At 40.0% G+C, this 144179-nt stretch overlaps 1 protein-coding gene across 3 annotated transcripts; it reads right to left on the reverse strand.

Moving 5' to 3' along the window:
• Nucleotides 1–19578: 19578 nt before the first annotated feature.
• LOC128639180 (uncharacterized) lies at nt 19579–99694 on the reverse strand. Of its 3 annotated transcripts, none has more exons than XM_053691403.1 (8): nt 99180–99694; nt 81016–81056; nt 60349–60490; nt 57414–57562; nt 43130–43292; nt 29106–29207; nt 21443–21550; nt 19579–20011 (listed from the first exon to the last, which is right to left on the reverse strand). In XM_053691403.1, the coding sequence occupies exons 1-8, from the start codon at nt 99324–99326 to the stop codon at nt 19910–19912; spliced, it is 954 nt and encodes a 317-aa protein (XP_053547378.1). In that variant the 5' UTR covers nt 99327–99694; the 3' UTR covers nt 19579–19909. The 3 variants fall into 3 exon arrangements, with proteins under 3 accessions (XP_053547378.1, XP_053547380.1, XP_053547381.1); XM_053691405.1 differs by having other exon boundaries at nt 81016–81053; nt 99180–99693; XM_053691406.1 differs by having other exon boundaries at nt 29106–29189; nt 99180–99687.
• Between the last annotated feature and the right edge of the window lie 44485 nt (nt 99695–144179).

A 144179-nucleotide genomic window follows, 5' to 3' on the forward strand; every position in this document is an offset into this window, starting at 1 on the left:
TTACTTCTGGGATACCAATACCAAAGCAAAAGTACACGGATGACGGGAGGGACAGGCAGGCTCTTTATACGGAGGGAACCACTGCCTGAAGAACCTTTCTCCCAAAAACAGCCTCCGAAGAAGCAAAAGTGTCAAATTTGTAAAATTTGGAAAAAGTATGAAGAGAAGACCAAGTTGCAGCCTTGCAAATCTGTTCAACAGAAGCCTCATTCTTAAAGGCCCAAGTGGAAGCCACAGCTCTAGTAGAATGAGCTGTAATTCTTTCAGGAGGCTGCTGTCCAGCAGTCTCATAGGCTAATCGTATTATGCTACGAAGCCAAAAAGAGAGAGAGGTAGCCGAAGCTTTTTGACCTCTCCTCTGGCCAGAATAAACAACAAACAGGGAAGACGTTTGACGAAACTCCTTAGTTGCCTGTAGATAAAATTTCAGGGCACGGACTACATCTAGATTGTGTAGCAGACGTTCCTTCTTCGAGGAAGGATTAGGACACAAGGATGGAACAACAATCTCTTGATTGATATTCCTGTTAGTGACCACCTTAGGTAGGAACCCAGGTTTAGTACGCAGAACTACCTTGTCTGAATGAAAAATCAGATAAGGAGAATCACAATGTAAGGTAGATAACTCAGAGACTCTTCGAGCCGAGGAAATAGCCATTAAAAACAGAACTTTCCAAGATATCAACTTGATATCAATGGAATGAAGGGGTTCAAACGGAACACCCTGTAAAACATTAAGAACTAAGTTCAAACTCCATGGCGGAGCAACAGTTTTAAACACAGGCTTGATCCTAGCTAAAGCCTGACAAAAGCTTGAACGTCCGGAACTTCTGACAGACGTTTGTGTAAAAGAATGGACAGAGCTGAAATCTGTCCCTTTAAAGAACTAGCGGATAACCCCTTTTCTAAACCTTCTTGTAGAAAAGACAATATCCTTGGAATCCTAACCTTACTCCATGAGTAACTCTTGGATTCGCACCAATATAAGTATTTACGCCATATTTTATGGTAAATCCTTCTGGTAACAGGCTTCCTAGCCTGTATTAAGGTATCAATAACTGGCTCAGAAAACCCACGTTTTGATAAAATCAAGCGTTCAATTTCCAAGCAGTCAGCTTCAGAGAAGTTAGATTTTGATGTTTGAATGGACCCTGGATCAGAAGGTCCTGTTTCAGAGGTAGAGACCAAGGCGGACAGGATGACATGTCCACTAGATCTGCATACCAAGTCCTGCGTGGCCATGCAGGTGCTATTAGAATCACTGATGCTCTCTCCTGTTTGATTCTGGCAATCAATCGAGGAAGCATCGGGAAGGGTGGAAACACATAAGCCATCCCGAAGGTCCAAGGTGCTGTCAAAGCATCTATCAGAACCGCTCCCGGATCCCTGGATCTGGACCCGTAGCGAGGAAGCTTGGCGTTCTGACGAGACGCCATGAGATCTATCTCTGGTTTGCCCCAACGTCGAAGTATCTGGGCAAAGACCTCCGGATGAAGTTCCCACTCCCCCGGATGAAAAGTCTGACGACTTAAGAAATCCGCCTCCCAGTTCTCCACTCCCGGGATGTGGATTGCAGACAGGTGGCAAGAGTGAGACTCTGCCCAGCGAATTATCTTTGATACTTCCATCATTGCTAGGGAGCTTCTTGTCCCTCCCTGATGGTTGATGTAAGCTACAGTCGTGATGTTGTCCGACTGAAACCTGATGAACCCCCGAGTTGTTAACTGGGGCCAAGCCAGAAGGGCATTGAGAACTGCTCTCAATTCCAGAATGTTTATTGGAAGGAGACTCTCCTCCTGATTCCATAGTCCCTGAGCCTTCAGAGAATTCCAGACAGCGCCCCAACCTAGTAGACTGGCGTCTGTTGTTACAATTGTCCAGTCTGGCCTGCTGAATGGCATCCCCCTGGACAGGTGTGGCCGATAAAGCCACCATAGAAGAGAATTTCTGGTCTCTTGATTCAGATTTAGAGTGGGGGACAAATCTGAGCAATCCCCATTCCACTGACTTAGCATGCACAATTGCAGCGGTCTGAGATGTAGGCGTGCAAAAGGTACTACGTCCATTGCCGCTACCATTAAGCCGATCACCTCCATGCATTGAGCTACTGACGGGTGTTGAATGGAATGAAGGACACGGCATGCATTTTGAAGCTTTGTTAACCTGTCTTCTGTCAGGTAAATCTTCATTTCTACAGAATCTATCAGAGTCCCCAAGAAGGGAACTCTTGTGAGTGGAAAGAGAGAACTCTTCTTTTCGTTCACCTTCCATCCATGCGACCTTAGAAATGCCAGTACTAACTCTGTATGAGACTTGGCAGTTTGAAAGCTTGAAGCTTGTATCAGAATGTCGTCTAGGTACGGAGCTACCGAAATTCCTCGCGGTCTTAATACCGCCAGAAGAGTACCCAGAACCTTTGTGAAGATTCTTGGAGCCGTAGCCAGTCCGAATGGAAGAGCTACAAACTGGTAATGCCTGTCTAGAAAGGCAAACCTTAGATACCGGTAATGATTTCTGTGAATCGGTATGTGAAGGTAAGCATCCTTTAAATCCACTGTGGTCATGTACTGACCCTCTTGGATCATGGGCAAAATTGTTCGAATCGTTTCCATCTTGAACGATGGAACTCTTAGGAATTTGTTTAGGATTTTTAAATCCAAGATTGGCCTGAAAGTTCCCTCTTTTTTGGGAACTACAAACAGATTTGAGTAAAACCCTTGTCCTTGTTCCGACCGCGGAACTGGATGGATCACTCCCATTAATAAAAGATCTTGTACTCAGCGTAGGAACGCTTCTTTCTTTATTTGGTTTGTTGATAACCTTGACAGATGAAATCTCCCTCTTGGGGGAGAGGATTTGAAGTCCAGAAGGTATCCCTGAGATATGATCTCTAACACCCAGGGATCCTGAACATCTCTTGCCCAAGCCTGGGCGAAGAGAGAAAGTCTGCCCCCTACTAGATCCGGTCCCGGATCGGGGGCCCTCGATTCATGCTGTCTTAGGGGCAGCAGCAGGTTTCCTGGCCTGCTTGCCCTTGTTCCAGGACTGGTTAGGTTTCCAGCCTTGTCTGTAGCGAGCAACAGCTCCTTCCTGTTTTGGTGCAGAGGAGGTTGATGCTGTTCCTGCTTTGAAATTACGAAAGGAACGAAAATTAGACTGTCTAGCCCTAGGTTTGGCTTTGTCCTGAGGCAGGGCATGGCCTTTACCTCCTGTAATGTCAGCGATAATCTCCTTCAACCCGGGCCCGAACAAGGTTTGCCCTTTGAAAGGTATATTAAGCAATTTAGATTTAGAAGTAACATCAGCTGACCAGGATTTTAGCCACAGTGCTCTGCGTGCCTGAATGGCAAATCCGGAATTCTTAGCCGTAAGTTTAGTTAAATGTACTACGGCATCTGAAATAAATGAGTTAGCTAACTTAAGGGCTTTAAGTTTGTCTGTAATCTCATCTAGTGTAGATGATTGAAGTGTCTCTTCCAGAGACTCAAACCAAAATGCTGCTGCAGCCGTGACAGGCGCAATACATGCAAGAGGTTGCAATATAAAACCTTGTTGAACAAACATTTTCTTAAGGTAACCCTCTAATTTTTTATCCATTGGATCTGAAAAGGCACAGCTATCCTCCACCGGGATAGTGGTACGCTTAGCTAAAGTAGAAACTGCTCCCTCCACCTTAGGGACCGTTTGCCATAAATCCCGTGTGGTGGCGTCTATTGGAAACATTTTTCTAAATATCGGAGGGGGTGAGAACGGTACACCGGGCCTATCCCACTCCTTAGTAACAATTTCAGTAAGTCTCTTAGGTATAGGAAAAACATCAGTACTCGCCGGTACCGCAAAATATTTATCCAACCTACACATTTTCTCTGGTATTGCAACTGTGTTACAATCATTCAGAGCCGCTAACACCTCCCCTAGTAATACACGGAGGTTTTCCAGCTTAAATTTAAAATTTGAAATATCTGAATCCAATCTATTTGGATCAGAACCGTCACCCACAGAATGAAGTTCTCCGTCCTCATGTTCTGCCGCCTGTGACGCAGTGTCTGACATGGCCCTAATATTATCAGCGCACTCTCACCCCAGAGTGATCACGCTTGCCTCTAAGTTCTGGTAATTTAGCCAAAACTTCAGTCATAACAGTAGCCATATCCTGTAATGTGATTTGAAATGGCCGCCCAGATGTACTCGGCGCTACAATATCACGCACCTCCCGAGCGGGAGATGTAGGTACTGACACGTGAGGCGAGTTAGTCGGCATAACTCTCCCCTCGTTGTCTGGTGAAATATGTTCAATTTGTACAGATTGACTTTTATTTAAAGTAGCATCAATACAGTTAGTACATAAACTTCTATTGGGCTCCACTTTGGCATTAGCACATATAGCACATGTATCTTCCTCTGAATCAGACATGTTTAACACACTAGCAATTAACTAGCAACTTGGAAATGCTTTTTTAAGTAATTTACAATAATATGAAAACGAACTGTGCCTATAAGAAGCACAGAAAAAATTATGACAGCTGAAAATAATTAAGTTATAGCATCAATCTTTGTCAGAAATATACAATTTTGATGCGTAGTAAAAGCGCCAAAAATGGCCCCTCCCCCTCACACATAACAGTGAGAGAGATCAGTGAACTGCTTTAATTTAAACAAAAACTATTGCCAAGTGGAAAAAATAGTGCCCAAAACATTTTTTCACCCAGTACCTCAGAGAAATAAACGTTTTTACATGCCAGCAAAAAAACGTTTAACCTCAATAAATTAATTGTTATTTAAAACCTATTGCAAGTCCCTGCAAATTAGGTTAAGTCTATGCATACAGTATAAATCCAGTGAAGTACCATTCCCCAGAATACTGAAGTGTAAAATATACATACATGACAGCCTGATACCAGCTACATCTACTGCATTTAAGGCTGAGTTTACATTATAACGGTATGGCAGGATTTTCTCATCAATTCCATGTCAGAAAATAACAAACTGCTACATACCTCTTTGCAGATTAATCTGCCCGCTGTCCCCTGATCTGAAGTTTACCTCTCCTCAGATGGCCGAGAAACAGCAATATGATCTTAACTACTCCGGCTAAAATCATAGAAAAAACTCCGGTAGATTCTTCTTCAAATTCTACCAGAGAATGAATAACACACTCCGGTGCTATTATAAAATAACAAACTTTTGATTGAAGTTAATAAACTAATTAAATCACCACAGTCCTCTCACACATCCTATCTATTCGTTGGGTGCAAGAGAATGACTGGAGGTGACGTAGAGGGGAGGAGCTATATAGCAGCTCTGTTGGGTGAATCCTCTTGCACTTCCTGTAGGGGAGGAGATAATATCCCAGAAGTAATGATGACCCGTGGACTGACCACACTTAACAGGAGAAAATACAAACAAACCTCTACAGAAAAGAGACTGCCACTAACAGCTTACTACACAAAAGCAGTGCACATGCTCCCGGGACCACTAAATCTTTACCGGTGGGGGAATTTCTACGAATAAAGAGAAATTGCAGCGATGACCAGCTATTTATCCAACAAGCTAAACTTCTGGAATGGAGATTATTAGATAGGGGCTACAGTAAAAGATGTATTAAAAAAGCAAAAACAAGGGCAATACAAACTAACCATACTGAGTTGTTACGGAAAAAAACAAGAAGAAGGATGAACAGACAAGATTGATCTTAATTTATAATCCTCATATTCATGCCGTAAGTGAAATCTTGAACAAACACTGGCACATTCTTACTTTGGATCATGATCTGAAGCCAATTGTTGGTGATAAAGTCCAAAAAGGATACAGGAGAACATTTAATATCAAAAACATGGTATCTCACAGCCACTTTCAGGTGGGCAAAACAATAACGGCTATTACCGCAGGATCTTTCCCTTGCGGTACATGTTCCTCTTGCAAGTACATTCGAAAAACAGATATGATTCAAGACCGGTTTGGTCACACACATAAAATGAAGAATTATATCAGCTGCACAATGGAAAACATAATATATGCATTATATTGCAGTTGTTTCAAAATCTATGTGGGCATGACCAGTAGAAAACTCTGTGTTAGACTACAGGAGCATGTTAGAAACATAAAAAATGCCACCAAAGATTTGGAGGATGGAAAAACTATCTCCACAGTAGCATTCCATTTTCTGGCACACCACCGTTCCAATCCCAGAGATCTCAAATGTCAGGCAATTGAAAAAATATCCTTAGGCATTAGGGGAGGTAAACTTGAACAAGCACTCTTAAGAGTTGAATGTAGATGGATATATCTATTAGAATTAGATAGTGTACAGCCGAATGGATTGAACAAACAGAACAACTACTATTGTTTATTATGAATTTTGGATGAGGTTCCAGTACCGCATATAATACTTGTTATATGAGATGAATACTACCCTATCAATTTTTAATCATATAACAATTATATGTTCTATATATCATTCACACCAAAGTATGTGTCACTAGTTTTTTACACTTATATTTCCGATTTTATTTCTAGCACAGGCACTATGTTCATTGTCCCAACATTGGTGTTATCAATATCCCACACAAACCCCCTTCTATGTAGCTCCCAGTATGGGAGATTATCCAAGTGTTTATCTATTCATTTTATTTTTGGGCCAGTTAGGATGAAGGGAAGCACGATGCTTATCACCTTTAGGACAACAATATTATTTAGTATTCTTTCATTTCAATTGGGTCAAGACCAGCACATTTTTCTTCTACCACTATGCATCATATTTTGGGTCCTTGTACCCCTTCCAATATACACACTTTTCACGTATTTCAATTTAAAAAAAATTCTAATGACAATAATATTATCCTATTCAGTTAGGTTTATTTATTTATTTTTTACCAATCTAGTTTTTATTAGTTTATTTTTCTATATGTTTGAGCAGCACAGCACTAGAGAGAAACCTTCTATTATAATTTTCCTAGGTAGTAATATTCTGTTTTTTTAACAGCGGTTTTCCGTTAGTGATGTGGATAACCAATCCAATGCCGGAATGTGGGAACCAATCAAAAGATCGGATTCAGACGAGCCCAGCAGCAGTCAGCCAATAAATGGTCAGCAGAATGGCGGGCGCCCCACCTTTGACAAAGCCGAAAGGCGAAACATGTCAGGGCACACTGAGATTCCGTGTCTCGTTTTTTAAACTTATAGCAGTTGTGTGAATAAGAGAATGACTGGTACATAGAAAAATAGAAATTTAAACTATATGTTTATGTATGGTTTACGAAAAATTTCATGTGCTTTAATAAATTCCAAGGTGTATCTGAGCACCCTTAGAGCATGAATGAACCTATAAGTAGCACCGAAACCACAAGCCATTTATGAATACGGGGGTTAAGTCTAATATTGGGTACTTACCGAAGACCCGCACATATGTATACTAGTCCGAAGTTTGTCTGATAATTAAGCGGCAGCTTATTCGTTATATCACACCGTTATATGTTCAATACTATACCACTGTTATATTTTTTTTAGTTTGAACCAGCAGCTTAACTTACAGCCATAAAAATTATACTATACCAACTAGGAACTATCTCAGCAAATGTTACATATCCAATGCTTGGAACACTTAACTGAGTATCAACCTAGGCTATTACACAAGTGCCCTACGTCTGATAATCCTTTTATTGACAGTGACAGGCATGGTTCATTTTCACGTTACATACTGATGTATACAGCGTATTGCCTAGAGTGTACCTAACCCATTATATTAAAAATTCCTATTGGAGTAAAGTTATCATAGATCCATAGACCTCTATGCAAAGCGGGTTGACTTATACAATAATATACTTGTATACTATACATACCATTCTGCCAATGCGGTAATTTGAAGGAATACATAGCATCGATCTTAAAGGGGCACGCCCTCACTATACGCATTCACTTTGAGCCCCATCTGGTTCCTTCAATAAGGGTGATGTCATTACACCAGTAAACTTACTATTTGAACGTCAGCTTACTAGAAAGATTTATTATTTAAGCAATTTATACTAGTGTATTTCGTTCTCTTAATAGTAATAACTGGCGGTATTAAAATAACACAATACATACGTGAGTATCATCAGATCCCTCCTGGGATCATTTTCAATCCCTGGAATGTGTATATTACATACTAGGAGTACTATACACTGTATACCTTGGATAACTTACGATAAGAAGCACTGATAATAACTTAAACTGAGTTAAACTGAAGGTAGTTATCAACTTTAAGATAACTACTCTACCTAGAGGAGTCCATTTGTGAGTTTAATATACCAGCATTTAACCCCAACAATACATAGTGTATTTACTCACACAACAATAACGAGTTGGTTACTATATTACCAACACAGGCAGAATTTAGGGGATTGGCAGATGCGTTTACTATATAAATTAGCTACCCCTATTCTTGCCTTTACCTGATATCCAGTCATTTATTTACTCCTCCAGAGCACACACCTTAGTTCCATTCTCCCACTTGGGGTACCTATTTTTGTCCCAGTGGTAATCGTTGCTGTGGGACCACAGTCATTCACACTATCACCAACTGTGGTTTTTAATTCTCAATTATTTTTTATATTGATATTAATAAATGTTAAGTTTTAATTCCCCATTTGTTTGGGCCTTTTTTCCTATGGCAGAAGTATGTGGCTTTGTTACAAAGTGTTGTTGAGTGCTAATAAAGTACATTCTTTCAATTGCATCTGCAATTGGTGTTTTCTAGTTCATTTCTTACAAATGTACAGCACCTCAGTCCCAATGTGTATTACAAATTTATCTTCTCCCTCATAATTCCAAAAGGGAAAAGGAATAGCGGATAAGGGACACAGCACCAGTAGTGCCATCGTTTTTTCTTTTTCTCTCCCTCACTAACCATCAATAACCCTAACACTAACCCTAACACTAACCCTAACACTAACCCTATCACTAACTCTAACACTAACCATAATGCTATCACTAACCCCAACCCTAAACATAACCCTAATACTAACCATAACTCTAACACTAACTATAATTCTAACACTAACTATAACCCTAACAAAAACCTTAACCCTAACACTATCCATAACAAAGAAAAGAATCATAACTCTAACACTAACCATAACCCTAACACTAACCATAACCATAACACTATTGCTAACTCTAGCAATAACCATAACTCGAACACTAACCATAACCCTAACACTAACCATAACACTATTGCTAACTCTAGCAATAACCATAACTCGAACACTAACCATAACCCTAACACTAACCATAACCCCCTCTAACACTAACCATAACCCTAACACTAACCATAACCCCCCTAACACTAACCATTACCCTAAAGCTAACTATTATCCTATCACTAACCATAACCCTAACCTTAACACTAACCATAACCCTGACACTAACCATAACCCCAAACCTAACCATAACCCTCACACTAACCATAATGCTAACACTAACCATAACACTAACCATAACCCTAACACTAACCATAACCCTAATACTAACTATAACTCTAAAACTAAGAATAACCTCAACCCTAACACTAAACATAACCCTAACCCTAACTCTTACACTAACCATAACTCCAACCATAATACTAACACTAACCATTTCCCCAATCCTAACCATAACCCAATCCTAACACTAACCACAACCCTAACACTAACCATAACCCCAACCCTAACCATAAACCAATCCTAACCCCAACTATAACCCTAACACTAACCATAACCCTAACCCCAATCCTAACCATAACCCTAATACTAACCATAACTCTAACACTAACCCTAATACTAACTATAACACTTACCATAATGCTAACACTAACAATACTGATAACAGAAACCATAACCCTAACACTAACCATAACTCTAACACTAACCATAACCCTAACACTAACCCCAACCATAAACCTAACCATAACCCTAACCCCAACCCTAACACTAACCATTACTCTAACACTAACTATAACCCCAACCCTAACACTAACCATAATCCTGACACTAATCATAACCCCAAACCTAACAATAACCCTAACACTAAAACTAACCCTCACCCTAATGCTAACACTAACCCTAACCATAACCCCAACACTAACCATAACCTCAACCATAACCCTAACATTAACCATAACCCAAAACATAACCCTAACACTAACTATAACCCCTAACACTAACCATAACCCTAACCATAACACTAACCATAACTCTAACACTAACACTTATGATAACCCCATCCCTAACACTAACCATTACCCTAACCCCAACCCTAACTCTAACTATAACCCCAACCCTAAACATAACCCTAACACTAACCATAACCCTGACACTAACCATAACCCCAAGCCTAACCATAACACTAACCATAACCCTAACACTAGCCTTAACCCTAACCCCAACCCTAACACTAACCATAATCCTAACACTATGCCTAACACTTACCCCAACCCTAACAATACCCCCAACCCTAAAACTAACCATAACACAAACAATTACCCTAATACTAAAAACAAAATTTATGCTTACCTGATAAATTTATTTCATTTGCGATGTACCGAGTCCATGGATTCATCCTAACTTGTGGTATATTGTCCTTCCTGACAGGAAGTAGCAAAGAGAGCACCACAGCAGAGCTGTCTATATAGCTCCCCCCTTAACTCCACCCCCCAGTCATTCGACCGAAGGCCAAGGAAGAAAAGGAGAAACTATAAGGTGCAGAGGTGACTGAAGTTTACATAAAAAAATACTATCTGTCTTGAATAGACAGGGCGGGCCGTGGACTCGGTACATCGCAAAAGAAAGAAATTTATCAGGTAAGCATTAATTTTGTTTTCTTTTGCATGATGTACCGAGTACACGGATTCATCCTAACTTGTGGGATACCAATACCAAAGCTTTAGGACACGGATGAAGGGAGGGACAAGACAGGAACCTAAATGGAAGGCACCACTGCTTGCAAAACCTTTCTCCCAAAAATAGCCTCCAAAGAAGCAAAAGTATCAAATTTATAAAATTTTGAAAAGGTATGAAGCGACGACCAAGTCGCAGCCTTACAAATCTGTTCAACAGAAGCATCAGTTTTAAAAGCCCATGTGGAAGCTACCGCTCTAGTAGAATGAGCTGTAATCCTTTCAGGAGGCTGCTGTCCAGCAGTCTCATAAGCCAAACGGATGATGCTTTTCAGCCAAAAGGAAAGAGAAGTCGCCATAGCCTTTTGACCCCTACGCTTTCCAGAATAGACAACAAACAAAGAAGATGTTTGACAAAAATCTTTGGTTGCCTGCAAATAAAATTTCAAAGCACGAACCACGTCCAAGTTGTGCAACAGACGTTCCTTCTTACAAGAAGGATTAGGACACAGAGAAGGAATAACAATTTCTTGATTGATATTCCTGTTAGTAACAACCTTAGGTAGGAACCCAGGTTTGGTACGCAAAATCACCTTATCAGCATGGAACACAAGATAAGAAGAGTCACATTGTAATGCAGATAGTTCAGAAACTCTTCAAGCTGAAGAGATAGCAACTAGGAACAAAACTTTCCAAGATAAAAGCTTAATATCTATGGAATGCATGGGTTCAAACGGAACCCCCTGAAGAACTCTAAGAACTAAATTTAGACTCCATGGCGGAGCAATAGGTTTAAACACAGGCTTAATTCTAACTAAAGCCTGACAAAAAGCCCGAACGTCTGGAACATCTGCCAGACGCTTGTGTAACAAAATAGACAGAGCAGATATCTGTCCCTTTAGGGAACTAGCTGATAATCCTTTCTCCAATCCCTCTTGGAGAAAAGACAAAATCCTAGGAATCCTGATTTTACTCCAGGAGAAGCCTTTGGATTCGCACCAAAAAAGATATTTACGCCATATCTTATGATAAATTTTCCTGGTAACAGGCTTTCGAGCCTGAATCAAGGTATTTATGACTGACTCAGAGAAACCTCGCTTTGATAGAATCAAGCGTTCAATCTCCAAGCAGTCAGTTGCAGAGAAATTAGATTTGGATGCTTGAATGGACCTTGAATCAGAAGGTCCTGTCTCAATGGCAGAGACCATGGTGGAAGGGATGACATGTCCACCAGGTCTGCATACCAAGTCCTGCGTAGCCACGCAGGCGCTATCAAAATCACTGATGCTCTGTCCTGTTTGATTCTGGCAATCAGACGTGGAAGGAGAGGTAAAGGTGGAAACACATAAGCCAGGTTAAACGACCAGGGTACTGCTAGAGCATCTATCAGTACAGCCTGAGGACCCCTTGACCTGGAGCCGTAACAAGGAAGTTTGGCGTTCTGACGAGACGCCATCAGATCCAACTCTGGTGTGCCCCATAGCCGAACCAGCTGAGCCAACACCTCCGGATGGAGGTCCCACTCCCCTGGATGAAAAGTCTGACGACTTAGAAAATCTGCCTCCCAGTTCTCTACACCTGGGATATAGATCGCTGACAGATGGCAAGAGTGAGCCTCTGCCCATTGGATTATCCTTGAGACCTCTATCATCGCTAAGGAACTCTTTGTTCTGCCCTGATGATTGATATAAGCCACTGTAACAGCACACTAGTGAATGTATATGGAACACAACTGCAGTTAAGTTAAAAATAGTGTTTGTTTTCACCACTATATTGAATTCTCTATGATGAAAGAGAAACCTGTTTTAGTGGTAAGGGTTACTCAATTAATACTATATTCCAGTATATTAAGTTACACTGGTTAAGTATTTAGAAGTTTAGGATAAATAACTTTAGTCAGATGAATGTTTATAATGAGGAGTGCCTACTGATGAATTCAGTGCAATGTTCGTTTTGGAATATAGTCAGAGGTATTAACTTTACACAGTTCCTACAATTGAATAACTTGTGACTTATAACAAAGATGTGGTGATTACTTTCCCAATGGTATTCAAGTTAGTACCTGCATTTATCCTGACGCTACAGATCTGTAGTTCACCTCTCAGTCTCAGCTCTGAATGATTTTACAGGTGGCAGCGTAAATCCGTAAATGTTTAAGGGGAAAAGAGAAAGTCCTTACTTGCGTGTAGATCAAGTTTAAGTAAGTACCTCTGTTGACTTCACCGCTTGTAGTTGTAATCCGGTTGCTTAGAAAGAGAGACAGGAGATTGTAGAATTTTCCTCAGGCAATTGAATCCATGTGCGAGTGAATCGCAACTTCTATGCACAGCAGCAATATTCAACTAGGATAAGGAGAAACAAAAGTCAATGTTTGCTTTTCAGTAATAGTAAAGGAGAAGGCTTGTATGTCACCTATCGTAGAGTAGGCTTGAACAATAATGAGCAAGGTGTCTAGGTTGAACACCTGATTTAAAGGAGGAATGTCCAATCAGGAACTAGAGGTGGAAAGCATATCCTTAAAGAGACAGTGAAATCCCTGACAGCCACAGTCGTGATGTTGTCCGACTAAAACCTGATGAATCTGGCCGAAGCCAGCTGAGGCCATGCCTGGAGAGCATTGAATATCACTCTTAATTCCAGAATATTTATCGGTAGGAGAGCCTCCTCCCGAGTCCACAAACCCTGAGCTTTCAGGGAATTCCAGACTGCACCCCAGCCCAGAAGACTGGCGTCTGTCATCACTATAACCCATTCTGGCCTGCGGAAACACATTCCCTGGGACAGATGATCCTGTGACAACCACCAAAGAAGAGAGTCTCTGGTCTCTTGATCCAGATTTATCTGAGGAGATAAATCCACATAATCCCCATTCCACTGATTGAGCATGCATAGTTGCAGTGGTCTGAGATGCAAGCGAGCAAACGGAACTATGTCCATTGCCGCTACCATTATTCCGATTACCTCCATACACTGAGCCACTGACGGCTGAGGAATGGAATGAAGAGCTCGGCAGGTGGACAAAATCTTTGATTTCCTGACCTCCGTCAGAAATATTTTCATGTCCACCGAGTCTATCAGAGTCCCTAGAAATGAAACTCTTGTGAGGGGGGAAAGAGAACTCTTTTTTACGTTCACTTTCCACCCGTGAGACCTTAGAAAGGCCAACACTAAGTCCATGTGAGACTTGGCTAGTTGGAAGGACGACGCTTGAATTAGAATGTCGTCTAGATAAGACTATGCCCCGTGGCCTTAGAACCTCCAGAAGGGACACTAGCACCTTTGTGAAGATTCGCCGCGCCGTGACCAACCCGAAAGGAAGAGCCACAAACTGATAATGCTTGTCCAGAAAGGCGAACCTGAGGAACTGGTGATGATCTTTGTGGATAGGAATGTGCAGATACGCATCCTTTAACTCCACGGTGGTCATATATTGACCCTCCTGGATCAATGGTAAGATAGTCCGAATGGTCTCCATCTTGAAAGATGGAAATCTTAGGAATTGGTTTAGGATCTTGAGATCCAGAATTGGTCTGAAGGTTCCCTCCTTTTTGGGAACTAAAAAACAGATTGGAGTTGAACCCCTGCCCCTGTTCTGCTTTTGGAACTGGGCAGATCACTCCCATGGTAAAAAGGTCTTCTACACAGTGTAAGAACGCCTCTCTTTTTGTCGGGTTTACAGACAATTGAGAAAGATGGAACCTCCCCCATGGAGGGGAATCCTTGAAATCTATAAGGTATCCCTGGGGTACAATTTCTACTGCCCAGGAACCCTGAACGTCTCTTGCCCAGGCCTGAGCAAAGAGAGAGAGTCTGCCCCCTACTAGATCCGGTCCCGGATCGGGGGCTACCCCTTCATGCTGACTTAGTGGCAGCAGCAGGCTTTTTGGCCTGTTTACCCTTGTTCCAAGCCTGATTAGGTATCCAGGTTGGCTTGGATTGAGCAAAGTTCCCCTCTTGCCTTGTCTTATTTGACTTATCCTGAGGGAGGGTATGACCCTTCCCTCCAGTAATGTCTGAAATGATCTCTTTCAATGCAGGCCCGAATAGGGTCTTACCTTTGAAAGGTTTAGATGACACATCAGCTGACCAGGACTTAAGCCATAACGCTCTATGCGCTAAAATGTCAAAACCTGAATTCTTAGCCGCTAATTCAGCAAGATGAAAAGTGGCGTCTGTAATAAAAGAATTAGCCAACTTAAGAGCCTTAATTCTGTCCAAAATATCATCTAGTGGGGTCTCCATCTGAAGAGCCTCTTCTAGAGCCTCAAACCAAAAGGCAGCTGCAGTGGTTACAGGAACAATGCATGCTATAGGTTGAAGAAAACCTTGATGAACAAAAATTTCTTTAGGAGACCCTCTAATTTTTTTATCCATAGGATCAATGAAAGCACAACTGTCTTCAATAGGTATAGTTGTATGCTTAGCCAGGATAGAAATAGCTCCCTCCACCTTAGGGACCGTCTGCCATGAGTCCTTTATGGTGTCAGAAATGGGAAACATTTTCTTAAAAACAGGAGGGGGAGGGAATGGAATACCTGGTTTATCCCACTCCTTAGTAACAATGTCTGAAATCCTCTTAGGGACCAGAAACACATCAGTGTAAACAGGAACCTCTAAATATTTGTCCATTTTACACAATTTCTCTGGAACTACAATAAGGTCACAATCATCCAGAGTAGCTAAAACCTCCCTGAGCAATAAGCGGAGGTGCTCTAGCTTAAATTTGAATGCCGTCATATCTGAATCTGTCTGAGAGAACATCTTTCCTGAATCAGAAATCTCTCCCTCAGACAGCAAATCCCTCATCCCTACTTCAGAACATTGTGAGGGAATATCGGATACGGCTACTAAAGCGTCAGAAGGCTCAGCATTTGTTCTTAACCCAGAGCTACTGCGCTTCCCTTGCAACCCAGGCAGCTTAGATAAAACCTCTGTAAGGGTAGTATTCATAACTGAAGCAATATCTTGCAAGGTGAAAGAATTAGACGCACTAGAAGTACTTGATGTCGCTTGTGCGGGCGTTACTGTTTGTGACATTTGGGGAGAACTAGATGGCAAAACCTGATTTCCTTCTGTCTGAGAATCATCTAATGCCAAACTTTTATAAGTCAAAATATGCTGTTTGCAATTTATAGACATATCAGTACAAGTGGGACACATTCTAAGAGGGGGTTCCACAATGGCTTCTAAACAAATTGAACAATGAGTTTCCTCAGTGTCAGACATGTTTAACAGACTAGTAATAAAGAAAGCAAGCTTGAAAAACACTTTATTTAATGAAAAAAAACAATTTTCAAAAATGGTACTGTGCCTTTAAGAGAAAAAAAGGCATACACAAACTGCAAAACAGGTTAAAATTGCTTCAATTTTTCTGAAATTTTAACAGCTTTAGAAGGATTGCACCACAAGTTAATAAGCAATAAACCCCCAAATGAAAAAAAACGGATTGAAATATGTCTAAAACCGGTTAAAAACCCCTAAAGCACCTTGCCACAGCTCTGCTGTGGCCCTACCTGCCCTTAGGAAGCGATAATATGAGGTTTAAAGCTTCAATCAGTCCCTCAGAAAACTATCAGGACCTCAGGAGAAGTTGCTTGCTGATTGTAAATGCAGGCCCCGCCCACCTCACTCGATGTTGCTGGAGCCTACACAAAACTAACAAACCCTGCCTGAAAGCCATGTGGGTTATAAAAAACCCCAAAGAACCCTAAAGCAAATGTCCCATAAAACAGAAAACGTTACTCCCAGACACAAAAAGGTTTGTCCCAAATTCACATAACAAACTGAGTGCCCACAAAAAATTAACCCTTTATGCAAGCTAGTAAAAACCTCTGATAACACTAGGATTACTGCTTACCCTTCCCCTAATGGGGACACTGTCAGCCTTTCTGAGTTAACACAGTCTCTGCAGAAAATATGACTGAACATACCTCATTGCTGTATAGCAAGAAATCGTTCCTCACACTGAAGTTTTCCTGCACTCCTCAGCTCATGTGGGAACAGCAGTGGACCTTAGTTACAAATGCTAAGATCATCATCCTCCAAGCAGAAATCTTCATCTATGTCCAGCCTGAGAGTAAATAGTACAACACCGGTACCATTTAAAAATAACAAACACTTGATTGAAGATAAAATAAAACTAACAGTTTAACACCTCTTCTCTTTACTCTTCCTGCTTAGAGCCAGCAAAGAGAATGACTGTGGGTGGAGTTAAGGGGGGAGATATATAGACAGCTCTGCTGTGGTGCTCTCTTTGCTACTTCCTGTCAGGAAGGACAATATCCCACAAGTTAGGATGAATCCGTGGACTGGGTACATCATGCAAAAGAAACTAACCATAACCCTAACACTAACCATAACCCCAATCCTAACACTAACCATAACCTTGACACTAACAATAACCATAAACCTAAAACTAACTATAACCCTATTACTAACCATAACCCCAACCCTAACACTAACCAAAACCCCAACCCTACCATAATCTTGACACAAACCATAATACTAACCACAACACTAGCTACAACACTTATCATAATCCTAACACTAACTATAACCCCAATCCTAAAACAAACCATAACCCTAGCACTAACCATAACCCTAGCTCTAACCATAACACTTACCCCAACCCTAACACTAATCATAACTCTAACACTAACTATAACATTAACACTAACCATAACCCCAACACTAACACTAACCATTACCCTAAAACTAACTATAATCCTAACACTAGCCATAACCCCAACACTAACCATAACCCCAACACTAACCATAACCCTAACACTAACTATAACCCTGACACTAACCATAACCCCAACCCTCACACTAACCATAACCCTCCCACTAACCATAATGCTAACACTAACAATAAACCTAAGCATAACACTAATGCTAACCATAACACTAACCATAACCCTAACACTAACCATAATGCTAGCACTAACCATAACCCTAATACTAACTATAAATCTAAAACTAACAATAACTCCAACCCTAATACTAACCATAACCCTGACACTAAGAATAACCATTACCCCAATCCTAACCATAACCCAATCCTAAAACTAACCATGACACTAACACTAACCACAACCCTAACACTAACCATAACACTAAGACTAACCCCAATCCCAACCATAAACCAATCCTAACCCCAACTATAACTATAACACTTACTATAACCCTAACACTAACCCCAATCCTAACCATAACTCTAACACTAACATAACATTAACTATAACCCTAACACTAACCACAACCCAACCCCTAATACTAAACATAACCCCAACCCAACACTAACCATAACACTAACCAAAACCCTAACCCAAACCCCAACCCCAACACTACCATAACCCTGACACTAACCATAACACTAGCTACAACGCTAACCCCAACCATAACCCCAACCCTAAGCATAATCCAAGCCTAACACTAACTATAACCCTAACACTAACCATAACCCTAATACTAACCATAACCTTAACACTAACTATAACCCTAAACATAACCCCAACTCTAACACTAACTATAACCCTAACACTAACCATACTGATAACACTAACCATACCACTAAGCAAAACGCCAACCCTAACACTACCATAACACTAGCTATAACATTTACCATAATCCTAACACTAACTATAACACTAACCCTAACCATAAAAAACACAAACCTTGCCCTAGCAGTAACCATAATCCTAACCATAACGCTAACCATAACCCTATTCATAATCATAATCCTAGCACTAACCGTAACTATAACACTAGCACTAACCTAACCCTAGCACTAAACCTAACCATAACCCTAGTACTAAACCCATACTATAACCCTATTACTAACTATAACCCTACGCCTAGTCTTAAAAGGTAAATAAATTCAAAAATAAACTTTCATTACTCAGATAGAGCAGCAGTTTATAAACAAAATTATAACTATTGTATTGTCTCTTTCTTTTTTTACAGTATACATGTTAATCATAAAAGTAAAATGTAATGAAATTGTTAATTGTGGATATCATATATTTATATTATATTCTTATCATCAATATTGAATCAATTAAGCCATGTGGGTTAGAATACTTGGCCATGCCAGAAGGAAGCTTGTGGGCGGAGTACATTTGTTTTCCCATGACCCTGGGCAAGGCTCCATCATAAGTGAGGCTTTAGGCATTGCCTATTTGACATTAGATACAAATAAAGCATTGTATAAAAAAGCATCAGGGTGCAACATAGTGGGATATCTCAATAAGCCTGAAGGAACAGTTGCGTAGAAACGCGTTGTTTGTATCTTATTGTTTTAATAAATTGTTAATGCGAAAACCATAAGAACTACTATTACTTCTGTGAAGAAACCTTGTTGATACAAGATACTCGCCTTGGGAAGAGCCTGACAGGATTTCTAATCATTGTAGAGGTGTTTTGCTGATCATAAGATATGTGGAGCAGCCTGACCCGGAGGCATCGCTTGTGTTGAGCACTTGGGAGGTCCTAGCCTGCGATTAAAGCATGTTTGTCAGTGTTACTGGTTCTGATCCAGTATTACTGAGATATCACACTATGTAAAACCCTGGTGCATTTTCATCCTTTCAGTTGCACAAATTGGTCTTGGTACTTTGTTTCTTCACTTTCAGGTCAGGTCATCTTGTATTGTTGCTGAGATCTGTCCAGATTGAAACTTTTCCCAGATCTGCCTAACACCTTTAAGCCCTAGACACAGAGACCAAAGCTAGATATAAAATAATACATTTTATTATAAAATCATTATCAACATTTATTAGAATCTAATTTGTTACATTTTTTAAAAAAAAACTTTGTCTTGATCCTACTGCATAGAGGAAATGGTATGGTCCATGTAACCTTCATTGTAGAAATAATAGTAAATAACATTAATATTCTCTGGACTTTTGTTCTCCTGTGTGATGTGCTTACAGAATAAAATACCTACAGCACAGCCTAGAAAAAAAAACATAAAACAAGCTTCAGGTGCTCTCCAGTTTATCCATTGGCTCATGCAATCATGTAATGAAGTATAACCCGTGTTTTATGTAAGGTCATTTCCTATGTCTTCTCTGGACACATCAGCTGAAGATCTTGAAGATGAATGTGAAAACACTCAATTATATTTGTCACTGAATAAAACCGCTGTGTGATCTGCTCCATCTGACAAAAAAGATGTTTGTTATTTTCTAGATAACACAAGATATTAGACCTTAAATCACACAGGCTAGATATTGCCAGTCTATCAATCTAATAGGCTAATAGGCTGGGTGTAATTAGTATTAGTTCGCCTACCAAATAGTTACCAGGTGAGACAAATGCAGAGCAATGCAAAAAGTAGAGGGGGACCAAAAAAGTCACAAAAGATAAATTTAGTGCAAACATAAAAATATAGATTACCTTGCTGAAATAGCAGCTGCTTGTCTTTTTTACTAAGTACTAGAATGTAAGCCTTTTGTAGAATCCCAGGGAAGAATAAATTTGTGCACACAAAATATTTTGGAAGTACAATTGTTACAAAAGTGCTAGATTACAAGTGGTGTGCAATTTAGTGCTTTCGCTGGAGTGTTAACAGAAGTAATCTTTATGTGCGCGCAGGTTAGCGCACGTACGCACTCACATAAGCATACATTCAGATATTTAGACATACATATATATATATACACACACACACACACACACACACAATATAGCTCTTTGCAGTCAAACACCTTGTCATATGCCATATACCTTTTAACCCTTATAACATTTTTATTACTATTTATATGACTCATTTTATATCAGATAGTGTTTATATGAATGTAACTGTAAGTTATAATGTATTTATTTTGTGTTTAGTGCAATTTTTTTTTTTTTTAAAGCATTGCCCTTTACATGAGGGTTTCAGTCACGCTATCCCAATGAGCGCATAATGCGATTGCACTCTGGCAATCGCGTTTACTTTCAACTTCAAATGTAACGCACAAAAAAAATGGATATCGCTCATGCCCAACAGTTAGCTCGCCACTTGTAATCTAGCCCAATATTGGGTTAAAAGAAGCTGCTCCCTGGTGGTACGGGCCATAAAACAAGCCACTGAGTTGTTTGTTCCTGACCCTGGGGAAAGTGTCCATAAGGATGATGAGGGAAACTAGATGTGGACTCCTTGTCCAATGTGCTTAGAGGGATATGGCTGCTCCTCACTGGCAAGGCCCAAAGGAGGCTGAAACAATCATCTGGGGTTGCAGTTTCCCTTGTTCAGAGGAAAATTGCCTAGTATTTCGGGGCTGGATGAGACTGATATACTTCAGGAAAGTTTTCCTCTGTGAAAAGCACAATTGGGCTAAAAGAAGCTACTCCCAGTTGGTAGAACAAGCTACTGAGCTGTATGTTCCTGGCACATTGCGTCTCTTTTTGTGTGTATTAGCAACATCAGTAAGGGAAGCCATTAAGGGGTTCAAAGGCTCAGTGGTCAGTTTAGGAGATAGGCCATATCTGTTAAGTATTTGCTTGGAGAACAAATATAATAACGTTTGCACAAAATCTGAATTTATTTCAGCCCATAACTATAAGGTATTGGTTTATATTCCCCTTCCCACTCACAATTAACATTACCTCATCAGAAATTGAATCAATCAGCTCATCAGTCCACTTTTTAACTCCATTTTGACAAGTCTGAGGATGAAGTAAATGTTGAAGATTTTCAGACCAAATGTTAATTTCCTGAAAGAAAAAAAAACACTTGTACTTGTAAAAATGTGTATAGTTTTGGTTTGTTAAAGGGACATAATACTCATATGCTAAATCACTTGAAACTGATGCAAAAAAAGCTGAAAAAAATATCACCTGAGCATCTCTATGTAAAAAAGGAAGATATTTTACCTCACAATCTCCTCAGCTCAGCAGAGTAAGTTCTGTGTAAAAAGTTATACTCAGCTGCTGCCCAGCTGTAGGTAAAAAATAAATAAATGAAGAAATGAACAGCAGCCAATCAGCATCAACAGTGCTGAGGTCATGAACTCTTTTACTGTGATCGCATGAGATTTCACTTAACTCTCATGAGATTTCATAGTAAACTTCCTTTAAACTGAATAGGGAAATAAGATGAGTGCACGAGGCTCAACCCCTTAGCTGTCCCAGGACAGACATACTAATTTGCTGCTTAGAAATCCTTTACAATGGGAGGTGGCTACTGAGGAACTTTTGAGGTAAAATATCTTTCTTTTTTACATAGAGATGTTCAGGTGATATTTTCTAGTCAGCTTTTTAGAGATATGCTGCATCACTTTCAAGTGTTTCAACATTTGGGTATTATGGTCCTTTAAGAGAGATGATTCTGGTGATTTGTAATCTGGTTATAAAAAAACATGACATGTTTATTTGTTCATGCACATAGCGAAAAAGAAAAATTTGTTTAAAAAATAAAATAAATACGGGGGGCGGAGCCGGGTGTCACCAAAGATGGCGGCGTAATTCCGAGCTCCGTTGATGGCTCAGTAACTAAGTTTAATTAACAGGGGACTGCTCTGCTCTAATAGGGGCAAAATGAAGAAATCGCCTCACTAAGAACTCAGGAACCGCTTTCGACATTTCAACAAGACAACGGAACGGCTGAAAGCTGACGCGGCAGTGATCCCAAGTGCGGCCTAGTCACGCTCAAAGCGCTCTACGCAGCTGGTGGCGGGGAACATATCTCGAGGCTCCGGAGGGCCGCAGCAAGAACATCGAGACCCCTAACGCCCTCAGCAACCAGTGGTGAGTGCTGCGTATCTTACCCAGATCAGATTGGGGGCATAAGTAAATAAGCCTACAGCAACCTGGGCGATAACCGGTCACTTTATATCCTTGACTGACTGTGGCAGCATTCAGCGCACCACTTAGACTCCAGACAAACAGGGTATATATTTCTCCAGTACCCTTAAATAATAAAACCCTCTGTGGGGGAAGGTACATTACAGTGCAAGCTCATGATTAATCTACAAATTGTCTCTCAATCCCTTGGCCCCTGCTCTTAAACAAGCAGCACACGTGGGATATTACAAGACAGCGCATATTATAAACAACGGCTGCCCTACACTCACTGGACTTAAACTTTAACATCTTTGCAATGGCAACTAGGCAAAAACCCAGACAGGAGAAGCCAAGTAAACCTCAATCTAGTAAGAATCACTCAGTCACATCATACTTCAGTGCAACTGAACAAACAGTACACAGTGACAGCCCACTGCCAGGGACAACTGAGTCTCAAAAAACACCAGCTTCAGAGGCGGAATCTGACACACAGGAATTAATACAAATCCCAGCAGACATCCTTTCATCCCTTCCATCTAAGCAAGACATTGCTGACATTGTCCGCGCAAGTGTTAGAGAAGAACTGGCAGATCTTAAGCAGGATGTGCACGCATTGGGGTTTAGAGTGGAAGCACTGGAGGATGGTAATGATTCAATGAGGGAAGAATTTAATCAATTACAGGCCCAATATGATAACCAACAAAAAGCTATGGAGCTGTTGTATGATAAAGTTGACGATCTGGAAAACAGAAGCAGACGGAAAAATTTACGCATTCGCGGGATTCCAGAATCTGTCCTCCCTAAGGATCTTCCCACCTTTCTCCCAGCCTTGTTCTCTCACTTAAAAGGGGATAAATCATCAGAAGCAATCCCATGGGACAGAGCACACAGGGCCTTGCGCCCGAAACCACCACCTACGGCACCCCCTAGGGACATCATTATTAAGTTTAAAAACTTTAGAGACAAAGAAGAAATACTTGGACTTTCCAGGAAAAATCAACCGATTAGGTTTAGAGGGACTGTTCTGCAATTCTTCGCTGACCTCTCCCAACGGACCCTCCAACAAAGGAGGGAGTTTGGCCCTCTGACTCAACTCCTCCGCCTCAAAAGAATCCCCTACAGGTGGGGATTTCCAACCCACATCATGGTAATTCATGAAGACAGAAGACACATCTGCAAGGATATCTCAGAAATAGAGGATTTTTGTAGGGCTCTTAATCTAGAGGCACCTACAATACCCCAAACATCAGAAGAGGCCTCATCTCAACAAGACCAAAGATCTCAATCTGCTTTTCAAAAATGGAGAACAGTCGGCAACCAACAGAAGAAAACGTCTCCCTCGTCACAAGTCCATACTCAAGACTCTGGAACCCAAGATAACTTGCAACCCAGATCACCCAGGCCAAGGACTGGTCGGTAACTATTAAAATGTCTTTAATGCTTTTTCTCCCTTCTAGGAATTGGACTAAGTCTGGTAAACGATGCGGCCGCATCTATTTGTTTGTGGTCTATTGCTATTTTAGTTCATCACCTTTAAGATGTCTTTAACGCTTTTCATCTCCTCAGGGACATGGACTGGGACTGTTAAAAGATGCGGCCGCACTCCTTCATTTATCTTTTTAGATGTTGTTGAATGCTATTTTAGATTAATACCTGAAATGAAAAAAAAAAAAAAAAAAAAAAAAAAAAGGGTTTACGGTTGAACACTCCCCTGTTTTTATTTTATACTCTACAGCTCTACTTATAAACAGTCCCCAATTTTGTTTCAAATTATTGTATTCACATACTGAAGCTGTCATTAATCCCCTTAAAAGAAAGAAATATTTCTTTTTCTCAGAATAGTGGTGGGGGGGGGCGGGGATGGCCTAAATGGCTGTCCCTGCCCTCGGCATCATTACAGGTCATGGTTACCTGGCTCTGTTTTGTTATATTGTTTAAGTTGTTATTATTTTACAGTATATTGTTATGTTAGGCTTCATTCACGGCCTTTCTCATGCTCCACACAGGCAGATTGCATAGAGACTCACATTTTGACATGCACAGTATGACTACAGAAACTCGTAGAATAACTCTAATAACCCAAAATGTTAAGGGGTTCAACTCTCCTAGCAAGCGTTACAAAGCACTATCAGACCTATCTAAAAGGGGCGCTGACATTCTCTTCCTCCAAGAGACCCATTTTAAAAAACATAAAGAACCCACATACTTCGGGGCCCAATATACTCAACATTATCACAGCTCAGCGGGAGTTAAGAAAAGAGGAGTTAGTATTCTCATAAAGAAATCTGTTCCATTCACACTTCACAAAATAGACAGAGATACAGATGGTAGATTTATTGGGATTTCGGGACTACTGTATGGTAGAAAGGTGTCACTTTTGAATGCTTATGCCCCAAACTCACAGCAACTGCCCTTTTTTAAATCATTATTTCGTAGATACCTGGATATGTCGCAAGGCACAGTGTTCCTGGGCGGTGACCTTAATTTTCCATTCGACCCAAAACTAGATTCCTCCAATCCTAACACCATGACCTCTCGGAGAACTACAAATTTTCTCTGGAGAGCCCTCAGAGACTACAACCTATATGATATATGGAGGTTTGCAAATCCAGACCGGAGAGACTACACTTTTTTCTCCCACCCAAACCTATCATATAGCAGGATAGATTACCTACTGACAAACCAAGAAGGCCTCTCCCTAATAACAAAAAGTAGTATTACACCGTCCTCCTGGTCAGACCACTCGGCAGTGGAGGTTAGATTTAGGTGGCCAGATACATACCTTACTCCAAATAACTGGCGGCTTGATGACTCTTTACTTGGTAATCCCACAAATATAGAGAACCTAACTAAGATACTAGCGGAATATTTTGAATTCAATACCAACTCGGTTACAGACCCATACACACTTTGGGAGGCACACAAATGCACCATTAGGGGAGAATTTATCAAGCTTAAATCACACACACAGAAAATAGCTAGACAGCTATACCATACACTAACCTCTAAATTGACTCAGATGGAATATGCACACAAACAGGATCCCTCTAACTCCCAAATTTTAGCCGAGATCAAATCTCTCAGAATCCAACTGAATAATTTTCTATCAATAGAGCACCAAAAATCACGCATGAAAACTAGACAACTCTTCTTCTATGAAGGGAACAAAGCAGGCAAACTCTTGGCACGGGCACTTAAGAAAAGAAAGTTGAAATCTTACATCCACAACATTAAACTACCTAACAACAAGACAGTTCAGACGACCCCTGAAATTTTGCAGCAATTCCATGAATACTACTCTAGGTTATACAACATTACCCCGCAGGGAAACAGAGATGTGACTGCCACCGCCCTATTAGATTTCCTCCACACTAGCAATCTCCCTAAACTTACAGACGAACAAATTAACGATATCAATTCCCCGATAACTCCCTCAGAGGTAGCTGCAGCTATAAAAAAGTTAAATGCTGGGAAATGCCCAGGCCCAGACGGCCTCACAGCCAAATACTATCAAACTTTTCAGCCTATCCTTCTCCCCCATCTATTGCACTTGTTTAACCATACATCTGATCAAACTCCTTTCCCAGCATCTATGTTAGAAGCGTATATAACAGTTCTACCCAAACCAGGCAAACCCCCAAATAGCCCATCCAATTTTCGACCAATTTCCCTATTAAATGTTGATGCCAAGTTATATGCAAAGATTCTCGCATCCCGCTTAAACAAAATCCTCCCATCCCTTATAAACATAAACCAAGCTGGATTTACACCAGGCCGTGAGGCCAGAGATAATACTACGAAAATAATCAATTTATTAGAATATGCATCCTCTCATAACATCCAATCGATATTCGCATCAATGGATGCAGAAAAAGCGTTCGACCGCCTTGAGTGGTCATTCCTTAGACACACGCTTACACAATTTGGCCTCCCCACCAAATTTATAGGGAAAATATTTGCTCTTTACAGCTGTCCCAGTGCTAAAATTGTACTAAATAATGCCCTATCGCCTCCAATCCCGATATTAAATGGGACCAGGCAGGGGTGCCCACTTTCACCCCTGCTTTTTGTGCTTGCAATGGAGGTTTTGGCCTCCAGAATCAGACAAAATGTTAACATTGAAGGCATACACATAGGCACAGAGCAATACAAAATCACCCTTTATGCAGACGACATTTTTTTAACGTTGTCATCCCCAAACAGGTCGATTAAATTCCTCATGGAAGAATTGTCTTTATATGGCCTACATTCCAACTTTAAAGTGAATGCAAGTAAATCTGAATTTCTGGGCTTAGGCCTTTCTCAAGCTGATATCGACCATATAACACAGTCCTATGAACTTAAGCACCAAAAAACATCTTTAAAATATCTGGGGGTATTTATTTCCGCCTCCCCTAATCACCTTCTCAAGCTTAATTACTCCTTACTTACTAACAATATACAACAGGAACTTCGCTCTTGGCAAGCTAAAAATATATCATGGGTGGGAAGGATAAATGCAGTTAAGATGTCTATTCTACCAAAGATTTTGTATATCTTTCAAACCATTCCTATAAACATCTCAGAATCTCAGTTAGGCACACTTCAAAAAATGATCAACACATACATTTGGCAGAATAAAAGGCAGAGAATATCCGGGTCCACTATGTACCGCACAAGGGACAATGGGGGCTTGGGAGTACCGCAGCTGAAATACTATAGATGGGCTGTATTTCTCACTCGAATAGTAGACTGGTGCAAGAACTCCTCAGACAAGGAGTGGGTCGTACTGGAACACACATTAGCTAATGTACCACAGCTAGGGGGGTGTTGCTGGATTCCTCCTCGGAACCGGTCCCTGGGACACAATACTCCCAAAACCACATTAGAAACATACAAACTATGGGATAAACATTTTACCAAAATTCTGAACATCTCCTCAAGTACTTCACCATTGACACCACTGATCAATAACCCCAGTTTACCAATAACATTGGCCTCAACTTCAAACCGATTTCTCACACTATCCGACATCCCCAAGTGCTATGACATCCTACAAAATAAGAAAATTAAACCTAGGTTGGAACTGTTGGACTGTTATGGGGGGATTTTCTGTCATTGGTTTAGATATCATCAAATCACACACTTCATCCTTAATCATAAAGATAGAGAAGGTATACTTAGACCCCTAACACCTTTTGAAACACTCTGCCATATGAGCTCCTCTAGAAAGGGTATTCTATCTCTAACCTATAAACTACTTCTACAACACCACTCTAGGCATCTTCCATCTTACACAAGCAAATGGGATTTGGAATTACAGGATCACCCTACACATGATGACTGGTTACACATTTTCCAAAATATAAACAGATATTCCTCATCAGTGCAAACGCAAGAGATGAATATTAAACTTCAATGCAGATGGTATCTCACACCAGTCAGATTATCCACAATATTTAAGAACACAACGACAGGGTGTTGGAGGAAATGCGGGGACCCAGGTACATTCATACACATATGGTGGGATTGCCCTCTTATTACTTCCTTCTGGGTTATTATAGTGGATGAAATAAAAAAAGTAATAGGAATTGCACTACCACTTCACCCAGTCGTACTCTTATTTAACAAATTCCCCAAAGTACGCTGTAAGCTCAGATTACATTTACTATACCTCATGGTCAACAGTGCAAAAAGACTAATACCAAAAAATTGGAAAAAAATTAGACCCCCTGACATAGCTGAATGGAGAGAAGTAGTTTCCTCAACAATACTCTTAGAAAGATACCACTTCGTTATCTCTAAAAGACTTGATGACTACTTATCTATCTCTTTTCTGTGGGAAGAATACTATGCACGCTTCAATACTAAGCATGCTAATAGCCTCGATGCATAGCCGACTTGTTAAATTTCACAGAAAATTAAGTTAATTGATTGGAGCTTATGATGAGAAAGTATTATTTTAATCATTGTTTCATTTGTTTCTTATTCACGTGAAAGTGGCCTGTGTTGTTCTGTTTTATTCTCCCAAATTATTGTTGTTGATGTAAAAATTGCCATACTATTCTCAATGATGTTGAATAGATACTTGTAATGTTTTGATTATCTCTCAATAAAAAATTTCAAAAAAAAAAAAAAAAAAAAAAAAAAATAAAATAAATACATTTATTTTTACATTGTCCTTAAACTCTGACTCTTCTATTGACTATACAGGGATTGGTTAGTACAGTGCACAAGCTTATTGACATCCTGCCTCTGATTTGCCACCACAAAATAAACCAAGCAAGCACACTAGAGTTCTTCAATGGGTATACTCTGTTCTGCTTTAGATTTGCACAACCCAGCAAGGTATGTAAACAGACACCTTTAAATACTTTTAGAAAGTTATTTGTTCTGCAAAGCTTAATAGATGACATATACTATGCAGTTATATAAAAAATCCAATTTATAAGTGCTCTCTCTGTGTCACAAATATTTCTTTCCTTGCCATAGTGGAAACAAACTTTACCTGTAATATATCTGTAAGTTCAGACGCTGTTGCCTTGCATATGATAAGTTTTCCTACCATAACGTTACTTTCCGCAATTAAGCCCTGAATGAAAACAAAAGACTGTTTAAATCAATAATACAGTAATGTACATGTAATATTAACTTAATACACACATATAACTCATGCAATATATATAGACTAACATAACACAATGTGCACACATATAACTTATACAATATATATATATATATATATATATATATATATATATATATATATATATATATATATATATATATATATATATACTAACATAACACAAGACCGCTGCTTCATAACTTGTGTTATGTACATATACCTCATATAATATATATATATATACACTGCTCAAAAAAATAAAGGGAACACTTAAACAACACAATGTATCTCCAAGTCAATCACACTTCTGTGAAATCAAACTGTCCACTTAGGAAGCAACACTGAGTGACAATCAATTTCACATGCTGTTGTGCAAATGGGATAGACAACAGGTGAAAATTATAGGCAATTAGCAAGACACCCCCAATAAAGGAGTGGTTCTGCAGGTGGTGACCACAGACCACTTCTCAGTTCCTATGCTTTCTGGCTGATGTTATGGTCACTTTTGAATGCTGGTGGTGCTTGCACTCTAGTGGTAGCATGAGACAGAGTCTACAACCCACACAAGTGGCTCAGGTAGTGCAGCTCATCCAGGATGGCACATCAGTGCGAGCTGTGGCAAGAAGGATTGCTGTGTCTGTCAGCGTAGTGTCCAGAGCATGGAGGCGCTACCAGGAGACAGGCCAGTACATCAGGAGACGTGGAGGAGGCCGTAGGAGGGCAACAACCCAGCAGCAGGACCGCTACCTCCGCCTTTGTGCAAGGAGGAACAGGAGGAGGTCACTGCCAGAGCCCTGCAAAATGACCTCCAGCAGGCCACAAATGTGCATGTGTCTGCTCAAACGGTCAGAAACAGACTCCATGAGGGTGGTATGAGGACCCAACGTCAACAGGTGGGGGTTGTGCTTACAGTCCAACACCGTGCAGGACGTTTGACATTTGCCAGAGAACACCAAGATTGGCAAATTCGCCACTGGCGCCCTGTGCTCTTCACAGATGAAAGCAGGGGCACACTGAGCACATTTGACAGACGTGACTGTCTGGAGACGCTGTGGAGAACGTTCTGCTGCCTGCAACATCCTCCAGCATGGCCAGTTTGGCAGTGGGTCAGTAATGGTGTGGGGTGGCATTTCTTTGAGGGGCCGAACAGCCCTCCATGTGCTCGCCAGAGGTAGCCTGACTGCCATTAGGTATCAAGATGAGATCCTCAGACCCCTTGTGAGACCATATGCTGGTGCGGTTGGCCCTGGGTTCCTCCTAATGCAAGACAATGCTAGACCTCATGTGGCTGGAGTGTGTCAGCAGTTCCTGCAAGACGAAGGCATTGATGCTATGGACTGGCCCTCCCGTTCCCCAGACCTGAATCCAATTGAGCACATCTGGGACATCATGTCTCGCTCCATCCACCAACTTCACTTTGCTCCACAGACTGTCCAGGAGTTGGTGGATGCTTTAGTCCAGGTCTGGGAGGAGATCCCTCAGGAGACCATCCGCCACCTCATCAGGAGCATGCACAGGCGTTGTAGGGAGGTCATACAGGCACGTGGAGGCCACACACACTACTGAGCCTCATTTTGACTTGTTTTAAGGACATTACATCAAAGTTGGATCTGCCTGTAGTGTGTTTTTCCACTTTAATTTTGAGTGTGACTCCAAATCCAGACCTCCATGGGTTGAAAATTTTGATTTCCATTTTTTAATTTTTGTGTGATTTTGTTGTCAGCACATTCAACTATGTAAAGAACAAAGTATTTAATTAGAATATTTTATTCATTCAGATCTAGGATGTGTTATTTTAGTGTTCCCTTTATTTTTTTGAGCAGTGTATATATATACACTGGCATGACACAATGTGCACACATATACCTCATACAATATATATATATATATATATATATATATATATATTTATATAGACTAACACAACATGAACACATATACCTCATTCATTTTATATATATATATATATATATATATATATATATATATATATATATATATATATATATATATATATATATATATATATATATAGACTAACATAACACAATGTGCACACATATACCTCATACAATATATATATATATATATATATATATATATATACACACAAAACACGGAAGGGAGACAAAACCGGACCAGGTACACATCCCATGACCCAGCAACATGCCAGCCCTGGGTTCTAAATAGCACTCACAAAAAGCTGTGCCGTCACCATAGTCACAGGCAGTTAACCCCAGACAGGAGTAAGTGCAAGAACCATGGGGGATTACAAAACAAATACAACACATAAAGAAAACCCAGTACTCACCAGCTAGCTCAAAGCTAAGATTTAAAATGGAAAGGTTAGTCACCACATCTGGCCAAATGGGACAAGCTCAGGCACCACGTCAAGGTCCTTTCCAACACCTGAGTCCCTAACACAGCCACACAATGCAGGCTCTCAAAGCCAGACAAACTGGGAACAAGAGAGGGGTGCACAGGTATATGTAATCACCCAGCAACATACAAAACACGGAAGGGGGACTGCACTCCAAAACCGGACCAGGTACACATCCCATGACCCAGCAACATGCCAGCCCTGGGTGCTAAATAGCACTCACAAAAAGCTGTGCCGTCACCAGTCACAGGCAGTTAACCCCAGACAGGAGTGGGTGCAAGAACCATGGGGGATTACAAAACAAATACAACACATAAAGAAAACCCAGCACTCATCAGCTAGCTCACAGCTAAGATTTAAAATGGAAAGGTTAGTCACCGCATCTGGCCAAATGGGACAAGCTCAGGCACCATGTCAAGGTCCTTTCCAACACCTGAGTCCCTAACACAGCCACACAATGCAGGCTCTCAAAGCCAGACAAATTTGGAACAAGGGAGGGGTGCACAGGTATATGTAATCACAAAGCAACATAAAAAACACGGAAGGGGGACTGCACTCCAAAACTGGACCAGGTACACATCCCATGACCCAGCAACATGCCTGTCCTGGGTGCTAAATAGCACTCACAAAAAGCTGTGCCGTCACCAGAGTCACAGGCAGTTAACCCCAGACAGGAGTGGGTGCAAGAACCATGGGGGATTACAAAACAAATACAACACATAAAGAAAACCCAGCGCTCACCAGCTAGCTCACAGCTAAGATTTAAAATGGAAAGGTTAGTCACCGCATCTGGCCAAATGGGACAAGCTCAGGCACCACGTCAAGGTCCTTTCCAACACCTGAGTCCCTAACACAGCCACACAATGCAGGCTCTCAAAGCCAGACAAACTGGGAACAATGTTGCTGGGTGATTACATATACATGTGCACCCCTCCCTTGTTCCCAGTTTGTCTGGCTTTAAGAGACTGACAAATTTAGCACCCAGGGCTGGCATGTTGCTGGGTCATGGGATGTGTACCTGGTCCGGTTTTGGAGTGCAGTCCCCCTTCCGTGTTTTGTATGTTGCTCGGTGATTACATATACCTGTGCACCCCTCCCTTGTTCCCAGTTTGTCTGGCATTGAGAGCCTGCATTGTGTGGCTGTTTTAGGGACTCAGGTGTTGGAAAGGACCTTGGCGGGGCGCCTGAGCTTGTCCCATTTGGCCAGATGCGGTGACTAACCTTTCCATTTTAAATTTTAGCTGTGAGCTAGCTGGTGAGTGTTGGGTTTTCTTTATGTGTTATATATATATATACTAACATAACACAATGTGCACACAGATACCTCATACATTATATATATATATAGACTAACATAACACAATGTGCACACAGATACCTCATACATTATATATATATATATATAGACTAACATAACACAATGTGCACACAGATACCTCATACATTATATATATATATAGACTAACATAACACAATGTGCACACAGATACCTCATACATTATATATATATATAGACTAACATAACACAATGTGCACACAGATACCTCATACATTATATATATATATATATATATATATAGACTAACATAACACAATGTGCACACAGATACCTCATACATTATATATATATATAGACTAACATAACACAATGTGCACACAGATACCTCATACATTATATATATATATATAGACTAACATAACACAATGTGCACACAGATACCTCATACATTATATATATATATAGACTAACATAACACAATGTGCACACATATACCTCATACAATATATATATATATATATATATATATATATATATATATATATATATATATATATATATATATATATATAGACTAACATAACACAATGTGCACACAGATACCTCATACATTATATATATATATATAGACTAACATAACACAATGTGCACACAGATACCTCATACATTATATATATATATATAGACTAACATAACACAATGTGCACACAGATACCTCATACATTATATATATATATATATATATAGACTAACATAACACAATGTGCACACATATACCTCATACACTATATATAAATAAAGCAAGATTTATAAGGAAACACTTGGAGCTAGTATATACCAGCTCCAAATATCCTTGGGGTGGCACTATGTGAGAAGAGAACAAACTGAAGCTGCTGGTTTACCTGATAAGAAAAGGAAAGTACCCTCAATACGTTCCTAATTGGTACAGAAATATACAAGAAAGGAGTAAACAGGTAAAAACCTGCGCTAACAGCTCTTAAAGATAAATAAACATATGATAATAAAACACAACGTGACTGATGCTAAGTAATCATCAAATGAAAGAGATCCATGCAATACACTAGTAGAACTAAAAGCAAATGTCCTGTGTATTGACACAATGGGGCATATTTATGATTGTGCGAGCGGACATGATCCGATATAGCGAATCATGTCCGCTGCACATCGATAAATGCCGACAGCATACGCTCTCGGCATTTATCATTGCACCAGCAGTTCTTGTGAACTGCTGGTGCAATACAGCCCACCGCAGATTTGTGGCCAATTGGACACTAGCAGGGGTGTCAATCAACCCGATCATATTTCATCAGGTTGATTTCTGTCCACCGCCTCAGAGCAGGCGGACAAGTTATGGAGCAGCGGTCTTTAGACTGCTGCTTCATAACGTCTGTTTTCTGGCGAGCCTTCAGGGGGCTTGATAAATATGCCCCAATGCCTTCATACAGAGCTTGATAAATATGCCCCAATATATACAATGTAAGTCCCACAACAGTTGCTAGTAGGTGATCTGCTGCATATATATGATTCCCCGCAATACTCACAAGAAATTACCTCAATCCTATGAGGTAAGAGTGTCACGGGAACCAGGGAGTGGAAGCTGGAAAATTGTGGTGCCTTAGCGATTCGATATTCTGTCCGTATTCACTGCGATATCCCTTACAGATGTATCCAATGTGCACACAAAGAGAACGGTCTCCTTGTTTCCAAAGATGGTACTTCTGTTACTTGATGCCCTCGGCGGCAGATACCACGTCTAGAGGGATAACTATTTGTGAGGTAATCCCTCTGTACCTGCTGAATCAGATATCGGTTACCTTTGCAGGTGACTCCGCACCTAGGTAGACAGGGGTAATCCTGTGATTGTTCACACCGGAGCGTAGTGTCCGTGACTCCCTCTGACGTCACGTTAGGTCAAAGTTGATATGGCCAAGACCGGGTCACAACAAAGTAGTGCTACAGGTTGCAGACTTCAATTTGGCAATTGGTATAGATAAACATTGATCAAGTATTCCTCCGGGTTGGGTGGTGGATATTATATCAATCACAGACTTCAGCAAAAGCACCGCTACCCTTTGTTCATGATATGAAGTACTGAGGGTCAGCTCGGTGTATATCCAATGGGCTCAAGTTAAATGTGACAGAAATGCTAGACGCCCTCTTATGGCCTAACTAGATCTCTTTTTCATTTGATGATTACTTAGCATCAGTCACATTGTGTTTTATTATCATATGTTTATTTATCTTTAAGAGCCACTCTGTTAGCACAGGTTTTTACCTGTTTACTCCTTTCTTGTATGTATGTATATATAGGGGTTAATATGAACACATATACCTTATTCATTATATATATATATATATATATATATATATATATATATATATATATACTGTGTATATATATATATATATATATATATATATATATATATATATATATATATAATATATCTTCATCCAGGCAGCGTCTTCTATCTTCATCCAGATGGCATCTTATATCTTCAATCCGGGCGGCATCTTCTGTCTTCATCCTGGCGGGAGCGGGTCCATCCTGAAGACATCTTCTGCAATTCTATTGGCTGTTCAAATCAGACAATAGAATTTCAGTAGCTCTCATTCTATTGGCTGATTTGAATTTCCAAAATCAAATCAGCCAATAGGAATGCAAGGGACGCAATTTTCAAAAGGCTCCCTTGCATTGAAGATTCAGTATACGGCGGCAACCGTATGAAGAGGATGCTCCGTGCCAGATGTCTTCAGGATGGACCCGCTCCGCATCACCGGGATGAAGATAGAAGACGCCGCTGGAATGAAGATAGAAGATGCCGCCTGGATGAAGATAGAAGACGCTGCCTGGATGGATGAAGACCTCGCCGCCTGGATGTCCGGATTTCAGGAACTGTAAGTGGATCTTCAGGGTTAGTGTTAAGATTTTTTTAAACTTGTTTTTTTTTTTTGGTTTAGGGATTGGGCTTTTCTTAAAAGAGCTAAGTGCCCTTTTCAGGACAATGCAAAAGAGCTAAATGCCTTTTTAAGGGCAATATCCATAAAAATGCCCTTTTCAGGGCAAATGGTAGCTTAGGTTTTTGTTAGAGTTAGGTTTTTTTATTTTGGGGGGTTGGTTGGGTGGTGGGTTTTACTGTTGGGGGGGGTGTTTGTATTTTTTTTACAGGTAAAAGAGCTGATTAACTTAGGGCAATGCCCTACAAAAGGCCTATTTAAGGGCTATTGGTAGTCTATTGTTGGCTAGGGTTTTTTTTTATTTTGGGTGGGCTTTTTTTATTTTTATAGGGCTGATTAGGTGTAATTCTTTTTTATTTTTGATAATTTTGTTTATTATTTTTCGTAATTTAGTGTTTGTTATATTTTGTAATTTAGTATTTTTTATTTTTTGCAATTAGATACTTTGTAATTTTGATAGCAGTGTTAGGATTTTTTACGGTGTCTTTTCGTTTTCTTTCGGCTAGATTATGAGTTTTGCGGTATGAGTGAAAAAGGAGCTTTAAGGCTCTTTTTCACTACCGTTGGTATTACAAGACTTGCAGGTTTAGGGGCACCGCACACTTTTTTGGCCGTAACGCAACGTAACTACCGCAGCTTTCAAAAAGTCTTTTTTCAATGGGACTTCCTTTGCGCCAGTATTACGAGTCTGCCTGGGAGGCCAAAAAGTGAGAGGTACAGCATATACCGTCAAGATCCATACCGCAAACTGAAAGTCAGTAGTTATGAGTTTTACGCTACAAAGCTGTAACATAAAACTCATAACTAAAGTGCTAAAAAGTACCCTAACAACCATAAGCTATCTATTAACCCCTAAACCGGGGCCCTCCCGCATCACAAACACTAAAATAAAATTATTAACCCCTAATCTGCTGCTCTGGACATCGTCGCCACTATAATAAACATATTAACCCCTAAACCGCCGCCCTCCCGCATCGTAAACACTAGTTAAATATTATTAACCCCTAATCTGCTGTCCCTAACATCCCTGCAACCTACATTACTGTTATTAACCCCTAATCTGCAGCCCCTAACATCGCCGCCACCTACCTACATATATTAACCCCTAATCTGCCGCCCCCACCGTCGCCGCCACTATGCTAAATATATTAACCCCTAAACCTAAGCCTAAGTCTAACCCTAACACCCACTAACTTTAATGTAATTAAAATACATCTAAATAAAACCTACTATTAATAACTAAATAAATCCTATTTAAAACTAAATACTTACCTGTAGAATAAACACTAAGCTAGCTACAATATAACCAATAGTTACATTGTATCTAGCTTAGGTTTTATTTTTATTTCACAGGCAAGTTTGTATTTATTTTAACTAGGTAGAATAGTTAGTAAATAGTTATTAACTATTTACTAACTACCTAGCTAAAATAAATACAAATTTACCTGTAAAATAAAACCCAACCTGAGTTACACTAACACCTAACCTTAAACTACAATTACATAAATTACATAAATTAAATACAATTAACTAAGTTAATTGTTCCAATCAGCCAATAGAATGCGAGCTCAAACCTATTGGCTGATTGGATCAGCCAATAGGATGAAAGCTCAATCCTATTGGCTGATTGCAACAGCCAATAAGATTTTGGATGACGTAATTTAAAGGGAAACCTCATTCGGAAGAAGACGTTGATTGAAGAGGATGCTCCGTGCCAGATGTCTTGAAGATGGACCCGCTCCACGCCGGATGGATGAAGATAGAAGATGCCATCTGGATGAAGACCTGCCCGGTTGGATGAAGACTTCTGCCGCTTCGTTGAGGATGGATGTCAGGTCTTCAAAAACTGTAAGTGGATCTTCAGGGGTTAGTGTTAGGCTTTTTTAAGGGTTTATTGGGTGGGTTTTATTTTTAGATTAGGGTTTTGGGTGGAAAAGAGCTAAATGCCCTTTTAAGGGCAATGCCCATCCAAATGCCCTTTTCAGGGCAATGGGGAGCTTAGGTTTTTTAGTTTGGATTTTATTTGGGGGGTTGGTTGTGTGGGTGGTGGGTTTTACTGTTGGGGGTTGTTTGTATTTTTTTACAGGTAAAAGAGCTGATTTCTTTGGGGCAATGCCCCGCAAAAGGCCCTTTTAAGGGCTATTGGCAGTTTAGTTTAGGCTATGTTTTTTTTTATTTTGGGGGCGCTTTAATTATTTTGATAGGGCTATTAGATTCGGTGTAATTAGTTTAAATATCTGATAATTTCTATTTTTATTTTGTGTAATTTAGTGTTTGTTTGTTTTTGTAATTTAGTTAATCGTATTTAATAAATGTAATTTATTTAATTGTAGTGTAAGGTTAGGTGTTAGTGTAACTCAGGTTAGGTTTTATTTTACAGGTAAATTTGTATTTATTTTAGCTAGGTAGTTAGTAAATAGTTAATATTGTAGCTAGCTTAGGGTTTATTTTATAGGTAAGTATATAGTTTTAAATAGGAATTATTTAGCTATTAATAATAGGTTTTATTTAGATTTATTTTAATTACATTAAAGTTAGTGGGTGTTATGGTTAGACTTAGGGTTAGGTTTAGGGGTTAATAAATTTAGTATAGTGGCGGCGATGTTGGGGGCGGCAGATTAGGGGTTAATAAGTGTAGGTAGGTTGCAGCGACATTGGGGGCAGGAGATTAGGGGTTAATAACATTATGTAGGTGTCGGGGCAGCAGATTAGGGGTTAATAAGTATAATGTAGGTGGCAGCAGATTAGGGGTTAATAAGTATAATGTAGGTGGCAGCAGATTAGGGGTTAATTAGTATAATGTAGGTGTCAGCGATGTCGGAGGCGGCAGATTAGGGGTTAATAAGTATAATGTAGGTGTCGGCTATGTCGGGGTTGGCAGATTAGGGGTTAATAAGTGTAAGATATGGGGTGTTTAGACTCAGGCTTCATGTTAGGGTGTTAGGTGTAAACATAAATTTTATTTCCCCATAGGAATCAATGGGGCTGCGTTACGGAGCTTTACGCTCCTTTATTGCAGGTGTTAGACTTTTTTTCAGCCGGCTCTCCCCATTGATGTCTATGGGGAAATCGTGTACTAGCACGTAAAACCAGCTCACTGCAGCTTATCGCAGCGCTGGTATTGGAGTGTGGTATGGAGCTCAATTTTGCTCTACGCTCACTTTTTGCCTGCTAACGCTGGGTTTTTGTAAACCTGTAATACCAGCGCTGTAGGTAAGTGATCGGTGACAATAACTTGCAAGTTAGTACCGCAACGCTCATAACGCAAAACTCGTAATCTAGACGTTTAATTGGTAGTTAGTTTAATTTTAGTTTAATAGTTATATTAGTTTAATTGTCAGTTTAAACTTAGTTTTTTTAATTTGACAGGTAAGTTTTAATTTAATTTAAGATAGGGAATTTTTTATTTTAATATAAAGTTAGGGGGAGCTCTAGGTTTAGGGGTTAATAGTTTAAATTAGTTTATTGCGATGTGGGGGCTTTCAGTTTAGGGGTTAATAGTTTAATTTTGTAGATTTCGTTGTGGGGGGCTTGCGGTTTTGGGGTTAATAGGTTTATTATAGTGGCGGCGATGTCGGGGAGCGGCAGAATAGGGGATAATAACTTTAGTATAGTAGGGGCGATGTGGGCGGACAGCAGATTAGGTGTTAATAATATTAAAATAGTGTTTGCGATGCGAGAGGGCGGCAGTTTAGGGTTTAATAACTTTATTATAGTGGTGACGGGGAGCGGCGGAATAGAGGTTAAAATATTTTTTTGTGGCGGCGATGTCAGGAGCAGCAGATTAGGGGTTAATAACTTTAATTTAGTGTTTGCGATGCGGGAGGGCCTTGGTTTATGAGTTAATAGGTAGTTTATGGGTGTTAGTGTACTTTGTAGCAGTTTAGTTATGAGTTTTATGTTACAGTATAGTTGCGTAAAACTCATAACTACTGCTCTCAGATGGCGGTACAGATCGTGTCGTTAGAGGGTGTAACACAAGCTTTTTAGCCTCACCGCAAAACTTGTAATGGCAGCGCTATGGAAGTCCCATGAAAAAACATAATTTTTACAAGTGCGGGACTGACGTTGTGTTACAGGCTAAAAGGCTTGCGGTACAGCTATACTGACAAGACTCGTAATGGCTGTGTTGCTGTTTTAATGCTGAAATGACAATGTGCACAAATATACCTCATACAATATATATATATATATATATAGACTAACATAACACAATGTGCACAAATATACCTCATACAATATATATATATATATATAGACTAACATAACACAATGTGCACAAATATACCTCATACAATATATATATATATATATAGACTAACATAACACAATGTGCACAAATATACCTCATACAATATATATATATATATATATATATATATATATATATATATAGACTAACATAACACAATGTGCACACATATACCTCATACAATATATATATATATAGACTAACATAACACAATGTGCACACATATACCTCATACAATATATATATATATAGACTAACATAACACAATGTGCACAAATATACCTCATACAATATATATATATATATAGACTAACATAACACAATGTGCACAAATATACCTCATACAATATATATATACATATATAGACTAACATAACACAATGTGCACACATATACCTCATACAATATATATATATATAGACTAACATAACACAATGTGCACACATATACCTCATACAATATATATATATATATAGACTAACATAACACAATGTGCACAAATATACCTCATACAATATATATATATATAGACTAACATAACACAATGTGCACAAATATACCTCATACAATATATATATATATAGACTAACATAACACAATGTGCACAAATATACCTCATACAATATATATATATATAGACTAACATAACACAATGTGCACACATATACCTCATACAATATATATATATATATATAGACTAACATAACACAATGTGCACACATATACCTCATACAATATATATATATAGACTAACATAACACAATGTGCACACATATACCTCATACAATATATATATATATAGACTAACATAACACAATGTGCACACAGATACCTCATACATTATATATATATATAGACTAACATAACACAATGTGCACACATATACCTCATACAATATATATATATATATAGACTAACATAACACAATGTGCACACATATACCTCATACAATATATATATATAGACTAACATAACACAATGTGCACACAGATACCTCATACATTATATATATATATAGACTAACATAACACAATGTGCACACATATACCTCATACAATATATATATATATATAGACTAACATAACACAATGTGCACACATATACCTCATACAATATATATATATATATATATATATATATATATATATATATATATATACACATACATACAAACAACACAATGTGCACACATTTACCTCATATATATATATATACCTCATACCTAGGGTGACCATATTGCCGCTTTAAAAAGGGACACATATGAAAAATACATGTCAGGGTTCTTAAACAAAACATTTCTTTAAAAAGCCCTGACATATGTATTTTTCATATGTGTCCCTTTTTAAAGTGGCAATATGGTCACGCTACTAATACCTCATACATTAAATATATAGAATAACATAACACAACATGCACACATATACCTCATACAAACAATATATATATACACACACTAGCATAACACAACATATACACATATACGTCATGTTTTTATCTTGGAAGGTTTTCTTTCTTTTGCTATCTCTCCTGCTTGGAGAGTTTCGTAAATCTCGGCTTTGCAGTGTGCTTCCCCTTATTTCGGATAAGGTGGTTTTCGAATTGAAATATTATTTAGGAACTTGTTGTTCCTTCTTTATGTCCTTATCCTTACTGTCATAAGGAACATTTGTGCACAACTTAGAGGTAGTGCATGTTTTTCATGCTTTTTTTTACTGGCGACTAAGATTTTCGTAAGTCTTCTGTCCTGTTTGTTTCTCTGGAAAGTGTTGAGATCAGAAAATTTCTGCTCTTCTCTTTTTCTCTGGTTGAGAAGTTTAGTTTGTTTTTGCCTTTCAGACTGCTGTTCTGCTGTCTCCTGAGCGAGTTATGGCTCTTCCTCGAGGGCTGTCTGTCTCTTCTTTCTGAACTTTCATAGATGAAGATTCTGTGAAACAGTTTTGCAAGACTACATTTTGTTTTCTTTTGCATATGTTTTCTAATTTGATGTCTTTTGGGAGACTGGTTCTTCAAGCGGTGGTGCCTTCTTTTCTCCCTCCCTAGTCATCTGTGTCCTCTAGCTTGGTTATTGGTTCCCAACAGTAAATGATGACGTTGTGGACTCACCATATCTTAGGAAAGAAAACAAAATTTATGCTTACCTGATAAATGTATTTCTTTCCGGATATGGTGAGTCCACGACCCCACCCATTTTTATTAAGACAGTTATTTTGACTAAACGTCAGGCACCTCTACACATTTGTATCATTCCTTTTTTTTCCATTTTCCTTTGGTCGAATGACTGGGGGTTGTGGGTGGGTTGTGGGTAGGGAAGTGATACTTAACAGCTTTGCTGTGGTGCTCTTTACCTCCTCCTGCTGGCCAGGAGTGATATTCCCAACAGTAAATAATGACGTGGATTCACCATATATCCGGAAATAAATACATTTATCAGGTAAGCATAAATGTTGCTATATTAGGGGCCCATCAGCTTTGCACCCTTTTTATTTGAATTCATCTGTCCTGAATATTTATGTGTATTTATCTGATTGTGACTTTTGCATCTTTTTCTCTGGCCTGCTGCAATCATCCAGTCTCCAGCTTATGTGGCTTCTAAAGGTACTTACCTTTTGTATTTGGGTCTAACCTTTTTAACATTAACTCGGGGACCAATGCCAAGGTGCATTACTGAAATAAGACAATTCTCTGTCCTGTGCTTAAAGGGTAACATATAATGTCCGCTTAAACAGTAACAGTAAAGTGAGCACAAGAAGCGCGTAAAGGGGACATTAGCAGCAAACTGTGCTTAGACAGCTGGCTTGTTTGCATTGGTACAAATAGTCCCAGCATGTACATATATCAGCATGGAGAAGGGCAGCTGTCCTTCTTTGGGAAATTATCATACATATCCCCCCCCCCCCTCTGGGAGTGCCCCCTGTGGACAAACCTTCATTGAACTGATCCAGCCTCAACAAACACAGAAATGGCACCACAATTTGTGTGACTTGTCTCAGAACCTAACCCGGCTCATATTATACCTTTTGCAGTTTGAGTTGCTTTGTAATTTCCTCCTTACTGGAGCACACTGTGGCATGGAGCATCTCTTGCAGGGACCATGTTTCTGCAATCCAAGTCTTCAGTGGTTTCCCCAGGTCCAACCAAACCTCAAAACACTTCTTAAATGTGTTCAGCATATGCTGCCTAATACAGAAAAATAAAGGCACAAGTGTGTTACATACAGTTTGCAAAAACAGGCAAAAAAGGGCCACTGTCAGCTGCTGCAAGTCATCTTATTGCCCAGATATGCAGCATAATTTACTCTCTGTGTGCTGAGATGATACTGGGATGGAGAGTGGATTTAGAGTGTCAATGCATTGGTAGAGCCCCTGTGCAATGTTCCTGGGTTGGGTGAGAAAAACATAATTTATGTAAGAACTTACCTGATAAATTAATTTCTTTCATATTGGCAAGAGTCCATGGCAAGCTCAGAAACTCTTCTAGCAGAAGAGATGGCCAAAAGGAACAACACTTTCCAAGAAAGTAGTTTAATGTCTAAAGAGTGCATAGGCTCAAATGGAGGAGCCTGTAATGCTCTCAAAACCAAATTAAGACTCCAAGGAGGAGAAATTGACTTAATTACAGGCTTAATACGAACTAAAGCCTGTACAAAACAGTGAATATCAGGAAGAGTAGCAATCTTTCTGTGAAATAAAACAGAAAGAGCAGAGATTTGTCCTTTCAAGGAACTTGCAGACAAACCCTTATCCAAACCATCCTGAATGCCAAGAGAATTTATGAGAAGAACACCATGAAATATAAGTCTTCCAAACTCAATAATAAATCTTCCTAGAGACAGATTTACGAGCTTGTAACATAGTATTAATTACTGAGTCAGAGAAACCTCTATGACTTAGCACTAAGCATTCAATTTCCATACCTTCAAATTTAATGATTTGAGATCCTGATGGAAAAACAGACCTTGAGACAGTAGGTCCGGCCTTAACGGAAGTGGCCAAGGTTGGCAACTGGACATCCAAACAAGATCTGCATACCAAAACCTGTGGGGCCATGCTGGAGCCACCAGCAACACAAATGATTGTTCCATGATGATTTTGGAGATCACTCTTGGAAGAAGAACTAGAGGCGGGAAGATATAAGCAGGTTGATAACACCAAGGAAGTGTCAGCGCATCCACTGCTTCCTCCTGAGAATCCCTGGACCTGGACAGGTATCTGGGAAGTTTCTTGTTTAGATAAGAAGCCATCAGATCTATTTCTGGAAGACAACCACATCTGAACAATCTGAGAAAACACATCCGGATAGAGAGACCACTTCCCTGGATGTAAAGTCTGACGGCTGAGATAATCCGCCTCCCAATTGTCTACACCTGGGATATGAACTGCAGAAATTAGACAGGAGCTGGATTCCACCCAAACAAGTATCCGAAATACTTCTAATAGATTTGAATAAAACCCCAGACCTTGTTCCTGAAAAGGAACCGGCATGATTACCCCTGAAACACACTTCAGGAAAGCCTGAGCTTTTACTGGATTTACTGGGATGCGTGAGAGAAAAAATCTTCTAACATCACAGGAGGTCTTACTCTGAATCCCATTGATTTTGGACAGAATTTGCCCAAACATCCTTGAAAAACCTTAATCTGCCCCCTACCAGCTGAGCTGGAATGAGGGCCGCACCTTCATGCGGACTTAGGGGCTGACTTTGGTTTCTTAAAAGGCTTGTATTTATTCCAATTTGAGGAAGGCTTCCAATTGGAAACAGTTTCCTTGGGGCAAGGATTAGGTTTTTGTTCCTTATTTTGATGAAAGGAACAAAAACGATTAGAAGCCTTAGATTTACCTTTAGGTTTTTTATCCTGAGGCAAAAAAAAAACTCCCTTCCCCCCAGTAACAGTTGAAATAATAGAATCCAACTGAGAACCAAATAAATTATTACCTTGGAAAGAAAGAGATAGTAATCTAGACTTAGATGTCATATCAGCATTCCAAGATTTAAGCCACAAAGCTCTTCTAGATAAAATAGCTAAAGACATGGATCTAACATCAATTTTGATGATATCAAAAATTGCATCACAAATAAAATGATTAGCATGTTGTAGTAAACGAACAATGCTATATAAGTCGGAATCCAATTCTTGCTGCGCTAAATTCTCCAACCAAAAAGTTGAAGCAGCTGCAACATCAGCCAAAGAAATTGCAGGCCTAAGAAGATGACCTGAATATAAATAGGCTTTCCTTAGATAAGATTCAAGCTTCCTATCTAAAGGATCTTTAAAGGAAGTACTATCTTCCATAGGAATAGTGGTTCGTTTAGCAAGAGTAGAAATAGCCCCATCAACTTTGGGGATATTTTTCCAAAACTCTATTGAAATTGCTGGTAAAGGATACAATTTTTTAAACCTTGCAGAAGGATTAAAAGGAGTACCCGGCTTATTCCATTCCTTAGAAATCATATCAGAAATAGCATCAGGAATAGGAAAAACCTCTGGAGTAAACACAGGAGGTTTGAAAACAGAATTTAAATGTTTACTGGTTTTAATATCAAGAGGACTAGCTTCCTCACTATCCAAAGTAATTAACACTTCTTTTAACAAAGAACGCATATACTCCATTTAAATAAATAAGTAGATTTGTCAGTGTCAATATCTGAGGAAGGATCTTCTGAATCAGATAGATCCTCATCAGAGGTGGATAATTCATTATGTTGTCGGTCATTTGAAATTTCATCAACTTTATGAGAAGTTTTAAATCACCTCTTACGCTTATTAGAAGATGGAAATGCAGACAAAGCCTTCTGAATAGAATCAGTAACAAATTCTTTAAAATTCATAGGTATATCATGTACATTAGAAGTTGAAGGAACTGCAACCGACAATGTACTATTACTGATGGACACACTGGGCCATAGTTATCAAGGTCTGGCAGACCTGATCCGACACTGCGGATCAGGTCCGCCAGATCTCGCTGAATACAGTGAGCAATACGCTCGCCGTATTCAGCATTGCACCAGCAGCTCACAAAATCTGCTGGTGCAATGCTGCCTCCTGCAGACTCGCGGCCAATCGGCTGCCAGCAGGGGGGTGTCAATCAACCCGATCGTATTCGATCGGGTTGATTTCCGGCGATGTCTGTCCGCCTGCTCAGAGCAGGCGGACAGGTTATGGAGCAGCGGTCTTTGTGACCGCTGCTTCATAACTGCTGTTTCTGGCGAGCCTGATAACTTGCCAGAAACACGGGGATTGATACATATGCCCCACTATCTGCATGTAAAAGTTTATCATGGCAACTAATACAAATGACATTAGGAGATATAATCTCCACAATTTTACAACAAATGCACTTAGCTTTGGTAGAACCGATGTCAGGCAGCAAAGTTCCAACAGATACTTCTGAGGCAGGATCATATTGAGACATCTTGCAGAATGTAAAAGAAAAAAACAACATATAAAGCAAAATTATCAATTTCCTTATATGACAGTTTCAGGAATGGGAAAAAATGCAAATAGCATAGCCCTCTGACATAGAAAAAGGCAAGAGGCAAACAGCAATGGGGCAAATAAATAATGAAAAAAGTTTGGCGCCAAGTATGACGCACAACGTAACTAAAAAAAAAATTTTTGGCGCCAACCATGTCCGGAAATGACACACTCGCGTCACTAACAACGCAACCCTGTGTGAAACCTCTGCATCAATTACGACGCCGGAAATGATGAACTTGCGTCAACGGACATGCCTTTCGCGCCAAAAAATTCTCGTGCCAAGAATGACGCAATAAAGTGTAGCATTTGGCACACCCGCAAGCCGAAGTCAGCCCGCAATTTGAAACAAAGTAGTCAATTGAAAAAAAGACTAAACCCCAGGTAAGAAAAAAATATTTTTTAATATTAATTTTCCCCAAATATGAAACTGACAATCTGCAAAAGGAAAGACATGAACCTGACTCATGGCAAATATAAGTGCAATACATATATTTAGAACTTTATATAAATGCATAAAGTGCCAAAACCATAGCTGAGATGTCTTAAGTAATAAAAACATACTTACCAAAAGACACCCATCCACATATAGAAGATAGCCAAACCAGTACTGAAACAGATATCAGTAGAGGTAATGGTATATGAGAGTATATTGTCGATCTGAAAAGGGAGGTAGGAGATGAATCTCGCTACTACCGATAACAGAGAACCTATGAAAAAGACCCCCGTTAGGAAAATCATTGCATTCAATAGGCGATACTCTCCACGTCCCTCTGACATTCTCTGTACTCTGAGAGGAATCGAGCTTCAAAATGCTGAGAAGCGCATGTCAACGTAGAAATCTTAGCACAAACTTACTTCACCACCTCCATAGGAGGCAAAGTTTGTAAGACTGAATTGTGGGTGTGGTGAAGGGTGTATTTATAGGCATTTTGAGGTTTGGGAAACTTTGCCCCTCCTGGTAGGATTGTATATCCCATACATCACTAGCTCATGGACTCTTGCCAATTACATGAAAGAAACCTCCTTTAACAATACACGAAGGTGTTCAAGCTTAAATCTGAAGGATACCACCTCAGTCTCAGAAGAAGGAATTATACTGTCCGAATCTGAGATTTCACCCTCAGAAAGTCTCGATGTATCTTCCTCATCAGACTTATGAGAAAGGGCAACTTGGGAAGCATAACTGAAGACAGGCACCTTACTTTCTGAATTTCTAGATCTCCTCTTGCGTTTTCCCTGTAATCTAGGAATGGCATCTAATACCGCAGATACGGCTGAAGTTACATGGGCAGTAATTTCTGCTTTAAAATAAACTCCACTAGGAGTTTTAGAGGAACCACAGGGCACTGCATGTGACGCCATTGAGGCTTGGGACGTATCAGGAGAAAGCTGAGGTATTATTTTAACAGCATCATCCTGAGAGACATTAGGCTCAAAAATGTTACCTTTATTTTGCAAGGTTTTCTTGACACATGAAGAACAAAATTGCATAGGAGCATCTAAACATAATAAGCATAAATTCCTGAAAGCAGGCTCTTGCTCCATATCAGACATGTTGTGAAACAGTAAAACTTGTACAGATAAGTTTCAAAGATTTTAATATTCAATTAAAATAAGCCAAGGAAAAAAATACACTTAAAATTTTATTCCAAATTAGGATCGATCCCCAGCTAATTATGTGAGAAAAGTTAAAGGGACACTGAACCCAAATTTTTTCTTTTGTGATTCAGATAGAGCATGAAATTTTAAGCAACTTTCTAATTTACTCCTATTATCAAATGTTCTTTATTCTCTAATTGGTATATTTATTTGAAATACAAGAATGTAAGTTTAGATGCCGGCCCATTTTTGGTGAACAACCTAGGTTGTCCTTGCTGATTGGTGGATAAATTCATCCACCAATCAAAAACTGCTGTCCAGAGTTCTGAACCAAGAAAAAAGCTTAGATGCCTTCTTTTTTATATAAAGATAGCAAGAGAACGAAGAAACATTGATAATAGGAGTAAATTATAAAGTTGCTAAAAATTGCATGCTCTATCTGAATCACAAAAGAAAATGTTTGGGTTCAGTGTCCCTTTAAGAAAAAAACTTTTAATAAACATCAAATATAGTTCTAAAATACCCCTCAGGCAACCCCACACCTCAATTACTGAGGTGCCTTACCGCTACCAATTAAGACCGGATCACCCAGAAATGGAGAAAAATAACGTTTTCCTCAGAAATGCTATGAAGTAAAGCCGGTCATGTGACCGCAACTGCCGAGCTCAAATTACTGCTGTGACACAGAGAGGCACTAAAAATAGCTTCCTGGTACACTGAGTACCAGAAATAACTCTTTTTATAAACTGGACAGTTTAAAATGTTGCATCGTTTTATTTTAAAGCAAAGGGGAAATGAATAAACTGCTGAAATAGAAAATTCAGCCATACTTTCAGTTTAAACTTGTATTGTTTTATCAAGTATATGTGTCAGAAAATAAAGCCTAATAAAAGCATTTTACCCTTTGGTTTTTAAAAGAGTTTAAATGTTAGTCTCACACATGCTACAGTGCTTGCTTCATGCCCCAGTGTAACCCATACAACAGGATTATCTATGTCCCAATAAAAAAGCAGTGTCTTTTAATTTGCTAACTGCATGGTCTCCCCAACTGGAAGAAAAAGCACTTACCTGCACCGCTGTCCGGCATGTAGACAAGTTACAAGGTATAAGAGGACACAGTTCTTCACAGAGACCTTTGAAAAAGAAAGAACAGAGTAGCCAACTCTGGCTTTCTAAACTAGGGCAGCAATTGTTTGGAAAATGCAGTAAGTACCTCTTTACAAGTTCCTAACTGCTTTAAAGCCACCACTACCCGACAGCAAGGAATGACGTGGAATACGGCTATACCCCAAAACTTGCTTGTAGATTAAATCAAAATTTTTCTTCAGACACCTAAACTTTACCTCCTCCATGCACAGAAGGCAAAGAGAATGATACGGCTATACCCCAAAACTTGCTTGTAGATTAAATCAAAATTTTTCTTCAGACACCTAAACTTTACCTCCTCCATGCACAGAAGGCAAAGAGAATGACTGGGGTTGTGAGCAAGGGAGTGATACTTAACAGTTTAACTGTGGTGCTCTTTGCCTCCTCCTGCTGGCCAGGAGTGATATTCCCAACAGTAATTACTCAAGCCGTGGACTCACCATATCTTAGGAAAGAAAGGGCCTTTTATAGGGCATTGCTTTAAGTTAAACAGCACTTTTACCTAAAAAAATTACAAAGAACCCTTAACAGTTAAACCCCCCCCCCACCCAACCAACCCCGCCAAAATTAAAAAAAAAGAAATCTAAAAAAAAACCTAAGCTACCCATTGCACCTAAAGGTGCATTTGTATGGGCATTGCAATCAGCTCTTTTGCTGCCCATTAAAATAAAAAAGCCATAAAAAAACACTAACTTTAAACTACCAATAGCCCTTAAAAGGGCCTTTTGTAGGGCATTGCTCGAAAGCGATCAGCTCCTGTAACCTAAATAAAGTACTAATTATCCCCTAAAAGTAACCCCCCTACCCACACAACCCCCCAAAATAAAAATAAAACTATGTCTAAAAAACTTAAGCTACCTATTTCCCCTAAAGGGGCATTTGTATGGGCATTGCCCTTAAAATAGCAATCAGTCCTTTTGCTGCCCTTAAAAAATAAAAAAATCCCTAATCTAAATAAAAACCCACCCAAAAAAAAAAACCTAAGTCTAACCCCCAAATAGGTACTCACAGTTACTGAAGTCCGGCGGTGAAGGTCTTCTTCCAGGCAGCAACATCTTCATCCAGTGCGGGGACATCTAGTTTAATCTGGAGCAAAGAAAGCACAGAGCGGAGGTTACCGTGGAGCAGGACCGGCGTGGAGGTTCCTCTGCACACTGAAGATTGAATACAAGATACCTTATTTATGTTGGGGTACCTTGCATTCCTATTGGCTGAAATTTTAAAATCAGCCAATAGGATGAGAGCTACTGAAATCCTATTGGCTGATTTGAACAGCCAATAGGATTTCAGTAGCTCTCATCCTATTGGCTGATTTCAAAATGTCAGCCAATAGGAATGCAAGGTACCTAAATGGGGTACCTTCCATTCAATATTCAGTATGCGGCGGCGACCACATGAAGAGGATCCTCCATGCCGGTCCTGCTCCGCGACCGCCGGTCCTGCTCTGCCCTTTTAAAGAAAAAATGCGAAAATGAGAGGGCGCTAAAGCAAGAAACAGTACCACACTTAATCTCTAATATAATTTAATAAATTAAAAAATAAAAATAAAAACAAATATAGGACAGGAATACTGTAATCACCAATATAGAGTTAAAGGGACGTCTCCCTATAACAAGAGATAAGCAAATGCAAAGAAAATAATTGACTAATAATATTGCTAAAATACCACCAAAAATAATAAAATACAAAATCTAAAAAATGTATACATTCATCCGTAAAATGGTCATAGGGATAAATATATTAATGGCAAAAAGTCCATGGATAATATTGGGTTAATCGATTATGTACAATATATGAGAAGCAGTTCGTGTTTCACACTGTATGAGTATGCAACTCTGTTGCTGTATATAGTTTGTCAACTGACAAATGGCTGTGATCCAAGGTTTGTATTGTCAAAGTTTCGAAACTGATTTTGGCAACTTTGTTGCAACTCTTATCAGAGATCTTGATAAAGCCCTAAGTCGGGTGAAACGCGTAGAAGAAGGAGAGTTGCTTGTCCTGTATAGAGCAACGCTTACTAGGTACCTAGTCCTTTAAACCGCGCGTGATATACGCTAAGTGCGGGATTTACAAACACCAACATTCCTGCTGCTGCAGAGACTCCGGTCTGGTCTGTGAGCCGTTGATATCGGCAGTTTCAAGGTGAAGTGCTAACATTGGTAACTACCTATATGGTCAGTGGTACAGCTCAGCCAAGCTCTGAACCTTGCATACTCACTGTGGAGGAACCGCCATCGATATACGCTGAGCGGCTTGGTATTAGCTGACGATATCTTATGGTAAGACGCCCTGGAGCTCTGAACCCTGCATACTCACTGTGTGAGAACCGCCATCTATGCACGCTGAGCGGCTTGTTATCAGCTGACGAAAGTTCATGGTAAGACGCCCTGGAGCGTTTCTTTTTTTTCACACAACATTGGCTACTTAATATAAGACTTTTTCTTCTAACACCTTACAAGTGTCAACATTTATTCTATATATAAGGTGGAATATTATTTTTCAACTTAAGTGGCAGATTTACTCCTGAGTTGCAACAAAGTTGCCAAAATCAGTTTTAAAACTTTAACAATACAAACCTTGGATCACAGCCATTTGTCAGTTGACAAACTATATACAGCAACAGAGTTGCATACTCATACAGTGTGAAACACGAACTGCTTCTCATATATTGTACATAATCGATTAACCCAATATTATCCATGGACTTTTTGCCATTAATATATTTATCCCTATGACCATTTTACGGATGAATGTATACATTTTTTAGATTTTGTATTTTATTATTTTTGGTGGTATTTTAGCAATATTATTAGTCAATCATTTATTTGCATTTGCTTATCTCTTGTTATAGGGAGACGTCCCTTTAACTCTATATTGGTGATTACAGTATTCCTGTCCTATATTTGTTTTTATTTATTTTTTTAATTTATTAAATTATATTAGAGATTAAGTGTGGTACTGTTTCTTGCTTTAGCGCCCTCCGATTTTCGCATTTTTCCTGTTTTACTGTAGCTATTTTGGAGAGGTGGTTAGGGAGTGGCCTGGATCAGTTTTAGACATTAGCGCTGTATAACTTTGTTTTTCCTCTGCCCTTTTAAAAACAATGCCATACAAATGCCCCTTTAGGGGCAATGGGCAGGTTAGGCTTTTTTAGACTCAGTTTTTTTTTATTTTGGGGGTTGTGTGGGTGGGGGGGGTTACTTTTAGGGGGCACTTTGTAATTATTTTTAGGTAAAAGAGCTGTTTAACTTACAAAAGGGCTATTTGTATTTATTGTTAGATTAGGGTGTGTTTTTATTTTTTGGGGTGATGTTATTTTTAAAGGGGTATTAGATTAGGTTAAAACATTTTTTTGATAATTTCGTTTATTTTTTTCAGTAATTTAAATAGACTGCCCTCTGGGCAGGCTTATCGCCTAGTATATATACTGTATATATAAATATGTATGCACTATTCATAATTAATAAAGGTTTTAACTGTGTAATTACTTTAAATATTACACATTCCAATGTTCTGCACACAGGGGAATATATATATATATATATATATATATAAAAATATTTTTAAATAGTTAGATATATATATATATCCTATATAATAAAAGGCCAAGTGTGTTTGTCCGAAGCTGTCATGCGTAGTAGACACTGCTCGCGAGGACAAACACACCTGGCCTTCCAACTGATCTGGTGTGTGCTGGAGTGGGTGTGGCCGGGCAGTTGCGACGTGGGTGTGGGCGGGTGCTACATGGGTGGGGCATGGGAGTGACATGGGCGGACCAGGCGTGGCGCAGGTGGGGTGGGGCGTGGGCGTGGCCAGATGTCGGGGCCGACTGCCGAGACAGAGAGCTCTAAAGAGGGGGGATAAAGAGAGGGAGAGAGACAGCAAAAGAGAGGGGAGAGTGCACAAAAGAGAGGGGGAGAGAGCGCAAAAGAGAGGGGGGAGAGAGCACAAAAGAGAGGGGGAGAGAGCACAAAAGAGAGGGGGAGAGAGCACAAAACAGAGGGGGAGAGAGCGCAAAAGAGAGGGGGAGAGAGCGCAAAAGAGAGGGGGAGAGTGCAAAAGAGAGGGGGAGAGTGCAAAAGAGAGGGGGGGAGAGAGCACAAAAGAGAGGGGGTAGAGAGCACAAAAGAGAGGGGGAGAGAGCACAAAAGAGAGGGGGGAGAGAGCACAAAAGAGAGGGGGGAGAGAGCACAAAAGAGAGGAGGAGAGAGCACAAAAGAGAGGGGGAGAGAGAGCACAAAAGAGAGGGGGGAGAGAGCACAAAAGAGAGGAGGAGAGAGCACAAAAGAGAGGGGGGAGAGAGCACAAAAGAGAGGGGGAGAGAGCGCAAAAGAGAGGGGGAGAGAGCACAAAAGAGAGGGGGAGAGAGAGAGCAAAAGAGAGGGGAAAGAGAGAGAGCAAAATAGAGGGGAAAGAGAGAGAGCAAAAGAGAGGGGGAGAGAGAGAGCAAAAGAGAGGGGGGGAAAGAGAGAGTAAAAGAGGGGAGAAAGAGAGAGGGGGTATAGAGAGAGAGCAAGGGGTGGGACTAATGTACTGCAAAAAATTGCCTGTGTACACAGGCTCTATACCTATAAATAATCATGTGTGTGTGTATATATATATATATATATATATATATATATAAATATATATATATATACAGGTAGCCCTCAGTTTACGCCGGGGTTAGGTTCCAGAAGGAATGGTTGTAAATCGAAACTGTTGTAAATTGAAACCCAGTTTATAATGTAAGTCAATGGGAAGTGAGGGAGATAGGTTCCAGTCCCCTCTCAAAATTGTCAGAAGTAACACCTAATACATTATTTTAAAAGCTTTGAAATGAAGACTTTAAATGCTAGACAGCATTATAAACCTAATAAAATAATCACACAACACAGAATATATAATTAAACTAAGTTAATGGCATTATAAACCTAATAAAATAATCACACAACACAGACTTCCCTTGTATTTTTCTGCAAACAGTTCTTTCTTCTGTTAAGTGTGATCAGTCCACGGGTCATCATTACTTGTGGGATATTAACTGCTCCCCTACAGGAAGTGCAAGAGGATTCACCCAGCAGAGTTGCTATATAGCTCCTCCCCTCTACGTCACCCCCAGTCATTCTCTTGCACCCAACGACTAGATAGGATGTGTGAGAGGACTATGGTTCAGGGACTATGGAATCAGGAGGAGAGTCTTCTTCCAATAAAAATTCTGGAATTGAGAGCAGTCCTCAATGCTCTTCTGGCTTGGCCCCAGTTAGCAACTCGGGGGTTCATCAGGTTCCAGTCGGACAACATCACGACTGTAGCTTATATCAACCATCAGGGAGGGACAAGAAGCTCCCTAGCAATGATGGAAGTATCGAAGATAATTCGCTGGGCAGAGTCTCACTCTTGCCACCTGTCTGCAATCCACATCCCGGGAGTGGAGAACTGGGAGGCGGATTTCTTAAGTCGTCAGACTTTTCATCCGGGGGAGTGGGAACTTCATCCAGAGGTCTTTGCCCAAATACTTCCACGTTGGGGCAAACCAGAGATAGATCTCATGGCGTCTCGACAGAACGCCAAGCTTCCGCGCTACGGGTCCAGATCCAGGGATCCGGGAGCGGTCCTGATAGATGCCTTGACAGCACCATGGACCTTCAGGATGGCTTATGTGTTTCCACCTTTCCCGATGCTTCCTCGATTGATTGCCAGAATCAAACAGGAGAAAGCATCAGTGATTCTAATAGCGCCTGCATGGCCACGCAGGACTTGGTATACAGATCTGGTGGACATGTCATTCTGTCCACCTTGGTCGTTACCTCTGAAACAGGACCTTCTGATTCAGGGTCCTTTCAAACATCAAAATCTAACTTCTCTGAAGCTGACTGCTTGGAAATTGAACGCTTGATCTTATCAAAGCGTGGTTTTTCTGAGTCAGTTATTGATACCTTAATACAGGCTAGGAAGCCTGTCACCAGAAAGATTTACCATAAAATATGGCGTAAATACCTATATTGGTGCGAATCCAAAGGTTACTCTTGGAGTAAGGTTAGGATTCCTAGGATATTGTCTTTTCTACAAGAAGGTTTAGAAAAGGGGTTATCCGCTAGTTCCTTAAAGGGACAGATCTCAGCTCTGTCCATTCTGTTACACAAGCGTCTGTCAGAAGTTCCAGACGTTCAGGCTTTTTGTCAGGCTTTGGCCAGGATTAAACCTGTGTTTAAAGCTGTGGCTCCACCATGGAGTTTAAACCTTGTTCTTAACGTTTTACAGGGTGTTCCGTTTGAACCCCTTCATTCCATTGATATAAAGTTGTTATCTTGGAAAGTTCTATTTTTAATGGCTATTTCCTCGGCTCGAAGAGTCTCTGAGTTATCAGCCTTACATTGTGATTCTCCTTATTTGATTTTTCACTCGGATAAGGTAGTTCTGCGTACTAAGCCTGGGTTCTTACCTAAGGTAGTCACTAACAGGAATATCAATCAGGAGATTGTTGTTCCATCCTTGTGCCCAAATCCTTCTTCGAGGAAGGAACGTCTTTTGCACAATCTGGATGTAGTTTGTGCCCTTAAATTTTATTTACAGGCAACTAAAGATTTTCGACAAACGTCTTCCCTGTTTGTCGTTTACTCTGGTCAGAGGAGAGGTCAAAAAGCTTCTGCTACCTCTCTCTCTTTTTGGCTTCGTAGCATAATTCGTTCAGCTTATGAGACTGCTGGACAGCAGCCTCCTGAAAGAATTACAGCTCATTCCACTAGAGCTGTGGCTTCCACTTGGGCCTTTAAGAATGAGGCCTCTGTTGAACAGATTTGCAAGGCTGCAACTTGGTCTTCGCTTCATACTTTTTCCAAATTTTACAAATTTGACACTTTTGCTTCCTCGGAGGCTATTTTTGGGAGAAAGGTTCTTCAGGCAGTGGTTCCTTCTGTATAAAGAGCCTGCCTATCCCTCCCGTCATCCGTGTACTTTTGCTTTGGTATTGGTATCCCACAAGTAATGATGACCCGTGGACTGATCACACTTAACAGAAGAAAACATAATTTATGCTTACCTGATAAATTCCTTTCTTCTGTAGTGTGATCAGTCCACGGCCCGCCCTGTTTTTTAAGGCAGGTAAATATTTTTTAAATTATACTCCAGTCACCACTACACCCTTGGCTTCTCCTTTCTCGTTGGTCCTTGGTCGAATGACTGGAGGTGACGTAGAGGGGAGGAGCTATATAGCAACTCTGCTGGGTGAATCCTCTTGCACTTCCTGTAGGGGAGCAGTTAATATCCCACAAGTAATGATGACCCGTGGACTGATCACACTACAGAAGAAAGGAATTTATCAGGTAAGCATAAATTATGTTTTCTATGCATTCCAATCTGGACTGAGTTATAGACAGGAAGATCTTGTTCCTTTGAAATCTGCTCAATAACTCAGGTCTGGTTAAACTGATTAATTTCAGCTTGCTTTGCTGCAACACATGCAGACAGCTCCACCTACTGGCTATTTTAATAAATGCACTGCTTTTCAATAGCAGTCACATGACTGGAAAAAAAGGTTGTTATTCTGAAATGGTGTAAATTGAACCGTTGTAAAACGAGGGCCACCTGTATATATATATATATATATATATATATATATATAGGTATAGATATGTATTTTACCAAAAAATCATCAGATATGTAGAAATATTTATTTATGAATAAATAGAACACATTCTTCTATGTGAAGAACTTTGGAATGTAAAATATTTATAATGCATGCCGGATTCAGTGCACATGATTAAATTCAATCTGGTTAGCGCACAAGTATAAGTGTTAGTGTTTTTTTTGCAGTTTGCATGCTCCATTGAAGTCTGTGGGAGAATATTTAAATGCTGTCGCAATATTTGAAGTTACACTATTTGCAGGCTAAGATTTTACTTTCAACTCATAACACGCAAAAAGCCTCCATCTAGCAAAGAAAAAGTGCAAGTGGGAACGCTAAATAGTGCTCCACTCATAATCTAGCCCTAGGTGTGGTATATGGTCTGTAACCTACACATTATCATCCCTTTGTTGTCTTGTATTTTCATCTATCAGTTTAATTTTTGTGAATAAATAATTTATAAATAATTTACCTTAAGTCGATGTACGCCTTGATGTATTCAAAATATTCAACCAGTCTCTGAGTTCTCTTACTTTCCTCAGTTATTTTTAAATCAGCACAATTCTCTGTCTTTAAAGAGTTTATTACAAGCTTTACCTTCTTCAGTTCTTTACAAGCGTTCTAGAAAATGACAATAACATAATGAGAATAAAAAGGTCAGTGTTACATGATTAAAGTCTTTTACTGTAGTCTGTATCTAAAATGAAAAGAAAACTAGAACACATTAGAAATTCACCACTTCTGTGCCATTACTTTGTATAGTATCACGTATGAATATGACCCCCAAGGCTTTGCAGGTTTCTTCTTGGCCATTAATAGTGTCATATAGTGTCATATAGTGTCATATAGTGTCATATAGTGTCATATAGTGTCATATAGTGTCATATGTGTCTTTAGATCAAAACAATTATTTGCCTTTATTGCTTGGTGGCCTTTAATCACAAACCAACTTTCTAAATATATGAGTTTTAATTTCACAGTTGTTTTTAAAACTTTTTTTCTGCCCTAGTGGAAAAACCTGAAGGTTTGGCTGAAATAATTGTGGTCATTATGGTCTAATTCTCTGAGAGTCAGTAATGCACAATAATGTTGAACTGACATGACTTTACATACAGCTTTTGCTTCAGGGGAAATTCTTACACAATATATTGGTACTGAGCCATTATTAGTGGCAGAGACTTCTTGTCAGTGGCAAAAAGCACATACAGCCAGATTACGAGTTTTGCGTTATGAGGGGTGCAGTACTAACTTGCACGTTATTCTCACCGCTCACTTTCCTACAGCGCTGGTATTACAGGTTTTTACAAACCCGGCGTTAAAAGGCAAGAAGTGAGCGTAGAGCAAAATTGTGCTCCATACCGCACTCCAATACCAGCGCTGCTTAAGTCAGAGGTGAGCTGGTTATACATGCTTGTGCACAATTTCCCCATAGACATCAATGGGGAGAGCCGGCTGAGAAAAGTCTAACACCTGCCAAAAAGCAGCGTAAATCTCAGTAACGCAGCCGCATTGATTCCTATAGGGAAACACATTTTATGTTTACACCTAATACCCTAGCATGAACCCCGAGTCTAAACACCACTAATCCTACACTTATTAACCCCTAATCTGCCGCCCCCAACATTGCCGAAACCATGCTTATTAACCCCTAATCTGCCGCTCCGGACATCGCCGCTACCTACATTATACTTATGAACCCCTCATCTGCTGCCCCCAACATCTTCGACACCTACAATATATTTATTAACCCCTAATCTGCTGCCCACAACATCGCCGACACCTACATAATGTTATTAACCCCTAATCTGCTACTTATGAACCTCTCATCTACTGCCCCCAACATCGCTGACACCTACATTATACTTTTAAACCATAATCTGCTGCCCCCAACCTCGCTGACACCTACATTATATTTATTAAACGCCTAATCTGCTGCCCACAACATCGCTGACACCTACATAATGTTATTAACCCCTAATCTGCCGCTCCGGACATCCCCGCCACCTACATTATACTTATGAACCCCTAATCTCCTGCCCCTAACATCGCTGCCACCTACCTACACTTATTAACCCCTAATCTGCCGCTCCCAACGTCAACGGCATTATATTATATTTATTAACCCCTAAGTCTAACCCTAACACCCCCTAACTTAAATATAATTAAAATAAATATAAATAAAACTTACTATCATTAACTAAATAATTCCTATGTAAAACTAAATACTTACCTGTAAAATAAACCCTAAGATAGCTACAATATAACTAATAGTTACATTGTAGCTAGCTTAGGTTTTATTTTTATTTTACAGGCAAGTTTGTATTTATTTTAACTAGGTAGAATAGTTACTAAATAGTTATTAACTATTTAATAGATGCCTAGCTAAAATAAATACAAATTGTCCTGTAAAATAAAACCTAACCTAAGTTACACTAACACCTAACCTAACCCTACAATTAAATAAATTCCCTAAATTAAATACAATTAACTTAATTCAAAACAATTAGCTAAATTACAACAACAAAAAACACTAAATTACAGAAAATAAAAAACAAATTACAAGATCTTTAAACTAATTACACCTAATCTAATAGTCCTATCAAAATAAAAAAAGCTCACCCAAAATAAAAAAAACCCTAGCCTAAACTAAACTACCAATAGCCTTAAAAGGGCCTTTTGCTGGGCATTGCCCCAAAGAAATCAGCTCTTTTACCTGTAAAAAAAAATACACACAACCCCCCAACAGTAAAACCCACCACCCACACAACCAACCCTTCAAATAAACCCTAACTAAAAAACCCTAACTTAAAAACCTGATAACGCTGCTTTTCACTATAACGCAAAACTCGTAATCTAGCCAATAGTTAAAGGGACATTAAACACTAATTACATGCTAGATAGAATGATGCATTAAAAGAAAAGATTAGTCCATGACTAATATGTAGATGTATTTTTTAAAGTTTCATTAGTTGTTTAAAAAGTGACAAAATAAGTGTAAAGTTTTAGTGTCTATAAAACACTGGGAGCTGCCATGTTGTAACTTGTATTACCTTCTCAACTGTGGCCAATTAGGGACCGTTATAAATAGATCACTAGAGTGTGCAGCCAATGGTTGTGCTGGATTTAACAGTGTTCTGCACTTCCATTTCTAACAGGAACTGAAAAGCTCACAATTTCAGAATGGAATTACAGGCAAAGAGGACAAAATAAATAATGAAAGTATATTGCAGAGTTGTTTTATTATATACAATTTATCATTTTATATTACCATCTCAAAGTGTTTAATGTCCCTTTAATTCAATGCTGGAAATTATTGTGATATACTGTGTATTACAGTAAACAAATGGATATACAAGTTTCATGATTTCATTTCTCTTCATTCTTTAGAGGACAGTAAGATCACTTGCCTGCAGGTTATATATATGCCAGTCTGCTGAGGGTGGTCCTTCCCTGGTATGGTCTTCTTCATACAGCCAGTTTGCAAAAAGCTCCAAATAATTCTCAGCATTTGCCAAACTGGATTCTGGAGGTCTCAGTGTATCTGTTTCTCTGTAAAGAGATTTGTAAATAAACATTTCTTCCACAATACAGAGCATAACTGTGACACCTAATTCTATGTGCAAAATGAGTAGTCATATTACATGTTGTAATTTAATTACTTGAGGAATTTCCATTCATAGAACTCTATTCCTAGGATGCAGTTATAGACCAACTTTATAGAATGTCTGAACTAGAGCGGCTGTGATATTATCATGCTTAGTAATCATAATTAATCTGAATCATAATATTCGGGTTGCGCTGGTATTATGAGTCGAAAATAAATTGTTATCGCTCCAGCGCTAACCCGTCGAGCGCAAAAAGCCAAACTTACACTATTGCGCGTGCGATAAGCTATTCACCTCATAGAAGTCTCACTGCTATACTTACTATTTCTGCTGCAAATACCTCTACCTATACAACCAAGCACTGTACTGGCCTTACTCACTGCAATACTTACTATTTCCACTGCAGATATCGCTAATTCACTACCTGTACAACCAAGCACTCTACTGGCCTTACTCAGTGCAATACTTACTATTTCTGCTGCAGATATCTCTGACTTTACAACCAAGCACTGTACTGGCCTTACTCACTGCTATACTTACTATTCCTGCTGTAAATACCTCTGCCTTTAAAACCAAGCACTGTGCTGGCCTTACTCACTGCAATACGCACTGTACTGGCCTTACTCACTGCAATACTTACTATTCCTGCTGTAAATACCTCTGCTTTTACAACCAAACACTGTACAGGCCTTACTCACTGCAATACTTACTATACCTCTGCCTTTACAACCAAGCACTGTACTGGCCTTGCACACTGCAATACTTACTATTCCTGCTGTAAATACCTCTGACTTTACAACCAAGCACTGTACAGGCCTTACTCACTGCAATACGCACTGTACTGGCCTTACTCACTGCAATACTTACTGTTCCTGCTGTAAATACCTCTGCTTTTACAACCAAACACTGTACAGGCCTTACTCACTGCAATACTTACTATTCCTGCTGCAGATACCACTACCTATACAACCAAGCACTATACTGGCCTTACTCACTGCAATGCTTACTATTCCTGCTGCAGATACCGCTACCTATACAACCAAGCACTGTACTGGCCTTACTCACTGCAATACTTACTATTCCTTCTGCCGATACCTCTGCCTATACAACCAAGCACTCTACTGGCCTTACTCACTATTTCTGCTGCAGATACTGCTATATACAACCGAGCACTCTACTGGCCTTATTTACTGCAATACTTACTATTCCTGGAGCAGATATCGCTACCTATACAACCAAGCTCTCTACTGGCCTTACTCATTGCAGTATTTACTATCCCTGCTGCAGATACCGCTACCTATATATCCAAGCTCTCTATTGGCCTTACTCGCGGCTGCAGTTCTTACTATTCCTGCTGTATTATACAACCAAGCACTCTACTGACCTTACTCACTGCATTACTAACTATTCTTGCTGCAGATACCGCTACCTACTAATACTAGATTGTTTACCAAATTTCATAGCATCTGAAATATTAATTCCCAAGTCATGTTTTTCTTTTGTAAAAGTCAGAAAAGGGCAATTGAGTCTGTAATTAACCTTTGTATTATATTTTCTCAAATGAGGTAAATTTGTACTTTTTGACATTAAACTTTAGATCCCTTCTCATTGAATCCTTCATTTAAGTTCATACAATGTTATTATGTCAGTTTGTTAGTATGTAACTAAATCTAGTGAATCCAGCAGTCTCAGAGAGGTAAGTGATTGATCTGTTTATATTTCTGTGTAGGAAAAAGAAGAATGGATTATGATAATATGGAGACCCTGGCAGTGTTAATTTAGTCGACTAAGAATTTTCGTCATAATTTTCATAAACAACACTTTTTCAGTGACTACAACTAGACTGAAACTAAATAAAAACTAGTTATAATGTCTAAAACTATAACGAAAATCTATTGACATTTTAGTTGACTAAAACTAGACTAAAATGTTATGTAGGGACAGTTTGGGATGAAATCCAATCAGAACTAATCTCTTTGGACTTCCAGTCCTATACAGACGGCTAAGTAATATGTGCAATGGCATTACAGCTAATACAGTTCTTTTTAATATTTTAGAGTTGCACTTCTGCTTAAAAAAAATAAAGAATGGCATAAGCAAGTTGTTATAATCAATGCATATCTAATTACTGGCCCTTTGTGGAAAATATTTTTTTTTCTTTATGAGACTTGGTTTTATTTAAAGACATTTTATATATAACAACAGTTTAATCTGTGTCTGTATTGCATGTTCAAACCTTAATACCATAAGTAATAACAGGTTAATATTTGTTTTCTCCGGAGTATATAATGAGTTTGGAAATTCTAGAGAGATGCCTATATAATGCATTACACTTTAATTAAACCCACTAGATTTAGTCGACTAAAACAAACAATTCAGATGACTAAAATACGACTAAAACTAAATGGCATTTTAGTTAAGACTATGGGGGAGATTTATCAAACAGCCGTACTGCTTGCTCCGCACAATGTTTCCGGCTCGCGGGTAACATAAGTTAATAAGCAGCAGTCGTAAGGTGGCAGACTGCAATTATCCCGATCCGATCAGGATGATTGACACCCCCTGCTGGTGGCTGATCGGCCGCAAATGTACAGGGGGCAACATTGCACAAGCATTTCACCAGAAATGCTTGTGCAATGATAAATTGCAACAGCGTATAATGTCGGCATTTAGAGATGTCGGGCACCTGCCATTTGTTAAATCAGCCCCTTTGACTAAAACTAAATCAAAATTTGCTGTCAAAATTAACCCTGGAACCTGGGTATAAGTTCCCCCCATAAAGAATTTCTCCCCTGATACTGCGCGTTGCTATTTGCTCCTCCTGTTGTGATGTTTTGGTTGCAGACCTAGAAGCTATTATAGTTTATTTTCAGCAGAATAAATAAGCACATTTACAACTAGTGTAAGAAGGAACGTTTTGTAAATTAGCCAAGAAGAGTTTGTATAGCTAGTTAAGCCCTGAATGTAGCCATGCAACAATACAACTCACTTTCAGTCACTCAGATTTATTGCTGGGAGGGAAAGTACAAAATACTTTAGCTTTCCAGAATGTCTATTCATAGCCCACACCCAGAAAACACACATTTTTGTTTCTATTGTTTGACTGCAATACATATAACTTGCATTGCCTTTCTGCGGGGATTCCTCACATTTCTATGTGATTAGTCAGTAAGTGGTCTCCCAAATGTCCAACCTACTAGAGACAGAAACACGTTGTGATTGAACAAAACTCCACCCAAATACCAGATGCTCATGAACATGAAAGAAATATTTATGCAGATAAACCTTCTTTTACTCACGGTGAAAAGCTCCTCCTAAACCCTAAACGGAGGTGAGCAGGTATTGTAAAAACATTTTACATGCAAAAAATTTAAATTGCTTTTAAAACCTATCTGTACTGTAATTCTTGGTACTCAACATCCTACAGCCACAGGTCTTTGTTTTGTTTTTCAGTATGGCCAGTTAGTCGTGTGTTATTTATAATGTACTGAGTGTTCTTGATATTGTGGCAAAGCAAAAGACCTGTGTCTGGAGCAGACAGACCATATGAAGAGATCACAAGTAGTGTAACTATAACACACACATACCGAAAGAGAAGCGCTCTACCAGGAACAAACAGCTCAGTTCTATAGCAAATTACCACCTAGCAGCAGTCTCTTACTTACTATAACACACACATACAGAAAAAGAAGCGCTCTACCAGGAACGTACAGCTCAGTAGCTTGTTATTGTTGGTGAGTTACCACCTAGGAGCAGTCTCTTACTAAATATAACACACACATACAGAAAGAGAAGTGCTCTACCAGGAACGTACAGCCCAGTAGCTTGTTCCATGACAAGTTACCACCTGGGAGCAGTCTCTTACTTACTATAACACACACATACAGAAAGAGAAGCGCTCTACCTGTAACGTACAGCTAGGAGCAGTCTCTTACTTACTTTAACACACAGATACAGAAAGAGAAGCGTTCTACCAGGAACGTACAGCTCAGTAGCTTTTTGTCGTTGGTGAGTTACCACCTGGGAGCAGCCTCTTACTTACTATAACCTACAGAAAGAGGAATACTCTACCAGGAGCGTACAGCTCAGTAGTTTGTTCTACTGAGAGTTACCACCTGGGAGCAGTCTATTACTTACTATAACACACACATACAGAAAGAAAAGCACTCTACCAGGAGCGTACAGCTCAGTAGCTTTTTGTCGTTGGTGAGTTACCACCTGGGAGCAGCCTCTTACTTACTATAACACACACATACAGAAAGAGAAGTACTCTACAAGGAACGTACAGCTCAGTAGCTTGTTCTATGATGAGTTACCACCTGGGAGCAGTCTCTTACTTAATATAACACACACATATAGAAAGAGAAGCACTCTACCAGGAACGTACAGCCCAGTAGCTTGTTCCATAGCGAGTTACCACCTGGGAGTAGTCTCTTACTTACTTTAACACATACATGCAGAAAGAGAAGTGCTCTACAAGTAGCGTACAGCTCAGTAGCTTGTTCTACTGCAAGTTACCATCTGGGAGTAGTCTTTTACTTACTTTAACACACACATACAGAAAGAGAAGCGCTCTACCAGGAACAAACAGCTTGTTCTATGACGAGTTACCACCTGGGAGCAGTCTCTTACTTAATATAACACACACATATAGAAAGAGAAGCACTCTACCAGGAACATACAGCCCAGTAGCTTGTTCCATAGCGAGTTACCACCTGGGAGTAGCCTCTTACTTACTTTAACACACAGATACAGAAAGAGAAGCGCTCTATCAGTAGCTTTTTGTCGTTGGCGAGTTACCACCTGGGAGCAGCCTCTTACTTACTATAACACACACATACAGAAAAAAAAGCGCTCTACCAGGAACGTACAGCTCAGTAGCTTTTTGTTGTTGGTGAGTTACCACCTGGGAGCAGTCTCTTAATTACTATAAGACACACCTACAGAAAGAGAAATACTCTACCAGGAACGTACAGCTCAGTAGCTTGTTCTACTGAGAGTTACCACCTGGGAGCAGTCTATTACTTACTATAACACACACATACAGAAAGAAAAGCACTCTACCAGGAACGTACAGCTCAGTAGCTTTTTGTCGTTGGTGAGTTACCACCTGGGAGCAGCCTCTTACTTACTATAACACACACATACAGAAAAAGAAGCACTCTGCAAGGAACGTACAGCTCAGTAACTTGTTCTATGACGAGTTACCACCTGGGAGCAGTCTCTTACTTAATATAACACACACATATAGAAAGAGAAGCACTCTACTAGGAACATACAGCCCAGTAGCTTGTTCCATAGCGAGTTACCACCTGGGAGTAGTCTCTTATTACTTTAACACATACATGCAGAAAGAGAAGCGCTCTACAAGTAGTGTACAGCTCAGTAGCTTGTTCTACTGCAAGTTATCATCTGGGAGTAGTCTTTTACTTACTTTAACACACACATACAGAAAGAGAAGCGCTCTACCAGGAACAAACAGCTTGTTCTATGACGAGTTACCACCTGGGAGCAGTCTCTTACTTACTATAACACACACATACAGAAAGAGAAGCGCTCTACCAGGAACAAACAGCTTGTTCTATGGCGAGTTACCACCTGGAAGCAGTCTCTTACTTACTATAAAACACACATACAGAAAGAGAAGTGCTCTACCAGTAACGTACAGCTCAGTAGCTTGTTCTATGGTGAGTTGTTATCTCGGAGCAGTCTCTTACATACTATAACACATACTTTTCTTATATACAAACTCATTTTGCTCTCATTCTCACAAACGCTAGTCTGCATAAGCAAAACATATATTAGGTGTTAATGTCTTATTAACTCAATGTGATCAGGGGGATCATTGGGATCCCATATTTGTGGCTGATTGTGCTTGATATATTGACCTGTTGCTGAATATTATTCTGAGTAACATACTGATTATATTGCGGTGTAATGTCTGTTTGGTTGGTTATTCTTCTTAATGTATCTGATCCATTACTGGTTGTCTGCTGTCTTAAACCCATTACCATAGCCCTAAATAACAAGATACCCATATAACTACCTGTAGCAAAAGTCCAGTAGTTTGAGGGACAATTAACTATGGAAGGATATTGTTGGAGATTGAGGTTTAGAGTTACAGTTGGGCATTTCTGCTAAGTTATGGTTACAGATAAGGTCAATGTCAACCAACTCCAGTCCTCAGGACCCTTAACCAGCCAGATATTACTAGATATAGCCAGATATATACTAGTTATAATAAGATATTATTAATTTAGAGTTACAGTTAGGTACTGGGGCTAAGTTTAGGGTTACAGGTAGGTACTGTTGTTAAGTTTAGGGCTACAGTAAAGTACTGGTACTAAGTTTAGGGTTAGAGTTATGTACTAGGCCTAAATTTAGAGATACAGTTAGGTACTAGGGCTAAGTTTAGGATATAGTTAACTACTGGTGCTAGGTTTAGGCAACAGTTAGGTACTGGGGCTAAGTTTAGGGTTACAGTTAGGTACTGGAGCTAAGTTTAGGGTTACAGTTAGGTACTAGGGCTAAGTTTAGGGTTACAGTAAGGTATTAGGGCTAAGTTTAGGGTTACAGTTAGGTACTGGGGCTAAGTTTAGGGTTACAGTTAGGTACTGGGGCTAAGTTTAGGGTTACAGTTAGGTACTGGGGCTAAGTTTAGGCAACAGTTAGATACTGGGGCTAAGTTTAGGGTAACAGTTAGGTACTGGAGCTAAGTTTAGGGTTACAGTTAGGTACTAGGGCTAAGTTTAGGGTTACAGTAAGGTATTAGGGCTAAGTTTAGGGTTACAGTTAGGTACTGGGGCTAAGTTTAGGGTTACAGTTAGGTACTGGGGCTAAGTTTAGGGTTACAGTTAGGTACTGGGGCTAAGTTTAGTGTTACAGTTAGATACTGGGGATAAGTTTAGGGTTACAGTTAAGTACTAGGGCTATGTTTAGGGTACAGTTAGGTACTGGGGCTAAGATTAGGGTTAAATTTAGGTACTGGTGCTAAGTTTAGGGTACAGTTAAATACTAGGGCTAAGTTTACTGGTGCTAGGTTTAGGCAACAGTTAGATACTGGGGCTAAGTTTAGGGTAAAAGTTAGGTACTGGAGCTAAGTTTAGGGTTACAGTTAGGTACTGGGGCTAAGTTTAGGGTTACAGTTAAGTACTAGGGCTACGTTTAGGCAACAGTTAGATACTGGGGCTAAGTTTAGGGTAACAGTTAGGTACTGGAGCTAAGTTTAGGGTTACAGTTAGGTACTGGGGCTAAGTTTAGGGTTACAGTTAAGTACTAGGGCTATTTTTAGGCAACAGTTAGATACTGGGGCTAAGTTTAGGGTTACAGTTAGGTACTGGAGCTAAGTTTAGTGTTTTACAGTTAGGTACTGGGGCTAAGTTTAGGGTTACAGTTAAGTACTAGGGCTACGTTTAGGCAACAGTTAGATACTGGGGCTAAGTTTAGGGTAACAGTTAGGTACTGGAGCTAAGTTTAGTGTTACAGTTAGATACTGGGGATAAGTTTAGGGTTACAGTTAAGTACTAGGGCTATGTTTAGGGTACAGTTAGGTACTGGGGCTAAGATTAGGGTTAAATTTAGGTACTGGTGCTAAGTTTAGGGTACAGTTAAATACTAGGGCTAAGTTTAGAGACACAGTTGGGTACTAGGGCTAAGGTTAGGGTACAGTTAGGTACTGGGGCTAAGTTTAAGGTTACAGTTAGATACTAGTGCTAAGTTTAGAGACACACAGCTAGATTACGAGTTTGGCGTTATGAGTGAAAAAGCAGCGTTATGTTTCATAACGCTGCTTTTTCCCTAACGCCGCTATTACAAGTCTTGTAGGTATAGGTGTACCGCACACTTTTTTGGCCGTCACGCAACGTCAGTACCGCACTTTTAAAAAAGTCCTTTTTCAATGGGACTCCCATAGCGCCGGTATTACAAGTTTTGCTGTGAGGCCAAAAAGTGAGCGGTACACCCTATACCGTCAAGATTCGTACTGCCATCTAAAGTCAGTAGTTATGAGTTTTACGTTACAAAGCTGTACCATAAAACTCATAACTAAAGTGTTAAAAAGTACACTAACACCCATAAACTATCTATTAACCCCTAAACCGAGGCCCTCCCGCATCACAAATAATAAAATAAAATAATTTACCCATAATCTGTGGCTCCTGTTAATGTCTTATTAACTCAATGTGATCAGGGGGATCATTGGGATCCCATATTTGTGGCTGATTGTGCTTGATATATTGACCTGTTGCTGAATATTATTCTGAGTAACATACTGATTATATTGCGGTGTAATGTCTGTTTGGTTGGTTATTCTTCTTAATGTATCTGATCCATTACTGGTTGTCTGCTGTCTTAAACCCATTACCATAGCCCTAAATAACAAGATACCCATATAACTACCTGTAGCAAAAGTCCAGTAGTTTGAGGGACAATTAACTATGGAAGGATATTGTTGGAGATTGAGGTTTAGAGTTACAGTTGGGCATTTCTGCTAAGTTATGGTTACAGATAAGGTCAATGTCAACCAACTCCAGTCCTCAGGACCCTTAACCAGCCAGATATTACTAGATATAGCCAGATATATACTAGTTATAATAAGATATTATTAATTTAGAGTTACAGTTAGGTACTGGGGCTAAGTTTAGGGTTACAGGTAGGTACTGTTGTTAAGTTTAGGGCTACAGTAAAGTACTGGTACTAAGTTTAGGGTTAGAGTTATGTACTAGGCCTAAATTTAGAGATACAGTTAGGTACTAGGGCTAAGTTTAGGATATAGTTAACTACTGGTGCTAGGTTTAGGCAACAGTTAGGTACTGGGGCTAAGTTTAGGGTTACAGTTAGGTACTGGAGCTAATTTTAGGGTTACAGTTAGGTACTAGGGCTAAGTTTAGGGTTACAGTAAGGTATTAGGGCTAAGTTTAGGGTTACAGTTAGGTACTGGGGCTAAGTTTAGGGTTACAGTTAGGTACTGGGGCTAAGTTTAGGGTTACAGTTAGGTACTGGGGCTAAGTTTAGGCAACAGTTAGATACTGGGGCTAAGTTTAGGGTAACAGTTAGGTACTGGAGCTAAGTTTAGGGTTACAGTTAGGTACTAGGGCTAAGTTTAGGGTTACAGTAAGGTATTAGGGCTAAGTTTAGGGTTACAGTTAGGTACTGGGGCTAAGTTTAGGGTTACAGTTAGGTACTGGGGCTAAGTTTAGGGTTACAGTTAGGTACTGGGGCTAAGTTTAGTGTTACAGTTAGATACTGGGGATAAGTTTAGGGTTACAGTTAAGTACTAGGGCTATGTTTAGGGTACAGTTAGGTACTGGGGCTAAGATTAGGGTTAAATTTAGGTACTGGTGCTAAGTTTAGGGTACAGTTAAATACTAGGGCTAAGTTTACTGGTGCTAGGTTTAGGCAACAGTTAGATACTGGGGCTAAGTTTAGGGTAAAAGTTAGGTACTGGAGCTAAGTTTAGGGTTACAGTTAGGTACTGGGGCTAAGTTTAGGGTTACAGTTAAGTACTAGGGCTACGTTTAGGCAACAGTTAGATACTGGGGCTAAGTTTAGGGTAACAGTTAGGTACTGGAGCTAAGTTTAGGGTTACAGTTAGGTACTGGGGCTAAGTTTAGGGTTACAGTTAAGTACTAGGGCTATTTTTAGGCAACAGTTAGATACTGGGGCTAAGTTTAGGGTTACAGTTAGGTACTGGAGCTAAGTTTAGTGTTTTACAGTTAGGTACTGGGGCTAAGTTTAGGGTTACAGTTAAGTACTAGGGCTACGTTTAGGCAACAGTTAGATACTGGGGCTAAGATTAGGGTAACAGTTAGGTACTGGAGCTAAGTTTAGTGTTACAGTTAGATACTGGGGATAAGTTTAGGGTTACAGTTAAGTACTAGGGCTATGTTTAGGGTACAGTTAGGTACTGGGGCTAAGATTAGGGTTAAATTTAGGTACTGGTGCTAAGTTTAGGGTACAGTTAAATACTAGGGCTAAGTTTAGAGACACAGTTGGGTACTAGGGCTAAGGTTAGGGTACAGTTAGGTACTGGGGCTAAGTTTAAGGTTACAGTTAGATACTAGTGCTAAGTTTAGAGACACACAGCTAGATTACGAGTTTGGCGTTATGAGTGAAAAAGCAGCGTTATGTTTCATAACGCTGCTTTTTCCCTAACGCCGCTATTACAAGTCTTGTAGGTATAGGTGTACCGCACACTTTTTTGGCCGTCACGCAACGTCAGTACCGCACTTTTAAAAAAGTCCTTTTTCAATGGGACTCCCATAGCGCCGGTATTACAAGTTTTGCTGTGAGGCCAAAAAGTGAGCGGTACACCCTATACCGTCAAGATTCGTACTGCCATCTAAAGTCAGTAGTTATGAGTTTTACGTTACAAAGCTGTACCATAAAACTCATAACTAAAGTGTTAAAAAGTACACTAACACCCATAAACTATCTATTAACCCCTAAACCGAGGCCCTCCCGCATCACAAATAATAAAATAAAATAATTTACCCATAATCTGTGGCTCCTGTTAATGTCTTATTAACTCAATGTGATCAGGGGGATCATTGGGATCCCATATTTGTGGCTGATTGTGCTTGATATATTGACCTGTTGCTGAATATTATTCTGAGTAACATACTGATTATATTGCGGTGTAATGTCTGTTTGGTTGGTTATTCTTCTTAATGTATCTGATCCATTACTGGTTGTCTGCTGTCTTAAACCCATTACCATAGCCCTAAATAACAAGATACCCATATAACTACCTGTAGCAAAAGTCCAGTAGTTTGAGGGACAATTAACTATGGAAGGATATTGTTGGAGATTGAGGTTTAGAGTTACAGTTGGGCATTTCTGCTAAGTTATGGTTACAGATAAGGTCAATGTCAACCAACTCCAGTCCTCAGGACCCTTAACCAGCCAGATATTACTAGATATAGCCAGATATATACTAGTTATAATAAGATATTATTAATTTAGAGTTACAGTAAGGTACTGGGGCTAAGTTTAGGGTTACAGGTAGGTACTGTTGTTAAGTTTAGGGCTACAGTAAAGTACTGGTACTAAGTTTAGGGTTAGAGTTATGTACTAGGCCTAAATTTAGAGATACAGTTAGGTACTAGGGCTAAGTTTAGGATATAGTTAACTACTGGTGCTAGGTTTAGGCAACAGTTAGGTACTGGGGCTAAGTTTAGGGTTACAGTTAGGTACTGGAGCTAATTTTAGGGTTACAGTTAGGTACTAGGGCTAAGTTTAGGGTTACAGTAAGGTATTAGGGCTAAGTTTAGGGTTACAGTTAGGTACTGGGGCTAAGTTTAGGGTTACAGTTAGGTACTGGGGCTAAGTTTAGGGTTACAGTTAGGTACTGGGGCTAAGTTTAGGCAACAGTTAGATACTGGGGCTAAGTTTAGGGTAACAGTTAGGTACTGGAGCTAAGTTTAGGGTTACAGTTAGGTACTAGGGCTAAGTTTAGGGTTACAGTAAGGTATTAGGGCTAAGTTTAGGGTTACAGTTAGGTACTGGGGCTAAGTTTAGGGTTACAGTTAGGTACTGGGGCTAAGTTTAGGGTTACAGTTAGGTACTGGGGCTAAGTTTAGGGTTACAGTTAGATACTGGGGATAAGTTTAGGGTTACAGTTAAGTACTAGGGCTATGTTTAGGGTACAGTTAGGTACTGGGGCTAAGATTAGGGTTAAATTTAGGTACTGGTGCTAAGTTTAGGGTACAGTTAAATACTAGGGCTAAGTTTACTGGTGCTAGGTTTAGGCAACAGTTAGATACTGGGGCTAAGTTTAGGGTAAAAGTTAGGTACTGGAGCTAAGTTTAGGGTTACAGTTAGGTACTGGGGCTAAGTTTAGGGTTACAGTTAAGTACTAGGGCTACGTTTAGGCAACAGTTAGATACTGGGGCTAAGTTTAGGGTAACAGTTAGGTACTGGAGCTAAGTTTAGGGTTACAGTTAGGTACTGGGGCTAAGTTTAGGGTTACAGTTAAGTACTAGGGCTATTTTTAGGCAACAGTTAGATACTGGGGCTAAGTTTAGGGTTACAGTTAGGTACTGGAGCTAAGTTTAGTGTTTTACAGTTAGGTACTGGGGCTAAGTTTAGGGTTACAGTTAAGTACTAGGGCTACGTTTAGGCAACAGTTAGATACTGGGGCTAAGTTTAGGGTAACAGTTAGGTACTGGAGCTAAGTTTAGTGTTACAGTTAGATACTGGGGATAAGTTTAGGGTTACAGTTAAGTACTAGGGCTATGTTTAGGGTACAGTTAGGTACTGGGGCTAAGATTAGGGTTAAATTTAGGTACTGGTGCTAAGTTTAGGGTACAGTTAAATACTAGGGCTAAGTTTAGAGACACAGTTGGGTACTAGGGCTAAGGTTAGGGTACAGTTAGGTACTGGGGCTAAGTTTAAGGTTACAGTTAGATACTAGTGCTAAGTTTAGAGACACACAGCTAGATTACGAGTTTGGCGTTATGAGTGAAAAAGCAGCGTTATGTTTCATAACGCTGCTTTTTCCCTAACGCCGCTATTACAAGTCTTGTAGGTATAGGTGTACCGCACACTTTTTTGGCCGTCACGCAACGTCAGTACCGCACTTTTAAAAAAGTCCTTTTTCAATGGGACTCCCATAGCGCCGGTATTACAAGTTTTGCTGTGAGGCCAAAAAGTGAGCGGTACACCCTATACCGTCAAGATTCGTACTGCCATCTAAAGTCAGTAGTTATGAGTTTTACGTTACAAAGCTGTACCATAAAACTCATAACTAAAGTGTTAAAAAGTACACTAACACCCATAAACTATCTATTAACCCCTAAACCGAGGCCCTCCCGCATCACAAATAATAAAATAAAATAATTTACCCATAATCTGTGGCTCCTGTTAATGTCTTATTAACTCAATGTGATCAGGGGGATCATTGGGATCCCATATTTGTGGCTGATTGTGCTTGATATATTGACCTGTTGCTGAATATTATTCTGAGTAACATACTGATTATATTGCGGTGTAATGTCTGTTTGGTTGGTTATTCTTCTTAATGTATCTGATCCATTACTGGTTGTCTGCTGTCTTAAACCCATTACCATAGCCCTAAATAACAAGATACCCATATAACTACCTGTAGCAAAAGTCCAGTAGTTTGAGGGACAATTAACTATGGAAGGATATTGTTGGAGATTGAGGTTTAGAGTTACAGTTGGGCATTTCTGCTAAGTTATGGTTACAGATAAGGTCAATGTCAACCAACTCCAGTCCTCAGGACCCTTAACCAGCCAGATATTACTAGATATAGCCAGATATATACTAGTTATAATAAGATATTATTAATTTAGAGTTACAGTTAGGTACTGGGGCTAAGTTTAGGGTTACAGGTAGGTACTGTTGTTAAGTTTAGGGCTACAGTAAAGTACTGGTACTAAGTTTAGGGTTAGAGTTATGTACTAGGCCTAAATTTAGAGATACAGTTAGGTACTAGGGCTAAGTTTAGGATATAGTTAACTACTGGTGCTAGGTTTAGGCAACAGTTAGGTACTGGGGCTAAGTTTAGGGTTACAGTTAGGTACTGGAGCTAATTTTAGGGTTACAGTTAGGTACTAGGGCTAAGTTTAGGGTTACAGTAAGGTATTAGGGCTAAGTTTAGGGTTACAGTTAGGTACTGGGGCTAAGTTTAGGGTTACAGTTAGGTACTGGGGCTAAGTTTAGGGTTACAGTTAGGTACTGGGGCTAAGTTTAGGCAACAGTTAGATACTGGGGCTAAGTTTAGGGTAACAGTTAGGTACTGGAGCTAAGTTTAGGGTTACAGTTAGGTACTAGGGCTAAGTTTAGGGTTACAGTAAGGTATTAGGGCTAAGTTTAGGGTTACAGTTAGGTACTGGGGCTAAGTTTAGGGTTACAGTTAGGTACTGGGGCTAAGTTTAGGGTTACAGTTAGGTACTGGGGCTAAGTTTAGGGTTACATTTAAGTACTAGGGCTACGTTTAGGCAACAGTTAGATACTGGGGCTAAGTTTAGGGTAACAGTTAGGTACTGGGGCTAAGTTTAGGGTTATAGTTAAGTACTGGTGCTAGGTTTAGGCAACAGTTAGATACTGGGGCTAAGTTTAGGGTAAAAGTTAGGTACTGGAGCTAAGTTTAGGGTTACAGTTAGGTACTGGGGCTAAGTTTAGGGTTACAGTTAAGTACTAGGGCTACGTTTAGGCAACAGTTAGATACTGGGGCTAAGTTTAGGGTAACAGTTAGGTACTGGAGCTAAGTTTAGGGTTACAGTTAGGTACTGGGGCTAAGTTTAGGGTTACAGTTAAGTACTAGGGCTATTTTTAGGCAACAGTTAGATACTGGGGCTAAGTTTAGGGTTACAGTTAGGTACTGGAGCTAAGTTTAGTGTTTTACAGTTAGGTACTGGGGCTAAGTTTAGGGTTACAGTTAAGTACTAGGGCTACGTTTAGGCAACAGTTAGATACTGGGGCTAAGTTTAGGGTAACAGTTAGGTACTGGAGCTAAGTTTAGTGTTACAGTTAGATACTGGGGATAAGTTTAGGGTTACAGTTAAGTACTAGGGCTATGTTTAGGGTACAGTTAGGTACTGGGGCTAAGATTAGGGTTAAATTTAGGTACTGGTGCTAAGTTTAGGGTACAGTTAAATACTAGGGCTAAGTTTAAGGTTACAGTTAGATACTAGTGCTAAGTTTAGAGACACACAGCTAGATTACGAGTTTGGCGTTATGAGTGAAAAAGCAGCGTTATGTTTCATAACGCTGCTTTTTCCCTAACGCCGCTATTACAAGTCTTGTAGGTATAGGTGTACCGCACACTTTTTTGGCCGTCACGCAACGTCAGTACCGCACTTTTAAAAAAGTCCTTTTTCAATGGGACTCCCATAGCGCCGGTATTACAAGTTTTGCTGTGAGGCCAAAAAGTGAGCGGTACACCCTATACCGTCAAGATTCGTACTGCCATCTAAAGTCAGTAGTTATGAGTTTTACGTTACAAAGCTGTACCATAAAACTCATAACTAAAGTGTTAAAAAGTACACTAACACCCATAAACTATCTATTAACCCCTAAACCGAGGCCCTCCCGCATCACAAATAATAAAATAAAATAATTTACCCATAATCTGTGGCTCCTGACATCGCCGCCACTTAAAAAATGTATTAACGTCGCCACTATAATAAAATTATTATCCCCTAAACCGCCGCCCTCCTGCATCCAAAACACTATTTAAACATAATCTGCCGTCTGCCGTCTGCCCACTCCGCCGCTATAATAAACCTATTAACCCCTAAACCTGATAGGATGAAAGCTCAATTCTATTGGCTGATTGCAACAGCCAATAGGATTTTACCCCTTAATTCCTATTGGCTGATAGAATTCTATCAGCCAATCGGAATGTAAGGGACGCCATCTTGGATGTTGTCATTTAAAGGGAAAATTCATTCTTCAACAGCCATCGAAAGAAGAGGATGCTCCGCGCCGGATGTCTTGAAGATGGACCCGCTCCGTGCCGGATGGATGAAGATAGAAGATGCCATCTGGGTGAAGACTTCTGCCCGCTTGGATGAAGACTTCTGCTGGCTTCGATGAGGACTTCTGCCTGCTTGGATGAAGACTTCTGCCGCCTGGATGAGGATGGATGTCCGGTCTTCAAAAATGGTAAGTGGATCGTCGGGGTTAGTGTTAGGTTTTTTTAAGGGTTTATTGGGTGGGTTTTATTTTTAGCTTAGGGTTTTGGGCAGTAAAAGAGCTAAATGCCCATTTAGGGGCAATTGCCCATCCAAATGCCCTTTTCAGGGCAATGGTTAGCTTAGGTTTATTTAGATAGGATTTTATTTGGGGTTTTGGTTGTGTGGGTGGTGGGTTTTACTTTTGGGAGGTTGTTTGTATTTTTTTTTTTACAGGTAAAAGAGCTGATTTCTTTGGGGCAATGCCCAGCAAAAGGCCCTTTTAAGGGTCATTGGCAATTTAGTGTAGGCTAGGTTTTTTTTATTTTGGTGGGCCTTTTTAATTTTGATAGGGCTATTAGATTCGGAGTAATTCGTTTTTATTTTTGATAATTTCTTTTTTTATTTTCTGTAATTTAGTGTTTATTTTTTTGTGATTTAGATAATTGTATTTTGTTAATTTAATTTATTTAATTTTATTGTAATGTTAGGTGTTTGTGTAACTCAGGTTAGGTTTTATTTTACAGGTAACGTTGTATTTATTTGAACTAGGTAGCTAGTAAATAGTTAATAACTATTTACTAACTAGTATACCTAGTTAAAATAAATACAAACTTAGCTGTGAAATAAAAATAAAGCCTAAGATAGCTACAATATAACTATTAGTTATATTGTAGCTAGCTTAGGGTTTATTTTACAGGTAAGTATTTCGTTTTAAAAAGGAATTAGTTATTAATAGTAGGTTTTATTTAGATTTATTTTAATTATATTTAAGTTAGGGTGTGTTAGGGTTAGACTTAGGGTTACGTTAGGGGTTAATATATTTATTTAGTGTTAGTGATGTGGGAGGCCAGAGGTTTAGGGGTTAATAACTTTATTATATTGGGGGCGGCAAATTAGGGGTTAATAAATTTATGTAGGTGGCAGCAACATTGGGGGCGGCAGATTAGGGGTTAATAAGTGTAATGTAGGTGTCGGCGATGTCTGGGGCAGCAGATTAGGGGTGTTTAGACTCGGGGGTTTATGTTAGGGTGTTAGGTTTAAACATAATTTTTTTCCCCATAGACATCAATGGGGCTGCGTTAGAGAGCGTTACGCTCCGCGATTGCAGGTGTTAGGCTATTTCTCCCCATTGATGTCTATGGGGAAATCGTGCACGAGCACATCAAAACACTGCTTTTATTTGGGTGAGGTATGGAGCTCAACGCAACAAGACGTTTTTTTGCAAACCTGTAATAGCAGCGCTATGAAAGGTGAGCAGTGAAAATAACTTGCAAGTTATTAGCGAGCCAGCCATAACGCAAAATTCGTAGTTAGGTACTAGGACTAAGTTTATGGTTACAGTTAGGAACTGGAGCTAAATTTAGGGTTACAGTTATGTACTAGGGCTAAGTTTAGGTTTACAGTTATGTACTGGGGCTTAGTTTAGGGTTACAGTTATGTACTGAGGCTTAGTTTAGGGTTACAGTTATGTACTGAGGCTTAGTTTAGGGTTACAGTTAGGTACTGAGGCTAAGTTTAGGGTTACAGTTAGGTACTAGGGCTAAGTTTAGGGTTACTGTTAGGTACTGGGGCTAAATTTAGGTTTACAAAAAGTTACTGGGGCTAAGTTAGGGTTACAGTTAGGTACTGAGGCTAAGTTTAGGGTTACGTTTAGGTACTGGGGCTAAGTTTAGGGTTACTGTTAGGTACTGGGGCTAAATTTAGGGTTACAAAAAGTTACTGGGGCTAAATTAGGGTTACAGTTAGGTACTAAGGCTAAGTTTAGGGTTACGTTTAGGTACTGGGGCTATGTTTAGGGTTACATTTAGGTACTGGGGCTAAGTTTAGGGTTACAGTTAGGTACTGGGGCTAAATTTAGGGTACAGTTAGGTACTGGGGCTAAGTTTAGGGTTACATTTAGGTACTGGGGCTAAGTTGAGTGTTACAGTTGGCATTGGGGCTAAGTTTATGGTTACATTTAGGTACAGGTCTTAGTTTGAGGTTACATTTATGTACTGGGGCTAAGTTTAGGGTTACAGTTAGGTACTGGGGCTAAGTTTAGGGTTACAGTTAAGTACTGGGGCTAAGTTTAAGGTTATAGTTAGGTACTGGACAAAATTTAGGGTTACAGTTATGTACTTGGGGCTGTTTAGGGTTACAGTTAGGTACTGGGGCTAAATTTAGGGTTACAGGTAGGTACTGCGGCTCAGTTTAGGGTTACAGTTATGTACTGGGGCTCAGTTTAGGGTTACAGTTACGTACTGGGGCTAAGGTTAGGGTTACAGTTAGGAACTAGGGCTAAGTTTAGGGTTACAGTTAGGAACTGGGGCTGTTTAGGGTTACACTTATGTACTGGGGCTAAGTTTAGGGTTACAATTAGGTATTAGGGCTAAGTTTAGGGTTACAGTTGGGCTAAATTTAGGGTTACAGTTAGTTACTGGGACTCATTTTAGGGTTACAGTTAGGTACTAGGGCTAAATTTAGGATTACAGTTAGGTACTGGGGCTAAATTTAGGATTACAGTTAGGTACTAGGGCTAAATTTAGGGCTACAGTTAAAGGGACATGAAACCCACATTTTTTCTTTCATGATTTAGAAAGAGAATGCAATTTTAAACATCTTTCTAATTTACTTCTATTATCTAATTTGTTTTATTCTCTTGATATTCTTTGCTGAAAAGCATATCTAGATATGCTCAGTAGCTGCTGATTGTTGCTGCACATAGAAGCCTTGTGTGATTGGCTCACCCATGTGCATTGCTTTTTCTTCAACTAAGTATATCTAAAAAATGAAGCAAAATAAATGATAGAAGTAAATTGTAATGTTGTTTAAATTTGTATTCTCTATCTGAATCATGAAAGAAAGATTTTGGGTTTAGTGGCTCTTTAAGTACTGGGATTAAGTTTAGGGTGACAGTTAGGAACTGGGGCTAAGTTTAGGGTTACATTTAAGTACTGGGGCTAAGTTTAAAGTTACAGTTAGGTATTAGGACTAAGTTTAGGGTTACAGTTAAGTACTGGGGCTACGTTTAGGGTTACAGTTAAGTACTGGGGCTAAGTTTAGGGTTACAGTTAGGTACTGGGGCTAAGTTTAGGGTTACTGTTAGGTACTGGGGCTAAATTTAGGGTTACAGTTAGGTACTGGGGCTAAGTTTAGGGCTACAGTTAAGTACTGGGATTAAGCTTAGGGTGACAGTTAGGAACTGGGACTCATTTTAGGGTTACAGTTAGGTACTGGGGCTAAGTGTATGTTTACAGTCATGTACTGGGGCTAAGTTTATGGTTACAGTTGGGCTAAGTTTAGGGTTACAATTAGTTACTGGGATTCATTTTAGGGTTACAGTTAGGTACTGGGGCTAAGATTGAGCTCGCATTCTATTGGCTGATCGGAACAGCCAATAGAATGCGAGCTCAATCTGATTGGCTGATTGGATCAGCCAATCAGATTTTTCCTACCTTAATTCCGATTGGCTGATATAATCCTATCAGCCAATCGGAATTCGAGGGACACCATCTTGGATGACGTCATTTAAAGGAACCTTCATTCGGACTTAGGACGTCGTTAGAAGAGGATGGATCCGCGCCGGCTGCTTCAAGATGGACCCGCTCCGCTCCGGATGGAAGAAGATAGAAGATGCCGCCTGGATGAAGACTTCCGAGCCTCTGGAGGACCTCTTCTGGCCGGATAGGATGAAGACTTCGGACCCTCTGGACGGATCGGTGATACCCGGCTGGGTGAATACAAGGTAGGGAGATCTTCAGGGGCTTAGTGTTAGGTTTTTTAGGGGGGTTTGGTTAGATTAGGGGTATGTGGGTGGTGGGTTGTAATGTTGGGGGGGTATTGTATGGGTTTTTTTCAGGCAAAAGAGCTGATTTCTTTGGGGCATGCCCCGCAAAAGGCCCTTTAAAGGGCTGGTAAGGTAACAGAGCTGTTAACTTTTTATTTTAGAATAGGGTAGGGCATTTTTTTTATTTCGGGGGGCTTTGTTATTTTTTTAGGGGGCTTAGAGTAGGTGTAATTAGTTTAAAATTCTTGTAATCTTTTTTTATTTTTTGTAATTTAGTGGGGGGGGTTTGTAATTTAGTTTAGTTGATTTAATTGTAGGTAATTGTAGGTAGTTTAGTTAATTTATTTATTGATAGTGTAGTGTTAGGTTTAATTGTAACTTAGGTTAGGATTTATTTTACAGGTAATTTTGTAATTATTTTAACTAGGTAGCTATTAAATAGTTAATAACTATTTAATAGCTATTGTACCTTGTTAAAATAAATACAAAGTTGCCTGTAAAATAAATATAAATTCTAAAATAGCTACAATATAATTATTCGTTATATTGTAGCTATATTAGGATTTATTTTACAGGTAAGTATTTAGCTTTAAATAGGAATAATTTATTTAATAAGATTTAATTTATTTTGTTAGATAAAAATTATATTTAACTTAGGGGGGTGTTAGGGTTAGGGTTAGACTTAGCTTTAGGGGTTAATACATTTATTATAGTAGCGGCGAAGTCCGGTCGGCAGATTAGGGGTTAATATGTGAAGTTATGTGTCAAAGATGTAAGGGAGGGCAGATTAGGGGTTAATAAAATTTATTATAGGGTTTGCGAGGCGGGAGTGAGGCGGTTTAGGGGTTAATACATTTATTATAGTGGTGGCGAGGTCCGGTCGGCAGATTAGGGGTTAAAAAGATAAAGTTGCATTTAAATACCTATAATAAGTTGATGGTGCTGTGTATCTATTTATATTGTATTGGGATATTTTTACTAATTGAAAAACTGAATATGCAGCAAAATGACAAAATAAATAACCATGACAGCAAAACCAATAAATAAACTACAGTAACTTACTCTGTGTGTTTGTTGTTTGTTTCTTCTGTTCCAGTCATCTGCTGTGATATAGAGAAATTACAACATTAGATATGTTTGTTACTGATGTAACTCACCTTAGTGTGTGTATATGAGTATGTTACTGATGTAACTCACCGTAGTGTGTGTGTATGTGTATGTGTATGTTACTGATGTAACTCACCGTAGTGTGTGTATATGAGTATGTTACTGATGTAACTCACCTTAGTGTGTGTATATGAGTATGTTACTGATGTAACTCACCTTAGTGTGTGTATATGTGTATGTTACTGATGCAACGCACCTTATTGTGTGTATATGTGTATGCTACTGATATAACGCACCTTAGTGTGTGTATATGTGTATGTTACTGATGTAACGCACCTTAGTGTGTGTATATGTGTATGTTACTGATGTAACTCACCGTAGTGTGTGTGTATGTGTATGTGTATATTACTGATGTAACTCACCTTAGTGTGTGTATATGTGTATGTTACTGATGTAACTCACCTTAGTGTGTGTATATGTGTATGTTACTGATATAACGCACCTTATTGTGTGTATATGTGTATGCTACTGATATAACGCACCTTAGTGTGTGTATATGTGTATGTTACTGATGTAACGCACCTTAGTGTGTGTATATGTGTATGTTACTGATGTAACTCACCGTAGTGTGTGTGTATGTGTATGTGTATGTTACTGATGTAACTCACCTTAGTGTGTGTATATGTGTATGTTACTGATATAACGCACCTTATTGTGTGTATATGTGTATGTTACTGATGTAACGCACCTTAGTGTGTGTATATGTGTATGTTACTGATGCAACGCACCTTATTGTGTGTATATGTGTATGTTACTGATGTAACACACCTTCTTGTGTGTATATGTGTATGTTCCTGATGTAACTCACCTTAGTGTGTGTATATGTGTATGTTACTGATGTAACTCACCTTAGTGTGTGTATATGTGTATGCTACTGATATAACGCACCTTTGTGTGTGTATATGTGTATGTTACTGATGTAACTCATCGTAGTGTGTGTGTATGTGTATGTTACTGATGTAACTCACCTTAGTGTGTGTATATGTGTATGTTACTGATGTAACACACCTTACTGTGTGTATATGTGTATGTTACTGATGTAACACACCTTACTGTGTGTATATGTGTATGTTACTGATGTAACTCACCGTAGTGTGTGTATATGTGTATGTTACTGATGTAACTCACCTTAGTGTGTGTATATGTGTATGTTACTGATGTAACTTACCTTAGTGTGTGTATATGTGTATGTTACTGATGTAGCTCACCTTAGTGTGTGTATATGTGTATGTTACTGATGTAACGCACCTTATTGTGTGTATATGTGTATGTTACTGATGTAACACACCTTATTGTGTGTATATGTGTATGTTACTGATGTAACTCACCTTAGTGTGTGTATATGTGTATGTTACTGATGTAACTTACCTTAGTGTGTGTATATGTGTATGTTACTGATGTAGCTCACCTTAGTGTGTGTATATGTGTATGTTACTGACGTAACTCACCTTAGTGTGTGTATATGTGTATGTTACTGACGTAACTCACCTTAGTGTGAGTATGTTAGACAAACACAACATATAACACATATATATTAACATACAACATTTAACACACACATTAACACACACACTATATACATATACAGTATATATATATATATATATATATATATATATATATATATATATATATATATATATAAACACACACACATATAAACATACGCATATACACACTAACACACACACACTATATATATATATATATATATATATATATTTATATATGTATAGATAGATATATAAACGCACACATATAAACATATGCATATACACACTAACGCACATATACACAAACACACACAATATATATATATATATATATATACTGTATATATATATATATATATATATATATATATATATATATATATATATATATATATATATATATATACACACAAATATCTGGATGAGCACTTAAAATGAAAAAAGTGAAATGTCAAATTTATTAATTTAGGATAATGCTCGGGACAAGGGTGTACTCCAGTTATAGACACCCCAAAATAATAATACAAAAGGGTGTAGGATCTCCAATCTATGCTGAGCTGAACAATAGCTAATGTGATAAACAGGAAATTATGCATATACAATGTGCTAATTTAATGAACAGAAAAAAATACATAAATAATGCATTATTCTCAAAGGATGAAAAAACAAAAAACATAAATTACTGGGTGTCCCCAGTTGTGAAAAAGTCACGGACTGAGGACGTCAGTCCGTGACTTTGACTTGAAAACAAAAAAACATAAATTACTGGGCATCCGCAGTTGTGAAATATTAGAGGACGTCAGTCCGTGACTTTGACTTGAGCCAGACCCTTTAAACGTAATGTCCAGTTTTAGACAACATGCGCCTTTCAAATGTAAAGCAAGACAGGCTTAAATGCCAAGGTAGCAGGGTTGTATGCAAGCGGTTCAAAGAATGCAAAACTTAGAGCATTTTAAACAAAGCAGTTCATGCAAGGGCATATAATTTGTTAAGAGCATATTGTTAGTATAGATACCAGTGTCCACAGCATAATAATAATGGATGGTGTGTGTAAGCAAATACCGGCACTTAAGGACAACAATCCGCCAGTTAACATGCAGAGGCTCCAGGTAATGAAGGAACGAGCAGTGCTCTATGAGCAATCTCACCCAAACTTCAGGGGATAGAAGTATAGCCGATCCTTCTCACCAATCCGGTATGCCATCCAAACAACACAAGGTATTCGTAAATGGTATAATGCAATATTTTGTATCCAAGTCAATTCAAGAGTGCAGAGTCGATTTCAAAAGAACCCACTTGCATCGGCTCAGTTTGGCTTCTGACATCACCACTCACAGGCTATGGAGGATTGTTGTCCTTAATTTCCGGTATTTGCTTACACACACCATCCATTATTATTATGCTGTGGACACTGCTATCTATACTAACATTACACTCTTAACAAGTTATATCCCCTTGCATGAACTGCTTCGTTTAAAATGATCTAAAGTGGAGGGTCGTGTCCAAGTCGTCGCCATGTGCAGTCATGAATCTCAGCAGCTCTGTTTATAACTTACACTTCAAGCCAAATACCTGTATGCTGGCATTCAGTATATTATTATAATTTGAGGTATATACTAAGAAGAAGGTTTGGAGCCATCTGACACCTTTTCCTTCCGTGATCCAGATCTTATATGATCCAAATTGACTGAGGCTGCTGGCCTACACCATACCATCTATACCCCCCCATTCAGACATCAGGCCGGGTAAGAGCAGCGTTTGCCTGCTAAGAGTAACGCACCTCATAGCCCTAGATACAGTCTCATACAACAGACAACTTCCTCAACAGGGGCTGGGAGATTGGAAGTGTGACTTATACTACCATGGAGACAGACGTATTGGTATTGCTGCAACAAATATCATGCAAGATGGCGGATCAGTTTGCATCCCTTACGGTGAGTTTGAGAGCAGAGAGGGACGACTCCTTGGAAGAGAAGGGAACATACAGGTCAACACTGACCTTTGCAAAGGTACAAGATCTACAAGCAATGGTACATGAAGGGGATGCTGTTAATACCCAAAGCGAGATCGCTATAATTGCCATACTACCAGGGGGCGACAGAGAGTTACCGCTACATAATACCTACCCAAACTATCCATGAGGCGCCTATCCTTGCTCCAACGCTAATATTTTGGAAAAGCTGGGTCAACATTCTCCAGCTATGCGGCCAGTCGACGTGGGACTGAGATGCAGCAAGAAGCCTCAGTATGTGGCGACACCGATGTCAGGATATTCATATTTTCTCTCCGGGCGCCCCACTACTCTAAAGTACTGGTATGCCAGAAAATTTTGAGAGCTCCTGAACCTACTGACTGTATGCAGCAGTTAACACATCTAGTGAGGAGTCAGTCCGTTGCAGATGTCAGGAGGTCATGGAGGAGCCTGGACTCCCTGTTCACAAATTGTGGCATAGGTTAAATATGAAGTGGCAACTTAGAGTCTCCTGGAGGATGCAAGTTTGCACAATCTAAACCCAGTTATATATCGTGTATATGCTTTTGTTGTACTCCTATTTCCAAGCTTTAAGCATTGTAATGTTTTGATAGGGGAATCCATCTGAAATTGTTGCGATCAAGTTTCTGCATAAATCTTTTTTTTTTTTTTTCCAATATCATTTTTATTGAAACCGAATAGAGCAATACACATACAGTCAGGTCTCAGCAATGCAATTACAAGTGAAAAATGTAAACATTACATAGTATTGATATAAACAGTGCACAAATCTTCTACATTCAGTACAGCGGTTTGGCAAAAAGAAAAAAAAAAAAAAAAAATCAGAATGCAAAGAGGTGCTTGATGGTCCAATCTTGGCTGTATAAGTCTGCAATGCGATACTATTAAGCATAATTTTTGACATTGCTATGTGTTCGCTCAGTCCCGGTCTCCTTATTTTCCAATAACTTAACATTTCTACCTAACATTTAACTACCTTAATTTAAACAACAAAACTTAACAGTTAGTCTAGGGAATTCCTATGGAATTATCCCACTTGCGCCCACTTAGGGCCCGATGGTGGTATGGAGAAAAAAAAAAAAAAAAGGGGCGATAGGGGAAAAGGAGGAGGGGGGGAGGGGAGGAGGGTGCATAAATCTTTTTAATAAGATGCACATGACCACCCATCTCTTGCCTAACAAGAACTCTCTCCTACCCTATTACCACAAGTAGCCATTATTATTATACATACCCATATACAAGTCTATTCTTAACTACCATTAAATCCCTGCTCTCAGCAGTCACAGCTAGTCTAAGAGAAGCCCTTGGACAACTTTAACTTTAATATAGTTTATTTTTAGGTTGCCTTTTACCATTTACTCCTATAATCCCCCACTGTTTCCTTTATGCTCCCAATATCTAGGAGATACAATCGTTTTATATATGCCTCAATATCCAACACACGTCACAGTGTCGTCATAGGGGTTAGTACACAGTTACATTATCAACAGAAGAATAATTGTATGAGACCTATACTCAATATGCTTATATTATATCTTCACTCATGGTTGGGTAAATAACAGTATGCCACCAGCAACACTATGTCTTCTGTATAAGGGAGATGTAGCTATATGGTTGATATTTCAGCATAGTAGGTGTGTTACAGTTCTCTATCATGTGTAAGTTCCCATTTACAGTTACGGTCGTTACTTTGTTACTTTGTTTATTAGCAATCAATAATATGTGAACTATTTATTTAATGCTATTTTACATTATATATGTATGGTTATCTTTCCTTTGTTCCTCATGTCCAATAAGCTAAGGTCTCAGACCATTAAATGTTTCTCAGCTATTAAGTAAGCAAAGACCATGTGATATTACTTTGTTGTCATTAGTGTAACATAAACTGTCATTTCCATGATACAAGGTTAAACTTTACTTATACTATTATAATATATACTCATATATCTATTTACGCGAAGGCCCAAAAGTGGCCACTCTTATTATTCTAATTCCTCTTTCCTACATCATTAGCCTTGACAGGTCCATGAGTGACCCTTTATTTTTTTTTTTTTTTTATAAGTTTATTTATAACCAGCAATACACATCATCAAGAAAAAAGAAAAGTAAATCACATTATAGTTAGTGCGCCACGCAGGGCCACATACAATATAACATAAAATGGTAATAGTAAAGGAGAGCATAGCATCAGCGGGTATAATTATAACATTGTAGACTTTATACAACCTTAAAGTTTAGCCCGGAGTGGTTCTCTTGATTCTGTGAATATACTGCTGGGAATTTTCTCTAGTCTTTTCCCTTTTTTTTTCCCAATCTTATCCCCCTTGCCCTCTTCCCTTCCCTTTTTTACCTCAGACTTTACATAACCTAATTTGAAAAACAAACATAGGATCGGGACATACTTAAATGTACCTATTCAAGGACCAGTAAACGAGAGAAAAAAAAAAAAAAAAAAACCCCGGCCTCTACCCTCTCTCACCCCTCTCTCCCGTAGCCCCTCAGTACATGTCTATGCTCTGAATCTGTAGTACCCTCTTTAATACCAAGAGCTTGGAAAAAGACCTCTTAATATAAGGCCCTCAAAATAATCCGATTTATGGAACTTTTTAGTCAACATGTATTGTATAGAAATGGGGAATGTTTGAATAATCCTCAGCCAGTTATTAAAAAAGCTTTGGATTTGTCTATTCTGTGCATTAGTTATATTGTGTTGTTCGAAAATAATTTGTAATTTAAGTGCTTCAATGAATGCTCGAAATGAAGGGGCCTTTTTACTCTTCCAGTTTCTCAAAATTAGGTTGCGTACCAATAAAATTATCGTATTAATGATACCCCGATTTCGATCCTCTGTATGAAGCAAGAAAATTTTAACTGGGGTGAAAAAAGGAAAATTCAATACATATTTATTTAACCAATAATTAATTTCCTGCCAGAATTGACATATTTTAGGGCAGGACCAAAAGCAGTGCAGTAAGTCAGCCCCCGGCCCGGAGCATTTATAACAACAACCTGAATGGCCTATATTCCATTTAGCCAGCCTCTTTGGTGAAATATAAGTGTTATTGAGGAGCTTTAAGTGCGATTCTTTCCATGTGGAACGTATAGGAGCCGTGGTTATCCACAAAAAACCTTTCTTAATATTATCGTAATTACTTACTTCAAGATATTTTGACCAATGTGCTGCTAGTTGTTCTATATTTAATTGGCCTTGCTTGGCCAGAAGTATCTTATATAATAAGGAGATTGACCGCTTCCCCTGCTTATATATATTTATAAAGTCCCCAATTTTGTCAAAATTCTCTGACCAAGTACCAGACTTTAATTTTTTATTAATAAAGTGCCGGACTTGCAAGTATGCATAGAAGTCTTTATTAGATATGTTATATCTAGCAACTATCTCATCAAATGTTCTTATATGGGAACTTTCATCGAGTAGTTGTATTAAATTAGTTATACCTTTCTCTGCCCAGCGTTTATAGATCACATATTGTCGGCCAGGTATAAAATCAGGATTCCCCCTGATGGGCAGAAAAGAGGAGATTCGGAAGTTAATCTGGAAATGCACACATAGTTGTTGCCAGGCCTTGATCACATTATAAATGCTGTATGTTTTCTTAATATTATCCGCTAATTGTAAGTATGGATAATGTAATAATGCTTTAAGGGAAAACGGTTGTATAAGGTTCTCTTCTATTGTTAAATTTGTCAGGTAATTAGTTGATAACAACCAATCTACTCCATATCTGGCAAGGATCGCAAGATTGTAAGCCTTTATATCAGGAAATGCTAGACCCCCAGAATCTTTCAGGACTGAAAGTTTAGTTATTGAAAGCATGTGTCTTGAAGTATTCCAGAAAAATCTAGCACAAGCCTGATAAAAAGATCTAACGTCCCGATCATTAACATATAGTGGGAGATTATTCATTATATAAATTATTTGAGGGAAAGCAATGGTTTTAATCATCATTATTTTAGCAGTGAGGGAAATCGGAAAGAAAGACCATTGACGCAACTTCGCAATTATCTTAGAGAAACACGGTGTATAATTCAATTTGTACCACATATTCGGGTCTCTGTGTAGAATGATTCCTAAGTATCTAAAACTCTCTACTTCCTTCAATTCATGCAGCTTCAGACTATCTTTATTTTTATAGATCCATAAAATCTCAGTTTTTGAGGTATTAATCTTATACCCTGAAATAGCCCCGAATAAGTGTAGTGACTTCAAAGCTATAGGTATATTTACACTGGTGTTTTCAAAGTATAGTAGTAAGTCATCGGCATATAATGATAACACACATTTTTGATTCCCAAATTCTATTCCTTTCAATTCTTGTCTCAGATAAATTGCTAAAGGCTCCACGGCTATATTGAAAAGGAGAGGGGAGAGGGGGCATCCCTGCCGCGTCCCTCTCTCTAACCTAAAAAAGGTAGATTGGCTGTTATTAATCATGATTGCTGATATCGGGTAGTTATATAGCAGACGGATAAAATTCATCAGCTTGCCACTGAAGCCGAAGTTAGTCAAGGCATTAAATAGATGTTCCCATATTATAGAGTCAAAGGCCTTCTCGGCGTCAACCATCATCATCGCAAGGTCAAATTTAGGTATAATTTTATCCCGCAAGCGCCTATTCCAAAAATATTCCAGGATCATATAGGTTTTCCTAATATTCTTTGTGGAAGATCTGTTTATCATAAAACCTGCTTGATCTGGATGTATAATTTCTTGTAAAGATGTTTTTAAACGATTAGCAATTATAGAGGTAAGCAATTTATAATCTATATTTAGCAAAGAAATTGGTCTATATGACCCCGGGTCTAATGGGTTCTTATCTTTTTTGAGGATAAGCGTGATGATTGACGCCGAGAAGAACCGTGACATTGTTCTTCCGTCCATATAATATTCATTAAACAGACATGTTAACATAGGTCCAATTTCTGATTTGAGTATTCGGTAGAATTCCGCGGGTAATTGGTCTGGACCGGGGGCTTTCCCTAGTTTAGCTTCCTCTATGGCTTTTAAAACTTCATCCATGGAGATAGGCTCATTAATTAAAGCGACCTGTTCTATCGAAACCCTAGGACAGGAAATATTCTCCCAAAAAAGTGTATTACTATGAGGGTCTATCACTTTAGCAGTATATATATTTTTAAAATAATCTAGAAAAATTTTTTGAATATCACTAGGTTGTGTATAGCATTGATCTCCCGTACCAATTTTTTCAATTATATTATTCTTTTTCCTTGCCCTGTCTAACCTTGCGAGGTGTTTGGCAGACCTCCCATAGTGTCCCGCATAGCGTGCATTCATTCTAATCTCCTCTTTATTTATTTTAGTAGAGAGGAACAGATCTCTATTTTGTCTTGCTACCTTGTATTTATTCCAATATTTTCTAAGTGGGGTATTTATATATTTTTGATATACCCTAGTCACTGTATTGGCCAGCTGTAATTCTCGTGCCTTGAATTTCTTTTTGGTCAGTATCATGTAGGCTTTTATCTCCCCCCTCAAAAATGCTTTTGCCGCCTCCCAGAAGACCTCCAGTCTATCTATATAGTCTTTATTATTAATACTGTATTCTCTCCATTTATTTTTAAGCCAATTATGGAACGGGATATTATTTATCATATGTTTTGGGAAGTAAAAATTATTCATGACTCTTTGGCCTATCTGGGCGCTTATTACTAACGATATGGGGGAGTGGTCTGAAAGTACTATGTCATGTATATCTGACTCAGTATCATCTCTTAGGAGGGAGTTCGAAACTAGAAAAAGGTCAATCCTTGAGAAGGATCTATATACCCTGGACTCGCATGTATATAACTTGCTATCCGGGTGTTGGATGCGCCATATATCATGAAGTTTTACATTTTTACATACTTGTGAGAAAATCTTAGATTTCTGAGGTGCCGGGCAAGTCTGTTTAGGTGAAAATCTATCTAATATGGAATTTGGTGTAAGGTTGAGATCGCCAGCTAATATTATGTTTTGATTTGTGCATAGACACAATTTAGCAGTGAGATTTTCCCAAAAAATGTGGTCTATCTTGTTGGGGCCATATACATTACACATTGTATAATTGACCTTCGCTACTTCAATTGAGAGAATTATCCATCTATCATTTATATCTATGCGAGATTCCAATATATTATACTCAAAACTTTTATTGAATAAAAACGCAACACCTCTTTTCCTTTTAGAACAGTCTGAAGAAATGACTTGGCCAACCCAATTACACTTAAGCTTGTCTGCTTCTGATTTTTTCAAATGTGTCTCTTGTAATAATACAATGTCTGGACGTAACTTTGCTAAGTGTTTAATAATCTGTTTCCTTTTTTTTGGTGATGTTATTCCCCCTATGTTCCAAGAAATAATCTTAATTTTCTTCATAATCTATATATAGTTAACTACCGGCCGCTAAAGTGGAGGTTGAGGGAGAGAGAGAGGAGAGGGTGAGGGAAGAGGGGAAAAAAAAAAAAAAAAAAACCACACATTTCTCGTCTACACTCCCATCAGTAGTAGATATAATGAGCGTACATTTGTCCTTTGCATAAAATTCTAATATAACATGATCCAACCCTTCATGCATAAAAAAAAAAGAAAAACAAGAAGGTGCGGTGGAAGACAAATGGAAAAAAAAAAAAACTAAAAACATTCAGATCCATAAAGCATTAATACTTGTAAAAGATATGTTCTCCCGATAGGAGACTAGAGTGCCCTTACTTTTTTACAATATTCTCTTGCCTCTGTCTCATTGGTTATATTCACATTGCCCTCTGGTTCTTCAACAACAATTCTTGCTGGGTATAATAGTTTAGCTTTGAAACCTGCATTAATTAATCTGGTACAAAACGGGGCCAACTCTTTCCTTCTGTAAGTGGTTTCGCTAGAATAATCTTGAAAGATTAATATTTTGGTTTGACCTATATAGAGATTTCCCATTTTCCTATAAGATCTTAATATATTTATCTTATCTTGGTAATTTAAGTATTTGACCATCACTGGTCTATTATAATTTTGGTCTTTTTTGTCATCGCTACCTTTGCCCAGCCTATGTGCCATTTCCACTAAGATTGGGGGATTGTTTGGTAGTATACCTAACGCTGTGGGAAGTGTGATACTGGCAAAGATTATCAAATCCGTGAACTCACCGTTATCCGGGAGGCCAATAATTTTCAAGTTATTTCGGCGTGAACGGTCTTCTAGTTCAAAGATTTTATCTTGCAGTTTTTTTAATGTTTTATTATTATCCTCTATGTTTTGCTCTTGTTTATATATTAAATCCTCATTTGTTGACACTCTGTTTTCAAGTTCCGTCAGCCTACTTGAAAATTGTTTAAACTCTGTCATTATGTTAGACATTTGTGACTTAAGCAGTTCAAATTGAGGAAGAAAAATTTCAGAAATCTGAGTTATAAGTGGTTGTGTATCTATTTTGTGCATTAGTGCTTCATTGGGATTTTCTAATTGAGTTTCGGATGTACGTGCCTTCCTATCTTTCTGTTTGGGTGGCATGGCCGGGGAACTAGCTTTAGTATTAGTGATATATCTATCCATGTAGCATAGAATATTACCTCCACCTCTCTTTTCTTTTCTCTTTCTTTCTCTTTTCTTTTCTTTCTTTCTTTTTAAGTGAATTCTAGATGAGTCTATACAAAATTTACAAAACCCTTGTAGTGAATATTGTGCAATATGTGACAACTGGAAATCTATCTACGTTGTCAAATTTATTTATCAAAAAATAAAAAAAGGAAAAAGAAAAAACCAGAGCGAGCAGCTCTAATAGCGTGAAGAAGAAAAAAATGAAAAAATAAAAAATAACTTAGTGTAGCTTTATAGTGTGACCCTTTAAGCATCTGAGGATCATCGCTAGGAAAAACAAAAGAGGTTTCATTACTGTGTATCTGTTTTTTTTGTGTTGTAGACCTATAATTCATCTAAGTTATAGACTGTTATTTTTTATATGTATTTTAACCTGAGGATGTCACTCAGAATGTTGTAAAGCAGAGGTCTTGTATATATGTAAGAATTAGTGTTCTTTTTATCTTATCCTCAGTTAATGCGATCTTCTACAACGAGCCAATTCTTGATTTCACGCATCCTGACATTTTCAGATGTTTAGATTACAAGTTTTGCAGTAACGGGTGCGGTGCTAACTTGCAGTTTTTTCTAACTGCTCACTTTCCTACAGCGCTGGTATTACAGGTTTTTACAAACTCAGCGTTAACAGGCAAGAAGTGAGCTTAGAGCAAAATTGCGCTCCACACTGCACTCCAATATCAGCGCTGCTTAAGTGAGCGGTGAGCTGGTTATACATGCTCGTGCACGATTTTCCCATAGACATCAATGGGGAGAGCCGGCTGAGAAAAAGTCTAACACCTGCAAAAAAGCAGCGTTTAGCTCAGTAACGCAGCCCCATTGATTCCTATGGAGAAACAAAATTTATGTTTACACCTAACACCCGAACATGAACCCCGAGTCTAAACACCCCTAATCTTACACTTATTAACCCCTAATCCGCCACCCCCGACATAGCCGCCACCTATATTATACTTATTAACCCCTAATCGGACGCTCCGGACATCACCGCCACCTACATTATACTTATTAACCCCTAATCTGCTGCCCCCAACATCGCCGACACCTACATTATATTTATTAACCCCTAATCTCCCTCCCCCAATGTCGCTGCAACCTACCTACATTTATTAACCCCTAATCTGTCGCCCCCAACGTCGCCGCCACTATTCTAAGTGTATTAACCCCTAAACCTAATTCTAACCCTAACACCCACTAACTTAAATATAATTTAAATAAATTTAAATAAAATTCCTATCATTAACTAAATTATTCCTATTTAAAACTAAATACTTACCTGTAAAATAAACCCTAAGCTAGCTACAATATAACTAATAGTTATATTGTATCTAGCTTAGGGTTTATTTTTATTTTACAGACAAGTTTGTATTTATTTTAACTAGGTAGAATAGTTACTAAATAGTTATTAACTATTTAATAACTACCTAGCTAAAATAAATACAAATTTACCTGTAAAATAAAACCTAACCTAAGTTACATTAACACCTAACCTAACCCTATAATTAAATAAATTCTCTAAATGAAATACAATTAAATAAATCAAATACAATTAGCTAAATTACAAAAAAAAACACTAAATTACAGAAAATTTAAAACAAATTACAAGATCTTTAAACTAATTACACCTAATCTAATAGCCCTATCAAAATAAAAAAAGCCCACCCAAAATAAAAAAACCTAGCCTAACCTAAACTACCAATAGCCATTAATAGGGCCTTTGTGGGGCATTGCCCCCAAGAAATCAGCTCTTTTACCTGTAAAAACAAAACAAAAAAAACCCCAACAGTAAAACCCGCCACCCACACAACCAACCCCCCAAATAAAACCCTAACTAAAAAAACCTAAGCTCCCCATTGCCCTGAAAAGGGCATTTGGATGGGCATTGCCCTTAAAAGGGCATTTAGCTCTATTGCGCCCCAAAGCCCTAACCTAAAAATAAAACCCACCCAATACACCCTTAAAAAATCCTAACACTAACCCCCGAAGATCCACTTACCGGGAGAAGTCTTCATCCAAGCGGCAAGATGTCCTCAATGAAGCCGGCAGAAGTGGTCCTCCAGACGGGCAGAAGTCTTCATCCAGACGGCATCTTCTATCTTCATCCTTCCGACGCGGAGCGGGACCATCTTCAAGACATCCGGCGCGGAGCATCCTCTTCCAACGACGACTACCCGACGAATGAAGGTACCTTTAAATGACGTCATCCAAGATGGCGTCCCTTAGATTCCGATTGGCTGATAAAATTCTATCAGCCAATCGGAATTAAGGTTGAAAAACTTCTATTGGCTGATGCAATCAGCCAATAGGATTGAAGTTCAATCCTATTGGCTGATCCAATCAGCCAATAGGATTGAGCTTGCATTCTATTGGTTGTTCCAATCAGCCAATAGAATGCGAGCTCAATCCTATTGGCAGATTGCATCAGCCAATAGGATTTTTTCAACCTTAATTCCGATTGGCTGATTTCTATCAGCCAATCGGAATCTAAGGGACGCCATCTTGAATGACATCATTTAAAGGAACATTCATTCAGCAAGAAGACGTTGATTGAAGAGGATGCTCCGTGCCGGATGTCTTGAAGATGGAGCCGCTCCGCGTCGGAAGGATGAAGATAGAAGATGCCGTCTGGATAAAGACTTCTGCCCGTCTGGAGGACCACTACTGCCGTCTGGAGGACCACTTCTGCCGGCTTCCTTGAGGACATCTTGCCGCTTGGATGAAGACTTCTCCCGGTAAGTGGATCTTCGGGGGTTAGTGTTAGGATTTTTTAAGGGTGTATTGGATGGGTTTTATTTTTAGGCTAGGGCTTTGGGCAGCAATAGAGCTAAATGCCCTTTTAAGGACAATGCCCATCCAAATGCCCTTTTCAGGACAATGGGGAGCTTAGGTTTTATTAGTTAGGGTTTTATTTGGGGGGTTGGTTGTGTGGGTGGTGGGTTTTACTGTTGGGGGGGTTGTGTGTATTTTTTTTTACAGGTAAAAGAGCTGATTTCTTTGGGACAATGCCCCGCAAAAGGCCCTTTTAAGGGCTATTGATAGTTTAGTTTAGGCTAGGTTTTTTTTTTTTTTTTATAGGGCTCTTAGATTAGGTGTAATTAGTTTAAATATCTTGTAATTTGTTTTTTATTTTCTGTAATTTAGTTTTTTGTTTTTTTTGTAATTTAGCTAATTGTATTTAATTTAGGTAAGTTATTTAACTGTAGTGTAGTGTTAGGTGTTAGTGTAACTTAGGTTAGGATTTTAATAAATAACTATTTAGTATCTATTCTACCTAGTTAAAATAAATACAAACTTGCCTGTAAAATAAAAATAAACCCTAAGCTAGATACAATGTAACTATTAGTTATATTGTAGCTACCTTAGGGTTTATTTTATAGGTAAGTATTTAGTTTTAAATAGGAATAATTTAGGTAATGATAGTAATTTTATTTAGATTTATTTAAATTATATTTAAGTTATGGGGTGTTAGGGTTAGACTTAGGTTTAAAGTGTTAATAAATTTAGAAAACGACGTTGGGGACAGCAGATTAGGGGTTAATAAGTATAATGTAGGTGGTGGCGATGTCCGAGCGGCAGATTAGGGGTTAATAATATTTAACTAGTGTTTGCGAGGCGGGAGTGCGACGGGTTTAGGGGTTAATATGTTTATTATAGTGGTGACGATGTCCGGAGCGGCAGATTAGGGGTTAATAAGTATAATGTAGGTGGTAGTGATGTTAGGGGTGGCAGATTAGGGGTTAATAATATTTAACTAGTGTTTGCGAGGCGGGAGTGCGATGGGTTTAGGGGTTAATATGTTTATTATAGTGGTGACGATGTCCGGAGCGGCAGATTAGGGGTTAATAATTTCATTTTAGTGTTTGCGATGCGGGAGGGCCTCGGTTTAGGGGTTAATAGGTAGTTTATGGGTGTTAGTGTACTTTTTAGCACTTTAGCTATGAGTTTTATGCTACAGCTTTGTGGTGTAAAACTCATAACTACTGACTTTAAAATGCGTTAGGAATCTTGGCGGTAGAGGGTGTACCGCTCACTTTTTGGTCTCCCAGGACAAACTTGTATTACCGGCGCTATGGAAGTCCCATAGAAAAAAGCCTTTGCGAAATTTACATAAGTTGATTTGCGTTAAGGCCAAAAAAGTGTGCGGTGCCCCTAAACCTGCAAGACTCGTAATACCAGCGGGCGTAAAAAAGCAGCGTTAGGACCTTATAACGCTGCTTTTTCACCTTAACGCAAAACTCGTAATCTAGCCGTATATTTGCTTATGTTGTGAAATATACAAACCTCAATAAAAATCTATGATTTAATAAAAAAAAAATTCTCTAAAGTTTTGCATTCTTTTAACCACTTGCATACAACCCTGCTACCTCGGCATTTAAAGGGACAGTAAACCATAAAAATAATGTTATATAATTCTGCACATAGTGCAGAATAATATAACATTATATTAGCGCAATCTGTATAAAACATCATTTCCCCTTTGAATTTTAAAAAATAACTGCTGTTTTACAGACCCACTCTCTGTGATCTTCTGAGCGGGTCTGTTTTTTTTCAAACAGCGCATCGGGCCAGCTGTATAGTCACAGCCCGGCCCGACCGCGCCATAGCACTAAGTGCAGCTCGCTCCTGCTCTGTCAGACATATTTATTTATTACTTACATTAGTACATTAGTAAGTAATTAGCACATTCTCCATCACCTGTCTGTATTCTTATCTGAGTGGCAAAGGAGCACAATTTTGAAACCTCTGGGGTGGCAGAGAGTATAGGTGGTGGGAACTGCTTTTTTCCTTTGCAGTCTGCACTGGGACCAGTGGCGGTTCTATGTGGGTGCTGAGTAGTGCTATGCACCTCTAAATGCTAAAGGTCCCATTTAATATGTGTGCTGTGTCTTCCCCACCTTTGTTAGCCCCTGCAACAAGTTCTAGAGCCGCAACTGACCGCAAAATCCCAAAATGTTCCCTATAGTATAGAATGTGTAGATCCAGGGATCTCCCTTATTGCAGTCTCCCAGGCTCCATTTTTTATCTTCTCTTAGAACATTGTTATCCCTTATAATTTACAGCATATAAAATCGTAGTTACTAACTGTACTCATGTACTCTTATTTAGTTACTAACTGTACTCATGTACTCTTATTTAGTTACTAACTGTACTCCTGTACTCTTATTTAGTTACTAATTGTACTCCTGTACTCTTATTTAGTTACTAATTGTACTCTTTTACTCTTATTTAGTTACTAACTGTACTCTTGTACTCTAATTTAGTTACTATCTGTACTCTTGTACTCTTATTTAGTTACTAATAATACTCTTTTACTCTTATTTATTTACTAACTGTACTCTTGTACTCTTATTTAGTTACTAACTGTACTCTTGTACTTTTTTTTAGTTACTAACTGTACTCTTGTACTCTTATTTAGTTACTAATTGTACTCTTGTACTCTTATTTAGTTACTAACTGTACTCCTGTACTCTTATTTAGTTACTAATTGTACTATTGTACTCTTATTTAGTTACTAACTGTACTCTTGCACTCTTATTTAGTTACTAATTGTACTCTTTTTCTCTTATTTAGTTACTAACTGTACTCTTGTACTCTTATTTAGTTACTAACTGTACTCTTGTACTCTTAATTAGTTACTAATTGTACTATAATACTCTTATTTAGTTACTAAATGTACTCTTATTTAGTTACTAACTGTACTCTTGTACTCTTATTTAGTTACTAACTGTACTCTTGTACACTTATTTAGTTACTAATTATACTCTTGTACTCTTATTTAGTTACTAATTATACTCTTTTACTCTTATTTAGTTACTAACTGTACTCTTGTACTCTTATTTAGTTCATAACTGTACTCTTGTACTCTTATTTAGTTACTAACTGTACTCTTGTACTCTTATTTAGTTACTAACTGTACTCTTGTACTCTTATTTAGTTACTAACTGTACTCTTGTACTCTTATTTAGTTACTAATTGTACTCTTTCTTATTTAGTTACTAATTGTACTCTTGTACTCTTATTTAGTTACTAATTATACTCTTTTACTCTTATTTAGTTAGTAATTGTACTCTTTTTCTCTTATTTAGTTACTAATTATACTATTTTACTATTATTTAGTTACTAATAATACTCTTTTACTCTTATTTAGTTACTAACTGTGCTCTTGTACTCTTATTTAGTTACTAACTGTACTCTTGTACTCTTATTTAGTTACTATTTGTACTATTGTACTCTTATTTAGTTACTATTTGTACTCTTTTACTCTTATTTAGATACTAACTGTACTCCTGTACTCTTATTTAGTTACTATTGTACTCTTGTACTCTTATTTAGTTGCTATTTGTACTCCTGTACTCTTATTTAGTTACTACTGTAATCTTATTTAGTTACTAACTGTACTTGTGTACTCTTAGTTACTACTGTACTCTTATTTAGTTACTACTGTACTCTTATTTAGTTACTAACTGTACTCGTGTACTCTTATTTAGTTACTACTGTACTCTTATTTAGTTACTAACTGTACTCGTGTACTCTTAGTTACTACTGTACTCTTATTTAGTTACTAACTGTACTCGTGTACTCTTAGTTACTACTGTACTCTTATTTTAGTTACTAACTGTACTCGTGTACTCTTATTTAGTTACTACTGTACTCTTATTTAGTTACAAATTGTGATGCATCGAACAGTTTAATGTCTTTACACCCAACATGCGTTAAATAGGAAATAGAATTTATTGATTTGCTGAAAAATGTTAAATATATGGTTAGACTGTGTGACTGAAGTTGATTTGTATGAAGAGTTTTTTTGTACCAAACTGTATCATATTGTAAAATAAAGTGTTGTTTTCAGTAACTAGTGTCTAATTTGTCAGTTTCCTATGTGAAATGTGTTGATATCTTAGTGCCCCTTATTTTCTTCAACAAAACGTTGGCAACCCCATTAGTAGTTACAGTAAATAACAACTCGTACCTTTGTATTAGTGCTCATGCTTTCCAGGTTGATAGATTTTTCCAGTTTGTTAAAACAGACAAAGCTTAAAATCCATAGAAATAACAAAGAAAGTGACGATGATCCAAAGCTGCCAATAAGAGATACAAAATAAATGAAATAATCCATATTAGTACTGCTTATACATCTGCTGGAAATCGGCTAAGTAGCATCCTCTGTACAATTTTATGTACATTATGAAAGATGAATATTAAGAACCAGAATTCAGTAACTAAATCAGCTTATAACCATCCCTAGTGACTGTAGAATCTGTAAAGTTTTTCAGAAATCCAAAATATCATTAAATTAATCATATCCAACTCCAATGTCTTCTAGACCAAGGAAAATGGACCTCCTATTCCATAAATGTATTGTTGTTCTCTACCAAATAAAAAACTCTTCAGTTTCTTCAGCAGGTGGATAGAATTGATGTGGGTTCAGAGTAAATTCCAGTAAGTGCTTTTTGCTAACTTACATTCTTGCTGGTCACGATTCTGGCTTGGAATCCCATTTGTAGAGCTGACTTCACATTCTCCTTGTTACCTTCAAACTATGTCACCAATGTGGCTCATCCAGAAAATCAAGTTTGTAGGATACAAAAAGCAAACTTTGGTGTTTTCATCCATTTAAATAAATGGTACAGTTGAAAGGTTGCCTGGTCTGGGAATGAAAAACAAGTTCCCTTAATATTTATTATACCATTAGTTATTAGATATAGTTTAGAGTTGTGTTTGCCAAGAACTTAAAAGGAATTGGACTGAGTCAGGTTGAATGAAACACACATTTGCTGCAAATTAAGCACAATTTCAGCTAGTCAAACCTTTAATTATAGTCAATAGCTGAAGAGCTAATCCCTCCGTACTGTATAGAGGGATTATTGTGTAGGACAGAGCACATTTGTATAAAGCTGCTGTACACATGCTTATGTAGGGATGAGCTGTGCAAGTGTAAATTACAGGCCTCACCAGAAACTAACACTGCAGGACAAGAGCAGTCAGTTTGGGACAGTTTGCTTGGGTGTAGATTCTTCTGCATCTTACTACAGATTTAATAACTTATAGCTTGAATCACTGATGTTAACCTCATTTTGTTTGGGAAATCTCTAATTTCACATTTTTTATTATTAGTGGATTTGTTTTGTGCGGTATTTACATAAAGAGAACCACTGTAATAATAATAATAACTAGTATTTATATAGCGCCTTTCACCCAGTGGGACTCAAAGCACTTTTTCAGCGTTCGCTCTCGGAATTCACCAAATCGGCAGCTGAATAGTAATAGTTGTTATTACCCAATTTAATGGTACTCATTTTATCGACCTCGGAAGGATGAAGGGCTGAGTCAGCCCTGATGGGATTTGAATCTGTGACCTTGGATCTTTTTTTAAACAGGCTTTTTTGTTGTAGTCAGGGCATTTACCAACTGAGCTACCTCACCGGCTATGTAGCCATATGTCAATGTGACTATAGAAAATACCGCCCTCAGGCCGTGTGTAATACAGAGGCACTTGGCTCACAAACTGATCTTCACACCATTTCCTAGATATGTGGGTTGCAAATCAGCGCTGATATGGTGTTTTTTGGGTGCCATTAGAACTCACACGGTAACAGATTCGTATGGCAGTGTGGGAAATTTCTAGTTGTTTGCTAAGCGATTCCAATCCATTATATGAGACGTAGGGCTCGATGATTGAAAGCTCTCTGGGCTTATTAATGAATGCTCGCCAGTCCTTCTATTTCCCTTGTAGAATGATCTAAAGCCATTTTTTACCCTGAAAACAGGGTGTCTCACTAAGGGGCGTATACTGCATTTTCATATGAAATGTGCACAACAAAATTCGTATTTTAAACATTATACAAAACAAATATTTGAATCATTCACACAAAAATAAGCAGGAAAAATTGTAATGTTAAGGTGCATCAAAAATCGTAATAAAATTCTTCACCAAAAATCGTATGTTAACAAAAACGTAAAATTAGTATCTAATTTACACAGGAATAAATCAAATTAAATATTCACAGCGTAAATTGTAATTGTAGTACACTGGATGTGCAAAAATCACACAGAAATTTGAATTTATAAATACAAAATGCAAAGCGTAATTGTTGTTTTTTCGTAAAATGGGCTGAACATGGGCATTTCATGGGCGTATATGACAATGTCTCACTAATCCCAGCGTAATTCTATAAAGATTTTCGCACTGAAGATATCACAGTTTTTTCTCGCCAACTAAAAGGTGGCGAGCTTTTGTCAAAACAATACGAACACTTATAACCCCAATAGAAAAACAAATTCATACGAACATATAGGCAAATGTAAGATGCTATAAGCAGCAAGCAGCGTAATGTGAGTTATATTGGCTGCAGGATTTTAATTTTAAAGTGCTCCCCCTGCTCTCTGCTAACTTCGCACTAAGGAGCGTAGTTTCCCTATCCAGCGAGCTCCATTACTTTTAATAGGAGCCATCTCGCCACTCGCAGGGACTGCCCCTTTTTTACGATCATTGCACCGGGGCAGCCCTGCGAGAGTCAGCGAGAAAAAGAAGGTTTGAGCTGGCGAACAATATATCATCGAGCCCGTAGTCTGATTTAGTAAAACTGCTCAAACTGCTTGCTAAGTAAAACCTCCAAATATTTCAGTGTAATGATAACACACAACGGCCAGATTACAAATATTACATAGTACAAGCTCCATCATTTATAAATCTGATTTGAGAAACATTTTAACTATTCAGCCAAAAACAATTGTTTATTAACAAGTTTCCATTTGAAATTCCAAAATCATTATGAAAAGCTGTTTGAAAATAGGTTTCTGATGTGTTGGAAAAGGACTCTGACACCTGGTAAGGTATACGCGGTGCTACTGTGCCACAAATGTACTGAAATAACTGTCCCCTGGTAAGGTATACGTGGTGCTACTGTGCCACAAATGTACTGAAATAACTGTCCCCTGGTAAGGTATACACGGTGCTGCTGTGCCACAAATGTACTGAAATAACTGTCCCCTGATAAGGTATATGTGGTGCTACTGTGCCAGAAATGTACTGAAATAACTGTCCCTTGAAAAGGTATACGTGGTGCTACTGTGCCACAAATGTACTGAAATAACTGTCCCCTGATAAGGTATACGTGGTGCTACTATGCCAGAAATGTACTGAAATAACTGTCCCCTGGTAAGGTATATGCGGTGCTACTGTGCTACAAATGTACTGAAATAACTGTCCCCTGGTAAGGTATACGCGCTGCTACTGTGCCACAAATGTACTGAAATAACTGTCCCCTGGTAAGGAATACGTGGTGCTACTGTGCCACAAATGTACTGAAATAACTGTCCCCTGGTAAGGAATACGCGGTGCTACTGTGCCACAAATGTATTGAAATAACTGTCCCCTGGTAAGGTATACACGGTGCTACTGTGCCAGAAAAGTACTGAAATAACTCTCCCCGGTAAGGAATATGTGGTGCTACTGTGCCACAAATGTACTGAAATAACTGTCCCCTGGTAAGGTATACACCGTGCTGCTGTGCCACAAATGTACTGAAATAACTGTCCCCTGATAAGGTATACGTGGTGCTACTGTGCCAGAAATGTACTGAAATAACTGTCCCCTGATAAGGTATATGTGGTGCTACTGTGCCACAAATGTACTGAAATAACTGTCCCCTGATAAGGTATACGTGGTGCTACTATGCCAGAAATGTACTGAAATAACTGTCCCCTGATAAGGTATACGTGGTGCTACTATGCCAGAAATGTACTGAAATAACTGTCCCCTGGTAAGGAATACGCGGTGCTAATATGCCACAAATGTAATGAAATAACTGTCCCCTGGTAAGGTATATGCGGTGCTACTGTGCTACAAATGTACTGAAATAACTGTCCCCTGGTAAGGTATACGCGGTGCTACTGTGCCACAAATGTACTGAAATAACTGTCCCCTGGTAAGGAATACGTGGTGCTACTGTGCCACAAATGTACTGAAATAACTGTCCCCTGGTAAGGTATACGCAGTGCTACTGTGCCACAAATGTACTGAAATAACTGTCCCCTGGTAAGGTATACGCGGTGCTACTGTGCCAGAAAAGTACTGAAATAACTCTCCCCCGGTAAGGAATACGTGGTGCTACTGTGCCACAAATGTACTGAAATAACTGTCCCATGGTAAGGTATACGCGGTGCTACTGTGCCACAAATGTACTGAAGTAACTGTCCCCTGGTAAGGTATACGCAGTGCTACTGTGCCAGAAAAGTACTGAAATAACTGTCCCCTGGTAAGAAATACGTGGTGCTACTGTGCCACAAACGAACTGAAATAACTGTCCCCTGGTAAGGTATACACGGTGCTGCTGTGCCACAAATGTACTGAAATAACTGTCCCCTGATAAGGTATACGTGGTGCTACTGTGCCAGAAATGTACTGAAATAACTGTCCCCTGATAAGGTATACGTGGTGCTACTGTGCCACAAATGTACTGAAATAACTGTCCCCTAAAAAGGTATACGTGGTGCTACTGTGCCACAAATCTACTGAAATAACTGTCCCCTGATAAGGTATACGTGGTGCTACTATGCCAGAAATGTACTGAAATAACTGTCCCCTGGTAAGGAATACGCGGTGCTAATATGCCACAAATGTAATGAAATAACTGTCCCCTGGTAAGGTATACGCGGTGCTACTGTGCTACAAATGTACTGAAACAACTGTCCCCTGGTAAGGTATACGCGGTGCTACTGTGCCACAAATGTACTGAAATAACTGTCCCCTGGTAAGGAATACATGGTGCTACTGTGCCACAAATGTACTGAAATAACTGTCCCCTGGTAAGGTATATGCGGTGCTACTGTGCCACAAATGTATTGAAATAACTGCCCCCTGGTAAGGTATACGCGGTGCTACTGTGCCAGAAAAGTACTGAAATAACTCTCCCCCGGTAAGGAATACGTGGTGCGACTGTGCCACAAATGTCCTGAAATAACTGTCCCATGGTAAGGTATACGCGGTGCTACTGTGCCACAAATGTACTGAAGTAACTCTCCCCTGGTAAGGTATACGTGGTGCTACTGTGCCACAAATGTACTGAAATAACTGTCCCCTGGTAAGGTATACGTGCTGCTACAGTGCCACAAATGTACTGAAATAACTGTCCCCTGGTAAGGAATACGTGGTGCTACTTTGCCACAAATGTACTGAAATAACTGTCCCCTTGTAAGGAATACGTGGTGCTACTGTGCCACAAATGTACTGAAATAACTGTCCCCTGGTCAGATATACGGGGTGCTACTGTGCCACAAATGTACTGAAATAACTGTCCCCTGGTAAGGAATATGTGGTGCTACAGTGCCACAAATGTACTGAAATAACTGTCCCCTGGTAAGGAATACGTGCTGCTACAGTGCCACAAATGTACTGAAATAACTGTCCCCTGGTAAGGAATATGTGGTGCTACTGTGCCACAAATGTACTGAAATAACTGTTCCCTGGTAAGGTATACGCGGTGCTACTGTGCCACAAATGTACTGAAATAACTGTCCCCTAGTAAGGTATATGCGGTGCTACTGTGCCAGAAAAGTACTGAAATAAATGTCCCCTGGTAAGGAATACGTGGTGCTACTGTGCCACAAATGTACTGAAATAACTGTCCCCTTGTAAGGTATACGCGGTGCTACTGTGCCACAAATGTACTGAAATAACTGTCCCCTGGTAAGGAATACGTGGTGCTACAGTGCCACAAATGTACTGAAATAACTGTCCCCTGGTAAGGAATACGTGGAGCTACAGTGCCACAAATGTACTGAAATAACTGTCCCCTGATAAGGTATACGCGGTGCTACTGTGCCACAAATGTACTGAAATAACTGTCCCCTGATAAGGTATACGCGGTGCTACTATGCCACAAATGTACTGAAATAACTGTCCCCTGATAAGGTATACGCTGTGCTACTGTGCTACAAATGTACTGAAATAACTATCCCCTGGTAAGGAATACATGGTGCTACAGTGCCACAAATGTACTGAAATAACTGTCCCCTGGTAAGGAATATGTGCTGCTACTGTGCCACAAATATACTGAAATAACAGTCCCCTGGTAAGGAATACGTGGTGCTACAGTGCCACAAATGTACTGAAATAACTGTCCCCTGGTAAGGTATACGCGGTGCTACTGTGCCACAAATGTACTGAAATAACTGTCCCCTGGTAAGGTATACGCGGTGCTACAGTGCCACAAATGTACTGAAATAACTGTCCCCTGGTAAGGTATACGCGGTGCTACTGTGCCACAAATGTACTAAAATAACTGTCCCCTGGTAAGGTATACGTGGTGTTACTGTGCCACAAATGTACTGAAATAACTGTCCACTGGTAAGATATACGCGGTGCTACTGTGCCACAAATGTACTGAAATAACTGTCCCCTGTTAAGGTATACGCGGTGTGTGACAGACCCTTCTGTCAGTACTGGAAGGGTTAACTCTGTTCAGCTTTGAGAAGCTATTTTCTCAAGACAGGTTTGCTGGCATCAGCTATAATTAAGTTTAATTGATAAATATTCGCATTGTTCAATCACATCTAGAGAGCAGACGCCTAGTGATAAGAAAAGCCAAGTGTGTGTCTTGTGTTTAAGTTGTTATCAGCTTGAGCAAGGTATTCTATTGTATCATGTCAAAGGGCGTGTTCCCTCCATCTAATGTACAACATTCTTTCAACCCCCCATCTGGGGGTCTGACCTGCATAAATACTGGGCATATGGCCCTTAATAAAGTTCACTTTGTTTTACCTTGAATGTGGAGCCTGGTTTCATGTTTGAGGGGAAATACTGGCTGGGTTGTGAGTTGCTGATCCCATATTCAGGACATTGTTCATCTGGTGTTAACCCTTGGTACACTGTTGGTGCCGTAACAATTGGTGGCAAGCGACAGAATGAACCTTATCGCCCAGAAGAGCAAATACACAAGCCAGTAACCTCAGGAAGAGGGGGATTATTACAATACTGACTAAGATGGAAGGAGTACCAGGGACAAAAGGAACCAATGGGCCCAGCATATCAGACAGAACCCCCGAAGAAGCACGCTTTGATCGGGCAGTTAAAATAAGACTGGCACATTATGGCCCCAACCCATCTGCGGAAATTATCGACCGGGTCATAGCAGCTGTGGAGGCCAACCTACTTCGCCAAAGCGGCGCTGCAGCAGCCCAAGTCACAGCAACCCGAGTGGAAAAGGGAAAAGTAAATTTTGCAGCTTTTAAAAACTTCCTGGAAACAGAAGGAGAGATTGATGGGTACCTTGCGGATTTTGAGAGGCAATGTGCACTACACAAGGTACCCGCAGAGGACTGGGTCACGATATTATCCGGAAAATTATACGGCCGGGCCAGTGAGGCTTTTCGGGCCATTCCAGATGAGGAAGTCGGGGATTATAATACTGTAAAAGAGGCTCTGCTCTCCAGGTATGCGGTTACACCAGAGGCATACCGGAGGCGGTTCAGAGACACTGTTAAATTAGCTGGTGATTCCTACCTGGAGTGGGCATGTAAGGTGCACCGCACAGCAGCTCACTGGATAGCGGGGTGCCAAGCCGTATCTGGGGAAGAGGTGCTGCAGCTATTCCTGTTGGAACATTGCTTTGACAAGTTATCAGCAGGAGTTAGAGAGTGGGTTCGGGACTGTAAACCCTCCACCCTGCATGAAGCTGCTCGTCTGGCAGATGAGTATACGGATTCGCGCAAACTGGACACTGCTACCACTAAGCCCCCTGCTAGAGTGGATTACAGACCCCCAGTCACCCCAGCTGCTGCCAGTTACCAAACCCCGGTGCACCGCTATACCACATGGCCTCCGGCCACGAACTACCCTCAGAGAGCCCGGTTCAATTCACAGGGCTACTCACAGCCTATTCGGTGCTTTGGATGTAAGCAACTTGGGCACAAAAGACCAGAGTGTCCCCTAAATGCAGCGAACCAAGCACAGTCCTGGAGAAGACCCGCCGGCGGAATCCCACGTAACCCTCAGCCTGCGGCCGGCTACATAGAGGCGCAAGAATGCTGGGGCATCCTACATGAAGCAGACCTTGTGCAAGCTGCCCGCCGGAATAACCGGCAACTGGTTAAAGTGAATGGGAAGGAGGTCAGTGGTCTACGGGATACTGGTGCTACCACGACCTTGCTTCAAAAGAACTTGGTGTCTGAGAAACAGCACACTGGAGACACTGTGACTGTGAGGGTAGCAGGGGGCGCTGTGTTCCGCCTACCTGTTGCCAGGGTACATTTGGATTGGGGAGTGGGCGCTAGACCTGTGAATGTGGGGGTCATGAAGGATTTAACCGCTGATGTTCTCCTTGGAAATAACTTGCCCCCCCTTGTTTCTGCCTACGCTCCTATGGGTCCCGCTGATGTTAACCCTGTGACTACCCGTGCCCAGATCCGTGCAGCAGAGACTGACCCACCTGCTGCTAAGCCCCAGGACGCTGAGCTCAGTAAATCTCTATCCGCTATTGATACATGGAAGTCCCGTTACAATGCGCTGATGAAGGAGAAGAGTCAAGTAGAGGATGAAATGGTCACGTTAAACTATCACGTAACAGTGCTAGCGGGAGAGAAGAGGAGCGCAGAGGAAAAAGCACGTTTAGAACAGGAAACTCTGCTAGACAAGCTGCACCGACAGACTGCAGAAAACACCAGCTTGAGAGTGGAACATGAAACATTAAAGACAAACTTAGTGACACTGGAGGAGAAGCTGACGCTGGCTCATAGTGAGGTGCAGCAACTCAAGGGCACCCTATGTCAGTATGAAGGGATTGTGGATACCTATAAAGAGCAGGTACAAAAACCACGTAAAGAAGCCGATGATATTTTGAAGGACTGTTTAGCCCTAGTCGGGGGAATTAAAGAGGTTGAACCCTTATTTATACGGACAGGGATTCTCTCTCATAACGGGAATACAGATGGATTGTCCCGGCAAACTGACATGCCTACCACCTCCTAGTCCGGTCATCCCCAGGTTGACCCGCCAAAGGGTCAAGCCGGGTCTGCCGGAGTGTTCCACAAGGGGGGAGCTATGTGACAGACCTTTCTGTCAGTACTGGAAGGGTTAACTCTGTTCAGCTTTGAGAAGCTATTTTCTCAAGACAGGTTTGCTGGCATCAGCTATAATTAAGTTTAATTGATAAATATTCCCATTGTCCAAAAGCCAAGTGTGTGTCTTGTGTTTAAGTTGTTATCAGCTTGAGCAAGGTATTCTATTGTATCATGTCAAAGGGCGTGTTCTCTCCATCTAATGTACAACATTCTTTCAACCCCCCATCTGGGGGTCTGACCTGCATAAATACTGGGCATATGGCCCTTAATAAAGTTCACTTTCTTTTACCTTGAATGTGGAGCCTGGTCTCATGTTTGAGGGGAAATACTGGCTGGGTTGTGAGTTGCTGATCCCATATTCAGGACATTTTTCATCTGGTGTTAACCCTTGGTACACTGTTGGTGCCGTAACACGGTGCTACAGTGCCACAAATGTACTGAAATAACTGTCCCCTGGTAAGGTATACGCGGTTCTACTGTGACACAAATGTACTGAAATAACTGTCCCTTGATAAGGTATACGTGGTGCTACCGTGCTACAAATGTACTGAAATAACTGTCCCCTGGTAAGGTATACGCTGTGCTAAAAATGTACTGAAATAACTGTCCCCTGGTAAGTTATACGTGGTGCTACTGTGCCAGAAATGTACTGAAATAATTTTCCCCTGGTAAGATATATGCGGTGCTACTGTGCTACAAATGCACAGAAATAACTGTCCCCTGGTAAGATATATGCGGTGCTACTGTGCTACAAATGTACTGAAATAACTGTCCCCTGGTAAGGTATACGCGGTGCAACTGTGCCACAAATGTACTGAAATAACTGTCCCCTGGTAAGGTATACGCGGTGCTGCTGTGCTACAAATGTACTGAAATAACTGCCCCCTGGTAAAGTATACGCGGTGCTACTGTGCCACAAATGTACTGAAATAACTGTCCCCTGGTAAGGTATACGCGGTGCTACTGTGCCACAAATGTACTGAAATAACTGTCCCCTGGTAAGGTATAAGCGGTGCTACTGTGCCACAAATGTACTGAAATAACTGTCCCCTGGTAAGGTATACGCGATGCTACTGTGCCACAAATGTACTGGAATAACTGTGCCCTGGTAAGGTATACGCGGTGCTACTGTGCCACAAATGCACTGAAATAACTGTCCCCTGGTAAGGTATACACGGTGCTGCTGTGCCACAACTGTACTGAAATAACTGTCCCCTGGTAAGGTATACGTGGTGCTACTGTGCCACAAATGTACTGAAATAACTGTCCCCTGGTAAGATATACGTGGTGCTACTGTGCCATAAATGTACTGAAATAACTGTCCCCTGGTAAGGTATAAGCGGTGCTGCTGTGCCACAAATGTACTGATATAACTGTCTCCTGGTAAGGTATACGCGGTGCTACAGTGCCACAAATGTACTGAAATAACTGTCCCCTGGTAAAGTATACGCGGTGCTACAGTACCACAAATGTACTGAAATAACTGTCCCCTGGTAAGGTATACGCGGTGCTACAGTGCCACAAATGTACTGAAATAACTGTCCCCTGATAAGGTATACGCGGTGCTACTGTGCCACAAATGTACTGAAATAACTGTCCCCTGGTAAGGTATACGTGGTGCTACTGTGCCACAAATGTACTGAAATAATTGTCTCCTGTTAAGGTATATGCGGTGCTACTGTGCCACAAATGTACTGAAATAACTGTCCCCTGGTAAGGTATACGCGGTGCTACTGTGCTAAAATGTACTGAAATAACTGTCCTCTGGTAAGGTATACACGGTGCTACTGTGCTGCAAATGTACTGAAATAACTGTCCCCTGATAAGGTATACGCGGTGCTACTGTGCCGCAAATGTACTGAAATAACTGTCCCCAGGTGAGGTATACGCTGTGCTACTGTGCCACAAATGTACTGAAATAACTGTCCCCTGATAAGGTATACGTGGTGCTACTGTGCCACAAATGTACTGAAATAGCTGTCCCCTGGTAAGGTATACGCGGTGCTACTGTGCAACAAATGTACGGAAATAACTGTCCCCTGGTAAGGTATACGCGGTGCTACTGTGCCACAAATGTACTGAAAAAACTGTCCCCTGGTAAGGTATACATGGTGCTACTGTGCCACAAATGTACTGAAATAACTGTCCCCTGGTAAGGTATACGCGGTGCTACTGTGCCACAAATGTACTGAAATAACTGTCCCCTGATAAGGTATACGCGGTGCTACTGTGCCACAAATGTACTGAAATAACTGTCCCCTGGTAAGGTATATGCGGTGCTACTGTGCCACAAATGTACTGAAATAACTGTCCCCTGATAAGGTATACGCTGTACTATTTCACCACAAATGTACTGAAATAACTGTCCCCTGATAAGGTATACGCGGTACTACTGTGCCACAAATGTACTGAAATAACTGTCCCCTGGTAAGGTATACGCGGTGCTACTGTGCCACAAATGTACTGCAATAACTGTCCCCTGATAAGGTATACGCGGTGCTACTGTGCTACAAATGTACTGAAATAACTGTCCCCTGGTAAGGTATACGTGGTGCTACTGTGCCACAAATGTACTGAAATAACTGTCACCTGATAAGGTATACACGGTGCTGCTGTGCCACAAATGTACTGAAATAACTGTCCCCTGGTAAGGAATATGTGGTGCTACAGTGCCACAAATGTACTGAAATAACTGTCCCCTGGTAAGGTATACGCGGTGCTACTGTGCTACAAATGTACTGAAATAACTGTCCCCTGATAAGGTATACGCTGTGCTACTGTGCCAGAAATGTACTGAAATAACTGTCCCCTGGTAAGGTATACATGGTGCTACTGTGCCAGAAATGTACTGAAATAATTTTCCCCTGGTAAGATATACGCGGTGCTACTGTGCTACACATGCACAGAAATAACTTTCCTCTGATAAGGTATACGCGGTGCTACTGTTCTACAAATGTACTGAAATAACTGTCCCCTGGTAAGGTATATGCGGTGCTACTGTGCCACAAATGTACTGAAATAACTGTCCCCTGGTAAGGTATACGCGGTGCTGCTGTGCTACAAATGTACTGAAATAACTGCCCCCTGGTAAAGTATACGCAGTGCTACTGTGCCACAAATGTACTGAAATAACTGTCCCCTGGTAAGGTATACGCGGTGCTACTGTGCCACAAATGTACTGAAATAACTGTCCCCTGGTAAGGTATACGCGGTGCTACTGTGCCACAAATGTACTGAAATAACTGTCCCCTGGTAAGGTATACGCGATGCTACTGTGCCACAAATGTACTTGAATAACTGTCCCCTGGTAAGGTATACGCGGTGCTACTGTGCCACAAATGCACTGAAATAACTGTCCCCTGGTAAGGTATACACAGTGCTGCTGTGCCACAACTGTACTGAAATAACTGTCCCCTGGTAAGGTATACGTGGTGCTACTGTGCCACAAATGTACTGAAATAACTGTCCCCTGGTAAGGTATACGTGGTGCTACTGTGCCATAAATGTACTGAAATAACATTCCCCTGGTAAGGTATACGCGGTGCTGCTGTGCCACAAATGTACTGATATAACTGTCTCCTGGTAAGGTATACGTGGTGCTACAATGCCACAAATGTACTGAAATAACTGTCCCCTGGTAAGGTATACGCGGTGATACATTACCACAAATGTACTGAAATAACTGTCCCCTGGTAAGGTATACGCGGTGCTACAGTGCCACAAATGTACTGAAATAACTGTCCCCTGATAAGGTATACGCGGTGCTACTGTGCCATAAATGTACTGAAATAACTGTCCCCTGGTAAGGTATACGTGGTGCTACTGTGCCACAAATGTACTGAAATAATTGTCCCCTGGTAAGGTATACGCGTTGCTACTGTGCCACAAATGTACTGAAATAACTGTCTCCTGGTAAGGTATACGCGGTGCTGCTGTGCTACAAATGTACTGATATAACTGTCTCCTGGTAAGGTATACGCGGTGCTACAGTGCCACAAATGTACTGAAATAACTGTCCCCTTGCAAGGTATATGCGGTGCTACATTACCACAAATGTACTGAAATAACTGTCCCCTGGTAAGGTATACGCGGTGCTACAGTGCTACAAATGTACTGAAATAACTGTCCCCTGATAAGGTATACGCGGTGCTACTGTGCCACAAATGTACTGAAATAATTGTCCCCTGGTAAGGTATACGTGGTGCTACTGTGCCACAAATGTACTGAAATAATTGTCCCCTGCTAAGGTATACGCGGTGCTACTGTGCCACAAATGTACTGAAATAACTGTCCCCTGGTAAGGTATACGCGGTGCTACTGTGCTAAAATGTACTGAAATAACTGTCCTCTGGTAAGGTATACACAGTGCTACTGTGCTGCAAATGTACTGAAATAACTGTCCCCTGGTAAGGTATACGCGGTGCTACTGTGCCGCAAATGTACTGAAATAACTGTCCACTGGTGATGTATACGCTGTGCTACTGTGCCACAAATGTACTGAAATAACTGTCCCCTGATAAGGTATACGTGGTGCTACTGTGCCACAAATGTACTGAAATAACTGTCCCCTGGTAAGGTATACGCGGTGCTAATGTGCAACAAATGTACTGAAATAACTGTCCCCTGGTAAGGTATACGTGGTGCTACTGTGCCACAAATGTACTGAAAATAATTGTCCTCTGGTAAGGTATACATGGTGCTACTGTGCCACAAATGTACTGAAATAACTGTCCCCTGGTAAGGTATACGCGGTGCTACTGTGCCACAAATGTACTGAAATAACTGTCCCCTGATAAGGTATGTGCGGTGCTACTGTGCCACAAATGTACTGAAATAACTGTCCCCTGGTAAGGTATATGCGGTGCTACTGTGCCACAAATGTACTGAAATAACTGTCCCCTGATAAGGTATACGCGGTACTATTTCGCCACAAATGTACTGAAATAACTGTCCCCTGATAAGGTATACGCGGTGCTACTGTGCCACAAATGTACTGAAATAACTGTCCCCTGGTAAGGTATACGCGGTGCTACTGTGCCACAAATGTACTGAAATAACTGTCCTCTGATAACGTATACGTGATGCTACTGTGCCACAAATGTACTTAAATAACTGTCCCCTGGTAAGGTATACGCGGTGCTACTGTGCTACAAATGTACTGAAATAACTGTCCCCTTATAAGGTATACGCGGTGCTACTTTGCCACAAATGTACTGAAATAACTGTCCCCTGGTGAGGTATACGCGGTGCTACTGTGCCACAAATGTAATGAAATAACTGTCCCCTGATAAGGTATACGCGGTGCTACTGTGCTACAAATGTACTGAAATAACTGTCCCCTGGTAAGGTATACGCGGTTCTACTGTGCTACAAATGTACTGAAATAACTGTCCCCTGGTAAGGTATATGTGGTGCTACTGTGCCACAAATGTACTGAAATAACTGTCCCCTGATAAGGTATACACGGTGCTGCTGTGCCACAAATGTACTGAAATAACTGTCCCCTGGTAAGGAATATGTGTTGCTACAGAGCCACAAATGTACTGAAATAACTGTCCCCTGGTAAGGTATACGCGGTGCTACTGTGCCAGAAATGTACTGAAATAATTTTCCCCTGGTAAGATATACGCGGTGCTACTGTGCTACAAATGCACAGAAATAACTGTCCCCTGATAAGGTATACGCGGTGCTACTGTGCTACAACTGTACTGAAATAACTGTCCCCTGGTAAGGTATACGCGGTGCTACTGTGCCACAAATGTACTGAAATAACTGTCCCCTGGTAAGGTATACGCGGTGCTGCTGTGCTACAAATGTACTGAAATAACTGTCCCCTGGTAAGGTATACGCGGTGCTACTGTGCCACAAATGTACTGAAATAACTGTCCCCTGGTAAGGTATACGCGGTGCTACTGTGCCACAAATGTTCTGAAATAACTGCCCCCTGGTAAGGTATACGCGGTGCTACTGTGCCACAAATGTACTGAAATAATTGTCCCCAGGTAAGGTATACACGGTGCTACTGTGCCACAAATGTACTGAAATAACTGTCCCCTAGTAAGGTATACGCGATGCTACTGTGCCACAAATGTACTGGAATAACTGTCCCCTGGTAAGGTATACGCGGTGCTACTGTGCCACAAATGCACTGAAATAACTGTCCCCTGGTAAGGTATACACGGTGCTGCTGTGCCACAAATGTACGGAAATAACTGTCCCCTGGTAAGATATTCGTGGTGCTACTGTGCCATAAATGTACTGAAATAACTGTCCCCTGGTAAGGTATACGCGGTGCTGCTGTGCCACAAATGTACTGATATAACTGTCTCCTGGTAAGGTATACGCGGTGCTACAGTGCCACAAATGTACTGAAATAACTGTCCCCTGGTAAGGTATACGCGGTGCTACATTACCACAAATGTACTGAAATAAATGTCCCCTGGTAAGGTATACGCGGTGCTACAGTGCCACAAATGTACTGAAATAACTGTCCCCTGATAAGGTATACGCGGTGCTACTGTGCCACAAATGTACTGAAATAACTGTCCCCTGGTAAGGTATACGTGGTGCTACTGTGCCACAAATGTACTGAAATAACTGTCCCCTGGTAAGGTATACGCGGTGCTACTGTGCCACAAATGTACTGAAATAACTGTCCCCTGGTAAGGTATACGCGGTGCAACTGTGCTAAAATGTACTGAAATAACTGTCCCCTGGTAAGGTATACACGGTGCTACTGTGCTGCAAATGTACTGAAATAACTGTCCCCTGATAAGGTATACGTGGTGCTACTGTGCCGCAAATGTACTGAAATAACTGTCCCCTGGTGAGGTATACGCTGTGTTACTGTGCCACAAATGTACTGAAATAACTGTCCCCTGATAAGGTATACGTGGTGCTACTGTGCCACAAATGTACTGAAATAACTGTCCCCTGGTAAGGTATACGCGGTGCTACTGTGCAACAAATGTACTGAAATAACTGTCCCCTGGTAAGGTATACGTGGTGCTACTGTGCCACAAATGTACTGAAATAACTGTCCCCTGGTAAGGTATACATGGTGCTACTGTGCCACAAATGTACTGAAATAACTGTCCCCTGGTAAGGTATACGCGTTGCTACTGTGCCACAAATGTACTGAAATAACTGTCCCCTGATAAGGTATACGCGGTGCTACTTTGCCACAAATGTACTGAAATAACTGTCCCCTGGTAAGGTATATGCGGTGCTACTGTGCCACAAATGTACTGAAATAACTGTCTCCTGGTATGGTATACGCGGTGCTACTGTGCCACAAATATACTGAAATAACTGTTCCCTGATAAGGTATACGCGGTACTATTTCGCCACAAATGTACTGAAATAACTGTCCCCTGATAAGGTATACGCGGTGCTACTGTGCTACAAATGTACTGAAATAATTGTCCCCTGGTAAGGTATACGCGGTGCTACTGTGCTACAAATGTACTGAAATAACTGTCCCCTGGTAAGGTATACGTGGTGCTACTGTGCCACAAATGTACTGAAATAACTGTCCCCTGATAAGGTATACGCGGTGCTACTGTGCCAGAAATGTACTGAAATAACTGTCCCCTGGTAAGGTATACGCGGTGCTACTGTGCCACAAATGTATGAAATAACCGTCCCCTGATAAGGTATACGCTGTGCTACTGTGCTACAAATGTACTGAAATAACTGTCCCCTGGTAAGGTATACGTGGTGCTACTGTGCCACAAATGTACTGAAATAACTGTCCCCTGGTAAGGTAAACGCGGTGCTACTGTGCCAGAAATGTACTGAAATAACTGTCCCCTGGTAAGGTATACGCGGTGCTACTGTGCCACAAATGTATGAAATAAACCGTCCCCTGATAAGGTATACGCTGTGCTACTGTGCTACAAATGTACTGAAATAACTGTCCCCTGGTAAGGTATACGTGGTGCTACTATGCCACAAATGCACTGAAATAACTGTCCCCTGGTAAGGTATACGTGGTGATACCGTACTACAAATATACTGAAATAACTGTCCCTTGGTAAGGTATACACGGTGCTGCTGTGCTACAAATGTACTGAAATAACTGTCTCATGGTAAGGAATACGTGGTGCTACAGTGCCACAAATGTACTGAAATAACTGTCCCCTGGTAAGGTATACGCGGTGCTACAGTGCCACAAATGTACTGAAATAACTGTCTCCTGGTAAGGTATACGCGGTGCTACTGTGCCACAAATGTACTGAAATAACTGTCCCCTGGTAAGGTATACGCGGTGCTACTGTACCACAAATGCACTGAAATAACTGTCCCCTGGTAAGATATACGCGGTGCTACTGTGCCACAAATGTACTGAAATAACTGTCCCCTGGTAAGGTATACATGGTGCTACTGTACCACAAATGTACTGAAATAACTGTCCCCTGGTAAGATATACGCGGTGCTACAGTGCCACAAATGTATTGAAATAACTGTCCCCTGGTAAGGTATACGCGGTGCTACAGTGCCACAAATGTACTGAAATAACTGTCTCCTGGTAAGGTATACGCGGTGCTACAGTGCCAGAAATGTACTGAAATAACTGTCCCCTGGTAAGGAATACGTGGTGCTACAGTGCCACAAATGTACTTAAATAACTGTCCCCTGATAAGGTATACGTGGTGGTGCTACTGTGCCACAAATGTACTGAAATAACTGTCCCCTGATAAGGTATACATGGTGCTGCTGTGCCACAAATGTACTGAAATAACTGTCCCCTGATAAGGTATACGTGGTGCTACTGTGCCGCAAATGTACTGAAATAACTGTCCCCTGGTGAGGTATACGCTGTGTTACTGTGCCACAAATGTACTGAAATAACTGTCCCCTGATAAGGTATACGTGGTGCTACTGTGCCACAAATGTACTGAAATAACTGTCCCCTGGTAAGGTATACGCGGTGCTACTGTGCAACAAATGTACTGAAATAACTGTCCCCTGGTAAGGTATACGTGGTGCTACTGTGCCACAAATGTACTGAAATAACTGTCCCCTGGTAAGGTATACATGGTGCTACTGTGCCACAAATGTACTGAAATAACTGTCCCCTGGTAAGGTATACGCGTTGCTACTGTGCCACAAATGTACTGAAATAACTGTCCCCTGATAAGGTATACGCGGTGCTACTTTGCCACAAATGTACTGAAATAACTGTCCCCTGGTAAGGTATATGCGGTGCTACTGTGCCACAAATGTACTGAAATAACTGTCTCCTGGTATGGTATACGCGGTGCTACTGTGCAACAAATATACTGAAATAACTGTTCCCTGATAAGGTATACGCGGGGGTACTATTTCGCCACAAATGTACTGAAATAACTGTCCCCTGATAAGGTTATACGTGGTGCTACTGTGCCACAAATGTACTGAAATAACTGTCCCCTGGTAAGGTATACGCGGTGCTACTGTGCAAACAAATGTACTGAAATAACTGTCCCCTGTAAGGTATACGTGGTGCTACTGTGCCACAAATGTACTGAAATAACTGTCCCCTGGTAAGGTATACATGGTGCTACTGTGCCACAAATGTACTGAAATAACTGTCCCCTGGTAAGGTATACGCGTTGCTACTGTGCCACAAATGTACTGAAATAACTGTCCCCTGATAAGGTATACGCGGTGCTACTTTGCCACAAATGTACTGAAATAAACTGTCCCCTGGTAAGGTATATGCGGTGCTACTGTGCCACAAATGTACTGAAATAACTGTCTCCTGGTATGGTATACGCGGTGCTACTGTGCCACAAATATACTGAAATAACTGTTCCCTGATAAGGTATACGCGGTGCTACTGTGCTACAAATGTACTGAAATAATTGTCCCCTGGTAAGGTATACGCGGTGCTACTGTGCTACAAATGTACTGAAATAATTGTCCCCTGGTAAGGTATACGCGGTGCTACTGTGCTACAAATGTACTGAAATAACTGTCCCCTGGTAAGGTATACGTGGTGCTACTGTGCCACAAATGTACTGAAATAACTGTCCCCTGATAAGGTATACGCGGGTGCTTACTGTGCCAGAAATATACTGAAATAACCTGTCCCCTGGTAAGGTATACGTGGTGCTACTGTGCCACAAATGTACTGAAATAAATGTCCCCTGGTAAGGTATACGTGGTGCTACTGTGCCACAAATGTACTGAAATAACTGTCCCCTGGTAAGGTAAACGCGGTGCTACTGTGCCAGAAATGTACTGAAATAACTGTCCCCTGGTAAGGTATACGCGGTGCTACTGTGCCACAAATGTATGAAATAACCGTCCCCTGATAAGGTATACGCTGTGCTACTGTGCTACAAATGTACTGAAATAACTGTCCCCTGGTAAGGTATACGTGGTGCTACTATGCCACAAGTGCACTGAAATAACTGTCCCCTGGTAAGTATACGTGGGTGATACCGTACTACAAATATACTGAAATAACTGTCCCTTGGTAAGGTATACACGGTGCTGCTGTGCTACAAATGTACTGAAATAACTGTCTCATGGTAAGGAATACGTGGTGCTACAGTGCCACAAATGTACTGAAATAACTGTCCCCTGGTAAGGTATATGCGGTGCTACAGTGCCACAAATGTACTGAAATAACTGTCTCCTGGTAAGGTATACGCGGTGCTACTGTGCCACAAATGTACTGAAATAACTGTCCCCTGGTAAGGTATACGCGGTGCTACTGTACCACAAATGCACTGAAATAACTGTCCCCTGGTAAGATATACGCGGTGCTACTGTGCCACAAATGTACTGAAATAACTGTCCCCTGGTAAGGTATACATGGTGCTACTGTACCACAAATGTACTGAAATAACTGTCCCCTGGTAAGATATACGCGGTGCTACAGTGCCACAAATGTACTGAAATAACTGTCCCCTGGTAAGGTATACGCGGTGCTACAGTGCCATAAATGTACTGAAATAACTGTCTCCTGGTAAGGTATACGCGGTGCTACAGTGCCAGAAATGTACTGAAATAACTGTCCCCTGGTAAGGAATACGTGGTGCTACAGTGCCACAAATGTACTTAAATAACTGTCCCCTGATAAGGTATACGTGGTGGTGCTACTGTGCCACAAATGTACTGAAATAACTGTCCCCTGATAAGGTATACATGGTGCTGCTGTGCCACAAATGTACTGAAATAACTGTCCCCTGGTAAGGTATACGCGGTGCTACTGTGCTACAAATGTACTGAAATAACTGTCCCCTGGTAAGGTATATGCGGTGCTACTGTACCACAAATGCACTGAAATAACTGTCCCCTGGTAAGATATACGCGGTGCTACAGTGCCACAAATGTACTGAAATAACTGTCCCCTGGTAGGGTATACGCGGTGCTACAGTGCCACAAATGTACTGAAATAACTGTCTCCTGGTAAGGTATACGCCGTGCTACAGTGCCACAAATGTACTGAAATAACTGTCCCCTGGTAAGGAATACGTGGTGCTACAGTGCCACAAATGTACTGAAATAACTGTCCCCTGATAAGGTATACGTGGTGGTGCTACTGTGCCACAAATGTACTGAAATAACTGTCCCCTGATAAGGTATACGCGGTGCTGCTGTGCCACAAATGTACTGAAATAACTGTCCCCTGGTAAGGTATACGCGGTGCTACTGTGCTACAAATGTACTGAAATAACTGTCCCCTGGTAAGGTATACGCGGTGCTACTGTGCCACAAATGCACTGAAATAACTGTCCCCTGGTAAGATATATGCAGTGCTACTGTGCCACAAATGTACTGAAATAACTGTCCCCTGATAAGGTATACGCGGTGCTGCTGTGCCACAAATGTACTGAAATAACTGTCCCCTGGTAAGGTATACGCGGTGCTACTGTGCTACAAATGTACTGAAATAACTGTCCCCTGGTAAGGTATACGCGGTGCTACTGTGCCACAAATGCACTGAAATAACTGTCCCCTGGTAAGATATATGCAGTGCTACTGTGCCACAAATGCACTGAAATAACTGTCCCCTGGTAAGATATATGCAGTGCTACTGTGCTACAAATGTATTGAAATAACTGTCCCCTGGTAAGGTATATGCGATGCTACTGTGCCACAAATGTACTGGAATAACTGTCCCCTGGTATGGTATACGCGATGCTACTGTGCCACAAATGTACTGGAATAACTGTCCCCTGGTATGGTATACGCGATGCTACTGTGCCACAAATGTACTGGAATAACTGTCCCCTGGTAAGGTATATGCGGTGCTTGTAACAGTATAACCCTGGCATAAAAGGGCAGAGGCACAGGCAGCATACAGTGAATTTCCCCCCTCCCTCCCCCCAAGCATGAGTCAAAGCTCCATGGTGAGGGTCAAACAAATATCAGCAAAATGAATAGTTTATTTGAAAGCAGCACACATATTTATACACCCTGGCTTCAGGTTACAGAGGACATTGGTTAAACAGTAAAGCAATTACTTACAAATGCTTTGATGAACTTTTTAGATACAAAAAATTACAACCAATATAAGTAAACAGCCATTGTGGGGACACCATTTATAATCAGTTTTGCATTTAAATTGTTTTAACTAATTGTTAGTTTTTGCTACATATTTGTAATTTTAAAGTTGATGAAATATAGATATAAAATATCGAAAAGAGACAAATATTATTAATTGTGTTGAAATAAAAGAATACATTCTATCTAAAATCTTTGAACAAAGGATACAAAAGAGCAGATAAATCCTTTTATTTGTGTATAAAACAAATGTATATCTGAATTTTAGAAATTTTATGAATTGATCGATATAGTGTTGCAACACTTAGGGATTGGGATTTATTTTATCTTGGTATTATCATGTTTTTATTTTGAAAATAAATTGTATAAGAATTTTTCACTTATTCTGTCCAAGGTCCAGTTTTTTCTACATATTTAGCTAACGACTTCCATACACACCTTTATCCCTTTTGCAGATTAAGCGCCTAATCTCCATAACTTTTTCACTTTAAACAGTAAAGCAAACATACGAACAATGCATCAAACCTCTAACAATTGTCTATTCACAGGTGAAACAGATTAACATATTTAGGCCTAGATTTAGAGTTCGGCGGTAGCCGTCAAAACCAGCGTTAGAGGCTCCTAACGCTGGTTTTGGGCGCCCGCTGGTATTTGGAGTCAGTGATTAAAGGGTCTAACGCTCACTGCAGAAACGACTTTTCAATACCGCAGATCCCCCTACGCCATTTGCGTAGCCTATCTTTTCAATGGGATCTTTCTAACGCCGGTATTTAGAGTCGTTTCTGCAGTGAGCGTTAGAGCTCTAACGACAAGATTCCAGCCGCCTGAAAATAGCAGGAGTTAAGAGCTTTCTGGCTAACGCCGGTTTATAAAGCTCTTAACTACTGTACCCTAAAGTACACTAACACCCATAAACTACCTATGTACCCCTAAACCGAGGTCCCCCCACACCCGCCGCCACTCGATTAAAATTTTTAACCCCTAATCTGCCGACCGCCACCTACGTTATATTTATGTACCCCTAATCTGCTGCCCCTAACCCCGCCGACCCCTGTATTATATTTATTCACCCCTAACCTGCCCCCCACAACGTCGCCGCCAGCTACTTACAATAATTAACCCCTAATCTTCCGACCGCAAATCGCCGCCACCTACGTTATCCCTATGTACCCCTAATCTGCTGCCCCTAACACCGCCGACCCCTATATTATATTTATTAACCCCTAATCTGCCCCCCTCAACGTCGCCGACACCTGCCTACACTTATTAACCCCTAATCTGCCGAGCGGACCTGAGCGCTACTATAATAAAGTTATTAACCCCTAATCCGCCTCACTAACCCTATCATAAATAGTATTAACCCCTAATCTGCCCTCCCTAACATCGCCGACACCTACCTTCAATTATTAACCCCTAAACTTCCGATCGGAGCTCACCGCTATTCTAATAAATGGATTAACCCCTAAAGCTAAGTCTAACCCTAACACTAACACCCCCCCTAAGTTAAATATAATTTTTATCTAACAAAATAAATTAACTCTTATTAAATAACTTATTCCTATTTAAAGCTAAATACTTACCTGTAAAATAAATCCTAATATAGCTACAATATAAATTATAATTATATTATAGCTATTTTAGGATTAATATTTATTTTACAGGCAACTTTGTAATTATTTTAACCAGGTACAATAGCTATTAAATAGTTAAGAACTATTTAATAGTTACTAGTTAAAATAATAACAAATTTACCTGTAAAATAAATCCTAACCTAAGTTATAATTAAACCTAACACTACCCTATCAATAAAATAATTAAATAAACTACCTACAATTACCTACAATTAACCTAACACTACACTATCAATAAATAAATTAAACACAATTGCTACAAATAAATACAATTAAATAAACTAGCTAAAGTACAAAAAATAAAAAAGAACTAAGTTACAGAAAATAAAAAAATATTTACAAACATAAGAAAAATATTACAACAATTTTAAACTAATTACACCTACTCTAAGCCCCCTAATAAAATAACAAAGCCCCCCAAAATAAAAAATTCCCTACCCTATTCTAAATTAAAAAAGTTACAAGCTCTTTTACCTTACCAGCCCTGAACAGGGCCCTTTGCGGGGCATGCCCCAAGAATTTCAGCTCTTTTGCCTGTAAAAGAATAATTACAATACCCCCCCCCAACATTACAACCCACCACCCACATACCCCTAATCTAACCCAAACCCCCCTTAAATAAACCTAACACTAAGCCCCTGAAGATCTTCCTACCTTGTCTTCACCATCCAGGTATCACCGATCCGTCCTGGCTCCAAGATCTTCATCCAACCAAGCGGGGGTTGGCGATCCATAATCCGGTGCTCCAAGTCTTCCTCCTATCCGGCAAGAAGAGGACATCCGGACCGGCAAACATCTTCTCCAAGCGGCATCTTCGATCTTCTTCCATCCGGTGCGGAGAGGGTCCATCTTGAAGCAGGCGACGCGGATCCATCCTCTTCTTCCGATGTCTCCCGACTAATGACGGTTCCTTTAAGGGACGTCATCCAAGATGGCGTCCTCGAATTCCGATTGGCTGATAGGATTCTATCAGCCAATCGGAATTAAGGTAGGAATTTTCTGATTGGCTGATGGAATCAGCCAATCAGAATCAAGTTCAATCCGATTGGCTGATCCAATCAGCCAATCAGATTGAGCTCGCATTCTATTGGCTGTTCCGATCAGCCAATAGAATGCGAGCTCAATCTGATTGGCTGATGGGATCGGCCAATCGGATTGAACTTGATTCTGATTGGCTGATTCCATCAGCCAATCAGAAAATTCCTACCTTAATTCGATTGGCTGATAGAATCCTATCAGCCAATCGGAATTCGAGGGACGCCATCTTGGATGACGTCCCTTAAAGGAACCGTCATTAGTCGGGAGACATCGGAAGAAGAGGATGGATCCGCGTCGCCTGCTTCAAGATGGACCCTCTCCGCACCGGATGGAAGAAGATCGAAGATGCCGCTTGGAGAAGATGTTTGCCGGTCCGGATGTCCTCTTCTTGCCGGATAGGAGGAAGACTTTGGAGCACCGGATTATGGATCGCCACCCCCCGCTTGGGTTGGATGAAGATCTTGGAGCCAGGACGGATCGGTGATACCTGGATGGTGAAGACAAGGTAGGAAGATCTTCAGGGGCTTAGTGTTAGGTTTATTTAAGGGGGTTTGGGTTAGATTAGGGGTCTGTGGGTGGTGGGTTGTAATGTTGGGGGGGGGGGGGGGTATTGTATTTATCTTTTACAGGCAAAAGAGCTGAAATTCTTGGGGCATGCCCCGCAAAGGGCCCTGTTCAGGGCTGGTAAGGTAAAAGAGCTTGTAACTTTTTTAATTTCGAATAGGGTAGGGAATTTTTTATTTTGGGGGGCTTTGTTATTTTATTAGGGGGCTTAGAGTAGGTGTAATTAGTTTAAAATTGTTGTAATATTTTTCTTATGTTTGTAAATATTTTTTTATTTTCTGTAACTTAGTCTTTTTTATTTTTTTGTACTTTAGCTAGTTTATTTAATTGTATTTATTTGTAGCAATTGTGTTTAATTTATTTATTGATAGTGTAGTGTTAGGTTAATTGTAGGTAATTGTAGGTAGTTTATTTAATTATTTTATTGATAGGGTAGTGTTAGGTTTAATTATAACTTAGGTTAGGATTTATTTTACAGGGTAAATTTGTTATTATTTTAACTAGGTAACTATTAAATAGTTCTTAACTATTTAATAGCTATTGTACCTGGTTAAAATAATTACAAAGTTGCCTGTAAAATAAATATTAATCCTAAAATAGCTATAATAATAATTATAATTTAATATTGTAGCTATATTAGGGTTTATTTTACAGGTAAGTATTTAGATTTTAAATAGGAATAATTTATTTAATAAGAGTTAATTTATTTCGTTAGATAAAAATTATATTTCACTTAGGGGGGGTGTTAGTGTTAGGGTTAGACTTAGCTTTAGGGGTTAATCCATTTATTAGAATAGCGGTGAGCTGCCGATCGGAAAGTTTAGGGGTTAATAATTGAAGTAGGTGTCGGCGATGTTAGGGAGGGCAGATTAGGGGTTAATACTATTTATGATAGGGTTAGTGAGGCGGATTAGGGGTTAATAACTTTATTATAGGTGGCGGCGCTTTGCGGTCGGCAGATTAGGGGTTAATTATTGTAGGTAGGTGTCGGCGACGTTGTGGGGGGCAGATTAGGGGTTAATAAATATAACATAGGGGTCGGCGATGGTTAGGGCAGCAGATTAGGGGTACATAGGGTAACGTAGGTGGCGGCGTTTTACGGAGCGGCAGATTAGGGGTTAAAAGTGTAATGCAGGGTCAGCGATAGCGGTGGGCGGCAGATTAGGGGTTAATAAGTGTAAGGCTAGGGGTGTTTAGACTCGGGGGTACATGTTAGAGTGTTAGGTGCAGACGTAGGAAGTTTTTCCCCATAGGAAACAATGGGGCTGCGTTAGGAGCTGAACGCTGCTTTTTTGCAGGTGTTAGGTTTTTTTCAGCTCAAACAGCCCCATTGTTTCCTATGGGAGAATCGTGCACGAGCACGTTTTTGATGCCGGCCGCGTCCGTAAGCAGCTCTGGTATCGAGAGTTGCATTTGCGGTAAAAATGCTCTACGCTCCTTTTTTGGAGCCTAACGCAGCATTTGTTTGAACTCTCGATACCAGAGTTAAATTTATGGTGCGGCCAGAAAAAAACCCGCGGAGCGTTAACAGCCCTTTTACCGCCGAACTCTAAATCTAGGCCTAAGTTAATTAACTGGGAAAGAAAGTTTACTCATACAATCTGATGTTGGGCAGTCTAGTTAACATAATCACACAAAAACACAATCAGTTTACCCAGACAGACTCCTGAGACACAATCAGATCTGAAACGTAAATAAAATACATCTTATTACAGAATATAAGAACAGTTCTTATTAGCTATAAAGTCATTTATGCCCACTTGGCTTATAGAGTCACAATTGCTCCCACAAGGTGCACTCACACCCCTGTACCCATCCCTGTATTTAGGATACAGGGGCTGACATGAGCCATAAGACAGATTATGACAGTACATGGGGTGTCCCAGCATATAAAATGCCACATTTCCATGCAGTCTCTGGGTATCCTTAAGGCCCACGTACCTCCAGCCCAAAGAATGTTCCATAACAGGCCCTCCAATGCACAGTGGCGAGATTGGTCTCGTCACATCTCTAGTCCAGCAACCCACCCACAAAACACAATCAGCAGTACAGCCCACCCACAATAAATGGTCACTACACCTGGGTAGAGGAGAAACTTGTCCATGTCCAGGTGCCTCACTACGGCTTGTGTGGGGGACTGGTACGCTGAATTGGTGGGTTGCGAGGTGGGCAGAGACCAGCTGTACTCTGCCCCTTGGCTTGCAGCACCACCACGGAAGTAGCCCTGGTGGGAGCCTGGTTGCTGGGAGGGGGAGATCGATCGTCTCCCCCTTTGGACAACAGCACTATGCTGCTGTGGGGTGAGACCGACTCTCTCCCCCCTTTGGCTATGCAGCCCTGTTGCTGGGGGACAGGACCGACTGTCCCTACCCCCTGTGCTGTAAGTGCAGAGACCACGGATCCATCTGCACAGTTGTGGGGGCTTACTGTCTCCCCCCTGGTGCGTTAAGCTGCCGCTGGGGAGAGGGGGTGTAACAAGCTCCTCTCCCATTACATACTTCCAGCCGCTGGGGAATGGAGACTGGGCCTCCCAATCCCCTGCATCTCACTCTGCTGATGGGGGACAGGACAACTGTCCTCAGCCCCCTGTAACTCAGCCTGGCCGCTGGGGGAATGGAGTCTGGGCTCCCATTTCCCTGCACATTCCTCTGCTGCTGGGGGACAGGATCAACTGTCTCTGCCCCCTGTAACTCAGCCTGCCGCTGGGGAATGGAGTCTGGGCTCCCAATCCCCTGCAGGACCAGTGGAAAGACCTTGGTCCCATCTCCACCGGTCACCTGGGGTCCTTCCCAGTAAATCTCCACAATATCTTTCCAGCTGAATGGGTCTGGATCTGGGTCTTTCACCTTGCTGTCCTGCTGAGCCTTCCCAATGGAGTGGAAGAGATCTCGGTAGTCCTGCTCCAGTTCCCACTCCAGGGCTGCTAAGTGGAGCCAGGTCTGGCTTCTACCTCATTGGGGGTCAGCCCAGTCATGCCTAGCCTCCCTCTCATAGAAAATGTCCTGAAGTCTGGTCTGCACAGGGCTCCCAAAGTCAGGCTCTGCAAAGGACTTCCATAACAAGCCAGGGACCATCACAACTCCTCTCCCTCTGGCTTGTCATGCTCGGCTGTCCAGGGTATATACTGTGCCATATACCACCAGAGTGCCTGATAGGCATCCTCGAGCCATAGCTCCTGCATACCCGGTGCTCTAGTTCCTTCACCCATTCCTCCAGGGGCTGCTCTCCCAGGAAGGGCATCCGCAGGGCCACTTGCTTCTGCAAACTGCTGCTCCTCACTGGGGAGACTCTTACCCCTGCTGGTATTGTACATTATCCAGGGACCCTGGTACAGATGCCTTTCCTTAATGCATCCCGGACCATCCAGGTCCTCCTCCTCGTATAACACTGCTGGTTCCATTCTGTTGCTTTTAGGGTCGCTGTACTGGGACAATGCGTTGCCCCCAACTTGTAAATCCACGAATGGTGTCTCCTGTAGCTGTCCTTCTGGCTGTGGGAACGATCCCGTCGCTTGCCACCAATTGTAATGGTATAACCCTGGCATAAAAGGGCAGAGGCACAGGCAGCATACAGTGAATTTCCCCCCTCCCTCCCCCCAAGCATGAGTCAAAGCTCCATGGTGAGGGTCAAACAGATATCAGCAAAATGAATAGTTTATTTGAAAGCAGCACACATATTTATACACCCTGGCTTCAGGTTACAGAGGACATTGGTTAAACAGTAAAAGCAAACATATGAACAATGCATCAAACCTCTACAATTTGTCTATTCACAGGTTGAAACAGATTAACCATATTAAGTTAATTAACTAGGAAAGAAAGTTTACTCAGACAATCTGATGTTGGGCAGTCTAGTTAACATAATCACACAAAAACACAATCAGTTTACCCAGACAGATCTCTGAGACACAATCAGATCTGAAACGTAAATAAAATACATCTTATTACAGAATATAAGAACAGTTCTTATTAGCTATAAAGTCATTTATGCCCACTTGGCTTATAGAGTCACAATTGCTCCCACAAGGTGCACTCACAATCAGTTTACCCAGACAGACTCCTGAGACACAAATCAGATCTGAAACGTAAATAAAATACATCTTATTACAGAATATAAGAACCAGTTCTTATTAGCTATAAAGTCATTTATGCCCACTTGGCCTCTATAGAGTCACAATTGCTCCCCACAAGGTGCACTCACAGCCCTGTACCCATCCTGTATTTATTGGATACAGGGTGACATGGACATAAGGACAGAATTATGAAAGTACATGGGGTGTCCAGCATATAAAATTCCCACATTTCCAATGCAGTCTCTGGGTATCCTTAAGCCCACGTACCTATCAGCCCAAAGAAATGTTCCATAACATGCCCTCCAACTGCACAGTGGCGAGATTGGTCCTCGTCACAGTGCTACTGTGCCACAAATGTACTTGAATAACTGTCCCCTGGTAAGGTATACGTGGTGAGACTGTGCCGCAAAATGTACCGAAATAACTCTCCCCTGGTAGGTATACACGGTGAGACTGTGCCACAAATGCACTCGGAATAACTGTCCCCTGGAAGAAACAGAATTTGAGGAACTCTCCACTGTTCCAAGGAAAACCTCGAGACTTGCACCGTGAGAGATGCGCGTCAGACCTAAGATACATCCGATGTGTCAAAGGCTTACAAGCCATGATCAGAGAGACAATGACCCAAATCTGAAACACTGAGACTAGTCATATAGAAACTAGATTTGGGAAGGACCTTGAGTAGAAGGTCTGTCTTTAGTGGAATAGAATGTCTCCTGAACACCCCACATAAGGGTTATCTCTGAGTACACATCCAGATGAAAAACCCACTCCCCTGGGAGGAGAAGTCAGTGGTAGTCAGAAAGACAGTTTTCTAATTGTCTATTCCCGGGATGTGGAACCAATTGTAGGACTCTGTCCTCTGAAGGACAAGAGAGATATCCTTCATGACCATGAAACTTCCTGTTCCTCCCTGATGGAAGAAAACCCCAGAAGTTATGATGTCCGATAGAAAACTAATAGACGTCAGAACGCAGTTGAGGCCACGCCAACAGAGCATGGGAAGATGTCCCTCAATTGCAGAATGAATGAAAAGGGATAACTCCCCAGCGACCAGGATCCCTGGGCCTCTCAGTGGTAGACAGAGGCAGATCTAAGAACTGGAAAAGTAAGTATAAAAGGAGGTTTCCACGGAAAATAAACCTGAAGAATAACATACACCTAGATTTAGAATTCTGCTGTTAAGGCCGTCACAAAAGCAGCGTTAAGGGCTCCTAAACGCTGCTTTTGGCCGCCCGCTGGTATTTAGAGTCAGGCAGGAAAGTGTCCTACCCGCTCACTTCCCTACCGCGATTCCAGGCTACCGCAGATCCCCCTTACGCCAATTGCATATCCTATCTTTTCAATGGATCAGCCTAACGCTGGTATTTGGAGTCTTTGGAGAAGTGAGCGGTAGAGCCTCTTACCGACAAGACTCCTAACGCCAAAAAAAAGTCAGTAGTTAAGAGCTTTATGGGCTAACGCCGGAATATAAAGCTCCTAACTACTGTGCTCTAAAGTACACTAAAACCCATAAACTACCTATGTACCCCTGAACCGAGGCCCCCCACATCGCCGCCACTCTATTAAAAATGTAACCCCTAATCTGCCGACCGGAACACCGCCGCAAACCGTACATTATCCCTATAAACCCCTAATCTGCTGCCCCCTAACATTGCTGACCCCTATATTATATTTATTAACCCCTAATCTGCCCCCCCCCACGTCGCCGCTACCTTACCTACACTTATTAACCCCTAATCTGCCGACCGGACCTCGCCGCTACTATAATAAATGTATTAACCCCTAAACCGCCGCACTCCCGCCTCGCAAACCCTATAATAAATAGTATTAACCCCTAATCTGCCCTCCCTAACATCGACGCCACCTACCTACAATTATTAACCCCTAATCTCCCACCCGCACCGTCGCCGCTACTATAATAAAGTTACTAACCCCTAAACCTAACTCTAACCCTAACACCCCCCTAACATAAATATAATTTATATTAAACAAAATAATATTCCTAAAATTAACTAAATTATTCCTATTTAAAACTAAATACTTACCTATTAAATAAACCCTAATATAGCTACAATGTAATTAATAATTACATTGTAGCTATTTTAGGATTTATATTTATTTTACAGGCAACTTTGTATTTATTTTAACTAGGTACAATAGCTATTAAATAGTTAATAACTATTTAATAGCTACCTAGTTAAAATCAATACAAAATTACATGTAAAATAAATCCTAACCTAAGTTACAATTAAACCTAACACTACACTAAAATAAAATACAATAAAATAAACTATTCTATAATACAAAAAAACAAACACTAAATTACAAAAAATAAAAAAGAATTACAAGCAGTTTAAACTAATTTCACCTAATCTAAGCCCCCTAATAAAATAATAAAGCCCCCAAAATAAAAAAATTCCCTACCCTATTCTAAAATACAAAAGTAATCAGCTCTTTTACCAGCCCTTAAAAGGGCTTTTTGCGGGTCCTTGCCCCAAAGTAATCAGCTCTTTTGCATGAAAATAAAAATACAATACCCCCCCCAACATTACAACCCCACCACCCACATACCCCGCTACTCTAACCCACCCAAACCCCCCTTAAATAAACCTATCACTAACCCCCTGAAGATCTCCCTACCTTGAGTCGTCTTCACCCTGCCGAGCCGAATTCTTCATCCAAGCGGAGCAAGAAGATGTCCTCCATCCGGGCGAAGTCTTGATCCAAGCGGCAAAGAAGATGTCCTCCATCCGGGCGATGTCTTCTTCCAAGCGGCATCTTCTATCTTCTTTCTTCCGGATCCATCTTCATCCCGCCGACGCGGAACATCCTCCTTCCCCGACGGACTAACGACGAATGAAGGTTCCTTTTAGGGACGTCATCCAAGATGGCGTCCCTTCAATTCCGATTGGCTGATAGAATTCTATCAGCCATTTGGCTGATGCAATCAGCCAATCAGATTGAAGTTCAATCCGATTGGCTGATCCAATCAGCCAATCATATTGAACTTGCATTCTATTGGCTGATCAGAACAGCCAATAGAATGCGAGTTCAATACGATTTTCTGATTGGATCAGCACAATCAGATTGAACTTCAATCTGATTGGCTGATTGAATCAGCCAATCAGATTTTTTCTACCTTATTCCGATTGGCTGATAGAATTCTATCAGCCAATCGGAATTGAAGGGACGCCATCTTGGATGACGTCCCTTAAAGGAACCTTCATTCGTCGTTAGTCCGTCGGGGAAGGAGGATGTTCCGCGTCGGCGGGATGAAGATGGATCCGGAAGAAAGAAGATAGAAGATGCCGCTTAGAAGAAGACATTGCCCGGATGGAAGACCTCTTCTTTGCCGCTTGGATCAAGACTTCGCCCGGATGGAGGACATCTTCTTTGCCGCTTGGATCAAGACTTCGCCCGGATGGAGGACATCTTCTTGCTCCGCTTGGATGAAGAATTCGGCTCGGCTGGGTGAAGACGACTCAAGGTAGGAAGATCTTCAGGGGGTTAGTGATTTTTGAGTGAGTGGTTTTTTTAAGGGGGGTTGGGGGGGTATTGTATTTTTATTTTCATGCAAAAGAGCTGATTACTTTGGGGCAAGGCCCGCAAAAAAGCCCTTTAAGGGCTGGTAAAAGAGCTGATTACTTTTGTATTTTAGAATAGGGTTAGGGATTTTTTATTTTGGGGGGCTTTATTATTTTATTAGTGGCTTAGATTAGGTGTAATTAGTTTAAACTGCTTGTAATTCTTTTTATTTTTTGTAATTTAGTGTTTGTTTTTTTTGTTATTCTAGAATAGTTATTTTATTGTATTTTATTTTAGGTAATTGTAGGTAATTTATTTAATTAATTTAATGATAGTGGTAGTGTTAGGTTTAATTGTAACTTAGGTTAGGATTTATCTTACAGGTAATTTTGTATTGATTTTTAACTAGGTAGCTATTAAATAGTTATTAACTATTTAATAGCTATTGTACCTAGTTAAAATAAATACAAAGTTGCCTGTAAAATAAATATAAATCCTAAAATAGCTACAATGTAATTATTAATTTTATTGTAGCTATATTAGGGTTTATTTTCTAGGTAAGTATTTATTTTTAAATAGGATTATTTTATTTAATTTTAGGACTATTATTTTGTTTTAATATAAATTATATTTATGTTAGGGGGGTGTTAGGGTTAGGGTTAGAGTTAGGTTTTAGGGGTTAATAACTTTATTATAGTAGCGGCGACGGTGCGGGTGGGGAGATTAGGGGTTAATAATTGTAGGTATGGTGGCGGCGATGTTAGGGAGGGGCAGATTAGGGGTTAATACTATTTATTATAGTGTTTTGCGAGGTGGGAGTGTGGCGGTTTAGGGGTTAATACATTTATTATAGTGGCGGCGGAGGTCCGGTCGGCAGATTAGGGGTTAATAAGTGTAGGTAGGTGGTGGCGACATTGGGGGGGCAGATTAGGGGTTAATAAATATAATATAGGGGTCGGCAGTGTTAGGGGCAGCAGATTAGGAGTTCATAGGGATAATGTAGGTTGCGGCGGTGTCCGGATCGGCAGATTAGGGGTTAATAGTATAATGCAGGTGTCAGCGATAGGCGGGGGCGGCAGACTAGGAGGTTAATAAAGTGTAAGGTTAGGGGTGTTTAGACTCGGGGGTTCATGTTAGGGTGTTAGGTGCAGACGTAGAAAGTGTTTCCCCCATAGGAAACAATGGTGGCTGCATTGGAGCTGAATGCTGCTTTTTTGCAGGTGTTCGGTTTTTTTTCAGCCAAAACTGCCCCATTGGTTTCCTATGGGGGATATCGCGCACGAGCACGTTTTCCCAGCTTACCGCTACCGTAAGCAACGCTGGTATTGAGGGTTGAAGTGGAAGCTAAGGTTAGGCTCAACGCACGCCTTTATTTGAGCCTAACCGCAGCCCCTCAGACAACTCAAATACCACGCGTTGTTGGAAGAGGTGCATTGGGGGTGGAAAAACAGCGTTAGGCTACGCAGCTTTTTTACCAACAAAACTCTAAATCTAGGCTGATACAGTATAATAATACATTCTCCTAACCCTAGTTTATCTTGGTCATGTCCTAAGTGGGGGTAACAAAACCCAGCCGATGAATGAGCTGCCAAAAAAATTCCCCTGAGCAACAGGTTAGACAACAAATAACCCCAGACATGATAAATTGAGGAAAAAGTACTGAAAGGTTATTGAAAAATAACCCTTAAAAGGGAGCTAAAAACTGCTATATTCTAACAAACCGATATGGCCGGATGTCAGTAACACAACCAGAGAAAAGGGATTCACTGAGGATTCTAAAAGAAAAGCACTCAATAGGTCCATGGCACTGAATATAAACCTTTATTTATTGTAGACAGAGTAAAAAGAAACTGACGTTTCTGGGTCTCCCGCTTAATCATACAGGTTTCATAAATGTAACAAACAGCACTTTAAAGGCAAATTGCACCAGTTTCACAATTAGTGAACCTCTATTGCCATCTCCTGGACTTGAACTGTAACTGCAAATATGCATTTCATTAAATATTCTGGAATAAGTTTGTCTTTGAAACAGATTATCTTTGTAAAAGTTGCCAAAATTCTTAATAATTATTCAAAATCAACAATAAAAACACTATTCTGAAAGCTGTGGATTGTTGCTGAATGTACTTGTTCTATGTCAAATACTTTTTTATATAGGTTCTTTAGAAACCAATATGTTTCTTTTCATGCTTACATTTCTGATGGAATGTATGCTATTTCATGATCTCTCTGTTAGGAGGAGATTTTCTGCTTTGGTTTGTTGCAGTTTGTATTTGTTCTCTGTAGCATTTATATTTACTTAGCTGCTTCTTAAGAACTCTATAAGTTTAATTTCATTTTTACATATTTTAGGTACATGGATACAATCCTCCAATCTCTATTAGGGAGGAGACTCTCAGCTAATAGTGCAGCATGTATTATTTTATGTGCAATACATTTTATATGGGTGGTTTACAAGAGCTAATATGTTTATTATCATGCTCAAATATTTATTGGTTTTTATGGGTGCAAGTTCTCTTCCATAAGTGTTGAGCTTTTCAACTTGTGCCTTTTTTATCTAGGATATGATGGCTGATAATTTAGTAGATTCTATTTCTCTACTACTTTGTTCTGTTCAATGTTGTCTATCCCTTTTGGAATTCTCACAATATGCAGCACAGCAGGTCAGCTTAATAGGTGTGCTCGTGACAACCAGCGGCACTGCCTGGCACCTAATGTATAGGAAAGTCACTCAATAGGTCCATGGCACTGTATATCTAATTATATCTTTATTGTAGAAAGAGGTAAAACACAAACTGTGACGTTTCGGGGTCTCTAACTTAATCATACAGGTTTCATAAAATTGTACAAACACCTTTTAAAGGCAATTGGCACCAGTGTCACAATTAGTGAACCTCTAATGCCATCTACTGGACTTGAACTGTAACTGCAATTATACATTTCATTATATATTCTGGAATAAGTTTGTCTTTGAAACACATTACCTTTGTAACTATTGCCAAAATCCTTAATAATTATTCAAAAACAAATTAACAATAGAAAACACTATATTCTGAAAGCTTACGATGAACTAATGCCAGCAGAGTAGTGTAAACGTTATAACACACAATATGTTTTCTTTGTATTGATATCATTTACGAGAATACAGCCAGGTCATAGTCTTTTAATCAGACCTTTAGGAATAGTGTTTCGAGTCTATGTAACTATTCCATTTCTCTCTGCTTTAAACCACTTTTTCCCTATCATGGCCACTACATAGAGGCCCTATATGGTCATATTACCTGCCATCTATAGTTGGCTCACTTGATGACCTTTTCTACAAAATGTTATGATAATGGTGCTTACAGATTTTTGTATCTAATGTTTAATCTGTGTTGGCTTAATCTGTCCCTATTTTTCTTGTTGTTTCCCCTAAATAAATAAATAAGGGAACATGGACACTTGATTAAATAGATGACATATTTTGATTCACAGGTGTAGTAGGTATTCATTTTGTTCCTTTATGTGGATGTTAAAATAACTCCCCCTTAATGATTGAGTGGGCAACTCATGCAGCATAGAACATGGATAGCTTGCCTGTTTTCCTATTCCCTATGTAAGTTTCATGCTTTTCTTTTCTGGTCCTATGTCAGTACTGACTAAATGATCTCTGAGGACTTAACTCTTCTGCGGCCAGTTAGAGGGGATTCCTAAAAGGCAGAAATTCGTTCATAACGTCACATAATATATGCCAATGTTTATTGACTATCCTTAAAATATTTTGGCTAAGGGGGCTAAATTGAGAAACAAACACCATTCTCTTTCCTTTTTGTTTCTAATTAATTTTTTCCCCTTTTAGAGATTTCCTCCACTTCCTGCTGTAATAGCTCTTTCAGATATCCTCTTTTTACAAATTTATGTTGCATCTCCTCTAACCTCTGCTCCAATCTATTCTCCTTACTTACAATTCTTTGTACTCTTAACAACTGGATCTTTGGCAAAGAATCTATAAGTATTCCTAGGATGAAAACGTATTCTAGTATAAGAGTGTATTCCTATCATGTATCCTTAGTGAATAAATAAATAAAATGTTAGAATGTTACCTTTTTTAGGTATTACAGTGTCAAGGAATGTAATAAGATTCTTCACTGTATGTAACAGAGAACTTAAGGCCCCTTACTGCAGAATGTATTCCTTAACAAATGTTTTAAGGGATCCAATGTTCACCCCACCATTTGCCAAAAATGTCATCTATGTAACGCCACCATACGGCACCCAGTTCAATTATACTTTTTTATTTTTTATAGGCGACCTTCTCTTCAAACTCATTCATGAACAAATTAGCATATGCTGGAGCGACATTGGACCCCATAGCTGTACCCTTAACTTGGACATACCAACTGTCCTGAAAGAGAAAGTTGTTCCAATACAGTATCAACCTTAAAAGATCTCAAAAAAATTACATTTTGAATCAGAGTAACCCTTGTTCACCTTCAGGTTTATCACAATCATATTAACCCCTGTTTCATGCTTTATTGCTGTATACAGGCTTTTTACATCCATGATAAAAATAGGAATTTTTGAATTTAACTTTGTCTAAAAATCACCATTGTCCTTAAAGTAAGATTACATCTTAATTACCTCTGATTGTAAAATTCTGTCTATAAATGTTGAAATATTACTATAGAAAGTCCACACTTGAGACTATAGGTCTCCCTGGTGGTCTCTAAGTGTCCTTGTGGATTTTCAGGACAGTATAGAATATTGGGGTTCTAGGGGTCTTGTTTATCAGATAATCCATCAATTGTTTATTAATATGTCCTTGTTTAAAAACTCTTTCTAGGAATTTTTTTATTTCCTTTGGTATATCAATTATTGTATTATGTGATTATTCCCTATACGTACCTGTATCATTTAGTTGTGTGTTGATCTCTGCTATGTAATAGGATTTCTCTAACACAACAGTAGCGACCCCCTGGGTCCTTCCCAGTAAATCTCCACAATTATCTTCCCAGCTGAATGGGGTCTGGATCTGGGTCTTTCACCTTGCTGTCCTGCTGAGCCCTTCCCAATGGAGTGGAAGAGTCTCGGTAGTCCTGCTCCAGTTTCCCACTCCAGGGGCTGCTAAGTGAGCCAGGTCTGGCTCTACCTCATGGGGGGGTCAGCCCAGTCATGCCTAGCCTCCCTCTCATAGAAAATGTCCTGAAGTCTGGGTCTGCACAGGGGCTCCCAAAGTCAGGCTCTGCAAAGGACTCCCATAACAAGCCAGGACCATCAAACTCCTCTCCCTCTGGCTTGTCATGCCTCGGCTGTCCAGGGTATATACTGTGCCATATTCACCAGAGCGCCTGATAGGCATCCTCCAGCCATAGCTCCTGCATACCCGGTGCTCTAGTTCCTTCACCCCATTCCTCCAGGGGGCTGCTCTCCCAGGAAGGGCATCCGCAGGGCCACTTGCATCTGCAACTGCTGCTCTTCACTGGGGAGACTCTTACAGTGAAACAGATTAACATATTAAGTTAATTACCTAGGAAAGAAAGTTTACTCATACAATCTGATGTTGGGGGCAGTCTAGGTTAACATAATCACACCAAAAACACAATCAGTTTACCCAGACAGACTCCTGAGACACAATCAGATCTGAAACGTAAATAAAATACATCTTATTACAGAATATAAGAACAGTTCTTATTAGCTATAAGAGTCCTTTTATGCCCACTTGGCTTATAGAGTCACAATTGCTCCCACAAGGTGCACTCACAATCAGTTTACCCCAGTACAGACTCCTGAGACACAATCAGATCTGAAATGTAAATAAATACATCTTATTACAGAATATAAGAAACAGTTCTTATTAGCTATAAAGTCATTTATGCCCACTTGGCTTATAGAGTCACAATTTGCTCCACAAGGTGCACTCACACCCTGTACCCATCCTGTATTTATGGATACAGGGTGACATGGACATAAGACAGAATTATGAAAGTACATGGGGTGTCCAGCATATAAAATTCCAAATTTCCATGCAGTCTCTGGGTATCCTTAAGCCCACGTACCTCCAGCCCAAAGAATGTTCCATAACAGGCCCTCCAATGCGCAGTGGCGAGATTGGTCTCGTCACAGTGCTACTGTGCCACAAATGTACTGGAATAACTGTCCCCTGGTAAGGTATACGTGGTGAGACTGTGCCGCAAATGTACCGAAATAACTGGTCCCTGGTAAGGTAAACACGTGTGAGGACCTGTGCCACAAATGCACTGGAATAACTGTCCCCTGGAGAAGACTGAATTTGAGGAACTCTCCACTGTTCCAAAGAAAACTCGAGACTCGCACCGTGAGAGATTGCGCGTCAGACCTAAGATACATCCGATGTGTCAAAGGCTTACAAGCCATGATCAAGGAGACAATGACCCAATCGAAACACTGACTAGTCATAAGAAACTAGATGGATTGGGAAAGGGCCTTGAGTAGAAGGCTCCGTCTTTAGTGGAATAGAATGTCTGAAATATGAACACCTTCACCAGATCTGAAAACCAAGTCCGGGCGAGGCCAAACTGGAGCAAATAGGATCACCGATACCTGCTCCTGTTAAAGCGGGCTATGACCCTGGAAGAAGGGCAAACTAAGGAAACAGATGTATCCGACTGAACTCCCACAGACTTCTAATGCATCCACCAACACTGCCTGATGGTCCCTCTATCTGGACGACTTGAAATTGAGACAGGAGGCCATGAGTTCTATCTCCTGAACACCCCACATAAGGGTTTATCTCTGAGTACACATCCAGATGAAAAACCCCACTCCCCAGGGAGGAGAGTCTGTGTAGTCAGAAAGACAGTTTTCTAATTGTCTATTCCCGGGATGTGGAACAATTGTAGGACTCTGTCCTCTGAAGGACAAGAGAGATATCCTTCATGACCATGAAACTTCCTGTTCCTCCCTGATGGAAGAAAACCCCAGAAGTTATGATGTCCAATAGAAAACTAATAGACGACAGAACGCAATTGAGGCCACGCCAACAGAGCATGGAAGATGTCCCTCAATTGCAGAATGAATGAAAAGGGATAACTCCCCAGCGACCAGGATCCCTGGGCTCTCAGTGGTAGACAGAGGCAGATCTAAGAACTGGAAAAGTAAGTATAAAAGGAGGTTTCCACGGAAGATAACCTGAAAAGAATAACATACACCTAGATATAGAGTTCAGGCTTAGCCGATCAAAAGCAGCCGTTAAGGGCTCCTACCGCTGCTTTTGGCCGCCCGCTGCGTATTTAGAGCAGGCAGGAGAAAGGGTCTACTGACTCACTTTCCCTACCGCGATTCCAGGATACCGCAGATCCCCTTACGCAAATTGCATATCCTATCTTATCTCAACAAGGGATCTGCCTAACGCTGGTCTTTGGAGTCTTTGGAGAAGTGAGCGGTAGAGCCTCTACCGACAAGACTCCTAACGCCAAAAAAAGTCAGGACTTAAGAGGCTTTATGGGCTAACGCCGGAATATAAAGCTCCTAACTACTGTGCTCTAAAGTACACTAACACCCATAAACTACCTATGTACCCCCTGAACCGAAGGCCCCCCCACATCGCCGCCACTCTAATAAAATGTAACCCCTAATCATTGTAGCTATATTAGGGTTTATTTAATAGGTAAGTATTTAGTTTTTAAATAGGAATAATTTAGTTAATTTTAAGGAATATTATTCGTTTAATATAATTATATTTATGGTTAGGGGGGTGTTTAGGGTAGAGTTCGGTTTAGGGGTTAATACTTTATTATAGTAGCGGCGACGGTGCGGGGTGGGGAGATTAGGGGTTAATAAATTGTAGGTAGGTGGCGGCGATGTTAGACGGGCAGATTAGGGGTTAATACTATTTATTATAGTGTTTGAGCGAGGTGGGAGTGTGGCAGTTTAGGGGTTAATACATTATTATAGTGGCGGCTAGGTCCGGTCGGGCATATTAGCGGGTTAATAAGTGTAGGTATTGGCAGAGCGACATTGGGGGGGCAGATTAGGGGTTAATAAATATAATATAGGGGTCGGCAGTGTTAGGGGGCAGCAGATTAGGAGTTCATAGGGATAATGTAGGGTTGCGGCGGTGTCCGGATCGGCAGATTAGGGGTTAATAGTATAATGCAGGTGTCAGCGATAGCGGGGGCGGCAGATTAGGGGTTAATAAGTGTAAGGTTAGGGGTGTTTAGACTCGGGGTTCATGTTAGGGTGTTAGGTGGCAGACGTTAGAAAGTGTTTTCCCCATAGGAAACAATGGGGCTGCATTAGGAGCTGAATGCTGCTTTTTTGCAGGTGTTAGGTTTTTTCAGCCAAAACTGCCCCATTGTTTCCTATGGGGATATCGCGCACGAGCACATTTTCCCAGCTTACCGCTACCGTAAGCAACGCTGGTATTGAGGGTTGAAGTGGAGCTAAGTTAGGCTCAACGCACCCTTTTTTGAGCCTAACGCAGCCCCTCAGACAACTCTAAATACCAGCGTTGTTGGAAGGGTGCATTGGGGGGGAAAAACAGCGTTAGCTACGCGGCTTTTTACCAACAAAACTCTAAATCTAGGCGATACAGTATAATAATACATTCTCCTAACCCTAGTTTATCTTGGTCATGTCCTAAGTGGGTAACAAACCCAGGACCGATGGAATGAGCTGCCAAAAAATTCCCCTGAACAACAGGTTAGACAACAAATAACCCCAGACATGATAAATTGAGGAAAAAGTACTGAAAGGTTATTGAAAAATAACCCTTAAAAGGGAGCTAAAAACTGCTATATCTAACAAAACCGATATGGGCAGGATGTCAGTAACACACCAGAGAAAAGGGATTCACTGAGGATTCTAAAAGAAAAGCACTCAATAGGTCCATGGCACTGAATATAAACCTTTATTTATTGTAGACAGAGTAAAAAGAAACTGACGTTTCGGGGTCTCCCGCTTAATCATACAGGTTTCATAAATGTTACAAACAGCCTTTTAAAGGCAAATTGGCACCCCAGTTTCACAATTAGTGAACCTCTATTGCCATCTCCTGGACTTGAACTGTAACTGCAAATATGCATTTCATTAAATATTCTGGAATAAGTTTGTCTTTGAAACAGATTATCTTTGTAACAGTTGCCAAAATTCTTAATAATTATTCAAAATCAACAATAAAAACACTTCTGAAAGCTGTGGATTGTTGCTGAATGTACTTGTTCTATGTCAAATACTTTTTATATAGGTTCTTTAGAAACCAATATGTTTCTTTTCATGCTTACATTTCTGATGGAATGTATGCTATTTCATGATCTCTCTGTTAGGAGGAGATTTTCTGCTTTGGTTTGTTGCAGTTTGTATTTGTTCTCTGTAGCATTTATATTTACTTAGTTGCTTCTTAAGAACTCTATAAGTTTAATTTCATTTTTACATATTTTAGGTACATGGATACAATCCTCCAATCTCTATTAGGGAGGAGACTCTCAGCTAATAGTGCAGCATGTATTATTTTATGTGCAATACATTTTATATGGGTGGGTTACAAGAGCTAATATGTTTATTATCATGCTCAAATATTTATTGGTTTTTATGGGTGCAAGTTCTCTTCCATAAGCGTTGAGCTTTTCAACTTGTGCCTTTTTTATCTAGGATATGATGGCTGATAATTTAGTAGATTCTATTTCTCTACTACTTTGTTCTGTTCAATGTTGTCTATCCCTTTTGGAATTCTAACAATATGCAGCACAGCAGTCAGCTTAATAGGTGCTCGTGACAACCAGCGGCACTGCCTGGCCCCTAAAGTATAGGAAAGTCACTCAATAGGTCCATGGCACCGTATATCTAATTATATCTTTATTGTAGAAAGAGTAAACACAAACTGTGACGTTTCGGGGTCTCTAACTTAATCATACAGGTTTCATAAATGGTACAAACAGCCTTTTAAAGGCAAATTGGCGCCAGTTTCACAATTAGTGAACCTCTATTGCCATCTACTGGACTTGAACTGTAACTGCAATGATACATTTCATTATATATTTTGGAATAAGTTTGTCTTTGAAACAGATTACCTTTGTAACTATTGCCAAAATCCTTAATAACTATTCAAAAACAATTAACAATAAAAACACTATATTCTGAAAGCTTACATGAACTAATGCCAGTAGAGTAGTGTAAACGTTATAACACACAATATGTTTTCTTTGTATTGATATCATTTACGAGAATACAGCCAGGTCATAGTCTTTATTCAGACCTTTAGGAATAAGTGTTTCGAGCCTATGTAACTATTCCATTTCTCTCTGCTTTACCACTTTTTCCCTATCCATGCCACTACATAGATGCCCTATATGGTCTATTACCTGCCATCTTAGTTGACTCACTTGATGACCCTTTTCTACAAAATGTGAGGATAATGGTGCTTCCAGATTTTTTTTCCTTTAGAGATTTCCTCCACTTTTTGCTGTAATAGCTCTTTCAGATATCCTCTTTTTACAAATTTATGTTGCATCTCCTCTAACCTCTGCTCCAATCTATTCTCCTTACTTACAATTCTTTGTACTCTTAACAACTGGATCTTTGGCAAAGAATCTATAAGTTTCCTAGGATGAAAACTATTATAGTATAAGAGTGTATTCCTATCAGTATCCTTAGTGAATAAATAAATAAATAAATGTTAGAATGTTACCTTTTTTATGTATTACAGTGTCAAGGAATGTAATAGATTCTTCACTGTATGTAACAGAGAACTTAAGGCCCCTTACTGCAGAATTGTATTCCTTAACAAATGTTTTAAGGGATCCAATGTCACCCAACCATATGCCAAAAATGTCATCTATGTAACGCCACCATACGGCACCCAGTTCAATTAACTTTTTATTTTTATAGACGACCTTCTCTTCAAACTCATTCATGAACAAATTAGCATATGCTGGAGCGACATTGGACCCCATAGCTGTACCCTTTAACTTGGACATACCAACTGTCCTGAAAGAGAAAGTTGTTCCAATACAGTATCAACCTTAAAAGATCTCAAAAAAATTACATTTTGAATCAGAGTAACCCTTGTTCACCTTCAGTTTTTTCACAATCATATTAACCCCTGTTTCGTGCTTTATTGCTGTATACAGGATTTTTACATCCATGATAAAAAATAGGAATTTATTTGAATTTAACTCTAAACTGAGTGCTTTGTCTAAAAAATCTCCATTGTCCTTAAAGTAAGATTACATCTTAATTACCTCTGATTGTAAAATTCTGTCTATAAATGTTGAAATATTACTATAGAGAGTCCACACTTGAGACTATAGGTCTCCCTGGCGGTCTCTAAGTGTCCTTGTGGATTTTCAGGACAGTATAGAATATTGGGGTTCTAGGGGTCTTGTTTATCAGATAATCCATCAATTGTTTATTAATATGTCCTTGTTTAAAAACTCTTCCTAGGAATTTTTTTATTTCCTTTTGTATATCAATTATTGTATTATGTGATAATTCCCTATACGTACCTGTATCATTTAGTTGTGTGTTGATCTCTGCTATGTAATAGGATTTCTCTAAGACAACAGTAGCGTCCCCCTTTTCCGCTCCCTTCAATATAATATCAGAGTTATTTTTAGGGGTTAACAAAGCCTGCCTATCTGATTTTGAATATTTATTATTACAGTTAAAGTTAGTGTTCCCAAAAACTTTTTTATGTTTAGCTAGGTCTCTTAATTTATTAAGATCTACTTTGTCTACTAGTTTAATAAATGTATTGACACTATGATCATTCACAGTAGGATTGAAAGTACTTTTTTATGCAAGCCCAATTTATTCAAAGACCATTCCATCTCATTATCAGGATTATGCATAGGTATGAAGTGTGCCACACTTTTAAATATATATATATATATATATATATATATATATATATATATGTTCCTATATAGTCTCTGCATATCCTTGTCCAGTTCAAAAAAGTTTGTTCTTGCAGTGTGATCGTCTGGGAATGGACTTGCCGCTTGGTGTGTTTGCGCAATCCTCTGTGCTGTCTTCTTCCTGGCTTTGCTCCAAAGGGGAAGCCAAAGATAACTGATGAGCTTTCTTGTGTAGTCAAGCCGATGGCTCCTCCTCCATGACGCTTGCGTCCTCCTTTTTGATAGGCTCTATGTCTGCCTCCTTGATGATTGGTTTGACGGTTGCCATGGAGATTTTGACACCATCTGTAAACCTGTCCTTCTCGGTAATCTTCTTCAACACACTAGAACTTGGTTTGTTTTGTATCTTTAAGCTCCTGCTGCAATTTTGCAATATTTTCACCAATCTGTTGTTCCAGTATGATCATCTCCTCCGGTGGCATTATTCTGGTAAGTTCTTCTTTACTGGCCTTTATTTTTATATCCTGCACTTCCATTTATTTTAGTAATGATTCTACAGTTAGAACCATCATGTCGTAGGAACACTTGTTTATGATTGATTCAACTTTATCACAGTATTCCTGATTGTGACTCAACAGAAGGGGGCAGGTGCTCATCCGAAGACCCCTTGGAATCCTCCTAACCCTATAGTACACAGATAGGGTAGTTGCATTGAGGTCCCACTTGATGTATTTACTCCTCAGCATTTCATACTCTTTGCTGAGGTT

The sequence above is a fragment of the Bombina bombina genome, chromosome 8 (assembly GCF_027579735.1).
Source record: "Bombina bombina isolate aBomBom1 chromosome 8, aBomBom1.pri, whole genome shotgun sequence".
Taxonomy (NCBI): domain Eukaryota; kingdom Metazoa; phylum Chordata; class Amphibia; order Anura; family Bombinatoridae; genus Bombina; species Bombina bombina.

Excerpts from the sequence above, each read along its gene's own strand:
- LOC128639180 (XM_053691403.1), bottom strand. The coding sequence starts at position 99,326 with ATGGATTATTTCATTTATTTTGTATCTCTTATTGGCAGCTTTGGATCA. Across the intron at positions 43,293-57,413 it reads AAGGCGTACATCGACTTAAG|GCAGCATATGCTGAACACAT; the intron begins GTAAATTATTTA and ends TTTCTGTATTAG. Across the intron at positions 21,551-29,105 it reads AACTTACAGATATATTACAG|GAAATTAACATTTGGTCTGA; the intron begins GTAAAGTTTGTT and ends TTTTTCTTTCAG.